This window comes from Crassostrea angulata, chromosome 5 (genome assembly GCF_025612915.1).
Source record: "Crassostrea angulata isolate pt1a10 chromosome 5, ASM2561291v2, whole genome shotgun sequence".
In the NCBI taxonomy this organism is placed as follows: Eukaryota; Metazoa; Mollusca; class Bivalvia; order Ostreida; family Ostreidae; genus Magallana; species Magallana angulata.
Window position 1 is genome coordinate 51,620,840 of NC_069115.1, and position 122,640 is coordinate 51,743,479.

The 122,640-nt window shown below is 34.2% G+C and overlaps 9 protein-coding genes across 17 annotated transcripts; 2 read left to right on the plus strand and 7 right to left on the minus strand.

The window, feature by feature from the left end:
- The first annotated feature begins 1,854 nt into the window (after window positions 1-1,854).
- On the plus strand, window positions 1,855-16,457 carry LOC128184587 (proline-rich protein 5-like). Of its 4 annotated transcripts, XM_052854132.1 has the most exons (13): window positions 1,855-2,029; window positions 2,158-2,219; window positions 2,893-3,007; window positions 4,321-4,432; window positions 7,439-7,573; window positions 7,952-8,032; window positions 10,111-10,159; window positions 11,774-11,831; window positions 12,094-12,185; window positions 12,464-12,539; window positions 12,686-12,753; window positions 15,047-15,209; window positions 15,675-16,457. In XM_052854132.1, exons 4-13 carry the CDS (start codon window positions 4,347-4,349, stop codon window positions 15,872-15,874), a joined length of 1,008 nt encoding a protein of 335 aa, XP_052710092.1. In that variant the 5' UTR covers window positions 1,855-2,029; window positions 2,158-2,219; window positions 2,893-3,007; window positions 4,321-4,346; the 3' UTR covers window positions 15,875-16,457. The 4 variants fall into 4 exon arrangements, with proteins under 4 accessions (XP_052710092.1, XP_052710091.1, XP_052710094.1 ...); XM_052854131.1 differs by lacking the exons at window positions 1,855-2,029; window positions 2,158-2,219; window positions 2,893-3,007 and having other exon boundaries at window positions 3,767-4,432; XM_052854134.1 differs by lacking the exons at window positions 1,855-2,029; window positions 2,158-2,219; window positions 2,893-3,007; window positions 4,321-4,432 and adding an exon at window positions 6,966-7,119.
- A 631-nt stretch (window positions 16,458-17,088) lies between these two features.
- Window positions 17,089-32,835, minus strand: LOC128184870 (aminopeptidase N-like). Its single transcript, XM_052854504.1, has 21 exons — window positions 31,985-32,835; window positions 29,621-30,107; window positions 29,249-29,422; window positions 28,958-29,072; window positions 27,910-28,030; window positions 27,563-27,717; window positions 26,913-27,026; window positions 26,575-26,712; window positions 26,383-26,448; window positions 25,991-26,056; window positions 24,089-24,258; window positions 23,726-23,817; window positions 23,183-23,328; window positions 22,901-22,956; window positions 20,930-21,077; window positions 20,303-20,382; window positions 19,990-20,097; window positions 19,605-19,769; window positions 19,158-19,298; window positions 18,860-18,941; window positions 17,089-17,955 (listed from the first exon to the last, which is right to left on the minus strand). Exons 1-21 carry the CDS (start codon window positions 32,304-32,306, stop codon window positions 17,812-17,814), a joined length of 3,090 nt encoding a protein of 1,029 aa, XP_052710464.1. The 5' UTR covers window positions 32,307-32,835; the 3' UTR covers window positions 17,089-17,811.
- A 2,921-nt stretch (window positions 32,836-35,756) lies between these two features.
- Window positions 35,757-57,485, minus strand: LOC128184484 (uncharacterized). Of its 4 annotated transcripts, none has more exons than XM_052853986.1 (35): window positions 57,414-57,485; window positions 57,152-57,321; window positions 54,267-54,413; window positions 53,768-54,011; window positions 53,233-53,333; window positions 52,511-52,687; window positions 52,296-52,363; window positions 52,026-52,129; window positions 51,743-51,858; window positions 51,518-51,621; window positions 51,219-51,347; window positions 50,890-51,031; window positions 50,458-50,586; window positions 50,203-50,328; window positions 49,968-50,059; window positions 49,692-49,709; window positions 48,146-48,224; window positions 47,834-47,988; window positions 47,463-47,603; window positions 46,900-47,022; window positions 46,165-46,351; window positions 45,701-45,913; window positions 45,053-45,317; window positions 43,925-44,119; window positions 43,434-43,539; window positions 43,055-43,183; window positions 42,337-42,460; window positions 39,532-39,694; window positions 39,211-39,284; window positions 38,951-39,039; window positions 38,572-38,706; window positions 38,321-38,405; window positions 38,000-38,119; window positions 37,635-37,739; window positions 35,757-37,251 (listed from the first exon to the last, which is right to left on the minus strand). In XM_052853986.1, the coding sequence occupies exons 2-35, from the start codon at window positions 57,230-57,232 to the stop codon at window positions 37,177-37,179; spliced, it is 4,341 nt and encodes a 1,446-aa protein (XP_052709946.1). In that variant the 5' UTR covers window positions 57,233-57,321; window positions 57,414-57,485; the 3' UTR covers window positions 35,757-37,176. The 4 variants fall into 4 exon arrangements, with proteins under 4 accessions (XP_052709946.1, XP_052709945.1, XP_052709948.1 ...); XM_052853985.1 differs by having other exon boundaries at window positions 45,695-45,913; XM_052853988.1 differs by lacking the exon at window positions 49,692-49,709.
- Window positions 57,486-58,624: 1,139 nt separating this feature from the next.
- Window positions 58,625-63,106, plus strand: LOC128184613 (thymidylate synthase-like). The gene is made up of 3 exons (XM_052854172.1): window positions 58,625-59,384; window positions 61,416-61,687; window positions 62,101-63,106. Exons 1-3 carry the CDS (start codon window positions 59,038-59,040, stop codon window positions 62,577-62,579), a joined length of 1,098 nt encoding a protein of 365 aa, XP_052710132.1. The 5' UTR covers window positions 58,625-59,037; the 3' UTR covers window positions 62,580-63,106.
- Window positions 63,107-65,856: 2,750 nt separating this feature from the next.
- On the minus strand, window positions 65,857-68,161 carry LOC128185491 (uncharacterized). The gene is made up of 2 exons (XM_052855073.1): window positions 66,253-68,161; window positions 65,857-65,946 (listed from the first exon to the last, which is right to left on the minus strand). Exons 1-2 carry the CDS (start codon window positions 67,273-67,275, stop codon window positions 65,857-65,859), a joined length of 1,113 nt encoding a protein of 370 aa, XP_052711033.1. The 5' UTR covers window positions 67,276-68,161.
- Window positions 68,162-70,712: 2,551 nt separating this feature from the next.
- LOC128184614 (uncharacterized) lies at window positions 70,713-73,709 on the minus strand. Its single transcript, XM_052854173.1, has one exon. It carries the CDS (start codon window positions 73,691-73,693, stop codon window positions 72,755-72,757), a length of 939 nt encoding a protein of 312 aa, XP_052710133.1. The 5' UTR covers window positions 73,694-73,709; the 3' UTR covers window positions 70,713-72,754.
- Window positions 73,710-79,077: 5,368 nt separating this feature from the next.
- LOC128184615 (uncharacterized) lies at window positions 79,078-81,701 on the minus strand. The gene has a single exon (XM_052854174.1). The coding sequence runs from the start codon at window positions 81,632-81,634 to the stop codon at window positions 80,612-80,614; it is 1,023 nt and encodes a 340-aa protein (XP_052710134.1). The 5' UTR covers window positions 81,635-81,701; the 3' UTR covers window positions 79,078-80,611.
- Window positions 81,702-88,524: 6,823 nt separating this feature from the next.
- Window positions 88,525-90,226, minus strand: LOC128186274 (melanocortin receptor 5-like). The gene has a single exon (XM_052856069.1). The coding sequence runs from the start codon at window positions 90,218-90,220 to the stop codon at window positions 89,027-89,029; it is 1,194 nt and encodes a 397-aa protein (XP_052712029.1). The 5' UTR covers window positions 90,221-90,226; the 3' UTR covers window positions 88,525-89,026.
- A 3,553-nt stretch (window positions 90,227-93,779) lies between these two features.
- On the minus strand, window positions 93,780-114,396 carry LOC128184747 (stomatin-like protein 1). Of its 3 annotated transcripts, XM_052854328.1 has the most exons (11): window positions 114,271-114,381; window positions 113,245-113,384; window positions 112,189-112,420; window positions 111,646-111,749; window positions 111,115-111,181; window positions 110,643-110,725; window positions 106,279-106,482; window positions 105,334-105,389; window positions 97,151-97,272; window positions 96,624-96,869; window positions 93,780-95,211 (listed from the first exon to the last, which is right to left on the minus strand). In XM_052854328.1, the coding sequence occupies exons 3-11, from the start codon at window positions 112,388-112,390 to the stop codon at window positions 94,967-94,969; spliced, it is 1,329 nt and encodes a 442-aa protein (XP_052710288.1). In that variant the 5' UTR covers window positions 112,391-112,420; window positions 113,245-113,384; window positions 114,271-114,381; the 3' UTR covers window positions 93,780-94,966. The 3 variants fall into 3 exon arrangements, with proteins under 3 accessions (XP_052710288.1, XP_052710289.1, XP_052710287.1); XM_052854329.1 differs by lacking the exon at window positions 113,245-113,384 and having other exon boundaries at window positions 112,195-112,420; window positions 114,271-114,396; XM_052854327.1 differs by lacking the exon at window positions 113,245-113,384 and having other exon boundaries at window positions 114,271-114,396.
- Between the last annotated feature and the right edge of the window lie 8,244 nt (window positions 114,397-122,640).

A 122,640-nucleotide genomic window follows, 5' to 3' on the forward strand; every position in this document is an offset into this window, starting at 1 on the left:
GTATACTGTGATATTTAACATTACATGATGATACTTCTACATTATACGCTGATACATGTATGTCATTACATGCTGATACTTCTTCATTATACGACATTATTTTTGATTCAGTAGAGATCCTCTCGTATGAGCTGCACTGTGTACTTCTTCAGTATCAGCAGCTTTATTTATATACATGTTAGCAGATGCGCCAGGTAACTAAAATAGGCAATATAAGCACTGTATTCGCTTCATGAAGCCAAACTCATTTTACTATCTTTTTAATAAACACACTTTTTGTGGAGACATACATTTTCCACTTCAGAGAAATATTCAGAGATATAAAAAAAAGTTTTAACAGACTGACCATATCACTCTTTTTCAGACAAGGTGAACATATATAAGTTATAGATGGAAATTCAAACTAATATAAATATCAATTTAATAGATTAAATATTTTATGATACGGGGCAACTGCCCCCCCCCCCCTAATTTTTATTTACTTGTCAAGATTGAGGAGAAGGTCTCCCCCCCCCCCCCAAAAAAAAAGATGCTACGTGCGTGTGCTGGGATCTATTGGATGATTGCTCGTGATCTGAATCCCGCTCAAAAGGGGCTCTAAAGTCGCTGTTTAATGGCGTAGAAGCGCCAATACCAATAGGGGTAAAATAAGCGCCTGCAGGATAAAATACAATCAACGTACGACATAAAAGGTAGTTATAAAATTGACATTGAACTCGAAGGCGCCTTAACAACAGTAATAATCAGGGGACTCGAGAGTCGGTGGCACAGACAGATTTCGGATATGCGCAGGTTCCAACAAATATAATGAAGGTAACTGTGCCCCCATTCCCTACAGAATCCAGTTTTACCTGAGTGGCACAAGGCCTAGTTTTGGCAATATAGATTTTAATATGTAATCAAGCGGGTTTGAAAATGTCCATTTTTAACGTAAATGAAGCTTGTTTGAATTGTTGAGTGGCTTAACTTCAGTCCTGTACTTTCTTCTTCGTAAATATCCCGATTTTCACTTTAATCACGATCCCGGTGCTTATAGCTAATATAGAACCACCGCATTTTAAAATATCACTATCTAATTAAATATCAGCATGAAAAGTAAAAGTAACAGCATATAATAAAGGAATAGCAGCATATAATGTGAAATTATCAGTATGTAGTGTTGAAGTATCAGCATGTAATGTTAAAATATAAGAATGTAATGATAAAGTATCATGTAATGAAGAAGTATCAGCATATAAAGTTAAAGTATCAGCATGTAATGTTGAAGTGACAGCATATAATGTTAAAATATCATCATATAATATTAAAGTAACAGTATATAAAGACAGCGTATCAGCATGCATTGTTGGAGTATCATCATATTGTGTTTATATATCATCATATAATGGAGATCTCCACATAAGGCAGTTAAGGCGTTCCATACTTGGGAATATAAAAACACTCTTCATTCTAAAACAAGAGAGCGAATTGACGTGAAAGAATGTTCAGGTAACTGGATACTTCCTTAAAGGATTGTGTCATTTTTCTACTTCATGCACAATGATGACTGGGTTGGAAAAGAAGTAGGTAATGCAGCCGACGACAAAAAAAAAAACCAAAACAACAGTCTCATTTCGAAGTCTCCGGCCAAATTCTCGTGTAGCAAGTTTGTTTTTGTTGTTGAACGGTTCAAAGAAAATTTATTAACCTCCATCGAGATTTAACTTTCTTATCATCGATTCCCCAATAAGCCTTACCTGGAGATTTTCAATATATATGTACATCTAAATCATTAATTACAAAAGTCACTTGCGTAGGTATGATAAGGGTTACCTTTAAAACATACAATGTTAACTTTGAGGCGAAACAACAACGCTGGAATTCGGTCGTTTGCGTTATTGGGCGTGAATTGACGGAACAGTCTCCATCAACAAGATGTTTGGCTTGTAAGATAGCTTGTTAAGGAAAGGATATGGCTCTTTAAAGAGGAACAAAACAAACAGTTTACTCCACCTGGTCTCTGAAGGAAACATGTATCCATCAGCTAGAGGTAAAAAATCTCAATTTACAGAAAAGATAAACGATGATATTTGATATAGAAAACAGCAGAAACTTGAGCTAAATTGATTAATATTGGGGTTTTTTTCAAAGGTTAGTTAATAGCTTGTCGATTTATAGGGAGAACAAAGGCACTTGGATAAACCGATACTCATCAAGAACAGGTGAACAGACCAAAAAAGGTTAGTATGGACTGGTGCCATTAGTAAAGATACGAGCAAAGAACTCAAACATGGACATATTTTATTAAACCAGTTGTCAAAAGGATTTGACACAGAAGTTCTAAAACTCGAAGTTCTGTTTAGTAGTCATATGATGGTAAATAAACTAACGTTTTTTTTTTATGTTTTCGTAACTTAATTTTCTTGAAACATCAGTGATTCTAACGACTATCTCCGTTGTGCATTGTCTAAAAATACCAAAATCGGCTTTACATCACGTGAACACGACTGTGCAACAAACAGACGGACAGTTGTATGTTTTCAACCCAGTCCCTGTACCTGACATTAAACTGCATTGACAAGTACTAGCAGTACAGTGCACTATCACAATACTGAAAGTCCGTGTCGGCGCCACGTGTTTGTTATTGCTGTCAATTACGAACGTGTTCAACAATATTATTATAACCAATACATCCTCGTTAAGCTCGCCGCTGTAAATAATAAGTCACCGCTAGCCGCTGTAGTCCGATTCCTGGAATTGAGAACCTTCATCTTTTCATTCTATGCCCGTCTATCGAGTGATATCTACTCGTCGTTTGTCTGATACAACGACACGGGATTTAGTATTGATTGCAATGGTTAAATATTCATACATCCCTGGTTCTGTGTTTAGTTACCGTGTTTCATGTTACAGGCGGAGTTCGACGATCGAGTCCTCTAGGAACAAGGAAGGATATTTACTTCACAAGTGTTGGGATTCAAAATAAACTGTAAACTCGTCAGCCATGCAGCACGGAGCATCAACAACAGTAAGATATGATAATCTTTAATGTTATCGTTATTTTCATGAAAAGATTTTTCAGCATGATATTATTTTTTTTGTTAAGTTGTCATTCGATTTTGAATGCAGAATTGAAAGTTTCAATATTTCCTCATCTTTTGATCTCGTGAATATTTTATTTTACATCCTGGTAAAGTGAAAGCTGTTGCTAATAATAACAATATATTTACTTTTATTCAAAGAACAATTATTACCATGCCGACAACATGGTTACAGATTCCGTGTCCCTTAACAAACAAAAAAATAATATTTAATGATAATTCAAAAACCGAAATTCGATACACACCTAAGCAAGCTTCTTATTTTAGTTTATTTCACAGAAATAATGACAAGCAAAGCTTATTTATGGTCCTCTTAAACAACGTTGTCGTGGTTATTTCTAGTAATTGATAAACATGAATTTGTCTTTATTGTCAGTGCGTTTTTTCAATTTGAAATATTCATGAAGTGGTCAAAAACCAAAAACATCTTAACCTACAAGGCCCCATTTCTGTTTAATTCTCGTAAAAGGTGACAACTTTATGATTTTTTCCCTGTCTTAATGTAAAATACCAGTACGTATGACGTTTTTATTTTTTTTCAACTTATTTTAACTTAATTTCAGTATCTTATATCAGACTTTGTTAAAAATTAAAAAAAAAAACCTGACTTTTTTTCTAGAAATGCATTTTAGAATCGCGTGGAAGAACAAAATTTTTACTTTCTTTCCTTTGGGGATTTATTGAATTTCTTTCCACGAGCTCGAGAGGATTAAATTTCTACGTGACGGGGTTGTGCATCTGGCGAAATTCACAGACCGAAAAGGCCCAATTAATTCAGTCGGGATTGGTACATTGCTCATTACATTTCACGTTATAATCAATATGTAAAAACAAAGGAAGTATTCATTTTGTGAAGTTGTTTACTAGGAGAGAAAGAGAAAGTTACGTACACCATCATAGAGTGCACCGACTGTCATAGCAAGCTAAATGATAGATTTATTTTCTGTCAGGTAAAAACAAAAAACATCTCGTTACTCACTCCACAGCTGTGGAGGATAGAGCGAGCTCAGTTCGCGTGTAGATTTTTCGCTTGTTACATAATCTCTTCACCGCTTCACTACCGACCCAACGCACCTGTATGTTCTCACCTGAGGCGGGTCGGTAACCTGTGATTCCAAGTTTACATCGGTCACTCTACAGTTATCGCTTGACCCCGAAGTCTGATCGGGACAGGGCCATGGAGTGAAAGAAAAAACCCTCATTCTGGACAATGGCATGTTTTCGTTTTCTTTCTCTGTAGACTGTGGTTGCTTGGGAAACCTTAAGATGAAGGACACCATTGGAGAAGGGACCAAGATGTCACTGTTACCAACAAACGGGGTGGGAGGGAGCATGCGGGGTACTATGAAACGGTGAGTCAAACTGTCGTCTGCTTGTAAATATTCTGATATTTCAAACCCATCCACTGCTTGTAAATATACTGTCATTTCAAACCCATCTACTGCTTGTAAATTGTCGTTTAAAAGCATGTGACATCCGTCACGAGAAATGAGACAACTATTTTTAAAAAATATGTTGTTACACCGATGCGTTATGAGAAGGAAGTTTAGCCGAAACATTTTTTCCTCGCGCATCTCTACAAAACGTTTCATCAAAGCTTTAACAATCACTTAAACAAAATGCAGAGCTTCAAATTACTGTTTCTCTATCCCCATCTTTAAATAGACCCAGTCTTTTCTGTGTTGTCACTGATCTTGTTTAGAAATGGGTTGTCAGACGGGGTCCAGAAGTCGCTTGTATACAACAGACTTTGACACAAATGTAGTTTCAACCCCTCCGGGGATAAATTTGTATTGTCATGTTTTTACCGTTTATTTAACTTTTAACTAGGACTCTCACGTTAATTTGTGAAACCTTTCCATTCGTTGGACATTTGTCATAGATTTTGTTACAAAAATTAGGTTGGCACCATAAACCAGTTTGGTTAAAAAAAAACGTGTAGGTATTTTTGGATAATCAGAACTGCTAAATGAATTATCGTGCCCATACACCTGTAAATTTGTACAAGGGTTTAGCGAAATCCGTTTTTCAATGGAAAGAAAACTAGCAAAACATCATAAACATTGGCTAATGAATTGTAAATCTGTTTATACCGAATGTGTAGGTAGCAGGCCCCGAGACTGAGCCTCTACAAACACGATTACAGTCTCACCTCACACTGAAAAACAAACACTTCATTTGGAGAAAAACAAGCAACGAATATACCTGTATAGTAGTGTTTGTAGTATTTCGTGTGTACCAACACGTTTCGGTCATTCATTTATTTGACATACGTATATACTTGAGTCAGGCAGTCAGTCTCTCTCTCTCTCTCTCTCTCTCTCTCTCTCTCTCTCTCTCTCTCTCTCTCTCTCTCTCTCTCTCTCTCTCTCTCTCCAAACATACACAAATGACATGTATGTTGCATGGTCACTTGCATGAAGATGATAGCGATATCTTTGTTATAGATAGTTTTAATACTTTAATGTAACACTTATATAGCATATATAATTTTATAGGTGTATATTTCAATAATGCATTATATACTACGAATTATTGACTGGCTTACACTGATCATAAATTCTGAAATGAATATGGTTCTGGTAAACTGTTTTACCAATATCTTTTAACAGAGAGAGAGAGAGAGAGAGAGAGAGAGAGAGAGAGAGAGAGAGAGAGAGAGATATTATCATCGGTCGGGCATTTACTTCGATTGATAACACTCTCACAGTCAAGGACGTTTGACATACCTCGTCGATTCGACGTGTTTATTACATATGAAATATGTTTATTCACCAATCAAGGACGTCCAGGAGTCATTTACATTAAAAATCAATAATAATATAATCATGATTATAACTTATATTTTAGATAGGAAGTGGATACTAACTCAATATCATAGATCTTGTTTTCATGTTTTTTCTCTAACGTGTTTCTCTCATATTAAAAGATATATCCTCTGAACTTCGTGTACCATCTGTAGAGAGAGAGAGAGAGAGAGAGAGAGAGAGAGAGAGAGAGAGAGAGAGAGAGAGAAAAAGAGAGAGAGAGAGATATGATAATAAAGTACTATTAAAGTGCAATGATCATTTAAACTAATTTTTTTCTCAATAAACACCGAATGATAATTTTCAACAAGTCAAGATCTACTAAAGGTGACTCGACAGCGAAGCAAAATTTCAAGCAGGACCCAATAATAGCATTACTAGAACTCATTCTCACATTCATCACATAGTGCAAACTTGCAACTTTACAAGCACGTTTCAGCCAGATGGTTACGTTGTAGAATCACGTGATACAATCATTGTCGTGTTCGAACATCCGGGCTCTCCAGACAAGTGTTGTTTGAAGTGCAGTAGATTGCTTTCAAAGACAATTGAGAAAGAAGCGCACATTCTTATTATGTGTACAATAGTGGGAATTGTTTCAATGCATAAAGCACATTGCTGTAAAATGAAAATAAATTAACAAGCTTGTCAGTTCTTACAATGACGGATTGAGCACCAGTAAAAATGAAACTCTAGCATTTTAATTGTTTCTACGTGGGTGTTACGACGAGGAAATAGGCCATATAAATTCTGTAGATGAATCAGAAGGCACATACATCAAACGATTCGACCAAGTATCGCTAGTTCGTGACAAGATATAGGTATTGCTTTATATTAGTAAGTAATTACAATAAAAAAAAATCTTAACATTTTTTTAAGAATTACACATTAATAGAAATTAACGTGCTTTTTCGCAAAGCGTTTTTTTTCCTTTCCCGATCTAAAGTTGATGGTTTCCGGTTACGATGAGCCGACTTCCGCTCCCGACGCCGGGTTACACTTACGCAGTACATCCTGGTGCGTTATCTAAGACCCACAGGACAATGTTAGTAAACATAATCTTTGTTCCCACACATATGATATGATTAACAATACACCGCCTCCCCTGTCGTCTTATTCAACACACTAGTGGGTATTAATGGGACCCTTCTGTACAAGTAGTCCAGAACTATCATTCTCATGTCGGAAAAATTTAGAACAGAAGGGTTGTTACTCTGTTGAATTTGTGTGACGTAAGTGGTTTTTTCCTGGTCGTCTCTGGTCTATCTGCAGGTATGTCTTGAAGGTGGCATTCTTGTCTAATTTAACCTACAAGTTCACTCTAAAAATGACTCGGTGAATTGGACTTTGACTTCAGAAACTCGATATACACCGTTTATATACACTGTAATATAACGAAAACGTCGCGAAGTATAACGCCTAAGATCACCGCTTCTTAACCGCTTCTGTGTCCGTTGATTTCAACCTGTCCTTTCTATTGTGATTGTTGATTGTAACGTGTCCGTTCTGTTGTGTGCAATAATTCTATTCCATTCTCTGTCTGTCTTATAGACACAGTTTAGCGGACATTGCCGACGCCTGGAAAGGACTGTCCATCAACAACGCCAGACGGGGGTCTATGACGTCATGCCGGATGTCTGTCGGCAACGCGTTGGATTGCGCGGCCCGCCACGAGTTCCTGGAAAGGTTTGAAACTTTTTTTTCTTTGTAGGCCTATAAGTTTGTTCTGTTACCGATTTTTAGAAAAAAAAATATGTTTGATACGGTAATGTGTGATCATTCAAGACCGCGAGTCTGCAGTTTTCTTTTGTATAAGTTTTGAAAACATTTTTTTAAAAAGGATTATATGTGTTGGTTATAAGAAATGGCGTATTATTTTATTTGAAAAATATATAAAATGCTGACACATCGAAATATACTTACATGTAATGTCTTATGTTTCATACCATAATAGAATTGATATAGAACTTGCAAAACCATGCAAAGCGGAATGCAAGTAAATATTTTTATTGTTATAGACGATTAGTTATTAAATTCATAGTTCCTAAAACATTCCTCTTACAGCATCCAGGTGGCCATAGTACAACTATTTCAGAAGAAGCCTTTACAGGAATGTGAATTAGTACAGGTCCAGGACAACGTCAGGTATCACTGTAGGAACAGTCAAAATCAATTATCAGAAATGTATAAGTTCAATACTGACAATGGTGGATCAGTACTAGTACCCAGAATAATGGGTTTTGTAGGCAGCAAGAGGAAATTTTAATTGTTTTTGGAAGAAAACGAAAGAAGCGTTTTTTCAATAATCCATGTTACATGTTTAAGATATTGTTGTTACAGTAAAACTCGTTTAGTACGAACACAGATATAGCGAAATTTCGGATATTAACGAATTTACTGATATAGCGAACTGATTTTGATTTTGATCATTATTCACCCTTAGAGGTGGATAATGACATAATCAAACACTTTTTAAACGAATTTCTTTACAGGTTAAACAGTTGACACTCTCATGTAAGATAATAGTTTCAATAAATTTATACGGATATAACGAATTACGGATATAATGAAGTTAATCAATTGATCCCTAGGACTTCGCTGTAACCGAGTTTTACTGTCTTTCTTTTTACCGACCCATGTTGTGGATACATGTGTAAAATGTCGACAGTTTGTGGCATTTAATGTCTAGCAAGTAAAAGTGTCCGTTTTCAGTCCTATAAAGTTTCATTACAAGTTTAGTTAACCACTTAGGATCAAAGAAAGCAAGAGAACACATGTTTCTTTCTTCAGAAGAAATTTAAAACAGAAATAAACCTTTTCCCCCCTTTCTTTTAACACGCAATTAGGAAAAACACACGGTCCTAAACATTATGTAAGCTTAAGGGGAACCTTTAAATTCAATTGTTGATATGACATTTTAGAGCCATACACTATTTGATGAAGTAAAATTCCAAATATTTTAACATTAAAATTATAATCTTTTATTACATCTTTATAAAAAGCTCTCCAAAGAGGATTTATAAAATCTAAAAATTAAAACACTTATCCAGCACTCTAGAATAGTGTACTAGGTGGCAGCTCCCCCCCCCCCCCCTTTCACGTGAAGACAATTTATAACAGCTGTTTTACCCAAAATAACACTGTCACTATCATCATCAAAACTTGATTTTCTCCTCTTTAATTTATTTACATTTTATCTGAATAATTCAAATTATATATCATTCTTGTATCTTAATATGGAATGGCTATGCATAACTCTCTTAGGAATAGATAGTTAATGGTTGATTTATTGAAATCAAACCGCAGTGTCAGCCACAGGTAATGTACATGTATATAAACACCTGGGTCAAGGTGTGCTGACATGTCTTACCTGACATGTATTACCTACATGCATTTAGGTAAATGTTTGTCAAAACCTGCTCATCAAGTATTCTAATGCTTCAAATTGGGAAGATGTGGTTATGGTAATTTTTTTTTTTTTTGGGGGGGGGGGGGGGGCTAAATTTTCATAATTGTTATTAAATAATTGTTTTCCCGCAGATATGAATTATAACGACAAATTGCTTAATTTAGACTATTATGAATTGTATTTTATTTAGTTCCTAAATGACTCATTGTTAAATTTAGTTTTCATAAATGTATGCATTTATATCTTTTGAAACATTATCGTATAATTTCTCACGATATTTTTTTTATAGAAAAGTTTTATCAATTTCATTTATTTACTATAAACAGCAGTTGACATTATATTAAAATGATTTAAAGACACGTACACCTCTTATGACCTCGTAGAACCATTTTAACAAGAGCTTGGACTTTGGCCATGGGTAGTTGAGTCAAATGGGACTGTGACGTAGGCCTGTCTATTTCATTGTAGGCCACTCATCCATGGCTATTTGAAATCAACAAGATTAGTTATATTTTTCTGGATTTTGAGCGAAGACTACGCAATTGGTGTATATTTCGCTTGAAACCAGCGTCATTTTAACTTGTTTTGACGCAAGAAATAGATCGTTACATTCTACTGAAAGTCCAAGGTCTTGTTAAAATGGTTCTAAGATTCGATGAAAATTTAAATTAATAAAAAAAGTGTCTGCTATTTTCAGAATACAACCATATTCAATGTCGGCATCTCAAGGACGCAATTGCACACAAGGAAACGATCTATTTCTATTCTTAAAATAAATTTCTTATTGATTAACATTGAAATTCTATACTTGCAGAAATCTGGTAGAATCTGAGGCGGGTCCCCTCATATACGATTTTTTTAAGGTAAGACTGGCATCTAAATGCTTCTTTTATTTACATTTTACGATTCGTCTGGAAACCTCATTATCAATACACCATCTTTTCTACATTGTTTTATGTTCTAAGCTAGCCCTATAATTCCCAAAATTTTACCCAAGTGCCCCAAATCAGGACTTTCTTTGGGTCATCTTTCTTTGTTCCTCGCATATTCTATTATTATTTCCTTTCGGGTTTTCAGTTTAGCTTTTTATCTTAAAACCTAAGCAGAACATCATACGGAATAACATCATTTACTATTGTAATGACTAATTGACTATATGTATTACTTTAAATAATATAATGTATACTATGATAACCTATGTGAACATGGAGAAGGTTCAATTTGTATAGGCACTGCCTGATACCAAATCCATTTATGTAATATACTTACATAATCGAATATGGTCAAATCAAATCAAATCTATGCAAACATTGGGGCTTCACAGATTTAATATTGAAATTGGAAAACCACTTCGGATATCTCGGACCCCACAGGTATATATATATATCTTAAAGCCCATCCCCCTCCCCCAAGTACTGTGGCACTGATATTTGACGATACATTTATTTATATCAGTTCTACATAATTCAAAAAAGTTCTTCATTCAGAGAAAATTTATATGAATATAATCCTCATGCTTTTAAAATATATCATTAGTTTACCTAGAAGAGAGACAAAAAACAATGTTTTGAATATGAACTTTTCAAAAGTATAATAGCATGTAGTGATTAACACGACATACGTATCACTTTGGATTCCATTTATGTTTTACCGCCAGTCGGTGAGAAGTTTCCAAATGTATTCAGAGACACTCTGACTGTGAAATCAGAACAAACATTAAAGGCGAGAAGAATTCTAAAAGTCTTTAAATATCAAAGAACCAATTTTTTATGTACAACAGTTTACAACATTTTGTAATTAGTGGATAAAACATTAAGCCAATGGCAACAAGTTACTTGGTTTTCTGCTTTAGAAAAGACAAAGAAATTGAGGTTAACAGTCATGTTCAACTCGTTTATCAATTTCATATTGTCGGAGGTTAAAAAATTCTCGTCTCCATTGTAATGTATGGCAAGAGTTATTACGATTTTGAGGTTACCATGGAGCCCTTCATAACAACATTGATGACTTATCACTTTCTATATTGATTTGAAAAGAAAAGGAAACATATCCTTACTGACGGGACTAAAATTGATACATGTATTTGATGACGCATTGCAATCGCTCCTATTGAATAAGTTGTCTTTAAAAAATATCAATGTATCGTTATAATGTCTGACGTCATACTGTTTGCATTAACTGCTTATGTTTAAATTAACCCACGCACGCATTTGAATAAAAATGTTAATCAACGCCTAAATAATCGGTAAAAGATTGCAATTACTTTCGTCAGAGGACCGCAGGTTACAGAAATGGTATAGCAGCTCATTGCATTTACTGCGCCAGTCTAAAGACCCCTGAGATGTCCACGCTTTGCTCCGGGTTTTTTATACCCCAGTATTATGAACATACTAATTTCATTTTTTCCCCACTTTTTATAATGATAGAGTTTGAATACAAATCACAGCATTTTTAACGCTACTGTTCTTCGCTTCCAGGATAAACTTTTGAAGAAAGGAATGGTTATATTGCGAGAATTTATGAAGAATGATTTAGGTGAGATTTTTCTCTAGTCCGTAAGTCTTGTCTACCAAGACTGGTCACACATTTGGATCTATTTTTAGTTTGTTTGACTTGTAATTCATGTAAATAATAATTCTTGTGTTAAATATAACTTTAAGACATATGTACATAAATGTAAGCGTTAAACATTTTTGAATATGACAGTATAAAGAATTCGTTTCTACACCACTGCCATGCCCATTATGATGAGAACAGTTGTGTTTACATAAGTCTGTTTATTTCTAACCATGTACAGGTCTGGTACTTCTGAAGAAGATGAGTGACCAGTGGAACTACTTTTACACTCAGATCCTTCCGACATTGCAAGCAATGCTCTATCCATTACCTGTGAGTCTGAAATGACTTTAACAATTATTCCACTGCCAAGTCATAACTGCTACAAAACATAAAAAAAACACCACTCCCCCAAAAAAATTTTTAAAAAAGAAGCAAAGCATAAAAACAAAATATATATTTAAAAGTTTGATATTGATATTTGTTTTTACAAGAAAAAAAAACACTTCCCTATTGTCGAAGGTGTTGTACATATGCAATTGTCAGTTAATGGTTTTCACATGGCCACTTTTCATCTAGAAAATATGAATTTAATATTTTGACATTGACAGAATAAAGACGTTTCTATACGGAAGGTCACAATGCTGGAATTCAGAGATGTTGTAGTTCTCAAAGTAGGAATAGAAGGTCAGTTATGAAATAATGGTATCGTCAACATTGTATATATTATAAATCTATATTGTTAAAGTTTCCCCAGGAATAACGAAATATACGTTAAATGATAAACATGTTTACGAAAATATATGGTAAGCTATTGTTGTTTCGGCTTTCAGATACCCTGAATTCGGTGGCAAGGGAAGATGTCCCCACGCAAATTATTCAAATGTTCTTGGTGCTTCAGGTAAGTTCAATATTTGCCATGAATTCAGCAACCTTCATTACTTATCCTTCGCCAGTCATAAAAGTTTAATCCACTGGACACACTGTAGATCTGCTATAATTAACCTATAAGGCTAGTTAACCAAATGACCGCCAGAGATCAAAGAGAATTTTAAAAGTTTGGCGTCTGTAAATCTTATATATGGTGTAAATGATGACAAAATCGGTAGGAGAGTAAGATAAGTGGTGTTCACCGTGAGGTACAGACAATCACAAAGGAAACATGCCAGACAGAACTAGCGTCATCTTATTGTGATTTAGGAGTCGCGGACTGAATTGTTTTACGTTGAATAGGCAGCATGCAGATTGCTTACGTCTGCACAAACGTACTCATCAAATTTCCAAGACTATCAGTAAAATCTGTTTCGGCTCGTTTGGGAGAAGTCATTTTTTGATAATAGTCTAATTTACGAAAGGAAATAAAAGAAATCAACAGCCTATCGATTTTGTGTCACTTTCATTGTATCAGTATAATCTGAGGGATGGTTCAGAATTTAGTGCCTGTCGTCTGCATGAGACGTTTATTACGTCATATTAGCAAATGGAATCTTCGGCCTGTGGTATCTGATATGCCGAAACATGCAAGCGCCTAATTTTGTTGGATGTAAGGCAAACCTTGCTAAAGATAACATTTCTATTTGGGGAATAAAACTGAAATTGCCCAATTCTACACGGATCATTTTCTTTGTATTTCATTTGAAATTGCATGAAAAAGTAATCTGAATACATAAAGTCCGCAATAACAATACATTATTAGGAACATTCTTTCCAGCTATACTCTGTCCCGAGTTTTTGCTTCCACCACTTTTTGCTTCATATTTCGATAATCGTAAATACCTTTATGCTCAAACTGCGTTCATCTACTATACTCTGTCCCAAGTTTTTGCTTCCACCACTTTTTGCTTGATATTTCAATAATAGTAAATACCTTTGTGCTCAAACTACGTTCATCCACTAATATGAAAAATGTCCAGATTATCTGTTTTGAAACGCCCCCTCTACCGCTTCAGGTTTCAATACACATCCAAAAATTGAAAGTCTACGGAGATTTTGCATTGCATCAGCCATTAATAAGCCCGGATGACAATGTTAAAAAATTGTGCAATGTATTCCGAGTGTATTCCGAATGGAGAAAAGATGTAATCATTTCCCATTATAAATCTCCGTAAGAAAATTGTTTTCGTTCCTGTGAAATTTTATGAGTGAAAAGGGATAATTGTTCATTGAGGATATCATGGATATATTGCCTTACATCGATTTCAATTGTATTTCTTTCACAGTTATGTGTATTTTTATTAAAAATCATCAAAAATTGATGGAAGCAATAACTTGGGACAGACTATAATATGAAAAATGTTCAGATTATTTTTTTGAAACACCCCTCTACCGCTTCAGGTTTCAATTCACATCCCAAAATAGAAAATCTACGGGGATTTTGCATTGCATCAGTCATTAATAAGCCCGAATGATAACGTTGAAAAATTGCGCGAGACATCTCGAGTACTCCCGAATGGAGAAAAGATGTAAACATCTCCCATTATAAATATCCGTAAGAAATTTGTTTTCGTTCCTGAATGAAAAATGATAATTGTTCAATGAAGATATTTTGGATATATTCCCTTTTAGCGATTTCAACTTTATTTCTTTCACGTGTATGTGTATTTTTATCAAAAATCATCCAAATGCGATGGAAGCAATAACTTGGGACAGACAACTGGCATTTAGAAAACTTATGGTCTTCAATGTAAAATACTCTAAATTTCGAATTCAGAAATAAAACTACATTTTATTTTTAGTCTTTCGTGTTTATTCTGTACAGCGTCATTCTATCCACAAGTTTAGATTATAAAAAGAGAAATAAATCGAAACTGAAGCAAGAACAATTTGAAGAACAATTTGGATATATATATAGAATAGTTCAGAAACTGTTGGTTTTATTTTTATGTACATCATTTTCGGTACTATATATTATTTTTTTTTATATTTTTCTAAATTAGCTGAGAATGTTTGAAATCCCCTATTGTACAAAGCATTTACACTTTAATATGAATAACTGGTCATGAAGTCGTAACTCTAGCAAATTTGCTATTGTAAAACTTGAATACTTAGTTGAAACTTCTTATTGGATATTAACTAAATCGCTCAGCTTGTTGGGAAATTGAGACTTAATGTAGACTTAATGTAAATTCATCATGTTGACAATTTAATGATTCGAGGAAAACTATATTATACAACGTCAACGTGTTCTCTTCCAGGGTATACACGATGGTTTCCCGCCCAGTGAGAACTACGCACGCTTGGAGCGGCTGGCCGCCAAAGTTATTAACCCGTACTTGGGATTTTTCGGCTTCTACGAAGGATCATCCAAACCAACAATTGAGTCATCCTTGAAACCTACAACGAAAGTTAAGCATCTAGGTAATTGTATATCCTTGTCAATCTTAATATGAATTCATTTATTGGTTTCGTTTTAATTGTATAATAACATTTTCTATGCCAGACAACAAACATTGAATTAAGGTGGCTCACTACACCTTTTGTTTCTAAAATCAGCAGAAAACTACTTGAATATGATAGATAGCATAATTGATAAGGGGTATACAAGTCAGATAGGCGAAAAAGTGTGCAGGTTTGGATGAAAAATTATAATATCAAAAATTTTATTCAGTAAACATGAATAAAAGCTCCAAGTGGATTCGAAATCATGATCTTCGGTTCACAAGCCCGACACTTTAACCACTGAGATATGAAGACATAAAATCAAATCGATTGATACAAACAGTTTAACATAACACTTAAATCGGCATCTTGTGACGTAGTGTTTTAAAAAGATTAGTCTAGGTGTAATAAGATACATTAAAAACTTTTATTTTTTAATAACAGAGAAGACTGAAGCGTATGAACTTGATATTAAAACAAACCGTCCCAAATCTACAAATCCCCTCGTCACAAAATCGCTGCATCACCATCGCCACGCCCATGGCCATTTATTCAGCCACATCCTGGAGCCTTTGGTGGAACAAGACACGGTGAGGAGACACAGCATTGACACTTCCCCCAGGATGTCCGCCGTGGGCTCCTGATACAGGGCCCCTGGGGAGGGGAAATGTCCTCACTCTGAGATACATTCCATGTGCCGGGAAAGTTTCTTCCGTCAATACGCATTCCGCCATTTAGTGTATCGTCCGCTTCCGCTGCAGATGCCGTCGGTGAAATTGAGACAAGGCGGCGGAATCACTGTGTTTGATGAGCAAATATGGTGTGATTGATTGTGTAATCCGAGGACCACTTTACAAAGTCTTAAGACAACAGTATTGTTCACCATATTATAAGTTGTCATTGATCCAAAGAAAGTTTTCATATGTTTTATTTCACAAACCATTTGTTACATCATTCATGATTGTTGCTCCAAGATGCAATGCACCGGTTTACATCATGATCAATATGTTATGACGTTCTGTATTAATTTTGTGTTTTACATCACTATGTATTACAACAACCCTGTGAGCTTGAATAAGCCAAAAACAGATTCACCGGTTCACGAGATATTTCTTTATTGTATAAACATTTTATGCCTTTTAATCATTCTATCATTAAGGTTTTTTTTTTTATCATGTTTGATATAAATACGTGAATCACATGTTAAAATAAACGCAAAGAAATAGACTATGCCGTTATTTTGTAATGGATTTGAATGACGAGAAAGCGGTGAAATGTTTAGAGAAAACATTAAATCAGTGATTTTATACATGAAAATATGCGTGGAACGCTTCTTGTATTTCTGACAGAGGGTGGGCAGTGTCGTTGAAAGAATGTGATATTTCTAGACAGGATTTGAAAAAAAGAATAATTCGTTTTCTTACAATTTGTCAACTATGCTACACTGTAACATATAAAACCTCAAACACAGGTTTCACTTCTGTTACTACGCCACACACACACACACACACACACACACACACACACAAACACACAGTTAAATTATTTTAGTGCGCGTCCACTTTGTAATGAATTTACGCAGGTTTCATAAGAACCTGAATATAAACAACACCCTGACACTGAAATATTTCTAAACCAACTCAGTAATTCATACATGTATCTATAAACAGCGTTCATACTCCGTTAATACCTCCTCCTAATGGTTTATTAATGTGTGATAAAACATGTTATTTTTTATTAATATGTGAAAGTCATAAAGAAAGAACTAGGCTTTGCAACCACGGGACATAACGTTTAAACAGAAGATGTCTATGAGTCACACCTATCGTCACTAGCCAAGAAAAACAACAAAATACAATTTAAAATTGGTTCATGATTTATTAGAGGTAAAATATATGATTTGACAATGTCATTTATATATACAATATATATACATGTATACAGCTGCAATTTCATTGTACTTTAATTCAAAATTAAATATAAACTGTACCACATATATATATTTCACTCTGAGAAAATCTGATTATTGTTTGTAGCCAAGAGATCAAGTAAAATTGGATTTCACAACGAGACCCATATAACACACAGAATACATATAACACACACCATAAATACACTTGATGCATATATATTGCAAAAACTAATGACTCTGAGTTATGAATTGTGATACACTTAGTTATACATGTACATCAATGAATATGATCTGCTACAATGATGACACGTCACAGGTAGGAAAATACAATGCATTAAAAATAATACACGTTTTATTTATGGTATCTTGAAATCATTTAAAAAAAATCAATTTAAATAAATCCAACTCTAAATAAAACTCCTGCAAAATAAAACTTCTGACATTTATGTCCAACTAAAATAAATTCAAATTGAATCACCTGTACAGTTATGATCACAAAAATAATTTTTTAAAGAGAAGTCTCTAATGGACATTTGCGATATTCCAAAACATCTCATTTCAACGCCAGACCTTGCGTTCTATGTAGAAATGGGATATTGTTTAATTAATTTCCTCATGGCGTTCTCGCATCAGTCTTAATCAACATTTTGTGACAGAACTATCCGATACTCAGGATGAAGCGCCTAGCCACGTTTCCAGCTCCGTGTAATGCTTGGTGACGTAGGCCACGTTCAGATCGACGTCCTGTAGAGCGTTGTCAAAGAAGGGAATGTAATCGCTGTCGCTTCCCAGAGTGTCCCTTAGCCGAGCCAGCTAAATAAAAGTAAACCAACAAAATAATGGTTTGGCCTTGCTATCTAAAGAGAGGTAAACAACAAAAAGCTAGTTTGGTCTAGCCAACTGAATAAAGTTCGCAAGTTGTTGCCTTGACCAATTTAAGCTAATTGAAAAAGGTTCAAGAGCAAAATATTATCCTAGAGTAGCCAATTAAACAATAGTCATTCAAACATAACATTCAAACAATTTACTGCCTCTGCCTAGCCAGCCAAACCAAGGAAAACAACATGCAGTTGCAACATCCTAACAGGGTAACAAAATGCAGAAAATATTATTTACCCTTTAATCATGAACTACGATTTCAAAAATGTCATTTTAAAAAAAATTTCTGCTATCTTCCTTTTAAGTTTCTACTATATTTTCTTACGGCTTCTTTTAGTGTGGGATAGGATAGATTAAGTTTTTGCAATATTACATTGTATTTTCGTCAGGTTTTCCCTTAGTATGGGATTAGCTGCAGGTCTGCAGCTCCTGGTCTGAAAAAAATCGGACAGACGTCCAGGTCGTCCATCTGAATTTTTTTCTGACCGGGAGCTACAGACCTGCAGCTAGTATGGGATAGGATAGATTAATAAGTTACTCCTATCATTCCTTTTCTCACCGTTTCTTTAAGCATGGGATAGTAAAGATTAAGTTTCTTTTGTTATTCCTTTTCTCACGACTTCCCTAGTAGGGAATCGAACAAAATAAGTTTCTGTTATATCCTTTTCTCACAGCTTCCATTAGTAAGGGATATGATAGATTAAAGTTCTGCTATGTTTCTCTTACGGTTTCCCTGGTAAAGGAGATATGACAGATTAAGTTTCTGCTATATTCCTTTTCTTATGATTTCTTTTAGTATGGGTATAGGACAGTTTAAGTTTCTGGGTCTATGACTGACCTCGTCCCTCTGGAACTGTGTGGTGAGGCGGGAGGCCAGCCCCCGGAGAATTCTATTGATGTTCCCTGCGCTCATTCCGTATCTAAAAAGATGGTGAACCATATTCAGATAATGCAGCATACAATTAATTGTATTAATAAAATAAATTGAGACTGTTTTTCCGATTTGAAAGATTTTCAAATGAATCAAACCTACACACGTTTTGAATTACATGTAATAGAAAACTCCCTAACGTATAACGTGCTCAGACCTTTAAAATCATCTTTATAAATTGGGGAGTTTTTTTTTTAAAACTTACACTGTTGTGATGTGGTTCCAGTTTCGCTGTAAGTAGTTCCATGCGATGTCCCGCCCCAGGGGGTTATATACCACCGCCAGTATAGCCGAGCGGGCGTCTTGACGTCGTATCTTTGTGTCGTCAAAGGCATACGTCATATACCTTCAAATGAAACATAGCATAGAGTTAATTAAAGCAAGATTGTTTGAATGGTTTGTAGCAAAAGGTGCAAGCCAATGGTTTGTCCAAAGATACGAACAAAGGCCATTCTTCATCAGAAAATTGAAAGAAAAGATTTTAAATGAGCGAATATGTGTTTAGAAAAAAATTGTTAAAAAGAATAAAGTGTCAGGATGGACATATTGTAATGTTACACAACAACTCTGTCGAGATCAAAGTGCAATATACTAGTAACCCTCATAAACTTTCTTTAAAAGTTTATAGTTTGGTAGGTAGAGCTATGATTACCGTTCCAACACCCAGTGCTCCCTGGAACAGCCCAGGGCGCTGAGTATGATGGTCTGATCAGAGGGGGTCTGGGATGCCATTCTATTGAACAGTTTATCCCACGTGTCTGAGCGAGACTCTCGTATTCCAGTACACATCACGCGAGATTTGACGTCAGGAGGAATCCTACAAAGTAAGAAATATGGAATTGGAAGAAAGGCTACGTATATTGTGCATTTTTCCTGCAATACATGTATTTTTTTATTTCTATCAAAACTGTTTGCTTGTTTGACATGAAGCATTAAAATGCACAATGAATGTTTAATTTTTTCTATGACAAAGAACAATTTGTATTGAAAGGATCTTCTAGTCGGTCTCGTCCAAAAAAGCGATCTTGACAACGTACAAATTGGCTTCATCCTTCATCCATCGGTCAAACAGTAGCACGGCCTGGTCTGTACAGTTCTTAATGTAATAGTAGCAGGCTCCCCCAACAATGTAGGACCTTAACAACCTATGAAGCAAATTGAATATTTGCATCTCTTGTCGTTTTGAATTTTTTATGCAAAAGTTTTTCAAGTGTATGATTTATACATATGAAAGTTGAATCTTTTTTATGAAGAATAAAGTGTACTAATTTCTAGTCTCGTAACAATATTTTTATTTCATTCTCCCAAATTATCTGTTTAGGAAATTTTGTCACAATATTATGCTCTTACCTGTTATTCATAGACTCGTCCTGGGCACCGTAAAAACCTATTTTCCCATAAATTGTTTCCAACTTTGATTGCATGTATGTCTTTATACAAAATAAAAAAGACATAAGATTTCAAAATACAAAGTCAAAGAACATTGAGTTTAAACAATTAGCTGATAATTTTTCATATATATACAAGAACTGTTCTGGAATAAACACGATCATATACTAGTAGAATGCTATAAAAAAACAACAATCCACGTCGATTAAGCAAAACCTAATCTTCCTATTGACGTAACATAGCCCCCCCCCCCCCCTTACGGATTAGGATTTTCATGATTTTGGGAGATAGTTTTTTTTCGCAAGATTTCTGAGGATTAGTCTAGCCCCCTCCCCCCCCCCCCCCCACTTTCAATTTGCTTCCGACGCCAGTGCGTATTATTCTCTATTACATGTACTACTTGTAGTAATAATCACAGTGTCTTCCAACAGCTCATGAATCTAATTTAAATCATTGATAACAATCCGATTACTCTCCCATCCTGTAAAGTATTATTTCGTGTCTTGAAAAAGACGTTATTTGATGTTGGGCTGTCAACACATCAATATTGTACCAAAGAACAGAAATGATTTTGAGCAGATAGCAAACCTCGAATTTTCCAAAGATGGCTTTGGTTAGCAGCATGTTCCTGATGTATCCGATCTCGTTGAGGGCGGCGTACCAGGGTACGAACTCTGTCTCCTGATTCAGGTAGTCCAAGGAGGTCAGGGCCAGGGAGATGTTCACAGAATCCAGACTAAAAATTCACCAAAACCAAACTACATTTCAACGTAGAGAAAATACAAAATTTTGTTTTGATATAGCTATAGCCTAGCAACAAAATCATTTATTACCTAATCAAAGGAATTTTGTTGTTTTATTACAAATTAAATATTTGCGTCTTTTTTGAACTGCCGGTCAATAGACTGCGATCTATTGGACCGCCGGTCAATAGACTTCGATCTATTGGACCGCCGGTCAATAGACTGCGATCTATTGGACCGGCAACGTATTTCAGAACGCGGGTATGTTAATGTTACATCCTTTTGATAGTACTCAGGGAATGTATATTCCTTTACATAGACGCTGTTTTTAGTACTTGGTGAAACCAAATTCAATGTTATCAAAATGGAGTATCAAATAATCAACAGTTTTAAAGCTTTATATAAGGTAAAAGACTATTTAAAATCTAATGGGTTGAAGACTCCCCCTTCTTTGTGTAAACTAATATTAAATTGAGATGTTGTAATGCATGCAACAGGTTTTGTGCATGTAAAAGATGAAAAAAAATCTGAGTGTATGCATAATGGCACGAAAACCATCTGCAATATGCAAATTGTAAACCCCGAAAACTAAAAAAGAAATTAGGTAATACAACAATTATTTAATGCTTGAACAGTCAATAGACCATAATTTTTTCCCTTGGTGCAGGGAACAGCTCAGTATGATCTATTGCCTGCACCTCGGGAAAAATATTCTGGTCTATTGACTGCTTAAGCATTAAATAATTGTATAATATTTATATGTTGTCTGTGATAACCTTGCGAATCGAATAGTTTAATAATTTCAAGTGAAAATTGTGTGAAAATGTTAATATTCATACAATTCATTCATGCAATTATCCAGAATTATATACTTTGCAGGGAAATATTCACCCTAGTTTAATTTTCGCACCTTTCGCCCTCGTTGTGAACGGGCAAATTTAAGACTGGGCGAATGAATTACAGTGTCTAATATTTTCTCTATTTAACCACAACTGTGTCTGGGCGAATTCAAGCCGGGGCAAAACTGTTTGCAAATGTAAAAGGGTGAAAATTACTGAGGCAAAAATAACCCTGTATATAGTACAGTACCTATCAGACCCAACATAACACCAGAGTAAACCCCAACTAAACCCCGGGTTTACTTTCTGGGTTTACTTTGGGTTTACTTTTTGAAAATTTGGGTCCCCTCGGGGTTTACTTTGGGTTTACTCGAGAATTGCTTTTGGAGTCAACTATACGCACTGAAGTGTGAAGCAGACCTGTATTTTATCTTATCATCCTACTGCCTGTAATTCCTGCCCGTTGTATATTCCGAATACACATGTAGCGTATGCTTTCAGGGTATTCTTCGATCTGATCGGGGTTTACTCTCTGTGTCCACTCTGGGTTTACTTTGGGTTTACTCTGGGTCCACTCTAGTAAACCCAGAGTAAACCCAGAAAGTAAACCGAGGGTTTAGTTTGGGTTTACTTTCTGTTAGGTTGGGTCTGATCGGTATATGTAAATATAGAAAATAAGGAATCATTCTGTGAATATTTTGAAATGATTATTACCGATGGGGCGTGATCAAATCTGTCATTAAGCCCTCCGGACATTTTTGAATTTGATCACATCCTAATCATCAAAATCAAAATAAGTACGGATCGAGACCTTAATATCACTAGTTGTAGATTAAGAGCGTCGTGAAACCAAAACAATTCACGGACGTCGTAAAAAAATATTTTTTATATCATGGATTAGGAACGATATATTACTCCGCCGTTTATTTTGAATATTAAAACCAATCACAGCTTATATATGTATAAATGTGGAGTACCTGACGAGCGCCATTAGGTCTGTGATTATCTGGGCTCTGTTACTTGGATGGATTAGCTGGCAAAGAAGAAGAAACTGTCAAAATGTTGTGGTAATGTACCCAATCACTATTAATGAGATCCAATTACAATATGTATATCTTTACCATGACGTATATCAGCAACCCATGTGGTTGGGTTTTTTTATTCACATGGAATTTCTTTATGAATATACTTTCCGAATACATGAACAATTTTAGTTTTATAATATAATATTAATAATATTATATTATAATAATAAATACCGTGTAGTTTGTTGTCAGTTGTTTGATCAGGGCTTTCCAGTTGTTTTCCTCGTAATTGACGCGATAGTATCCAAACTGTTGAACGTTAGTGAGGACCCAATCATCATTAGCGTTGTTTATGGTATTTGGCCAATCAAATGTAGCCTCTAAAATTCAAAATTTAAATGATTCATACCTTAAAACTATTTATAAAAGGCATTACCTATTGAGTTTTTAAAAGAAAAATTGATGACTACATATATTATAAAAAAAAACCTAAATAAAATCTGCTCCGTCGCATGTCTGCTTGATAATGATATACTGAGAATGCCGACATGATTGAGTCATATTGGTTTATATATTAGCAGTTATTTTGGTCTGTCAATGTAAATTGCACAAACACGGAATTCAAACTTATTGGTACTTTTTAAATTTTTGTTTTAAGTGCCAGTTGAAGTGAAACCTTCACCATTAGGTAATCAAAGTACGTAACTTAATGCACATTTATACTCGTGTATGTACAATCCCATGGATCCGTTCTATAGATGTACGTATTATACCTACCCGTTTGATTCCTGTACATCCAGTGAATGTCGTTGTTTTCGTATGTTCTATTCTGGCTCGATGTGAAAGTTAACGGAATGCTCCACTTAAAACTGAAGGATGTACGAAGAATTAAAATCAATTCTACAGAGTGAACTAGGAATAATTTAAACACTCTAATTTAAATTACATAGCCACAAGCAGACATAAGCAAAGAAACGTATCCATTTATCAGGCATATTACATCTTTTTTTCATAGAAGAAACCACAAAATACCTTGCAAAAGCAACAGCATAACATAATCACTTTGATTAAAACTTTCCATTTATTACCTACCCCTTGTCTCTGCGTGTTACATGTATGCATAATAAAAATGAAACTTACTCGAACTCGGAGCCTGTTCCCTCCGAAGTGTTGCCGAGGACGTATCGGGACTGCATTGCCCGGATGTGGGTGCTGTCAAACGTCACCATGACTACAGGATAATTTTGTTGCAGAATCCAGGTGTCCATTATCTCTTGAACATTTATGTGTTTCCCCTCTTCTTTTGCTTGCTGCAATAGCGTACATGTAGGTACATGTAAAATGGAGATCGCAGTTGAAATTCGTATACTATTCGCACTCTAGATCTATGAAACAAGTTTGATCCAATCACAAGGTATATAAAAGTACAACAGTCATTGTAGTATATAAATAGTGCCTGTTTGGGAGGGTAACAGTTGAAATTGACACCCCGAGAAAACCATTGTCAACCTCCGCTTCGCGTCGGTTGACAATGGTTTTCTCGGGGTGTCAATTTCAACTGTTACCCTCCCAAACAGGCACTATTTATTTTATTTTAGTGAATGTAGTGAATGTCTTAACTTAAGAGAAAATTTTACTGCTTTTGTATAGAAATGACGTGTATTCTACGGCGAACCGTACGCGCATAATTTACGCGCATGTAACAATTCGTTGTGTTACCCGTTGCCAAGTGTGTTGCTAACGCTGAGGGTAATAGAACGGATTATAAACTGCGTCTAAACCAATCAGATTTCATTATTTAACATGAAAGTATAATAATATGTTATAATACACGTGATATTACATGTTTGATAAAACTAATCATAAATGCTTATATACATGTTTAATCTAGTTCGAAGAATCGTTTTTTATTAAAAACAACAGTTACTTCAATTTTTTAGTACACTGCACATGGATTGAGCTGGAGTAAAATCTAACATATTCTTTGATTGAATTAGTCTTTGTACAGTATGTTTTAAAGTAGACATAAGAATATGTATTATAATGCATTTACTCCATCTGTATATTACACCTGTGATTCAGAGGTATAACGTTTGTTTTTCATTCTTTGTTTAATTACCATTTGAAGACTTCATTTAACTTATAATTTTGATTGTACTTTTCATATCATTGTATTTTTTCAATTTAATTTATCATGGGTCTGTAAGATCCAAATAAAAATATTTCCGGAACACATTTCTATCCTAAGAATATACTAGTGCATATACAGTTTATACTGCCAAATGAAATAAACTCTTATCGAGGATAAAAAATTGCAATGTAAAATAATTGTCTCAAAATATAAAATCTGCCACTGTTTTGATCAATTTTATAATCTTAATAAGTTTGAAAACTGTTATAATTATGCTTTTTTGATCAGTTTGGCCCTTTGCAAATTTTATCTGAAATTCACTTCTTTAAAGGGGCATGGTCACAATTTTTGTCAAATTCTATTTTTCTGTTTTCATTATTTACAATGCTTAAGGAAGGCATTTCTACTGATCAAATGAAATTTAAGGGTCTGTTGTAAAGTTATAAGCAAGATACAGGGCTCACAATTCTTTGTCATGTAAACAAGGCTCGTGCCCTTTTGTTGTTTTCATAGGTTCAATATACCAGTAAACAATCTTTTTCAAGCTGATTTGTCTATCTTCTTATTCATTTTAAGCATAAATAAACAGTTCCTTACGTTTAACACATTCATTAGGTCTAAAATTGGAATTTTCACTTCAACATTCAAAATGTAAACAAAGGCTTTGTTTACATAGCAAAGAATTGCAAGCTCTGTAACTTGCTTATAACTCAACGAATGACACTCAAATTTTGGTTGCGTATTAAATATGCCTTACTGAAGCGTTGTGAACATTACAATCGGAAAAATAATTTTTGACTAAAATCGTGACCATGCCCCTTTAAATTTTCAAGTCCCTGAAAAAGTTTTTTACCTTTCAGTGATTTTTCAAAACAAATACATGTACGGGTATTTGGTTATTATTAGCCTACCTCACTCAGAGCCGCCCATAATTCCTGATGGCGCACATTTCCGTATTCTTTCCTTTTGATGTATTTCTGAAACATGCAAAATGAAAAGATAAAGGTAAAATATTTTTCTGAAAATGAATCTGATTTCAGTCAAATTATTCTATTAAGTTTTATGGATGTGTGCGTTTGGAAAACATAATTATCATATTTTACTACATTATTAACAAGGGATTTTGAAATTAATTATCGTTTTATTTTGCCCTTTTCGATCTTCGGATAAAAAATAACAAGGGACAAAAGTTATCCTATATTATAATAGTATTCTACAATCTTTGTTTTTTCAAAGTTATTTCAAAAAGAATTGTTTAAGTTGGTTCCAAGACTTGCTATTGTATAAATGTAATAGTGCCCACAGACAAGCCTTTACGCAACGTTTCCGGTCCTAGGAAGTTCCACATCATCCGGATAACGGAAGCACCCTGAAAGGTGAGACCAAAACAAAATTTAAAATAATAAATAAAAACTTAACTCATACATGTACTACAAATAAGTATTGAGCCACGTTCTTTTGTAGAATGTATTAAGAATATTTTGGCTCCACAGACCTTTTGGTACGTGATGGTGTCGAACAACCGATCGATGTCATTCGGGCTATTCACATTGGTGGCGAAAATAGGTCGTGACGTAGGGTAACTGTCCACCCCAAAGGCCGGGTGCATGTTCTCTATGGCGAAAGCGTCGTGCTAAAAAACGAACAAATGTCAACGGAGCACTGTTATTGATATATATAGTGCATTATTACGACTGCGTAACATTCGTTATTTTCCGAAATCCAAATATCTAGATTCGTTATTTCAATTTTAGATTCTTAAATATGGGTTGTAAAAAAGGTAAAACTATAGTAACAATTGATGCGAAGCGATTATATAATGCAATATCTTACAATGTTCCACTCGGGGCGGGTGAAATCCACGCCGATGTACTCGAAAAAGGAGGCGAACCCCTCGTTCAGCCATAGGTCGTCCCACCATTGAGGGGAGATCAGGTTCCCGAACCACTGCAAGTATTCACACAGAACACCGCTGTTATAATAGCCGATCATAGACATTCAGTTTTCTAGTTTAGATGACAAAAAAGATCAAAGCTGAAATCTTTTGTACATGTAGTTATTTAGCTTCAAATCAGACAGCAACAAAAATGCGATTTTCTCAAAAGAAGAAAAACTTAGAAAAATAATCTAAAAGAAATAAGTAAATTTCTTTTTTATCCGTGTAAAATTTTTTTCACGTATTTGTATTCGCATTCCTTGGTAATAAGTAACAAGCCTGATGGTAAATAATGAGAAAAGTGTAACATACAGCCTGACCACAAACTGACAACAGATTCTGATCCGATTTCACATTTTTGGTGCTAGCACTTAGATCGTACGCGTCATTTATTCTAAGCAAAATTTTTTGAAAAGATCCAAGTTGGTACATGTGTACTAATTTATAACTGTTTAAAATAAAAAGGATTTTGCAAATTTTTTATTTTAAGTTACTCTAATTTAAAATCTAAACTTCAATGGTCTTTGAGCTCGTATACTAGTGGTACCATGTGTGCCAGTTCGTGGGCCACAATCACAGCCACGAATCGGTGGGTACCGGCGGTCGTGACATTGGGGTCATACAACATGTACTGGGTCCTGTAGGTTATCAGGCCCCAGTTCTCCATTGCGCCTGCGCCAAAGTCAGGGATGGCGATCTGGTCTAAGAATAACGAGAAACTTCATTCTACCGAAGAATATATGTACATGAACTTTATTTACTACTAAAATCAAGACAGTCTTTGAATTATTAAGTGGACAAGACTATTTCATATATTATGTTTTATGTGAGGTTTTCAATATATTTCTATAGAGCATATACATGTACGGTTCTGTTAAGTAAATTATTACCTACCAAGCTTTGGAAGAACAAAAGGAATTTCAAAGTAGTTCTCAAACCCCCGCAAAATGTCCACCCCGACTTCCAAGGCGAATGCCGTCTTATTGTATTCCTCTTTGGAGGCGTAAGTGTTCATCTAAAGACATATTAACGGAATGCATAACATTGTAAGACACGGGATCGTCGCGAAAAAGAAAATTTCAATTAGGTGTCTTTTTCGGAATATATGGTGGCATATCTCTGCCCCGTGTGTGCAAGTTATTTTTCTATTAATTATGTCGACATGCAAGATAAATATGTTGACATGCAAGATAATTATGTCAACATGCAACATAACTATGTTGACATGCAAGAAAACTGCAATTAAATAAGAGTTATAAAAGATCTCAAATATCGCCAACATGTGACATCCAAGATGCTAGATACGCTACCTACTGATGTCAACATGCAACCTATTTATGTCAACATGCAACCTATTTATGTTAACATGCAACTTATTTATGTTAACATGCAACTTCTTTATGTCGACATGCAACTTATTTATGTCGACATGCAACTTAGTTATAATGTTAAAATGCAAGATAAATATGATGATATGCAACATATTTATGTCGGCATGCAACTTAGTTATGTTGACATACAATTTATAAGTTGCATTTCAAAATATTTATCTCGCATATAAACATAACTAAGCTGCATGTCAACATATTTATCTCGCTCGTCAACATAAGTAAGTTGCATGTTAACATAAATAAGTTGTATGTCGACATAAATAAGTTGCATGTTAGCATATTTATCTTGCATGTTAACATAAATAAGTTGCATGACGACATAAAAAGGTGGCATTTAGCATCTTGGATGTCACAGGTAGGCGATAATTGAGATTTTTTGAGATTTTGTATAATTCTTATCTGATTGCAATTTTCTTGCATGTCAACATAATTATGTTGCATGTTGACATAATCATCTTGTATGTTAACATAATCATGTCAACATAATTAATAGAAAAATAACTTGCACACAAGGGGCAGAGATATGCCACCATAGGAATATTTTCCCCTACCGTCCAATTCTGTGTCACACTGGATAAGTACTTGAAATCACAGACGGCGAACGCCAACAGATAGGTTGGCATGACAACGGTTTCCTGAAAGACGTCTGCTATGAACCCATCTTCTCTGAAAACAAACGTCAGGGACAATTAAAATAATTAATTTTTGTAGCGGGTAATTCAAAATGTAAAAAAAAAAAATGAAAGTCTTAATTGTAATGATAAGCAACAATTGGAGATAAGTTTTGGAGATTTTTACGTGAAACTTTCAAACACGAATTATATAGATCATAAACAAATTACGCAATGTAGGAATGATCTAAAGGCATGTTTGACAATGTGATATAGTCCTCGAAGTCTGGAGTGTTGTTGCGTCTCTCCAGGGTGATGTTAAACTTGGCTTTGAAGGCCGGCTCGTCAAAACACGGGAACGACTTCCTGGCGTCCGTGGCCTGGAACTGCGTCACAGCCAGGTACCTGACATTTACAGAAATATAAGTCACTGTCATTCTACCCTATTTAAATTTGACATCCCTCTTTGTCTTTTGGGTTTTTTTTTGGTTTTTTTTTTAACCCAGATGAATGTTGTCGTAAGTAAACATTGATTAAAAAGATAATAGTATCACTTTACATGGTAATTCATGATTTAAAGAACAATGTGGCGTGTTAACTTACATGGTGGTTCCATTTCGATCGAACGTACTGTAATAAAGGCCAGCCAAATCGTCTACCAATTCTGCTGTGAAATTCATTTCAAAAGTGTACATATTTCCCGCCATTAAACTTGGAGTGACGTGGACGATCAAAAATTGCAATTGCTTATTTTCAGTCACCATGTTTATGTTCACTGGATTTCCATCTGCGTGAAAAACCTTTATTGTTGAGTTATCGTACGTAATTTTATTGATATGAAGAGTAATGTTATTTGTTTCTTCTGTACAGTTGATCGATATCTTAACGTATCCCGGTGTAGAGAAATCGGCGGCAACTTTTGAATATAGATCTGGACGTAATATGACCGTGTAGTGTACGGGGAGGAGGGAGGTGGGTAAGCGGTAACTAGGGGTCATTTCCACTGGCGACGATGACGTCACTTCTGATGATGTCGACGTCGACGCTGTCATTCCATGTGTAGTCATTAATGGTGTTGTACATTCAGGACCTTTGCGAAAGAAAAAAAATTGCAGTTCATAAAACAAGAAATTTACTCCCTTTTTAACAGATGACTTTGCGGTTTGTTTTGAGTTCTATTTAGAACTAAGAGAGACCGAGACACTTGTACATGTGTTGAAAATATCTTTTACAATATTTGATGTAATATAAAATGTTCCTCAGCATGACTGAAATTTGAAGTTAAATGCATATTTTTTTACTTGCATGTCAACAAGCGACGATCGTCTGTACTCTCTCTCTCTCTCTCTCTCTCTCTCGTCAATACTTTGTACGAAAAATAAAATATGCAAATGTCGCCCAATAAAACAGGGCGCGGTTAGTTCAGTTTCTGAATTGCTCTTTAATAACTCAGTTGTAAATTGTTTTAGCAGCCGAATTGACCGTTGTATAAACGCCGATGTGGACAGTTAAGGACCCTTCACACTACGTTACTCAAGGCAGATCAATTTCTTATCTAGGAGGGAGAGATACGCCGTGAAAATTCTACTGGTATAGGGTGGTTATCCTATAAAACATTTACATGTAAATTTAACGTCAGTGTATAAAGCTGAAATAATGCACAGACATGTCGAGAAAAAAAAATCGAATATCAAGACAAGTGCTTTGAATAAGAAGTGCATTTCGAAAAACAGTATAATTTGTATTTTTTTTTGTTTTGGTTATTCCTCATTCTCTTCTTTCCGTTGAAGTGATATATCGATATTGATGTTATAATGCCTGTTTTACAGATTTTAGTTTTCTTTGGTATTTGAAAAAAACTACCCATATTGTTGAGTTACATTAACGTACATGTACTGTTTTCTATTTTGTTTAAAACATTTTTCAGTAAACGATCCATCTTTTTTATCATCATTATAAAATGTTTACATTATTGAGCAGAACTACCAGTTTTGATACATTTTTGACCTACTAGTATCATATAATAACTTTGTATGCGCATGCATTGTTTATTTACCTCTAGCAACCGTAGTTGCTGCCAAGTACATATCAAAATCTTATTTAAATTTCGGTTAAAAGTCACAAAATGACGCATTTACGATGTTATAAAACCGATAGCATTTTGAAATATTGACATATTTCGATCGCATTTAAAATGCAGTGTCTGTAAAAATCGAGAAAGATTTCAAATGAAAATGCAGACTTTTTTTTGGCGATGAATATGTGCATTGATGACATGTTAGATAAAATTCTTGCACGCACACGGGTGATGGTGCATTGTTCGGTCTTTCAATGGCTTTTCAATAGAGCTGGAACGAGTCAATCAGACCCTATCACTTGTCTGAATAATTCTTTAAGTTCATTATTCCTCTTCTATTTGTGTTAGAAATTTTACACTAAAGAAGATATTTAAAGATATTTAAAAAGATATTTAAGACACCGTTTCTTGTTAAAATGAAAGAAGAAAATGAGATAAATCCATCATAACAAGGAGTTTTAGATAACAAATTAAATTTTCATATTTGGGGGGGGGGGGGGGGAAATGAGTCGAATAAATAATGAAATAAGAAATCTAAAACTTATCATAACTGCTCCAAAATGTATTTTGAAAAATACATAAAATAAATATAACAGTTCTGTATTCTCCGTTTTTATTGAGCTGCAGTTTTTCATAGGTCTGTGTCTTTTTTATTATTCAGCTATTGTTGTATCGTTTGAATTCGTGGGGGCTAATTTTTGTGGAATGACGTTCTTTTTATTTGCTCGAAACGGTAATATTTTGTGGATTTGCTTGAACATGTTCCTTTGATGCAAATAAAACAATATTCTATTTTTCGTTTGGCATGTAAATTCGCAGGTAAATTCATGAAAATTAAGCCACCCGAATGTTAATGATTTTACAGTAATGAGTAACTTGAATATACTTACATGCCGGACATGTTGTTGCTACAGGTGGCGCCTGGGTGGAGGGGGTACCCTGGGTGGTACAGTCCTGGCCCCCCACCACCGGAGCCTGTGTGGCCCCACAGTTACAGTCACTTGCGTCGTTTGTTTTAGGCACGGCAAAAGTCACGATCACCCCGACCATGGCCGCCGTTGCCATGGCAAGAAACGTGAGAATAAATCCAGTTTTGGCGGAAACGTAACATCCGGATTTCCTGGATGAGGACGCTGAGTAGAGTCCATCTTGACTTGTCGCTAGGGAACTTGGTTCGTTGATTCCATCGAAACTCTGGAGTTTGTACGACATCTCTGATTTGTTCACCCTACCCTCTCTTTACAGGTAACCGGGGTATCTGGCCTGTTATGTCGCTATGAGTCGTTTATTTTATTGTGTCCAATAAAATCCCCGAATATAAACCTCCCCCCTTATTTAACAAACGGTCTTTAAGATCTGCAATAAAATGCACAGCCTTTTAAACGTTTCCAGATACTGTTACCGTACCATGTAAAGATTTCACATTCTGTTTTCAAAAAAGACATCCTAAAATCTAACTGCACATTAGTGAACCTTGAATAATTTTCCTTCCGTATATTGATTAGCGTCTACTTCGGAATGAAGTCACGTTTTCTTGCTATGTAGACAAATTGGAGATCTGCCGTACAATTGGACATTTTGTATGGCTGAACTTTAATACGGATTTAATTCGGGATGTCCGTACAAAGAAAAAAAAGAACTTTTCAATAAATACTAGTACAACGTTTTAAAAAAATAATTTCCATTCAACAATTACGTATTATGTAGAAAATCGGATCACAAGAAACAACGCAAAGAATCTCGTTGTCTTCAACGTTATCCATTGGTGGCATCTTAGCTGTAAAGAACTAGGAAGGAAGAGGATATCTTTTTATTTGCTTTGTAGCATGTTACATTAACTCTGGAATGATTTGGACACCATTGAGCCAGGAATCCATTACTCTGATAAAGAAATAAAAAGAGAACGCTGTCGGCCTCCAATCAGCTTCCCCAGACGTAAACAATACCAAGTATCGGACCTGACTCCATCGCCGGCGATCCAATGCATCCATAATCAGAGCGTCGCTTGCCAATTACAGGGGAGTCAGGAATAGCACCTTATATCTATTGGCAGAACCAATCTCTCTCTCTCTCTCTCTCTCTCTCTCTCTCTCTCTCGTACAACCCGTAGTAGTTACCCCACATAATACTGTTGATTATTTTCTAATACCAAGCGAAGTTGTAATCTAAAGACACAAACCATATGAAAATCGTTAGTTATGCATTAACCGATTTTATTTCCACAATCTTTGGAAGAATTCAATGGAATGAGATATATGATATGATATGTGTGTCACGGCATACTCCTTTATCTGTTCGTGATGCCAGCGTGTTCAACTTTTACAAGCTTTTTTGATATCAATGGCAAAAGTACACAAAACACTACCCTGTTGATTTACTCTAATCATTATAACACAAAAACTTTGGAAACATTTATGATCGCTATTTCTATCGTTGACCATGCACTATAAAACAGATTCAATATAAGACGATTGAGTTGTCCGTGGACTTTTTTAATGGGATTTGTTTTTCAGAGTTGCGGCACATGTATAGGACCATAGCCCAGGGGCCCGTCTCTTACGCCTTTTATTGAAACGGGTCCCATGCAGGTGTGCTACTTTTTTATTAAACACTCATAAAAGATATACATGCATATCATTTAAAAGCTTTACTGCCTTTTACGCAACAGGGTGTTCGTAGGTGTGTGAACTGCTCCTATTGAATATAGAACATCCAAACCTAGTTTGTTGATGGTAAAATTGACCGATAAAATAACCGTTTCAAAGTCTTGCTGATTTATTATAAAGAAAAGCATACATATACATGAAGGTTAGGTAACGTCTCTTGAAACGTTCTGTAACATTGACACAAGTATATATATAGCACGTATCTACATGTAGCATATATTCCTTTACCCCCCCCCCCCCCCCTGCCTCTCTCTCTTTCTGTGACTTTTCAAACGTTTTTCTTCATTTTTACGCAATATTGTGTACTTAGAAAGAAGGGTATCCAGAAATTGCTGATTACATGAGGGTGTTTGTTATGATTTACTTTCATCATAAAGTCTTAATTGCAAAAATATTGTATCGTTGTCTCGATCATAACATGGGATTTTTGTATAATTGTACATTCTCGCCGTCTTAAAGTCCTGGTGATAGTAAAAATCTCGCCTAGCAGTCTCAGTGAAAGATGGCAGTTCAGATCTTGTACATGTATCTTATACACTCGATACAGTTGTGTAGATCTTATATTTTATATAACTGTTCACAATTTATCTCGTAGTCTCAATGCTTGTTCGGCAAAGTTGACAAAGTGCTCGGTATGGGCTTGCTTGTCTGCATGGTTTGGAGAGCAAGCATCAGGTGTGAATCCAGGAAAAAAATATTAGAAATTTCAAGGGGAGCCACGTTCTGAAAAATATTTTTTTTTTGGCCGGGAAAAGTTACTGAAACTCGCAACTAATTACAAAAAAAGATAACTGATCAATCAATCGATCGATCTATCAATCAATCAATCAATCAATAAACCAATATAATAAATTTTAGCACTTTCTTACTTACACATATATAAGTTGTACACCATCAACATTTGCATTATTTGATTACTTTTTGGCATATTTTGTTATAATTAAAAATCGACAAGCGTAAATACGAGCGTTCTTTTAGCTGTATCTCGATCCTTTCAATCATACATGTACACAAAGTAAAAGCTAACATTCGTAAAAGGGTATACATGTACTTGTGAAGACACGGTTATATTTTATTCCATTTGTCAGCGCTGATCACTTTCCACTACCTCAAAACACTCTCTTATGGCAGACAGAAGTACTGGAGAGACAATAAATCCAGCGGCTCACGACACTCGGCAAACATTGGAACCCTAGTTGTGTTCCAAAACAGAAATCTGTGTACGTATTTATGTAAGAGTAACATAAATCTACTAGTCCATCACAGAATCACGTGATATTTTGAAGGGTATATTCTGTACGCATATGTTTTCATAAGTATATAACCATTTTACTCTCTTTCTCTATTTTCACATATTTCTACCAAAAATTTAGATATTTACTTTTTATGAACATTTGGAGAGAGAGAGAGAGAGAGAGAGAGAGAGAGAGAGAGAGAGAGAGAGAGAGAGAGAGAGAGAGTACAGACGAGAAAACTGACAGAGTTCTATGTACAATACTGATTGTCAATAATTAAATTTACATCATTTGCTTTATATGAATAATGCAAATGATTTTAGAAGAATTGCAAATTGTCGTTTCGTTCTTCCCAATGCTAAGGCAGTCACCATTGCAGAAGATGTTACATTACCCGCGTCAGCAATTTATTTTGTTTACATTTAATTTGTTCCTACCTTACAAAAGTAAAGTACTCTGGTATGGTAGTATATACTAGTATACTATCTAATTAAAAAAATATTTAAAATCTTCCATCCGCTCCCCGATGTTCGAATGGCGTATCTGGAACTGGGTTGGGGGGGGGGTGGGGTTGGGGGTGGAGGACGATGAAATTTCAATTTGATTGAGAATATAAGTATGGATACATTCCAAAGAATAAAACAAAGACCTTTGTAGTAGGCTGGAGAGAACTAGGTCATTTAATTCACTGACCAGGTCTCTAATCACCCAGGCCTTAATCACCAGTTCCTCTTTCTGTGCAATGAGAACATTACTCACACTATTGCAAAATAAAACATTTTATTTCAGTGAAAAAAGGTCATAAACTTTGTCTAGTACATGTATCACGTTTTGCAATCACTTATCGATTTTATCGAACTTTTACCTTTCAGGACATAAAGGTTTTATAACTTGCAGTGCAAACAAAACATCACCAAATTTTGCTTACTAAAGTATGTAAAAACAAATAAGAGTTTTATCTACATTTACCAAATACATAGTTTCTTTAGTCTCCATTGGAGTGAAAAGTAAATTGATTATCTTTACACAATATAAGCTATAAATTTCATAAATTATACATATGTATCACAAAAAAACCAAGAATGCTAGTACATATACCCATTTCTACATGAGAAACTGAAAACAAATTACAGCTTAAAAAAATTCATTTTATAAAGTTATGTTAAATATAATTTAAAATATCCATTAAAAAAATGTTGGTGCACAATTTTAAAACTGACAGTAAAATATCATGAATGGAAGAAATGTACATGCACTGGATTTGTATTGAGATCTTATTTATATAAAAATGGAGTTTTTGTGGCAGATACAGTATAAAATACTATTACCAAGGACATAAATATCATTAAAAAGAAAATAAAGTTGGGACGGAAAAACCTATGACGAAATGTATATCATATTCAAAGTGTAAAAATAATAGTAAACCTAATTGAGAGCTAAAAAAAGCCTTTTCAGATCAGAATAGATTGGATTCTGTCACCACTGTGGATACCCTGTATAAAACAATCCCAGCGACTCTCATTATTGGACACAGAATGATGCATGATGGGTCCTTAAGTACTTTGGGGGGATTAATTATTAGTTGGCTATACCAGCCCGCTGGCATAAACACCAACAGATTATATAAGTACTCAACGACCATAAGTCTGTGATTATTGGCAGAGCTGGGACCCAGCTGATGATTAGCTTGTGGGCGGACACTTTGAGAATCAGACTTGCTGATAGATCAATGATGGGGAAAATCAGTTGGTGATGGTTTTGGTGTAAAAATAAGATAACGAAACGGTGATAAACAAAATTGCCAACAAATACATCAATCACAACAAGTTATCTAACAACAGTAACGAGTATAACTTATAACTCTTTCACTATATTCATATATAACAAAGTTTGGTTTAAGTTCAATAATTAAGTTAAATAAATATAAATAAGCAATACCATTGATTTGAAATGAAGAATGATAAGTGTGCTGGTTGATTGATTTTCAAACAGGCACAAATTGAATACTTTGTAGAATGGGAAAAATAACCAATTTTGTACATGCTTTGTTACAATTATGAACACATCAATTCGTCATATGCTCAATTACATACCGGTATGTAATACTACTTTAGGTCACATGACTAATCATATTATTCATGCAATTGTCACATGACACATTTAATGATACACATGATTTGATCACATGACTGCACAAACACGACTGTCTTTGTCAGGGTTGGAATGATTTCGGCCCTTCACTTTAGTTAGCTCACTCTGAAAGAAAACCAAACCAGAAATTCAACAAAATAATTTGATTTAGAGAGGGATTAATTTTCCTGGATTGTGCCATATTTACTTGACAGAATTTCATGTTTGGGGTCATACATGTAAAAGGTGTAACATACATGTATATATGAGTTTGTGAAAAAGAGGTATCAAAACCAAATCATTCCACAGATTTACAAGCCCTACCTCCCCCCCCCCCCTCCCCAAATATATTAACAACTACACATTTGCTTTGAACAAATCAAAACTGACAGCTGCTGACACTGACCTGAGAGTAGGTAAAAGTATTTTGTGCATGATTGCCCTGGAGGTAACCTGTGTGAGGGGTGAGAGGGGTGGAGGTTGGGGGGGGTTAACTTTAGAGCACTCACCTGTAAAGAGGTGAGTAACTTCTGGTTGTCCTGTAGCTGGGAGCAGTGTGACTCTAACTGCTGCTTCAGCATCTGTATCTGGGCCTCCAAGTTCTTCTCTCTCTCCTGAAACCAGTGCAACCACCATTCACATTTAGAAAAATATGCAGTACTATACCCATCAATTTCTAGAACTTGTATTCTTTTACAAATACCCAAAGCAACAACTATTCCTAATGATACATTAGGTATCATAAGTTTTACTTCTGGCAATAAATATATTCCAGGTTTATTAAGAGGACTTCCAACTTCCAACTAAAACTCTCTGTTAGGACAGATAACTCCTCTTTCTTTACTGAGTTATGTCCCTTTCTGTCCTTCCTTACCTGTGCCCTCCGCTCCAGCTCTCTCTTCTCCATCTCTCGCTGATACTTGTGTTCCTCCTCCATCTCCCTCAACTTCTCCTCAGCCTTCTTCTTCTCCTCACGCGTGATTTCTAGCTCATTCTGTGAATTATATTGAATCATGGATATAAAATACTTTATTTTTGAAGGTTTTTTCTTTTGACTACTGCAAATTTGAAAGGAAATCCAAAACGGTATAATTTTTGTGTCTCTTATTGCTCACAGTCTCTGTCTGTGCTGCTTGCTTTTAGCTATTTTTTTAAGCAGGTGCTTGGTGAGAGAAGACTAAGAGTTCTGTTTTACCTGCAGTGCCTCTTGTTTTCTTTTCACTGTGACATCCGAGACAAAGCCTCGAGCTGCCAGTTTTTCTTTCCAAGACAAGTCATTTCTACAAGCATAGGTGATCTATAACTTTATAACAATACATAAAACCCACTTACTCTAATTGTTTAAAGGTATTGAACCTTGAACATTGAAAAACTCAATCATAAAAGGCAAACAAGAAACTCTCCTTCCTTCAAGTGAAACCTAAACTCCCACAATCAGTTACCTACCCTCTTGTTCTTGTTTGACCTTTGCCCCTGATGACCGGCCGCTGGGGTCCAGGAGGGAGTCTGTTTTGTGGGGGTTTCTTGGCTGTGGGCTGAGAGCTTTTCCTGAGTCCAACAGAATCTCCAACCTTTTTACTCCTGAACATTCATAAAAGAATGGGTAAAATCACTTATACCATCAATGGACAAAATGTTTTCTTACAAAAAAATTTTTTTTAATCAGTTTGATTAAATGAGTTGTTTAATATCTGTGCTTTTATTTCTTTTCAATAACAGATTTAACTTCAGTAAGCCCAAAATTATTAGGAAAAATTTTCCCCTCAAATCTTTGATTTATATCTGTTTTTTTATAATTCACAATAATGTAAATTCCCTCTCTTACCCATTATCAGTGGAGCAGTCAATCTCGCTTTCCGTGCTGTTTGTGGATATTGAGCGACGCGAGAAATCCTGGACCTTCACCAACTTGGACTGTAGGAAGAAAGGAGTTGACAGAATTGTAACAATAATCAATAACATTTCACAATAAAATAGTTATTTTCTATAAGTTATGTTGGTGTATTTATATACCATCTCACTTTGGCAATGCTATTATCCATTAAAACTGAAATAAAAAAACATTTTTGAAAAATCCTTGAATACCGTATTTGTGGAACTGGGTTCATTTGTCTGTTCTTTCTTTTTGTCTCTTGGGCTTATCTCTATAATTCCTGGATCTAAAATTTAAAGAAACAGTGTGCACAGGTCCAGACAGATGGTGTCACAAATACACAATTACTTCTACTGTCAATTACAGCTACTCTTAATACTGTTCCCGCATGGAATTTGTTTCGATTGAATACAAAATACAAAATAATATTGTTTTCACTCCTTAAATTTTGTATACATAAAGCAAAAAGGAAAAATGTTTAATAAAACAGTGGTTGAATGTTATAATGTAAACAGTAATGAATATGAACTTACTTGGGGCCAAGTTCTTGTTTATTTGAATATTAGACATGGAGCTGTCGACGACCCTTCTATGTAACGTATCATCTGATTGGTCGCTTGTATCATCGGCTTCATTACCATCATCCTTTGACTCTTGTTCACTAAATCTCAATTCATTCTTAATCCAGGCAGGAACCTAAAAATTTAAAGAAAATAGTTATGGTTTACACTTTTTAAGGATCCTCGACACCCTGTGACTTCTGCTTTTTATGACGGTGCGTCACAACATGGCCATTTGAACGCAAGGTGAAACAGTTAATATTGCCAAAAGATGCAGTCTAAGTCATGGGCGCCATGGGTGTAGCTTCAATCTGTCAATCTGAAGGTCCCGTGTTCGAATACTGCTGGGACTTTTATTTTCATGAATAGTAGTACAATTTAAACAAGAGGCCCTTGGGCCACAAATCACTCACCTGAACAATAGTCCTTGAATCATTTTATTTTGAAAGGGTTATTATGAAGTGAACTCTGAATGAATATTGTAAAACTCATAAATTTCCAGATTTTGCCATATATTAAACAATACATAAAAAAGAAGAAACAATTTTATCTTTGGCATGTTTTTATTCATAGTTATTTTACACATCAAATGAGACTGAATTTTAAGCTTTAAAATACCCATTTGCAGTAAAAAAAAATCTCATTTCACTGAAAAAATTTAAAAATATTCGTTTAATAATTAAAAGATGATATTGGCATCTGTTTTGTATTTCAATCATTAAAAGCTTCTTTATCGATTCATCAAATAAAAATATTGCAGGTGTGATGAGGACATTAGGCATGTTAGATTTTGCATTCTCATCGATCATCTGTCTTATAGACTATCTCAAAAAACATGGAAAGTCTATATATAGTTGATAAAGTCTATCAATGATTCCTACTCTTTTTCCATAACCATTTTTTATCTTTTGTTCCTTTATCTTTCCTAACTGTGTGTTTGTGAATCAAAACTTCGTAAAAACTAAGATCCACACCTTTTTGAAGCTGTTTGAATTTATGATCTTTGATCCCGATCACTTGGATCCCGATATGTGAGTAATTGATGTGGGGATCGAAATTCCCAAAAAACAAAAAACTAGTCTATAAACATACACATGTATTTCCAGATAAGTTAACTATGATAAACTTATCATGGAAATTACTTCTTTTTTTTTTTTAATACTTCTTTTAATAAAAAATGATTTAAACAATTTAAAATATGCACTATCTTATAATGATTGCATAGTAATCTCACAAACTGTAGCATTGTAATTCTTAAAAAGAAGAGTTTAAAAACATTTTCCCATTATATAAGTCTATGTTAAACTTTGAACATATTTTGGAGCCGTACGTAGTATTATAGTCCGGGGATCATGGTTTTCACAGTTTAGAATCTACACTATCTTAGGGTACTTGTATAGTAATCTCACTAATTTTAGCACTGTAGTCCTTGAGAATACATTTTTAAAAACATTTCCCCCATATATTTCTATGTTTAATTTGTCATTTTTAATCAACTTTGAACCCCTCTTAGGACCCCAGTATTGACCCGGGGACAGCGATTTTTACAATTTAGAATCTTCACTATATATACAACCTTTTGTGTAAATATTTGCATATCTGGTGCAGTGGTTCTTAAGAAGAAGATTTTTTAAGACATCCACCCAATTTTCGCAGTTTTGCAATTATCTCCCTTTTAAAAAGGGTTGTGCCCTTTATTTTAACAATTTAGAATCCCCTTCCCATAAGGATGCTTTGTACCAAGTTTGGTTAAATTTGGCTCAGTGGTTCTAGAGAAGAAGTCAAAAATGTGAAAAGTTTACAGACGGACGGACGGACGGACGGACGGACAACAGGTGATCAGAAAAGCTCACTAGCTACAGGACTGTAGCTCCCTGTCTGAAAAAATTCAGATGGACGACCCCAGTCTGAAAAAATTCGGATGGACGACCCCAGGTCGTCCATCCGAATTTTTTCAAACCGGGAGCTACAGTCCTGCAGCTAAAAAGCTCACTTGAACCTTCGGTTCAGGTGAGCTAAAAATTGTTTTTTTCACCTTAATTGAATTTTTTTCCTGTCATTTTCAAGTCGAACACATGCTAGAAATCCATATATTTAAGTAATTTAGAAGTTCAGGTTTGTACGCAGAACTTTTCCCAGGTGTGTGGAGGATCTTTATTATTGCTACTTGAGAAAAAAAAATGTGGTGGCTACAACAATAATCTTCTGTAAACCAACTTTTTTCTTGCCAGAAATTTAGTGAAGTGCACAAGGGCCTTGTCATTACCAATATTTCTCTCCACAAAAACGTTCATAAATGTCTTTGGTATTTCATTTTTCAGGTAATTTACATCTTGATTTCAAAAATAAGTCACAATAAACCAGTTTATCTCTGTTAAATTGCAAAATAACATCATCGCGAATTAAATTGGTTTATTGATGATTCATTTAAAATCATTGATGAAACATTGCTTTTGATTGGTCCAAAAAGTTCACCTCCGACAAAATTTTCACAAACTGCATAAACCACTACAAACTGATAGCTACTATTTCATTGTTAATTTTAGGGTATTTAAAAATTTTAATTATTTTCATTAAAATAAAATATTAAATGTGAAATAAATTACATTTTTTTAGTGATGCATGGAATAATACACAAATTAATTAAACAGAAATTTTTTGCATCAGTGTGCTTCATGACCTGCTGCAGTTTTCAATTAAATTATTCTGTTGGAACTTTTATCCACCATAAAAATATGCATGGTAAGCTTCATTTCCTAGGTAAATCCGATAACTTACAGTGCCCTGAGTGTCGATTTCCGAGGCCTCTGATGAGTATTCATCCCCGCCCTCCCTACTGGAGGCTGTGTACAGGGCCTGGGTCTCTGCGGGAACATTGAGCGTGTTACCACTGAACCGCTTCCTGGAAAGCAAGAGTCCATTTATTCCATCACAGTGATTCATTAAGACAATAGTACATATATTATTTAATCTATTGGTAAATATGTACTGTGGTGTCATTGGAAGCATCACTTTCATAGATGTAGTGAAAATCATAGTTTCAAGGATACAGAAATTTGTGGACAATGCAATTATCCTATTAATAAAATTTGTAAAATTTGAAATCTAAAAAACTGCACTTTCATGGACATTCAGTTAGGTGGATAAACTCAAAAGCGATAAATGAGGTCTTATACAACTGATTAATTTAAAAACTTTTAGAGCCCCAGCTGAACTGGAACTCATGACTTACAGATGGCAGCCTGACTGTTTAAACAAATTGTAAAGCAGTAAAGCTATGCTGGTTCATAATGAATTTAAGAAAGGCAAAATGTAAATTCTATTCGTTTTTTTTTAAAAGATACATGTAAATAAAGTCCCATATGGAGGCTTCTAATGCATTTTTTAAAGATGTATAAGATTAAACCAAATCAAACTAGCTACAAAATCAAACTGAAAACCCTTGACCTTATTATAATCAATACTGTGTCTTGCTCTATTATAGCTGGGCTTTTACCTGATTCCAATTTTTTTTCGCTTTTTCCGTCTGGGTGGAGGTGCTGTTGTTTCCATCTGAATGAAGAGGTTTTCTCCGTGACAGAAGAATCCACTGATGGTCAACATCTCATCGCCGGACTTGAGTATTCTACAAAAGCAATACAAATCTACTGTCTGTCTGATATTCAACATGTTAGGTCATTGCCATAATAGAATACATGTTTTTGAATCACATTAATTTGTGGTATATGATAGAGTGAGGCAGTACAAAAATATTACTTTTTTATTGGACAGACTATAGAATTTTCAAAAATCATTTACAAGCAGAACAAATTCTGCTGTCATACTATAAATACACAATAAATTGTCATCAAATGGTTGTAAGACATGTTAAGTACTTCATTAGATGCATGGGAGGGAATATGATCTCGGAGTTGTCTGGAGGTCCGTGCTCAGACTCGGGCTTTAGACTGCCCTCACTGGGTGTCCGCTTTCTGACACTACCTGAAATTAAAGTAGACAGGTGTTAAAACGTATGCATCATTACAAACAGTCATTTGTATAAGGAAATTGCAGAAGTTGATTATTTGAGAATTTGGTAATGTTGCCTAAAATCTTGTGCTATTAAAAACCTGTTTGATATGATAATATTCAAATATAAGTAAATGAGATTAGGAAGATACTTGACCTAGTAAACAAAATGTCGTTTGATATCAACTTACTTTTAGAATACTGTAACATACTATAAAGCACTAATACACTATAAAAAATATGAAGTATAGAAGAAATCAAAAAAATTTTGGAAAAGAATATCACAAAACCTGAGTCGTCTTTTCTTGTGGCAATAACCTCTCTAAAACAGATAAAAAGGCCTTTGAATCACACTCACTGAGTGGTCTGAAGCCCATGGGTCCCTGGGGTGTGGTCTCCTGGGGGGTGTTGGCAGTGGAGCTGGGGAGACCGCTATCAGTCAAACTCGCTATGCTTGCCACGCTGTCTATACTGGTCTGACGCCGGTGGGCGGGGCTCTTCATCAGAGTGACAGCCTCCCTTTCAATTTCACCTTGAACTGATGACTGGGACCCTATAATGAGTTACAAAATAAGGTTTAAGGCTTTGATGTGATAAGTTGTTTACTCGGTATATTCCTTAACAGTCAATCAAAAGAAGCAAATGGTTCAATGCATCAAATTTTTGTTCTTTGAAATACATGTATTCAAAAACAAAAATTAATGGGCATGGTCATGATTTTGGTCAAAAACAATTTTTTCAATTTTAATTAATATTAACAATGCTTTAGTAGGCATTTGAGTGTCATTTGTTGAGTTATAAGTGAGTTACAGAGTTTGAAATTATTTGTTATGTAAACAAAGCGTTTGTTTACATTTTGAATGTTAAAGTGAAAATTCCTGTTTTAGGCCTAAATGAATGTGTTAAACAGTAGGAACTGTTTATTTATGCTTAAAATAAATAAAAAGATAGACAAATGAGCTTGAAAAAGATTTTTTACTGGTATATTGACCCTATGTAAACAAAAACAGGGCACAAGCTTTGTTTACATAACAAAGAAGTGTGAGCCCTGTATCTTGGTTATAAGTCTACAGCTGACACTCAAATTTCATTCTGTCATTAGAAATGCATGCCTAAGCTTTGTAGATACCCGTAATAAAAACACAAAAATAAAATTTGACAAAAATCGTGACCAAGCCCCTTTATAGTTTTCTATGTTTCTTTGACATCTGTGAACACAAAGCAGATGTAAAGCCATGCATTGTAGATAGCGGGAATCTGTTAAAGTTGACATTCATGTATATGAATGTAAAGAGTTTTGATTGGAAAAGTTGTCTTTCAGACTAGCCTAAAAAATCAATTAAATCACAGATTTTGGAGCATTTATCTCAAGTGCAAACAACAAAATAGTAAAATTAATTACAACATATGCTCATCTGGTTTCTCTATACACATATTAGGAAAGCTTGTCGGGAATTTAAATTTCTTTGGGTGTGTTGGTACTGACCGTGCATGGAATCCTTATTACTGGTGGCGCTCGTCACACTGGTCAGGCTGGGCTGGCGGGAGTGACTGGCCTTGGTGGTCCCTGACCTCGGGGTCACGCTCTCCAGTCGAAGGTCATTGTTGTTGACAAAGCTGTCGGTGGTGCTGGACTTGGAGTCATTGTCCTGTAAGTATGTCTGTACTGGAGTCTTATTCCTGAGTCCCCAGTAATACAGCTCGTTGGAGGTGGTGCTACACACTGTGTAATGGTTCCCACACTGTACCCTCTACAGACAGAATCATTTATGTAGAAGTTAGCATCACTAAACAACATGGGAAGGAAAGAGCTAATAAAAAAGTGTTACCCACAACCAGTGACAGTTCATACATCAAAAATTCTTTACAATCCTTTTATCAGAATTCATTGCAATTATATTTGTAAAGATTTGTTCCCTATGTTGAAGTAAACTCCATCAAAGAATAGAGAAAAAAAGAGCCAAAATCACAGTGTTACTAACAAAAAATGCCAGATTTAAGAAAACAGAACATCATATTGTCTATGACAATAATTAATATCCAAACTTATTGCTAAAACCCTTTCAAAGTTTACTCAACCCATACACAGTGGCTACACACGCTAACACAAGTGCCTGTATGTACACACGTTTACCACACTCTCCAACATGGCCTTGACCTCCACTGGGGCCCGCGAGGGTTTTGTGTCACCAATCCCCAGCTGACCCTCACTGTTTTTACCGAAGGTATAGATGTGACCGGGCTCCACAATGACGGCGGTGTGACACACTCCCATAGAAATCCCCAGTACTCGATGTCTGGCCAACGCCCTCACCGGGGTCGGGACATTTGACCCCTCGACCTCTGTCTGTAAGGATTAAATCACAATCATTCTGACAAGCTTAACATTAGAAACAACCAGTGCTGGTATAATGTCCTTGTACTAATTTTCAAGTTTATTTAAACCATAAACAAGTCTAATTTGGAAACAAATTATGGATACAAAAGCTAAAATATTTTAATTTTAAAAGCTAAAAATCTTTGATAAATTAGATAACCAATGCACAAAACTGCCTTTAAAAGCTAACAAAATAGGATCTTAATTCTAAGAACACAGACCTTAGTGAAGATATTCTTCATGGCCATGATAAAGCCCTGTCTGTTGTTGAGGCCGAGTTTGTTGTCCGAATTACTACCGCAGGCATACACACTCCCCACGTCCGTCAGGAACATAGTACCGTCCACCCCACAGAATACGTCCCTGATCACCACTGGCTCCTCAATCCTCAGCTCCTGGGGCTGGCAGCTACAATTAATAGTGTCAGTATAGGCTACTGTAAACCAACTTTTGAGGGCAAGATGATTTTTTGAGATTCCTGAGAATGTCTTTGTCACCGATATTTCTCATTCCATGCAAGTTTTCATATATGTAAAAGTTTATCAGCATAGGTATTGTCTCTAAAATTAGTGGTCATCAAGTTCATCACTTGTTAAAATTGAATAATAGTTGATTATAATATTTCTAAAAACCACATAATCAAAGGTATAATTTAAAACATATTTTATTGAGTAATGAAATGGATTAGGCAACAGGTAAACCTTCTCCAAATAATCATGATAATCAAAGGTGTCAGGGAAATATTGATAAAACTTATATCATTGTCATCTTTATCATAAACAAATATGTTTGAAGGTTATGAAATTCTTATTCTGAAAGGATTAACCTGTTCAAAAATAATAATCAGATTTTAAAGATGTTTCTGTTGGATCTGGTCGTGAATGCCAAGTTTGTTTTGCATACATAATACCAGAATGGAAGAAACAAGGGCAGGTAACTGATGGTCAGTGACTTACTGGTTGTCCTCGGTGCCCAGCCCGAGACGTCCGTCAGCCCCACACCCCCAGGTCAGAACCTCTCCCTCACTGCCCACCACAACGACATGCTTACTGCCACAGGAGATAGCGATCACATCCAAACTGTAATAGAAATAACAATTACATCCAAACAAAAACAGAAAAATATCTATGCATAAACAAGGATATAGCTATCACATGCAAATTGTAACAGAAATAACGATTACGTCCAAACAAGAACAGAAACAACAACCATTCTATACTTAAAATGGAGATAGCAATCACATTCATATTTAAATACATGTACTGATGATAGCAATCACATCCAAACTACTATACTGAGATTTATGCACGCATAAAGAGCTCCAGATAATTTTTTCCAGTATCTAAATGAAATACATATACAAGCTATTGGATGGAACAATTAATAAAATATTTTCCAGTATTTAAATGACTTACATATCTATACTGTACGACATATCATTTAGATGTTTTCCAGTAATTTATTTGACATACATGTATCCGTTATGCTGTGAGACGATAGAATGAGAATTTTTTGTTACCTGAGCAGGGTCTCAATGAGGCGCGGTCTGTAACAGGAGAGGGTGTCCCCATGTCCAAGGCAACCACTGGTCCCATCCCCACAGGTCAGAACAATGCCATTGTCACTGGCAAATATACTGAAACCCTCCCCACAGCAAGCCCTGTAACAAAAAACATCAATTACATTGTCATTATGTAGGAAGAATACATGTATGTCCCTGAAATCTGCCTCAAATACACTGAAATTTGGTACAAGAAGTATCAAATATTGTTCAGACAATGCAGAATTCCTTTGACAGTTAAACTTTGTATCTCTGGTCTTACAGAATTAAAATCTTTTTCCTGAAAATAAGCCCAAAAAGTAAAGAATAATCTGACATGAGTTCATTACCTTGATATGGATTTGCCATTCAGCGACTGAACCAGCTCTGGTTTCATTTTACTCTCCGTATTCCCGTGACCCAGTTGACCTTTGTCCCCTGACCCCCAAGAGTAGACTTGTTTCTCTGTGGTGACAACAATCACATGATCTTCACCCACTGCAGCCTAAAATCAAAAAGAGAAAGATTACACTGTTCCTTAATGACTGCAGAAGGGAGGTACATTATCGATACAATTATTTTGTGAAATTCTAAAAGAGACAGGTCTAAATATATACATGTATGACACTCCCCCCCCCCAATTCCCGGCCCTGTATGCTTACATGTCGGATTTTAATCTTTGGAGGAAGTTCTATTGGCGTCATGGAAGCTGTGCAGCTCTCAAAGTAGAAAAACACAGACCTGAAAAATAATGGCCAACAGTTGGACTCTGATAAAAGCGCTTCATCTACCAAATCAAGTTGGGTTTTTTTTTCCCATCCACAAAAAGGTTGTTATACACAAATGGGGGAAAATGTATAGTAAATATATTATTTAAAGCAGTTTCATGCAGGCATACAAATACATAGTTACATAGACATGTAAGAAACAAACAAAAAATACATGGAACATTTTATACATGCAAATTTACAAATAAGAGGCTTCTTTCAACAATAAGAAACAATGGCATATATTTTCACACTTTTATAGTACTGGTATTTTTTTAACACACATTTCTATAAACAGACAAATGTACAGTATGTCTTTCTTGATATTTTTTTAATCATTGCAAGCAGTAAAAGCATTAGGCTTTTTTTGATCATTTTAATCTTGGGTGTCCTATAAAAGCAGTGATTCACATGTGAATGAATCATCATATACAAAGTGCTTCATGTGAAATCTATAAAAAAAAATGGTGATTTGTAAACAATACATGTATATAGATTAATTTCTTTGTCAGAATAGATTTTTAATATATAAGCTACAATATGTACACAGTCCAACCTAGCAATCACAAATTCAATCAGGATCGATGAGAAAAACTTTGAGATACAAAAGGATTTTGAGATATTGAGATTAAAACAGCTGGCAGGCATCTGACATTAAAATATTTCTTGACATGTATGGATTATTTCCAGGCAGTATCATAATGATAATAAGTGTATAATAATTATCTACATTCATTCATTAAATATTTATCAATTGTATTTGAGATTTTGATGTTTAAAGCAATATGAGCTGCAATTTTCATGTTGAAATTTTTTTTACGAAAATGTGTTTTTCTTCTAAAATGACCAAAAAAAATAATGGTTTTAAATATCTGTAAGCCGTATTTTTGTGGGAAAAGCTGTTACATGTAAGAAGCCTTTATTGGAGTAAAATTGAATTAATGTCGTCCTGTATTAGCAGGTCTTGCAGCAAAATAAAATTCTAAAAAATACAACTCATATTGCTTTAAATTATCCAGTTCAACTGTATATATTTGAGCTAAAAATGTTGTGTGTTTGTTCTCCAGCCAAAAATTTAAAAATATAGTGTGCACCTGGCAGCCAAATATTTTGTTTTTTACTGCAAGAGAATAATTTTAGTTTTTACATAATTACTTAAAATTGAAATTTAATAATTCCCCTTTTTTAATATGACAAATAAAATTAAACAATGTAGAAACCCTTGATATATTGCAGCTGTCCTTGAGAACCAAATCATAGGCTTTTTGCCTTATCTCTTAATAATCTAAAATTTTGCTAAATAAGTCTTTATAATAAATAAAAAGCTTGTTAAAAACCTAAAAGATTACAAAAATCGAAAAATTGTATTTAACAAAAACTGTTCATGTCAAACAACAGCAATAAGAGGAATTGTGATTGGTCACAACAACCAGTGTATTACCGCTTGTCCAGAGCACGACTACACGAAACCACAATCACTCAAGATTAGTACATGTCAGGGGAGGGAACTCAGTACAATTATGATACACATCAATTCTTGACAAAAATATATCAAAATTTCAAAGCAAGTTTTAATATAACATTCTGTTTAGAAAACTTTCATTTTAACAAAAATATAAACACATCATTCAAAGTTCTCATTTAATTCAACAAACAATACATTGGAAAAGGAGTGAAAGAGTTTTGAACTAGAGAAGTAGGGGTTCACTCCCCTTACCTGAGCTTTTTCTTGGACTTTGGATCATTAACATTTCCCTGGGACAGACTTAGTTCTTCGTCTGTGTCAGGATCCTCAAACCTGTTCAACAGCTGTAAATGAATGATCAAAGGTATCAGAATAAGAGCAACGATCATGCTGCAAAACCTGAATGATACATCCTTTCTTCAGCCATAGTGTGAAAATGAATGAAATTCTGCTTAACAAAGTACAGTAAATGAAAACGCTGACATACCTCAGGGAGCCTGGTATACATGATTTCATTGGCTGACGGCCTCTCATCAGGGTCTTGTTTTAACATATCCATGATCAGGGACTTGAACTCCTCACTGTAGTTACCTTTGACAGGTGCAAATTGTCCCTACATTGAAAATAAACCCTTCATAAATCACAGCAAAATTTTAAGCAAGTGCAGACAGATAATGTTACACAATCTCTCTCTCTCTCTCTCTCTCTCTCTCTCTCTCTCTCTCTCTCTCTCTCCTCTTACCTTCATGATCTTGTTGACCAGAGCTGGTAGATTAGATCCCTCAAACGTTTTCTGCAGACAGGCCATTTCATACAATATACAGCCTAATGCCCAAATGTCGGATTTATCATTGTATGGCTTCCCTTCACACTGAAAACATCATTGTTCATGAATGTGACATATGACTTAGATTTTCTGTACACAAAAATACAACAATCTACTAGTATATGGATAATGTTTATTTGCAGACTTAAAACTCTTGCTGTAATATATACATACATTTGTGCTATATCACCTCTTTTGATTTTTTTCAAGTTAAAGATAGATTTATTTTAAATTTTTTTCATTTATAATCTGTTTTCTTTAGGAAAATTATTATAAAAAATTAAAGTTTGGAAGTTATTAAGCTCTGAATATCATAGGGTCCAAAATTGAATTTTATCTTATACCTACCATTTCTGGACTGATGTAGTAGGGGGTTCCTAACACGGTGTTAGCTCCCTTGTTTGCCGAGCTCAACATCTTTGATATCCCAAAGTCTCCAACTTTCACCACTCCCTCTTTGGTCAGGAAAATATTGGCCGTTTTAAGGTCTCTGTCAAAGTCAAAGATTATCTAACTATGATCATAAACATTTTGAAATGCCAAGTGTATAAATTTTGTCTGGATGCAACAACACCAAATTATTGAGGCATTTACAGAGACTCATCATGAAAATAAAAGAAGGAAAAACACATAAACAAATTTACTCATGAATGAATTATGAAGTTTCCTATTTTTACCTGTGGAGTATGTTGAGTTCATGAATGTGTCTAATGGCCGCCACAATCTGCTGAAATATTTGTAAAACCTCCTTCTCTTCTATGTTCTTGTCCTTGGTTGCCATGGCAGCAAGCTTTTGAGCAAGAGTTCTACAAAAAAAAATAAAACCAAGCTCTCTCCAGAACACTGCAAATGCAAATCTATCTCACACTAAAAATGGAATAAAAATACAGAGAGTCAAAACTTTTGGTCGTTTTTACTAGGTTAGGGATAGTTGAATTCTAATGAAGGCATGGTTAGTAATTTGAAAATGGCATACCCTCCATCAGCATACTCAATCTCAATCATGAGAACTCCATCTTCCTCAAAACTGTCGTAGTAGCTGATGATGTTTGGGTGGTCCAGCATGGCGAGAATGGACACCTGTTAAAAGGCAAATATTGGACGGTAATAAGTTTTAAACTGCAAGAGGAGTTAACTATAAATGACTGCAAACCTGCATGATTCATGTACACCAGTACATTGACAGAGTTCTAGCTCTCACCTCATTCAGCGCCAGCTGTCGCTCCGCTGCGTTCAGGTCGTGCATGTTGATTTCCTTCAGTATGACCAGTGAGTCGTCGTCTTTCTTTCTGTACAGTACTGCTGCACCATAGGCACCTAAAATTCAAATTTGTCAATGAAGCGGAGAAACTACTACCGGTACATTAATAGCTGAACACTCAATTACATGCTTCTCTTATGGGATTTTATGACACAGGATCAAAATTATTGGATTCTCATCTAGTTTAGTTCATATATGAAGCTTAGATGCTGCTCTTACTTACCTTTTCCTACAGTCTGAATTTTCTCAAACCCTGCCAATGACTGTTGATTGTTTCCACTTAAACCTCTCAGCTTCTCCATTCGAAAGTATAACTTTCCCACATTACTACAGAATGTGAAAACATATAACAATCAAATTTTTAAATACAACATACTAGAAAAATCATAGTTTAAGGCAAAAATTGTACCATATCTATTTGACACAATTTTTTGTTCTGTCACATACATATTATATCAGCATTTTCAGATCACAATGTCAATGACTAACTCACATTTTGTTCTCGGAGCTACTCTGCTTGCTGTCATTTCCTGCTATATCTCGAGACATGGTAACCTTGACCTATAAGCAATCACGTTAATGAACAAACTTTATATCACAGTAAGAGGACAACAGCATTATGAGTATGGAAATGAAAAAATATCTTGAACTGTATCCTGCTTTTTCAAAATTAACAAAATAACCAGTTGTATGGTGAGACATGCGTACTTTTGTGAGGTTTTCCAGCTCCTTGATGATAGCAAGACCGTCTGGATGAAGGACAGCGTTACAAGCCAGGAAGTCTATGTGTGGACAGTCAATGTCAAAGTTCAAGTGGGAGGTCACCAAGGTTAGGAAAAAGTCCTTGACCTGCTGGTTCTCACATACCGTGTCCTTCGAGGCAACCTTAAGACAACATAAATCATATGTATAATTTGTGCACTTTGTTCAGTGATTGCTTTTCAGGGAAATGTACATCCAATTATAGTATGGCTACATTACAGTGTTGATGGAGTCCATGAAGTCAACATTACAATGGGGAGTCAATGAAGTCAACATCACAATGTGAAGTCTATGAAGTGGAGTCAATAAAGTTTACATTACCATGTGGACTCAATGAAGTTTATTTTACAATGTGGAATGGAAGTTCGCTGAAATTCTTTTTACAAGGATCAATTAACTGAAATTGATATGACAATATGGAGTGTGACTTGGAGCACTGAAGTCAATGAAGTTTAATTGGGGAGTCACTGAAGTTCTTTTCACAATGGTGATCAATTAACTAAACTTTACATTACAATATGGAATCAATCAAGTTCACATTATGATGAGGAGGCAGTGAAGTTTAATGGGAGGTCACTAAAGTTCTTTTTACAATGTGGATCAATTAACTGAAATTGACATTAAAATGTGGAGTCACAAGTTTTTTTTTAATAAGAGCTTGGTCTTACTTTGTCATCCTTGCCAGAGATCTGGATGTTAGGACCACAGCAGCTCATCATCAGGGCAATGCTGTCCACTTTCCTTTCATTCAGAGTCTGATTCACAAGGGCTGAAAAATTAACCAAATGAATTAGTCAACTCTAATCATTATACATTATAATCTATAAGAGTTAATAAAGAAGACACTGTTTGATGGCAAACACAGAGTAACTCTTTTAGGGTATTTTATTATTACATCATAACTCATTTAAATTATTAAAAAATGTTGATACAGATTGCCTGTGCATTTTGTTGGTATCCATGCACTGCCTGTAAAAATCTTTAACCTTTCAAAATTATCACTGCAATTTTACATGAATGACTTCCTAACAATACTTACAATAGCTTAGAAAAACTTCTGGCAACTACAGACATTCCATGGTTTTAAAAAATTATATAAAATTACACTAAAAATTATTTTAAAAAAAGTTTATGCTATATCACAATTGACTAAATAAATTTACTAATGATTGGTTTTGTCTAGAAAGGAAGGATTTTTTGTACCCAGAATTCCATCTGTTGTCATGGAGTCATACTTGTACTGGACAAAGATAACACTTGGCTTGATACTGTGTCGAAAGTAGATACTGTTCCTGATTTTGGTGGACACTAGCAGTAACCTGGGGGATTCCCCGACCTCAGTCTGGGAGGAGTCATTGGAATGTCCTCCCCCAACATCCCCCAGTACAGCAGCCTCATCCTGAATTTGAAGGGGAACACCTGTGCTCTCAAATTCAGAGTCAGCTACCTGAAAGTATACAAAGATTAATTTGTTTTATCTACATTTCTACCCCCATTAACTTTAGTCATAATTCAATACACACAAGTACAAAATCTTCAAATATTACACTTCTTAGTTTTATTTGTTAATATGTACTTTTACACAAATAAATTTAAGTGCTGCAAGTTATCCATAATTCAGTTTATTTAAAGAAATAAAATATGCATGTCTTCCGTGAGCGCATTTACAATTTCTTTTTTGCTTTTCAGGAATATGTTTTACATTGTCTGTTTTGGTGGTCTTTCCCTTTGATGGAGCTCTGATTTGTGACTCATCAGAGGTGAGAAATTCTGTCACTCTTTTGTCCTCCGAGTTTTTGACAGCAAGATGCAGGTCATGCAAGGACTTTGTTTCTCTGTGAGTAGGAGACTAAAAAAAAAAAAACCACATTATCTAACTATTTCTTCATCTTTGTCTTCATCTTTGTATGTTTAATACTTTTTCAGGCAGTTAAAATAGAAATAAATTTAAAAACTATTGAAGATTAACTCTTAAAAGTTAACCATTAAGTAATATTTATATTTAATGTATAGTTCCCCTTATGTTTGCATTGAAAATCTGTGACTTTCAATTAAGCATTGAATGCTTATTTTTTTATGTCTTTGGTCCTATGATACATCAAGTAGTGCAGACATATTGAATACTGCGCATTAGCGCGGTATGATAATTTGTTTGCTCCACTTGGTGTGTCATAGGACTATAATGGCATCCAAAAATAAGCATTCAATGCTTATTTTTATACTGATGTCTATTTTTATGAAATATTGTGTATCGCCGCTATAAAGCCATTGTTACGCTCTTAGTCAGGGATATGAAACGTACATGGAACAGCCATATTAACATGTTATTTAGTTTGCTTCAGCGACATACAATACAGTGCCAGAAACTTTCAGAGGAAAAATCTTTTTTATTAAGGAGTAGACAGGGTTGTCTCTAAAAATTGAAGTAGAAGGAGGAAATGGAAAAAGTAGAAGGGCCGGGGTCTGGGGGTCTTGCTTCTGGCTACAATGTGTTTGAAATGCAATAATAGCCGGGTAATTAAGGCATTTTAGGTGGGGAAATTCCCTGCCTCCCGGGTCTTAGAGGCAACCCTGAGTAGATGTATATTAAGCTTGTTTAGGCAAAAAAAAAAATATGTGTGTTTCCGGTTTCCCGACCGACCCTATTTTTTATGCGCCGACCCTGACACTTTTTATTTCAAAACCAGATTAGCAACCGTAATTGGTTTAAACAATACAGTCTTTACAAATCAGAGTTCAAAAAACGCTTGTAATAATTCAATAGAAAACACCACTTATCAAAGCGTTTTAAAGATTTTTAAGTGCAGATTGACAGCATAGATGAAAGGTATCCTTTGTTATTTTTAGCTAAATTATCAATGCAATAAATAGTTTCATAGGGCAGTGATGTGTTATAAATAAATATAAAGATGTACAAGAAAAAAGCAGAGGCAAAGTTTTTTTTTTATTTCTGGGTGTGGAGACTGCAGACTTCCTAAGTCTTTGAATAGGCCCAACAATCATTCACATTATAAATATGATTTTAAAATGCTGCGGTTCAATTGCAAATGGAATTTTTAAAGTTAGTCTTAAACCATTAATTATGTATTCATTTTTTTAATTACTGAAAAGATTTAATTCTAAGGCTCTCGTCTGATCAACCAGAATTTCCTCTGTTTCTGAATTCAACGATATTAATGTTTACTGTTATGTCAGTTGACCAGGAAAATAGAACTAATAACTAATATATATTATATTTGTGGCACCTGTAAAATACATTTTCTTATTGTATAGAAAAATCATATGCTAGGAAAGGGGAACACTTAAAAGCTCATTAAAAAAAAAAAAAACAAAAAAAAAAACAAAAGCCGACCTACCTACCCTATTTTAAAATTTGATGAAATAGGAAACACACATATTTTTTTTTTTTGGCCTTATCAAATTGGTTATGTGAGACTGAAAGTTTCATTTAATCTCACAAAAATAAATATACTCAAAACACATGAAGACATTTATATTTGTGCTCATAGCGCATGAATTAGCAAAGTGTATTCATAGAAAATTGAATGTCGCAGATTTCTAATGCAAACATAAAAGGAAATATACTTATATGCTTATAAAAGCAGAAAAGTTTTCTTTTAAATTAAAATTTAGACATTCATCAAATATAAAATAAATAGTGCATTTTTAGGAGGGTAAGAGTTGATATTGACACCCCTTGAAAACCATCGTAAACCTTAACGGCGCTTTACATTCGTTGACAATGGTTTTCTCAGGGTGTCAATTTCAACTTTTACCCTTCCAAAAAGGCACTATTTATATAGGTATCGGGTGCGTTCGCCCTATCCACATGTTCGCCTTAGTCTGTTCGCTCTAGGTCCCTTCGCTCTAATTATCGTTTGCCCAAATAATCGTTTGCCTTAAACCTCGTTCGCTCCTTGTTTATAAATAAACCATATTATAAGTAATTTCATTTACTTTTAACTTAAAACTTTTATTAATTATTCGTATATAATACATTTTTCCTTCATCAAAAAAGACGTAATTATTATAATTGTAAGATTTTATTGCCGTAAATTGTCGATAACCGTCTTTTTGTTTTTATAATGATTCGCTTGGTGTTTTTTAAACAATTAAAGAATTTAAGACTTTAATTGGCTCATTCAGAAGCTTAGCAGATGATTATCACCTATTCTATCTTTAAACAATTTACATAACACAATCCTTTGATCTCTAAATGAGATATATACGGAGATGTAACATGTAACGTTAACTGTATCAAACTACTGTCAACCATGGTGATTATTATGTAGAAGTAGAAAGGGTGGTATTGTTTTCATTAATTATATATGTATCTTTCAAAATTTTTCAATTGAACAGAATACACAAAAATAGATAAATTAATATATTAAATTAAGGCGAACGGACACAGTGCGAACGGCATCAACAGCGAACGGACCTAGGGCGAACGGCGTCAAGGGCGAACGCGTCTTAGAGCGAAGAACAGCCAATCATTTATATACTATTACTCAAGGATTGGTTGATCAGCATTTATTTTTAGGCATTCAATAGCCTAATTCTATGAAAACACTTTAAAAGATCTCGTACCCTTTCATGAGGAGGAAGGTCATGTATCATATGAAGGTCATCATAGCTGGCATGGTGTGACCCATCCTCCTTTTGTGCCATCGTTAATTGATCATATTTTCATCTCAATTCCCCGCCATTTTCATATGATGTCCATCGCTTTTCTGTCGTGTCTATCGCAGTGTGTTGATCTATTTGGATAGACATTCAAGAAATGAAATACATCATTACACAGAAATAGATTTCAAGAAAATGGTTGATCATTTAACAAACAGGTTAATACTTTTTCAAGTTAGAAGATGGAAAAGCGTCTTTGACAACAGTTTCTAAAAAAAAAAGTTACCGGATGTTAACATGGTATTTTCAGAAAAATATTGATCAAAATTTCCGGGAAAATTATTCCATGCAATTCGTCTCCCCAATCTTTCGCTCCTTTGAAGCTTTCAAGATTTTTTTTTAAAGAATAGCATAGGTTTATTGTATTTCTTTTCTCTTTATTTTAATTTTAGCTGTAATATTCATTAAATTTTAATTTCCTGTGCTTAATAACCAACAGATCACACACTAAAATTACATGGCATAATATTCCGTGAAGAGCATTTAATAATTTTAATAACATTGTCAGGCAATATTAAATTCACTTTCTGAGAAAATTTTAATCATTTTTAATAGAAAAATTATATACATTAATTTAATCCGCACACGATGTCCCGTAAAAACCAAACAAAATGAAAAAAGGAGACTGAATAAATAAATAAAACAAAGCAAAAAAGATGAAAAACGCAATAGATTTGAAAAAATCTCTAATACAGTTTACCGTGCATTTCTTTTTTGAATTATATTCCTATAATACATATGTTCTATAAAGTAAATCTCCACACACACAAAGAATCCCGTATTCTATTTTCTGATTTATACACATGTACATACATGCATGCTTGCCAATCTACATGTAGATTGATTGGTAAATTTTTAGATAAATTAGATAAAAAGAAAAGAATTTGATTTCATGCGAAGGCGAAGTAGCATTTCCGCACTTTTGCCTTTTCATCTTCGCGCTTGGCCTTCGCACTTTTGCTCATCCGCAACTCCATACTTTCGCCTTAGCAACTTAGCACTCCTGCATCTTCGCCTTATAGGCGAAAGTGTGAAGGTACAAACGGCCCAAACGGGACACAACAATAAAAGACACTTGAATTATATACTTCATTGTTGTGTTCCATTCACTTTGGACGGTTCGCACATTCGCACTTTCGCCTTTAAGCGAAGATACGAGAGTGTTAAGCGAAAGTGCGAAGTTGCGAAGGAGATAAATGCAAAGTTTGAGTCTAAACATTTACATATCAGAGAATGCCGACTGCTCAAGAGTTTTTTTCTGCCTACATATGAAAGAGGTGCCGAAATACACATGTTCCGAAACGTACCGATCCCGAAACACTTATGTCCTTTGTTTGACTGGTTGGTAATCGTCCGAGGAAACCGAATATCTTTGTTATGACATGTACTAAAAACGAAAGTAGCTTGTAACTTGGGATGATTTGATACAATGGATTATTTTCTACTAGCCTGTTATATTCTCAGGAGATAACGTGTGCATGATAGTATATATGTACAGGCCTACTGGGTGATTTTAAATCTCTAAACAGTTTCCAAGTTTTGGGTGTAAACGACAAATATTTTTAATCAATAAATGATGAAAATTCCCTGCATTATGTTGATGTCTGCAAGATAGCACTTAAGAATGATCATAATATATAATTTTTCTCGGGTTTCGAGAGATATTTCATTACTTGTCCTACTGATAGTACTACTGTATGTTATGAAGAATCGCGTCTTCCTATGCCAAAATATGGTTCAAAATTATCCATATAATCAATTAGAGGATTCCTAAAAATATCGATTAATTGATGAAAATTTCTGTGATGTTTCGAAATATTTCGATGAATTCGAAATGTTTTTTTAATGCTCGGTATCCGGAGACATGTCATCGTACCGTGCATGTTTCTGGATTTTATGCATACTTTTGGCCAATGACGTATACGACACTGTTTTGGCGGAAACCAAAACGCGCCAAAAACAAAAAAATGGCAGATTGTACAACAAACGGTGATCACGTTCAGAATTCTGACTCCAAAACAAATCAACATGACGAGGAACTTTATCTGGAAGCGGTACAGCGGGTGATTGACCATGGGAGAAGGAAGAGTAACAGAACAGGCATCGACACTTTGTCAACATTTGGAATGCAGATGAGGTCAGTACTGTTTGTATATATATATTGTTGTGACTTTGTTTTAATATGTATTAAAATTGATTTGAGAATGTAAGTGGAATTAGACCCAGAAACAGTTATTTTCGCAATGAGAACTGTAATCTGGGACTATTCTTGCATTTGTATCACAAAACATTAATAAAAAAAAAAAGCGCGCATTTGTTATTTCTATTTCACGCGGTTAATATGTTTTAAAAAAATTAAAATATCATGACAACAATGCATTTATGATAATATAATTATTATCTAAACGAGTTCTAAAAGTGTTTGGGCTATGTATAACTGTTTATGTGTTACCGAACAGCTACTTAAATGGAATAACAAAGCTAGAAGTAACATGAATTTCATGATGATTGATTTGTAGTACTTCAACACATGATAATCTGAAGTAACTAAACTTATCCATGCCTCATCGCACACAAGGTGTTATACAGTTACTCAAGGAAAAGAAATGCATGTTTTCCTTAAAACTGCTCAAAAGCAGCAATGTTTTAACTATTTTTGCTCCTAGTTCCTTTTATAAAACTATACAGTACAAATATAGGTTGACAGTTCCTTCCGACTTTTTGTCTGTTTTACATAATATGCAAACCTGCATAAAGGCAGCTAAATAAACCTACTTCAGGTAAGTAAATAAAGCTATGTAGGAAAATCAAGCTGCGTAGCTAAATCTAGTGATTGTACCGGACCTGTTTGGTAATAAATGCTCATTTTATTCGTTAACCAATAACTTTAATGACAATTGCCTTAAATTGTTTTCTTTCTCATAAAAGATCCCTGTATCTTCTTATTTGACGAAAGACACAGTTGGATTAACTAGCTACTTTTTCTTGTCATTGCTGCTTGTCTGTCTGTGGGAGGTCTCTGTTATTTAAAGCTGAACAAAAAATAAACACAATTCAAAGTGATAAAGAAGCTAAAGCACTGACCTGCTACAGTCCAATACATTTTACCAATGACTATTTGTTATTTAACGAGGCCGAGTACGCACGCTTTCGCGCAGCGTTTCATTTGTATTGTGACGTCATCTTTTTGCTTGGTTGACGCCATGGCGTGATAGTTTCAACTACAGATATTCAGCGAAATTTGTTGAAAATTGCTCATTTGATGTGTAAAATTGATATTATATAGTTGAATAAACATAAATGTCTCGAAGTATAAGCTGTATTTGGGCTCGGGTCGAAAACGTGAAAAGGGTTCATCAAGCCTTGCCCTCTGTCACGATTTCTTAACCCTTCTAAATATATCTTAATTCACATATTTCAAGACAATAACCATGTATTTTATATTTGTGGCCCTTAATATGTGATGTTATATATTTATTTATTACTTAAATATGTCTGAATGTTTTAATAATACTATAAAGATCACCATTTTCGCCTTTGTCAAATAAAAAATAGCCATCATCTGACAAATCTGGGAAATTGGGCATACAAAAAACAATTTTGATAAAACCCCTGGAACAAACCAGGAGGTAAACAGTTTTTTTTTATTTGATCATTTGATGCCTTTTAGCAATAACTTTAATATGTAGAACAGAAAAAGAAATCCTTAGGGCAGAAGTTTTAAAAAGATGTAAAAAATGTGCAAAATTGATACATTTTAAACAAAATTCCATAGGGTCCTATGTTAAAAATTAACAAACTTTGAGATGACCCCTTAAACAAACGGTGTGGTAAATGTCTTATTTTTTATCTTAAAATAATAATTAGAATAGTAGAAATTCATGCCAAAAATTTCATTCAAAAATCTAGGGCAGAAAAAATTAGACCCGGCCTCGTTAATTGTACAATTGCTGAAAATATTATGGGTAATAACTGATAAGGGATCAGATTTATTTGGATTTGATCACCCATGGCCGTATTTGATCACCTCATAATACTCAAAGAATGATTCCTTATTCTTTAAATAAGACCATGCAGTCTTTTTTATCTCTCTGTAGTGATGCATCTAAGTTTAAGCCTATCGATGTAGTACTTGCAAGCACACTTATCTTTTTTATTATTTTTTAAGGTATGACTTAAGGGACTCATTTCCATTGCTGACCACAAAGCGAGTTTTCTGGCGGGGCGTAGCTGAAGAGCTGCTATGGTTTGTCCAGGGCTGTACCAATGGCAAGAAACTGAGCGAGAAAGGGGTCCACATCTGGGACGCCAACGGGTCGCGGGAATTCCTGGATAACCTGGGCCTGAACCATCGAGAGGAGGGCGACCTGGGTCCAGTTTATGGTTTCCAGTGGCGCCATTTTGGGGCAGAGTACAAAGACATGCACGCAGATTACAGTGGTAAAAGTTTATTAAACTAATATTGTTAATAATTAATAAGCAGGTTACTTTAGGAATCTATAATTACTGTCCTGTATTGCTTTGTCAAGATGAATTAATAAGATTGCTGTTTAATTTTTGTTGTATAACAATGACAGTAATGACTTTGATGTTACTTTTAATTGGTTGATTAAGAAAAAATACTTCGCACACCCCATCTTTTTAATTAATGAGCAATTGTGTTTTTTATAACAAAGAATATTAATACTTTTAAATTTGAAAATCTTAAGTGAGCGTTAAATCGTCTGACATTTGACATTGCATTCATAGGAAGAATTACAATTTGTAGGAACTGTGTGGTTTGCATAACATTCAGCTTCTTTTATGACTTAATGGCGGATATACAATAAATAAATTTAATATTTATTTTGTAGGTCAAGGAGTTGACCAATTGAAAAATGCCATTGAAAAGATTAAGAACAACCCTGACGATCGTCGCATCATTATTTCTGCTTGGAATCCATGTGACCTAGACAAGATGGCGCTGCCTCCCTGTCACGCTTTCATTCAGTTCTATGTCTGTGACGGAGAACTCTCCTCTCAGCTCTACCAGCGATCAGGCGATATCGGTCTTGGAGTGCCGTTCAACATCGCAAGTTATTCGCTTCTGACTTACATGATAGCCCATGTAACTGGACTCAAACCTGGTGATTTCATTCACACACTGGGAGACGCACATGTCTACGTGAATCACATTGAACCACTGAAAATTCAGCTCCAGAGAAAACCTCGACCTTTTCCAAAGCTCTTGATCAAACGTGAGGTGAAGGACATTGACGATTTTAAATTTGAAGATTTTGAGATTGTTGGGTACAATCCTCATCCAAAAATCGCCATGGAAATGGCTGTGTAGATCTGTTAATGGCTTTGTAGTGCATTATGTTAACTTTTAAATGTTTACCAATTGTGTTTTGTTAATGCAAATTCAAGTTTTATTTGAATCTTGCTTCATGGTGCTTCAAAACATGTCACTTAATTTATGCATGTATTTAACAATGGTGAGTAATGCCAAAAAAATATGAGTTAAACATTTAAAAAAAGTAAAAAAAAATCTTTGTAATATACATGTAAATGCAAAACTTCAGCTTGACTAAAAAGTTGTATGTTTGGTAAATGGTTTAAAAGAATGAATGTCAAACTGAATTTCAAACTGACAGAATCTCAACACATGAAGACAAATGACCCTTTAGTGCACATCACTTTAACAATAATTATTATGTAAACAGTCGCCAAGGAAACTATATTTTGTGAGCAAAGGTGAAAACTACATGAAAACTTTGACTAGCTAACTCTTCTATTTTGTGAAGATTGTAATTCTTATTTTTTGTGTCGCATGAATACAGTAGTCCCTAATAAAGACCTGTGTTAATTATAATAACATTCATTTTTTTATTTCAATCTCAATAGTGTACAATATAGGTAGAGTGTACTTGAGGCTCTTGTGTGACACCCAAGGAGGCTAAATGGTCAACAAATTAACAATCGAATCTACCTTGAAATATTTGATTTGATGTGATTTTTTTTCAGTCATTATAAGTCCATTATTTAGTGAAGAAAATTCTTAATTTTCAGCCATAGAATTTGACTATGTTCCTACACATGTATATTATTTCTTAAGGAGATAAATATAGGTTAAAATTTGTGTTGACCATACAGCCCTCTTGATTGCACTAAGTTGTAGTCTTTTTGGGGGCTAGGAGAACTTGAAGAGATTCTTGATTTGATCTAGTGTGCACTTGTGCATGATGGGTGTATAAGTACATTAAGCATTTGTTTTGAATTACAACAATTCCTCAACTCAATTCGTAGACATTTGAGTTCAACAGATATTGATGGAACAAATAATAAATGCTTTACTGTTTTGCAAAGAATTTTTTAAAATATAATTACCGGTATTGATTTAATAAGCTCTCTGGTTGATACCAGATATTTGCATTAATTCCTACCCAAACATATGGCCATTTCAACATTTATAATTGAACATTGGTCAGTAATAATGATAGCTTCGGTTCATTAAAATGATGAGCCTCTTTCTCTGAAATATGAAGTAAGCTTCAAGTTGAAACTTGGTATCTATAGAGAACAATTGTCAAAAAAAAAGACAAACCCATTTTTGAAATGAAGAAAGGGGGTTGTTAAAAATGTCCATTATTGTAATTTATTTCTAATTGCTACCTGTTTCTGATGATCTTTGTTCATCTGTCATACTTTAAAAAAAAATTATTGTTATAATTCACCAACAAAAACGGCGAGAAGAGAACTTCCTGATCCCATCACAAGGGGCATTAAAATTTGGATTAAAACAATATAAATTGATGCTGTCTTAAACAATCATCTTCTCTACCAAATAACAATAAGTACATGGTTACACACAGCTTCAACAAAAAAGGTGAATCCTCAGACTAAGGGGTTCTCTTGAAAATTTAATTGATGCTTATTTGATTAAAGAATTTGATAAAGAGAGAAACTATTAGAGATACCAACAGTTGGACTTCTAATGAACAGTGACATGCAGATAAAAAAGTGATTTGAAGCCATGGCCAAACAAATTGATAAACGCGATATTTCATTGGATGATCTATTTTTATTCCAAAGTAGAGAAAATCAAATGTTTTATTGACCTCTTAGGTCACGTGCAGGTGAATATTATGTTCTATTTTTTTTCTAGATAATTGGATATGAGCCAATCAGAGAGCTAGAAATTAATCAATCATACAATAAATAAATAATTATTATTATACCTCATTATAATAATTTTATTATAATGATATATATATATATATATATATATATATATATATATATATATATATATATATATATATATCTTCGCTTGAAAACATTCAATTTGATATTTTTGTATTTAATATATTTAAACACTGTCCAATATCAATAGATATATAAACAGTGTCCAAAAACATATATTAAACAATTTCTAATTCCAGTAGATATATTTAAACACTGTCCAATATCAAGAGATATATAAACAATGTCCAATACCAATTAACGGATATTACATTGTCCCAATACCAATAAATATGTAAACAATGTCCAATACCAATAAATATGTAAACAATGTCTAGTACCATGCAGTATATAAGCAAATAAAAAATATATGTATATAAACAATTTCCGATACCAATAAATATATCAAAACAAATTATGTCTAATGCCAGTAAATATTTTAAACAATATCCGGTATCAGTAAAAATAAAACAAAGTTCGATACCAATAAATATCAAGCAGTGTCCAATACCAGAAATATTAAACAAAGAGGTGGCTAAAGGTTTTTATTTTCTATCTTGTTTCACTCCTCCGAAAATAAATCTTTTCTTGTCAAATTCAATACACAACGTATAACAAAGTGTTAGCTGCGTTCATTACAAGGCTGCATTTAATATTATTAAATAAATTTACAAATACATCAAGATTTATACATAACTTTACATATCTACAGACAAGCAAATGTTTATAAATTTCAACAAATATTTAATTATTATAAAAAAAATAGTAGATTGATCTTAGAAAATTCATTAAAACTATAAATTTTAGGGTTTTTTTTTCAGCACTGTAAATTATGCTAATAAGAGAACCAAAAAAATCGTCATTGTTAGTCATGAAGCATTTTTTCATATTAACGTAAACATTTAGACTGCGTGTAATTTATAAAGTGTACAGGGCGGGAATGGAAGGGATACTATAATACTAATTAACATATTATTAACAATCTTGTAATAAAAGTCGTGATGACCAGAACGACACTTGAAAATCGTGAAGTGAAATTCGTGTGATTTTTTTTCATGTGAATTCACGTGAATTAACTTCATTTTCACAATTTGTGTGAAAGTTCGCACGAGTTTCAATCAGTTTTCAGGCGGGAAAACCCCCACACGTGAAATTCACATAGTTTGAAATTATGATTCAAGTAAATTTTACCGCGAAATTGCAAAGAATTCTCTTAAACACTCCTGATTTTTTTTATATTTCAAGCTGTTTATTTTACTTCAGTACTGTTTGTGAATTGTTAATACTTTTGAGAAAACGTCAAAGAAATATCTTTTCTATAACAATCAGCAATGCATATAACAATAAAAACCTTTTGTAATCATTTATTTTTACATGTATCTTCATCACATATTTTTTATAAAGGGGAGAATGAAACTAACGTTCGCTTTATTACATCTTTCTCTGCATGTGTTTTCACAGTGTCTTTGGCTGTCCTGTCAATTACAGTAATATGTCTCTTTTTATGAAGTTGTCTTTACTAATATTATCGATACAAAAAGAAATATTTTAAACACTTTGTGCGTGTTCAGAAAAGTCCACTCTTAAACATGATTTAAAAAATGTATTTTAACACTAAAGGTTAAATATTCTTACAGCATATTATTCAGCCCATACATCAAATCATTTTCTCCATACCCAAATCTCAAGAAAACATTTTTTAAATTAATACACCTATTCACTTCATAAAATTTCATCTTTCCCTATACCAATAAGCAGATAAGTTGCTTTTAAGTCAGTACCTCTATCTGTTGTTTTAAACTCTGCGCACTCGTTTCAGAGGTCAAATTGCTTACGATAGTCAATATGCGTGCAGGACAGAAGACACGAATGATCATTTGTCGAGTTTCCTTAAATCTAAGCAAATAAAGCAGTGGATTCAAAAGGCTTTCTAGAGTAACCAACGGGTAGGATAAATCCATGAAAAGGCGCGTTACTTTCATATCTAAGGATGGATCAACGAGCGTCAAAGCCCCTAAAATTTGTGCCGGGAGATACAGGATATACAGGAATCCAGAAGCTGTTGTTATGACGATAGACAGTCTGAAAGTGTTGGATTTCTGCTGTTCTTGGAGCGGAGCGTTTGATTTGGTACGTTTAAGATGGTCCTTGGCACAAGATATGATACTTTTGCTTGATATGAGGTACACGAGCAAGCAAATAACGTAGACAATAAGAAAAAGGCCGTATGATTTCATGTCAAACTGACCTGAAAGCGGAGAATTTGTCGCGATAACAAACATCAAGATGTGGTACACCATCAAACTGGCCCAGATGCAAAGGCAGACCAGAGTACAAATTCTCGAAGTGACCCGAAACGTGTAAACGTTTGGTAATTTGACGGATATTAACCTGTCCACGGAAAGCCCGGCTGTATGAAGAAGGGAAACGAGAAGCATCGTGCGTACGAACAATGCAGCTTGGTCCACAAAAATGAAAGACTTGGAAATCCAGAAGACAAAAGGACCAAAGACTAGGTTGACTCCTATGAGGAGATCGCAGGCCATTAAACTGGTGATGTAAACCTGTAAGTTCTTGACGATTGTTCTCGATCTACGAAACAAAACGATCCCAACGACGTTTAACATGATTATCAAAGTCCCAACAAAGATCCAGATGGGCACGTAGCGTCCATGCATTTTCAACTTTGGTGCTTCAGTAAATTTGAAACTTGTGTTTCCCAATCCAGAGGAAGCATTGACGATATTAGCAGAAAAATTCGCGGGCATTGAAGAAGAATTTGTCAAACTTAAAGAGGAATTCATGATATTATGGGGATATTCACAATACTGCTACTTAAACGTTCGCAAGTACTGCGGAAGAATTTGTCAGACTGTCTCTGGACTTCACGAGTCTGACTGTACTGTGAAAGCAATGAAAGCAATTGACTATGGGAAGCTGTCTTTGCTTATTATTGGACGCCCAGCTTTGTGACGCGGGCTTGTCTTTTTTAGCATAATGGACACCATACACAATCACACTTTTATTGTTCCAAATGTACATTACATTAACAGTTATTCTTGAAGTGAAGCAGTGTAGGTCAGGTGTACTAATGGCACTATCTTTAAAGAGTGGATTCCTATTTTATGATAAGCTAGTTTCGATAAATTTGAAAAAATAAATTTCATAAAGAATTGCTTTTGAAAACAATGCGGTCATGAATACAGTGTATATGACAGTAGAAATTCAATTACCTTACCCGATTGAATACAATATCATACAAATTTATAGTTCAAATGGAAAGAAAGGTGTCATCTTCATCTATCGATTTCTCGTTTCCTTGTTTAAAAAAACTATTTTGCATGGCATAAAAAAGAATTTGGTGGCATCTCTTAAAATATGAGGTTACATAGGTGAACCTGATCATTTTTTTATTACCTCTGAATTTAAAAAAAAATATCTATTTTATTTCAAATCATTTATTCTCATACTAGTATAAACAAGCACAAAGAAAACACACAATACAAACATTATCGTACAAATTATCGTATTAATAACCTAGATTTCCAATGACCGCGTCAGTTACTTACACTAGTTCGGTGATGCTTTGTTTGAATGTATTATATATTTACTTCATTTATCAACCTGTCGCCTGGTTATTGAAAGTAATATAAACGAATACAAATGTAATGTAATAAGAAAAAATGTGTAACTAGCAACATTTTCTTTAACATATAGATGTTATTGTTTTTTATTATGAAAAACCCATTAAATTCATATTGCATCGCAATTGTATTCAATTACACATAGTATGTAAGGAAATATCACTGTTTCTTCTCATTATAGATTTAAAAATTTTTCCTCAGAAGTATACATATTCTTTTTAGTAATTAAATTTACACGGAATAACATTGGACTTTCGGTAGAACTTAATTTTTTATTTCTTGCATCAAACCAGGTTTTGAAAAATGATACTGGTTCCGAGTGAAATATGCATTGATTGCGTTGTTTTAGATAATAAAAAAACCCTGACAAATCGTGTTGATTTCAAAGAGCGATGACCGAGTGGTCAGCAATAAAATAGACATGCCTACGTCACATTACCCAAAGTCCAATCTTTTCTTAAAATGGTTCTAATTACAGCTTATGACCATCAAATCCTTGTTTTACATCATGTAAAAGAGGCATGTCCAGTAGTGACCTTTAACAAACATTTTAAAGTACAAACTTTTACTAATTAGAACACACAAAAGATTCCCATCTGATGCCGAACAAAGTTTGCCAACAATATTTATCTATTCCTATTACATCTGCCCAACTGGAACTGGTTTTCAGTATGGCATGCAAAATCTCTCATATCTATTAAGTTCATTATATCAAGGGGATCACCATAAACATTCGATGAACATAAAATCAAAATGTTACTGTAATATGACGTTGTAACCGTATTCTACGTATTTATATTCAGATAACAGATATGTTTTAACTAATTGCTGAAATATCGGGAGCAGAGCAGTACACAATGCTAATTGATACATTGTACGAGAACCTTAATTTCTTTCTAGTTAGGAGTTTTAAGTAGAGTTAATTGTATGTTTGTCATATCACTTTCTTCAACTAATCGTGAAAATCTTCCGATTCCCTTAAACACAACTTAGAGTAGTCAAATATCATGCCTATTAATTGTTTATATTTTTGTCTGTTATTTCTTTTTTTTTTTTTTTTGTAATTTTAGCCATAAATCGTATTATTTAGTAACGAAGTCATCTTTTCGTAAGTTCTATGACCGATTCAACGACCTTGTCAGCATCTACAATCTTTCACCGGGTTGCATGCTGACTGACTTTTTTCATGCTGATTGTTAGACCATAATTAATCAACTAATTGTCTACGGACTTCTCCGATTTTTTCCTGATTACGACAAAGAGCACACGGCGGGCGTAACCGGTCAGCAGAAGATCCTACCTCTATCTATTTGGAGGTCCGTGTTGCTCTGCTTCGAATTTGTATTTCGTTTTATGGATTTTTGAGATGGTTCAAGGTTTGTTATTGTCATTTTTCATTATTAAAGAAACAAATTCAAACATGTTTAAAATTTTACTCAAATCTTTTATTTTTAAAAAGATTTCATCGTCTCAACGGGATTAATATCGTTTAAGAATTACCACGCCATCATGAAATTTTATATTGAAAACTAAATTGTATTGGTATAAGATATACTAAATAGTGTTTAAATCATATTTATCAAAAAGAAAACAGTATATGCAATTTAAAGAAAAAGTTTTTACAGATCCAGGTTTTTTAAATTGTGGAGTACTACAAGGCAATATTTTAAGGCCTTTTCTTTTCCTAATTTATGTCAATGAAAAGGTTTCCAGTACTGATCCTAACTCTAAACTTATTTTATATGCTAACAGTGGTGCAATTCGTTATCTCATAAAAACCCAAATTTTGTTTCATAGAAGCTTGGTGCTTTTTTAAAACATTGTTCACATGGATTGTACACAATAGTTGTTAATTCACCTGGTAAAACTGAATGAATTTTGTTTGGAACAAGGAAGAAACTTTCAAATGTTCAAGAATTTCATATTGAATTTAATTATTATACAATAAATTCTACAGACAAACTCCAAATATTTCAGGAGTTTTAATTGATCAATATTTGGGTGGATAATTTATTTTATTATACTTTCATGTCAAATGCTGAAATCTGATTGGTTTAGACGCATAATCCGTTCTATTACCTCAGGTTAGCAACACATTTGGCAACGGGTAACACAACGAATTGTTACATGTCACAATATTAGAGATACCGAGGGTAAAATACTTTAAAAATAAGTGGTTTGGACTTACAATTCACTTTGACCTATCCATTGTATTCAAGATATCAATGTTCGAGATATCGAGGTTCAACTGTAATTTAGCTTTCGTGGGTTATTTTGGTTTCACACTTGTATTTTTAATGTCTTCAAACATCATGTCTATGAAATTATGACCATTCAATCGTACTATGTACAATATGTATGTTTATATTATATAGGATGACATGATACCAAATAAATCTATATATCAATTTGTCTGAAACTGCATCCGTCGTGTACAGTACGAGCAGAGTAAATGTTGACGTAGAGTCTACAAGAATAAGGCTGAGGTGCTTTGTCGGCCTCGAGGTAAACAATCCCCCAAATATAGGTCTGTAGTATTCCCAAAGGTCCAACAAAATACAATTCCAAATTGAAAAAAAAAAACAATTGATTCAGTATTCAGGATTTATTTTAAAAAGACTCAACGATAGCAACATAAAATGATTCAACAGACAGACATGTTACAAACGAGTCGGATCTGGCCGGTAATGGCCTCAGGTCTCAGACTTTGGGCGAGTCGGACTTGACTGAGACTGACCGCCGTATTCCAAACTCAAGATTGGCAATTGTACGTAGCTATATTTAAGAATACATTGTATTCGAAGAATTTTTAACAAGAATTTTCTTTGATGTCCTTAGAATTAAAAACAGATATTTATACAATGATGTTTTAAAAGTTTAAAGCAATTATTGAGTCATAACATTCTTTCTCTTTGAAATTAAAAACATAAAGTTCGAAAAGTGTCAATCACTAATTGAAATAAAAACTTTGAAAACGTTAAATTATGAAAAGACATATAAAAATAAAAATAAAATATAAAGTAGAAAAGTAAAGTCCAAATCAAACTGATAATCAAGAGTAAATATTTTGCACTGTGATAAAATTCACATTTGCACAAAATGGCTGTATATATCCCTTTAAATCATTGTTTTCACACCTGCTTCAAATTAGCCTTCAGCAAAAACTTGTTTGTTACCAATGAGGATAACTTTTTAAAATTAACAATGATTTTGAAAATAAGTTTTTTTTAACAATAGGTTTGATTTCCCAAACCAGCACTAAACACCTTTTTTTTTGTTTTGAAAAAGCTGTGGATTCTAAAATCAATAAAATGAAACACTTAAAAATAAAATCAATTTAAAACAAAATCTAACTACTTGCTAGCTTTGACATTGATTTTTTTTATTAAACAAAAAAATACGAAAAAAAATACACACACATCATGCATCTGATCATTTTCTATCAAAATCACGTGACCATCTACCAAATAATACCATTCATATCTACAAAAGGTCTGCTTTTTTATCACGTTTAAATGCTTAAACAATTTTACTGTTGATTGCAATTTGCCCGTTTTCTCGCCCAAATACTCATGATTTTCGTATAGAAAAAAATTACTTTTACATTTACAAAATCATAGCGACTTTTTGTCTTTGGAATGAACACATTTTATGTTAAATACACTGAAAAAAATTATTTTGCAATTTGTCTTGGATTTTGCATATTTGGGCTTATATTGACTGGACTACATGTACGAAGCAAGTCATTTGAAAATCGTATAAAAATCGTTTCGTGTGATTGCGCCTTTAACAAAACAAATGACAACTCCAGATCAATGCCGAATTTTATACTCTGTACTGACTTGCCATTTCCGTCACATTAACTTATTGATATCATAAATATTCGTGTCGAAATAACTTGCATTCAGTAGATTAGATCGAGTTCCAAAATTTTCTTTTGAAAGCCTTATCATAATTTTGTTGAAAAATACAACTAAGAATACGGAGCTACGGGAATTGAGTTTTCAAAAAATGAGAACCAATCCTAAATGATAATGTTGCAAATTTGAGGGAGGCACCCCGATAACGTCTAAATAAATAATGAATTATTGTCATATTTTTCATTATACATGTATAACCTCGTTGTCAATATCCTCAATTCTTGTCATTTATCAGAGTAAAAAGAGCGTGCTTGTCAAAGCGGGAATCTTGGATTTTTCCTTAATTATACTTTAACCCTGTCTCAGATATAGGTATGTACATTCATTAAAAAAATATTAAAAAATAACAATACATGACCCTGGAAGAGATAAAAAAGTAAATGTTAAAGAGTTCAATATTCTGATGTGTTTCTGCTCAGCGCTAATTTTACATGTATATAATCGAGTCCAATATTCGTATATATTCAAAAATGTTCAATATAAGAGCATGTTGAACATTGTCCAATGCGCAAGGACATGTAATTACACAGTGTCCAATTCTTGTACATATTAAAATTGTGTTCACTGTTTCTTCCATTCAGCCTTTGTACCACCGCCTTTAATTACCCAACAGCGGAGAGCTTTCACAATATTTCAATTTTTCACATTCTTAAAAATTCATCATCCAAATATATGCTAGTATGCACTGCTTTCTTCTTGTATCTCATACTCTGGACTTTCTAGACACCCGTATTAGAAGTATTACTGCTGACAACAGATACAAACATAGAAGGACAAAAGACACGTTTGATCAAGTGCCGAGTCTCTTGAAATCGGAGCAAATACATCAATGGATTCAGTAGACTCTCTAGAGTTAACAACGGGTATGCAATCGTCATGAAGAAGCGGGTGACTCTCATTTCTCCAAATGGATCAAGTAAAGTTAAAGCCCCAAAAATTTGTGCCGGGAGATACAGGATATACAGAAATCCAGAAGCTGTTGTTATGACGATAGACAGTCTGAACGTGTTGGCTATTTTCTGTTCTTGGGATGGAGCGTTGGTTTTGGTACGTTTTAGATGTTCCCTGGCACAAGATATGATGCTTTTGCTGGATATGAGGTACACAAACAAACAACTTAGGTAGACTATGAGAAAAAGTCCAAATGTGTTCATGTCAAATTTACCAGACATCGGGACGTTTTTTGTAAGAACAGTCATCAGAATATGGTACAAGGCCAAAAGAATCCAGATGCAAAAACAGACCACCATACAAACACTAGAAGTGACACGAAAGGTGTAAAAGTTGGGTAATTTAACGGATATCAAACGGTCCACTGACAACCCAGCTGTGTGAAGGAGCGAGACTAGTAGCATGGTGCGAATGAACAGAGTGGATTGGTCTACAACTATATGAGATTTAAAAATCCAGAAGACAAAAGGACCCACAAGTAGGCTGATACCTATGAGGAAATCGCAAACCATTAAACTGGTGATGTACACTTGAAGGTTCTTGACGATCGTTTTTGACGAGTGGAACAATGCAATGCCAATGACATTAACGATGACTATCAGAGTTCCAACAACTGAGTAAATTGTCCCAAACTTTCCATGCAGTGACATAGTCCCAACATCGTCAAGTTCAGAACTGTTGTTTTTAGACCCAGAAGAAGAATTCATAAGGTTGGCGGAGAAATTCAAAAAGTTGGCGGAGGAATTCATAAAAAATTGAGAGGAATTCCAAAGATTGGTAGAGGAATCCATGAATTGTCAGAAAAGTTCACTGGCTGTAGTGAAGATTAAACCTCTGTCGCAGAGTTACGATGCTGCTCTACGTCTCCTCGCCAATTATCGGACACTGTCTTTATGACATATTCGGATATTAAGCGACACGCAAACAATCTAATTAATTAATTAGCGTTGTTTTCACACATACATTGTCGAGAGGTATATTAGTTAGGCTTACTCCTTTTTTTCTCAAGGAAATGCTTAGTCATAGGCAGGCATCAGCGAATCTAAATGTGTGTGGGGGATGGTGGTGTGCGCAAAATTATACGAAATACCGCTCCTCGCAGAAACAAGGGAAAAACAAGTTCATTTTGCGTTTATTTAATCTTTAATATTTTTACACTGAAAAAAAATAATAATGAAACAATCTTTTTGATGGATAACATACCCGTACATCTTAACCAAAATTAGAGTACACTGGTTTCATGTAATCTCTGTAGACTTTCAGTTCCACTCGAATTTTGAAAACCATTGTCATGCATTGTATGCACATTTTTACCTTGGGCTGGTCAATGTATTTGATTAAGTTTTACTATATGGGAGGAGAAAAATGGCCCTACTGCGATTATACGTAAATTGAAAAAGGGGGGGGGGGACAGAGATTCAAGTTGCATTGCCCAATATAAACTGATGTTATTTACTTGGTGTGATCTTTTTTAACCTTTCATATGGTTACTAACCTGTACCAATGTGTCACGTGACGTACATTTCGTCAAGCCTGCTTGTTATAGATAACAGAAAAACCAACAATTTCATATTCACTCATTTTCATAAAGATGTGTACATCCGAGTTTAATGTAGGTATGAAATGGAACTTTACTCCGAATTGCGGTATCGAGTAAAATTTTAGAAATTAAAAAAAAATGTTTCAGCATTCATCAGTATCTATCTATCTATCTATCTATCTATCTATCTATCTATCTATCTATCTATCTATCTATCTATCTATCTATCTATCCAGAATAAAATCACAAATTGATCCTATTTACTGCAAACGTTTTCGCCATTCATGGCTCTTCAGTCAGTTCTGTACAAAATTACAAGATTTGTTATAGGATCAATTTGTGATTTTATTTTGGATATTTATTATTTTTAAATTATTTAAAACTGTGCCGATTTATTTTTTGTTGTATTGGGAAATTATATATATATATATAGTTTGATTAGGGGAATGAAATCTGTAAATATTTAAAACATTGAAGGAATCTAACCTGACACGATTTTCCGAAAATCTTTTCCAAACTACCAGTTTGATTTCTTTTCATTGGAGTGTAAAATGAAATAGTCATTGTCACAATTTTAATGACCATATTTTTACCGCTAATTTATCATAGACGTGTTGGATCTCCACATTTTCAACTATATTGCTAGTAAATAACATGCCCAGTTGTGTCGAATGGTACACATGCCTTTAATCCTATACCTGTCATTACTGATTAAGACTTATTCAGAATTTCTTTTCTAATATAACTTGTCAGTCTGGTGCGGTTCAAAGACTCCCTAGGAAGAGTTGTTTATTAATAAAGGTGACTCATCTGAAGTACACCCAGGTTTATTTTGATGAATCCATCTGTTATTTATTTGGGAATATGATTTCACGGGGGGAAAAACAAATAAACCGCCAATTATCTTACATGTATACGAGTTTATTTTTCCTTTCAAAGGAAAATTTAAAAAATATATTTAAAAGATTCTTAAATTGATCTCTGTTTTTAACATTTTCGACGAAATACGTTTTATCTTTGGTTAGACCCTCGTATAGTTGCACATGTAGTTGTATTTTGTCAATTTCAGTTGAACATTTTGTCCTTGGAGATACAGGGTTCACAATTAAATGCATGTATTTAAGAAATAAAGAAGTTAAAGAGTTCATTGGGGTATGAACTTGGCTTGTCACGTGATCAAATCCTGTGAAGCCCGGAGGGTTTCTCATAGAATTTGTTAAAGTCTTGAAGTTCACAGTGATAGAACATGATTGGATAATAATTTCGCTTGGTCACAATGCAATGCTCTTGAAAAAATAGTCGTGTTAAATTTACCAACATTTTGATAGTCAAAATTTTTTTTGATCAACTTGCTTAACACAGTATACCTCAAGATCAGCCCTAAGGGTCATGAAACAATTTCAGACTAAGCTATAATCTCATGAAATAGTTGTTTATCATAAAATTCTAAATAACAACGTTATTGAAGTTTATCAGTGTTTCCAAAGAAGACAGTGTACATTTTTTTTTACTTAAGTCTAGGTTTGCTTCATGATCCTTGGGCCTGGACATACGATTACTACGATTGGTCCACGATTTAGACCGCGATTTAAATAGCACCGCAAATTTTCGGTGTGGGTACGTAGCAAAGTCTTCCAAAAATCAAAGAAAACATATTATGGTGTTCCGATGGGGCCACTTCGACCTTCGCACTTTCGCCTTTAGGTCGAAGATGCGAGAGTGCGAAGTTGCGAGAGGAAAGTGCGAGAGGGCGACGGTGAAGGAGCGAAAGTGCGAAGATGCGACGGCGAAGCGCGAGGATGCGATGACGAAGTGCGAAGGCGAAGGAGCAATACTACTATCGCTCCTTCGCCATCGCAACTTCGCACTTTCGCCTTCGCAACTTCGCACTCTCGCCTTTGCCTTTTTTATAGCATTCAGAAAAATTACATAGAATTTGATGCAGGCACCGTACTCGCCAAGGTTTTCCGATTAATCAATGATATTATTGATACGCATGCGCTAGGCATTTGTGCTTACTATGAATGTTTATGAATATTTTAATGTGTATATGTGACACATATGTTTAAAAGTGCTGGCTATGCCTAATCATTATATACTCCACATAAAATGAAATGTCCGCCATAATGTAAACATATGCACTTCTAGACTCCTGTCACTTACCTGCCGTCTGTTTACCGTGGATCAAACACAGTAACATTCTAATTCATTATGCGACACTCCTTGCTCATGTTTTATTAATAATATATAATAAAATCTCCAAAATATGTCTCAGAACCCAACCCAACCCCCCGACAAATAAAATTATCCATCGACACCCCCCCTCCCCCCGAAAAAAGTTATGGATCTGCGCAGGCTGTTGAAAATAAATTTTAAAAAGTTCATCGTCTGCCTCAAATGTCCTTTTATACAGATAAAATTGTCTTTAAACGATAGAGAGCTCCACAATTATAAAAAGGCGAAGGCGAAAGCGCGAAGATGCGAAGGCGAGAGTGCGAAGTTGCGATGGAGAAGGAGCGATAGTAGTAGCGCTTCTTCGCCTTCGCAACTTCTCACTTTTGCCTTCGCAACATCGCGCTTCGCCGTCGCATCTTCGCACTTTCGATCCTTCGCCGTCGCACCTTCGCACTTTCGCTGTCGCAACTTCGCACTCTCGGAACTCGACCTAAAGGCGAAAGTGCGAAGGTCGAAGTGGCCCCATCGGAACACCATAACATATGCATGTTGACAAAGCATATTCAAAGAAAGAGAAAATTACGGTGCGAAGACCACAAAATTGCAGTGTCAAAAACTGGATCCTCATATAAAAGGATTGTTCGATATGATGTGTGTATTGTGCGATATATCAAAAGCATTCGACTAAAACAGTAGTACTCAACCGTTTTCACAACAGAGGTTAACAACTGGCTTTATTCAAATGATTTCAAGATAAAAATTGTGTGTTGCTAATTGCTCTTGTTCTAACCTTTTAAAAGTTATTCAACAGAGCTAATCAGAAGTGTCTTTATCCACGAAAAGAGTTATCGCACAGTGCTACGTTATACATAGCATATCGAACACCCATATTATAGAGCAATTAGGAAAATGCGGCAATTAAGGAAGAATACAGGTATTGTTATCGAACATTGGAAGGATAAAAGTATCGTCGTTAAAAAAAACAGATGCGTGTATTCTTTCCATATTAACAAAGACTACGCAAAGATAAACTGCGAAAAAGGACAGCTTGTTTCAAGGTACCGGCCTAGTTGTGTAACGCTTATTGTTCTTTTCGCGTACTCCTTTTATTACTGTTGTGCGCACTGAAAGAAAAAAGTAAAAGTTTTGGGCTAAGCCACGTGTTTGTTAGTTTACCATTGCTTCAAATATTATGGATAACATGTACATTGTTCAGTATGGAAAAGAAGAATTCTAGGTTATGAAAACAAAACGCATTTACAATGAACACGCACAGATAGGCAAACAATATCAAGTAACAAGAATATATTTAATTCGATTTCTAGTTTCCTCAGTAGATTACGTTTATAAATAGACACAGAAAGCGCAGCGTTTGCCTCAACACAGAGAACGATGAAGAAAAAAAAATACACATACATTATGAATCTGATCATTTTCTATCAAAATCACTCGACCATCTACCAAATGATTCCATTCGTATCTACAAAAGGTCTAGGGGGGGGGGGTTTAAATCACGTTTTAAATGCTCAAACAGTTTTACTATTGAGTGATAATTGCCCGTTTTCTCGCCCAAATACTCAAGATTACGCATAGAAAATAAATTACTTTTACATTTACAAAATCATGGCGACGTTTTTCTTTGGAATGATCACATTTAATGTTAAATAAATACACTGAAAAAAATTCCTCTGCAATTTGTCTTTGATTTTGCATATCTGGGCTTATATTGACTGGACTACATGTACGAAGCAAGTAATTTGAAAATCGTATAAAAATCGTTTCTTGTGATCGCGCCGTTATTAAAACAAATAACAACTCCAGAACAATGCCGAATTTTATAGTCTGTACTGACTTGCCATTTCTGTCACATTAACTTTTTGATATCATAAACATTTGTGTCAAAATAACTTGCATTCAATAGATTGGATCGAGTTCCAGAATTTTCTTTTGAAAGCCATATCTAAATTTTGTTGATATATACAACTGAAATTATGGGGCTACGGGAATTGTGCCTTCAAAAAATGTGAACCAATCCGAAATGATAATGTTGCAAATTTGAGGGAGGTGCCCCGATAACTTCTAAATGAATAAAGGATTATTTTCATATCTATACTACTATATCAAAATAATTGACTCGAGTTTTTGGGCTTTAATACCGAGAAATCGGAAGAGTATTGTCTTTTGTTTTATATATTTTAAACATCATTGGGACTTGAAGATTACCGATTTGTTTTTATTTTTATTTCTCAATCAAGCTTCGCTTATTAATATTCAACGAAAATTCCCTTAAAAAATTCGTAAATCATCTGGATTATTTTGTATTTTACAACCTTGCGCATGCGCATTACATTCACGCTAAATCACTGGAATAGCTTTATTAGTTTATGTTTTCACAATATCATATTTGCATGGAAAACTGAGAAACGATAATACAAGTACTTGCAAATTTTCATTAAAAATTTGCTATTTATTCTGTTCATCAAAAATAACACGGGAGGTAACTCTAACTCAGTGCACAACCGTTACTACTCGGCCATTTCCGCTGGCGAAAAATAACGTTATTTTTCGCCAGCTGAAATGGCCGAGTAGTTACGATTGACTCAGTGCATTTAATACGAAAAATCCCAGAGTTCCGAATGTCGACATGCTGTGTAAATTTGATGCGAGGAAAAAACGGTGAAAAAGTGTTGAATTTTTCTTCTGTATGATTTTAATTTTTAGATGAAAAGCATCTATAGTCTCAAAATGGTTTGCTATGAATAATTTGAATGTTATTTTTAATGCAGATTCATTTATTTTCTCCAAAATCGTTCCGGAGCGATTCTGCAATTTCTTGCTACATTACGGGCATATGGGAGGCATTTAACTGTGAAGAAGGCCTGTCTCAAGACACAGTTAGATAATTCTAACTAAGCAGATTGTAGTGAAATTAATAGCTTTAATATAGACTTAAAGCTTGGTTATGTAAAGTTCAAAAACACGGTGTTTCGATTTATCTTTTTCGTAAATGTCCGATATCATATGCAATGTCAACCGTGCACGCACGGGTCAAAGTCTAGTTTTTCATTATACATGTATAACCCCGTTTGCAATTTCCTTGGATTTTTTCCTTTATTATACTTTAACTGTGTCTCAGTTACAGATATGTACATTCATTAAAATAAATACATTTAAACGTAACAATTCATTTCCCTGGAAGAGACAAAAAATAAATGTTAAAAAGAGTTCAATATTCTGATGTGTTTCTGTTCAGCACTAATTTTATATAATCGAGTTCAATAATCGTATATATTTAAGATTATTATACTTTCATGTTAAATACTGAAATCTGATTAGTTTAGCCGATGTTTTTAGTATGTTATATTAACCTTAGCGTTAGCAACACACTAAGCAACGGGTAACACTACGGATTGCTACATGCGCGTAAATTATGCACATACGGTTCGCCGTAGAATTCACGTCATTTCTATAGAAAAACAGAAAAATTCTATAAAATTAAGACATTCAGTATAATAAGATAAAAAGTCCCTGTTTGGGAGGATAACAGTTGAAAGTGACACCCCTCGAATAACATTGTCACATCCGCTTCGCGTCGGATGACAATGGTTTCCTCGGGGTGTCAATTTCAACTGTTATCCTCCCAAACAGGCACTATTTATATAAAGTTCAACATGAGAGCATGTAGAACATTGCCCAATGCGTAAGGCGAATAATAACCCAGTGTCCAATTCTTGTACATATTAAAATTGTGTTCACTGTTTCTTCCATTCAGCCTTTGTACCACCGCCTTTAATTACCCAACAGCGGAGAGCTTTCACAATATTTCAATTTTTCACATTCTTAAAAATTCATCATCCAAATCTATGCTAGTATGCACTGCTTTCTTCTTGTATCTCATACTCTGGACTTTCTAGACACCCGTATTAGAAGTATTACTGCTGACAACAGATACAAACATAGAAGGACAAAAGACACGTTTGATCAAGTGCCGAGTCTCTTGAAATCTGAGCAAGTACATCAATGGATTCAGTAGACTCTCTAGAGTTAACAACGGGTATGCAATCGTCATGAAGAAGCGGGTGACTCTCATTTCTCCAAATGGATCAAGAAAAGTTAAAGCCCCAAAAATTTGTGCCGGGAGATACAGGATATACAGAAATCCAGAAGCTGTTGTTATGACGATAGACAGTCTGAACGTGTTGGCTGTTTTCTGTTCTTGGGATGGAGCGTTGGTTTTGGTACGTTTTAGATGTTCCCTGGCACAAGATATGATGCTTTTGCTGGATATGAGGTACACAAACAAACAGCTTAGGTAGAAGATGAGAAAAAGTCCATATGTGTTCATGTCAAATTTACCAGACATCGGGACGTTTTTTGTAAGAACAGTCATCAGAATATGGTACATGGCCAAAAGTATCCAGATGCAAAAACAGACCACCATACAAACACTAGAAGTGACACGAAAGGTGTAAAAGTTTGGCAATTTAATGGATATTAAACGGTCCACTGACAACCCAGCTGTGTGAAGGAGCGAGACTAGTAACATGGTACGAATGAACAGAGTGGATTGGTCTACAATTATATGAGAGTTAAAAATCCAGAAGACAAAAGGACCCACAAGTAAGTTGACACCTATGAGGAGATCGCAAACCATTAAACTGGTGATGTACACTTGCAGGTTCTTGACGATCGTTTTTGACGAGTGGAACAATGCAATGCCGATGACATTAACGATGACTATCAGAGTTCCGACAACTGAGTAAATCGTCCCAAACTTTCCATGCAGTGACATAGTCCCTGCATCGTTAAGTTCAGAACTGTTGTTTCCAGACCCAGAAGAAGAATTCATAAGGTTGGCGGAGGAATTCAAAAGGTTGGCGGAGGAATTCATAAAAAATTGAGAGGAATTCCCAAGACTGGTAGAGGAATCCATGAGATTGTCAGAAAAGTTCACTGGCTATACTGAAGATTGAACCTCTGTCACAGAGTTACGATGCTGATCTACGTCTCCTCGCCAATTATTGGACACTGTCTTTATGACATGTTCGGGTATTAGACGACACGCAAACAATCTAATTAATTAGCGTTGTTTTCACACATACATTGTCGACAGGTATACTTGTTAGTCATCAGCGAATCTAAATGTGTGTGGGGGATGGTGGTGTGCGCAAAATTATATGAAATACTGCTACCCGCAGAAACAAGGGAAAAACAAGTTCATTTTGCGTTTATTTAATCTCTAATATTTTTACACTGAAAAAAAAATAATGAAACAATCTTTTTGATGAATAACATACCCGTACATCTTAACCAAAATTAGAGTACACTTGTTACATGTAATCTCTGTAGACTTTCAGTTCCACTCGAATTTTGAAAACCATTGTCATGCATTGTATGCACATTTTTACCTTGGGCTGATCAATGTAATTGATTCAGTTTTACTCTATGGGAGGAGAAAAATGGCCCTACTGCGATTTTACGTAAATTGAAAAAAAGGGGACAGAGGTCCAAGTTGCATTGCCCGAGATAAACTTATGTTTTTTACCTGCTGGTGTGATCTTCTTTAACCTTTCATCGTTACTAACCTGTACCAATGTGTCACCTGACATAAATTTCGGCAAGCCTTCTTGTTATAGGCAACAGAAAAAAACAACAATTTTATATTCACTCTTTCTCATCTAGATGTGTACATCGGTATGAGATATAAAAAAAAGTCGAGTTTAACAATATAGGTATGAAATTTAAACTTTACTCTGAATTGTGGTAAAGGGGAAAATTTTAGAAATTAAACAAACTGTTTCAATATTCATCAGCATTTGTGCCATAAAAAGCGACTCAGTGAAGGAAAAAAAGCACTGATTTTCTTAAAGATTTCTTTCCGCAGTCTTAATTTACACATTATTATGAGAATGGGTTTGTAATTTCAAACAAACAAATGTAGTTTTATCAAAGGAATGAAATCTGTAAATATTTAAAATATGCAAGGAATCTAACCTTACACGTTTGTCCGAAATCTTTTCAAAACTACCAGTTTAATTTCTTAACAGTGGGGTATAGAATGAAATAGTCATTGTCGGAATTTTCATGATCATATTTTCTTTACCGCTTATTCATCATATACGCGTTGGATCTCCAAGTTATCAACTAGTATCGCTAGTTAATAACATGCCCTAATGGAATACATGCATTTAATCCTATACCTGTCATTTCAGCTTAAGACTTAATCAGAATTTATAACGTCGAAACTGTTGAAAACAGAGATCAATATAAAATAAATATATATTGATCTCTGTTTTCAACAGTTTCCACAAAATACCATTTTATCTTTGGATGGACCCTCGTACAGTTGCACATGCAGTTGTGCTTTGTCAATTTCAGTTGAACATTTTGTCCTAGGAGATACAGGGTTAACCATTAAATGTATATATTTAAGAATAAGAAGCTAAAGGGTTCACCGGGATATGAACTTGGCTTGTCACGTGATCAAATCCTGTGGAGCCCTAAGGGCTTCTCAGAGAATTTGTTTAAGTCTTCACAGTGATAGAACATGGTTAGATGCGACAAACTGCGCTTGGTAACGATGCAATTCGAATGCGATTAAAAATAACTGTGTTTAATGTACAAAGGTTTGGTAGTTAGAAAATTTCTTTGATTAACGTCACACCATACCTCAAGATCAAGCCTCAGGATCATGAAGCAATTTTAGACTAAGTTATAGTATTCTAATTAACAACGTTATATCAAGCATTTCAATTTTTTTTTCAGGGTTCTCAATCAAGACAGTGTCCATTTTTGACTAAAGTCTAAGTTTGCTTCATGATCCTGGACCTGGTCATACGATTACTACGATTAGTCCACGATATAGACCACGATTTAATTAAATCACAATGCAAATTTTGTGTGGGAACCTAGCAAAGTCTTTCAAAAATTTAAGAAAAGTTTAACATATACATGTTGACAAAGCATTCCAAATAAAGAGAAATTTATGGAGCGAAGACCACAAAATTGCAGTGTCAAAAATTGGATGCTAGAATACAAGGGTTTTTCGATATGATGTGTGTATTGTGCGATGTACCAAAAGCATTCGACTAAAATTGTACTACCCAACCGTGATTAACGACTGTCTTATCGAACATCCATCTTATACAGCAATTTGGGAAAAGAGGTAATTAAGGAAGAAAACATGCACTTAATTCGAACATTGGATATTTCGCTGTTCAAAAAACCAGATGCGTGCATTCTTTCCATGTTAAAAAAGACTATGCAAAGAAAAACTGCGAAAAAGTGCAGCTTATTTCAAGGTACCTAGTTGTGTTACGCTTATTGTTTTTTTCGCATCCTCCTTTCATTCCTGTTGGGCGCACTGAAAGGAAACATAACAGTCTGGGGTGAGCCACGTGTTTGTTAGTAAATACCATTGTTTCCAATATTATGGATAGCACGTACATTATTCAGTATTTAAAAGAAGAATTCTAGGTTGTGAAAACAAAACTCATTTACTACAAATACGCATAGATAGGCGAACAATATCTGGTGACAAGAATATATTTAATTCGATCTAATTACTTCAGTAGATTACGTTGATATATTAACACAGAAAGCTAATCGTTTGCCTCAATACAGAGAACGGTCATTTATCGGGATATTAACTTTGTCTTATTCTAACAAAATATACGAGGTTATACATAAAAAGGAACTTGTCAGTTTTCGAAGTTAATTATCCTTTATTGAATGCAAACAGGTTATTGTCATAATTTAGAAGATGTCATTCAGTACATCACATGAAATTTATTATGTCTCTGCTTTTCAAATTATTCTAATCTCAGGTGTTTTTCGATGAAGATTATGGACTGGATTGTTGAAATATGCGTCATCTTTTGGATCAATATTGTCAAAATAAATTCCTACTTGCAGTTCATTGAATTTGATTAACCAGAAGGCAAGATGCATATATAAAATGTTCTATTCATTTGTAGTAGTACCTTGCAGTAAATTTGAAGGGATTTTGTCACAATTTTAAGCTAATTTTTATAGTATTTTTGTATGCATGCAAATTTTTCCTTCCAAGTCCCTATGTATTTGACTCAATTTCCATACTTAAAATAAAGATTGTAGAATTAAAATGAGTTAAAAATTTCCTGATGCATTCCTTACGGGTTGATAACAGTAGGATAATGAGAATTACAGGCGAAAGTGCATAGTCGAACACCATATTACAAAATGTACAATGTTTCAGTTCGGGATTTCTAGCAGTCAGCCAAGTTTAAATCTCTGTTGTCGAATTGTGGGCAAGATACAGAGCTTATAATTCTCTGTTACATGTATGTTTTTATTCAGATTTTGGGAAAGCTAGATGATCCCAAAATAACCATCAATTTCACATCATCAGTTTTGTGACATTTAGCTACATTGACATCATAAACTAGTAGTCAAAAATGTAAAGATTCAATTAAAAAAAAAAGTTTTATGGTTTTAAAGTTTTCCTCTGAATTTGACTCATTTTGAATTCATACTAAAAATGTAGATTGGAGAGTAAAATAGAGTTAAAATATCCGTATGCATACTTTACTGGTTGGTAAGAGCAAGATAATGATAATTTCAGGAATGACACAGGTAGGATTTTAACTTTGCACATTTTGAGCAATCGCTATCATGATAATCAACCGGGATTGTTTTCAGAGGATGTAATTATATATATTTATTTCATATTCTCAAAAAAAAAACATGAATATTTAATTGTCATTTGATTACTTCTTTTCCAATTTTTGAAACTTTATTTATTTATTCATCAATTTAATTTTTGCTTTCGCAATATCAGGTTCAGTTATTGTAAAAGAAATTTTCGTCACCGTTTCAATTTAATCAGCAGTGCTTGTTGGAAATAAAGAAGGTGTTGCAAAAAAGTGGGACTATTCCCTAACGTGGAAAGGACCTTTAAATATCCGTATCGATCGCTTGAGAGCCACATCTAAATATAGAAACATTACGTAGACGACTATATTTACATAGCGGGTATGTTCCGTACGGAGGAAAAATAAACAAACATTTAACGCGAATTCCTATCGAACACGACAGCCACCAAATACAGTCAGAAAGATAACAATATACATGTTGTCTGTAATCGAATGTTAACATATCTCAATTTGATATTTACTGTCCAGCGTGTTTAAAATATCATTCTTGAGATACTTGAATAAATCTTATTCTGGCTCTTCAAAACCGTCCGAGTTGTAATTGTTTCTTAGTATCTAAATAAACGCTAAGTCTAGTAAAAAAAGTAGACATTTTTCCGTACATATTTTCAGTAACCTTTTGCTTCGTCACCAATTCAAACTTTCTAAAATGATTGTGTTTGCTTTTAACAACCTGCACATGTATCTTTGAAATCAGTTTACCCGTTTATTTCATAAAAACGGTGAAAAATCAACTTTCTACATTGATGCATACTAAGTACATTGTTTTAAAATCTCTTGTTCAGAAGAAAATGTTTATCAGGTTTATAACGGAGACTTCACACAGTAATGTTGAAAAAAAATAAGCAGGCATGCAAACTATTACATTACAAGAGTTTAAATAACTTTATTCAGATATTCTTAAATTATGTCAAAACATTACATTTCCATTCGATTAAAAGAATTAAAATTAAAAAAAAAACTTTTTCGGTATTCGAACCCAGTCAAAAATACAAGACACGGCTATAGTCTATTCTGTCTGCGTTTTTTTTTATCTATCCTATCTGCGTTACCACTCGACTAATCTAGACATGAAATAATTGGGGGAAATTTTATACATCGTTTATAGATTTCAAAGGTATTAATGATTTTTTCCAAAAGTCAGATTTATTAAAAATATGCCTTCTTAAAACAAAAATAGGAAATGGCAGTTTTCAAGAAATTGTCTTACTCTAAACGTTAACATTAAATTAATTTTGTTTCAAGGAGGCATTTTTTCACAATGACGAGGATTCCCCTTTTATATAGCAGGAATTTTGCCACATTTGCCTGTGTAACCATTTTTAAATATTTCATGGTCTTAAATAAGTTAATACAAACTTTCGAAATAAAATTCTACACTGCTTTATTTACACCGTTGCATGGAAAAAAAGATTTACATCGAATTCTGAAACTTTGATTTTTCTATTTTTTCTGCAACTCCTTTAGGGAAAATTAGCATAGGAACTGCAACACCTTCTTTCATTAGGTCCTACATGTATATGTATATAAGCTTATGACAAACTATAAATGGCGAAGTTTCAATTATTTTTTATTCTGATAATGTAAATGTTGAACTCATACATATTCTTAACAAAATAACAAAAGTACTAGTGAGAAACCACACAATACACGATTCAACACATCTTTCTATCAGACTGAGTGAATGGTCTTTCATCAAGTTAACCTAAAAAAAACCATCGGTGTTTCACATCCCACGTTTTTCTTTTTCTTTTGATTGTTAATTACCATATCTATATCCGCACCATTTTCAAGCAAAATAATAAAGAGAGGTCAGTCTGCATTACTTCTCTACATTTCATCCATGGCTGTTGTCGGCGAAGTCATTAGAAATTGAATGACATCAATATCAATGTCAGAAAAATGCATACAGGAAACGCTCAAAATTCTAAGCTTTCAGAATTTTAGTTTTATTAATTTTGAAGAAACTCTTGGATGACACAAACTGTGTTATCTCTAACTTTACATAAATACAAAAACGACGTTATGTACCGTTTTCGGCTGGTAGAGTTGCAATAATTTCAATCCATCTTTGTTTACGTGCAAATACAAAATAAAGTTTATATATGTATGATACCTTAAACCTTAGTGTTTAGTTATATTGATATCATGTTATATCATGTTATTATAGCATGTTATATCAAATGCTACATTTGATATAACATTATAATAAATATTTGAATTTGGAAAATTTGGTTTTGAGAACGTTTTAAGTGAATTCAATTTAAATTACATTTTGTTGTCACTTAAATATATATGCATTTATTACCGAACGAAAACAACTCTTTTTTGCGAATTCCCAGAAAGCAATTTCATTGACGCATTGGTTTATTTGTTCTTTTCAAAGAGTAAAAAATTGGCATTTTCTTATAAAAGTCCTACTTGACTTAATACTATCAGATGTCAAATGCAAAAGCCGTCTTAATAAATACTAGCAAAGGTAACGTAATCTAAAACTACAAATTAAGTTGATAAAGATGAATTTTTAATGTAATTTGTATAAAAGTAAGAAACAAATCATTGCATATCATATGCTGTCATTGTTAACATAAGCTAACTTCATTTACAATTGTAGATAATGATTTTCTAAAGAAATTTGTATGAAAGTTGGGGCGAATTTATTGATCAAAAACTAGATTAGAATTAATTCGGTTTTGCAAACTTTTCATTTATTTGCAAAACTGGTTTTGAACTAGTTTTAAACTAAAACTAGTTTTTGTATTTTATTGGCTTTAAACTGAAACAAGATTCCAGGATCGAGACCTAAAACCACCTCCGAGTGCGGTTTTGGGGGTTTTAAATCCTTTCAAGGTGGCGGACAGAGAGGTGTTCGAAAGAGAGTTGTTGATACTCAAGTGTGGCACATTTGTCAAAGAACTCAGCGAAGCATATGGGTATCGTCCTATCGTTAAACATATGTGTCTCAAAGGATCTATGATAGTATATATAGTACTGACCAAAATAATAATGTGGAAGACAGCGATTCCATTAATACTAACACTGAGAATTACCCTTTGCAATTTACAACAGGCAAAGGAATAACTTTCAAAGTCGCTGATGAAAAAAAAGAATTAACTGAAAGTTCTGCTCATAACATTTTATTTTAGTACACATTGTAATGTATGTAATGCATGTAATAAGTTCGGCTGTCTATTTCATTGCTGGTCACTCAACCACGGCTCTTTGAAACCAACAAGATTTGTCTGAATTTTGAGCTAAAACCACGTAATTTGTGCATACATGTGTATTTCACTTGAAACCAGTGTCATTTGTAACTTGTTTCAAACGCCTTGAGTGAACTAAATGATCTCTATCTATTGATATACGTGTAGAAAAATGAATATTAATAGTTTTTGATAGCAGCATTCACTTTTCCATAATACTTATATAGATTATGGATTATGTTCAGTATACTAGTATACAGGTTTTAGTTATAATGCCGAAAGGAAAAAAAGCCCAGTTGAAATGCAAGTTGGTCAATCCACAAAGGGGTAGTTGTGCTAGAAAATGCCAATTAAGCTGATACATGGTTCATTCCCATTCTGAAAATACCAGAAAATAAAATTTCAGATATCGTCGGACAAGACTGCAGCTCATTGTTCCGGTTTTCTTTCCGTTGTGTCCGATGAACATTCCTTGGACTCTTTATGTGTACCCGTCGAAGAAGTATTACTACCGGTGTTGCCCTCAAAGAGAGTAATGGATTGACAAAAGACACGTTTGATCATTTGTCGAGTTTCCTTGAATCTGAGCACATAAAGCAATGGGTTCAAGAGACTTTCTATGGTCAACAGGGGATACGCTATTGCCATAAAAAAACGGGTGACTTTCATTTCTCCAAAAGGGTCGAAGAAAGTCAAAGTTACATAAATCTCGGCCGGGAGATACAGGATATACAGGAATCCAGAAGCTGTTGTTATGACGATTGACAACCGGAAAGTGTTAGATTTCTGCTGTTCTTGGAGCGGAGCGTTGGCTTTGATATGTTTGAGATGGTCCCTGGCGCAAGATATGATACTTTTGCTGGAGGTGAGATATATCAACAAACAGACTATGTAGACGGAGATAAATACGACGTAACTTTTCATATCAAACTGACCAGACATTGGAGCATTCGTCGAGAATGAGATTAACAAGATGTGGTACGTGATCATAACGGTCCAGATGCAAAGACAGACCAGCGTACTAATTCTCGAGGTGACGCGTATATTGTAGACATTTGGTAGTCTGACGGATATAAACCGATCAATGGATAGCCCAGCCGTGTGAAGAAGAGACAGCAGAAGCATTGTGCGAACAATCGAAGATGTTTGTTCCAAAACGACTCGGGACTCAGATAGCTGGAAGGCCAAAGGACTCAGAAGGAATGAAAATCCCGTGAGCAGATCGCAGACCATCAAACTGACTATGTATACTTGCAGGTTTTTGAAGATCGTCTTCGATTTGCAGAACAAAATGATACCGACGATATTTAATGAGATGACCAGGGTCCCAATGATGGTGTAAGTTGTCTGGTTCTTTCCATGCAATGACAAGTTCCTTGCATCTTCGACCTCGGAACTGGTGTTTCCGAACCATGAAGAGGAATTCACGAGACTTTCTGAAGAATTCACGAGACTTTCTGGAGAATTGAAGAGATCGACAGATGAATCCACGAGACTTCCAATGGAATCCATAAGACTTTCAGGTGAATTCGTGAAATTGGTAGAGGAATTTATCATTTTGGCTTGCAAGTGTATCATTGAGACTGGCTGATGGATTCTGGTACAAGTTTGTTTTATCAGCATGGTTGGGCTGTGGGGGTCATGCCGTAGAACAATAGACCTGTACGGGATTGCGATGTGTCTCTGTTCGCTACACCTGGGAGGGTGTCAGTACAGTCCCTTTCACACATACATTGTTAAAATAAAATAACCAGCAATCACTGTGGAAACGATGTGAAAAGGTCCATTCTTCTATCTGTTCATTACCTTCATCCCTGTTCAGAGGTGTTCTATACTTTTTCACAGATTTCTATTCTTGTCATTTTGTGTCGATTTTATGAATAGATACACTGGCCAATCATCGTAGAAAAGTTTAATACAATAAAAGGCAAACTCTCTTTCTCCTCCTCCCCCTCCTCAAAGTTAAACCTTTACAATACCTAGAGGTTCTTTACATAAGGACAAGACTTTACATAGTTTCTTTAGCATAATTAGAAAGCGGATGAAAATCATTATGACACCAATCCATCGCAACTACCATTTTTGGCTGGATGGACTGTTATAAAGTGGATAAAATTTCTCATCAAAGGACACAATGGCATAATCTCCAAACAGAGGTGTGAACCAGCGACATTTCGTGTGATTGTTTGATGTCTAGATTTCTTAGTTGGGTGTCAGGTGGTATTCTAGATTCGGATTGCAATTGACACTATCTAAAAACAAATGAAGGCATCTCCCAGACTTCTTCTTTGCTTTAAAAAAATCGCAAAAAAAAAAAACCCCAATATACACGCTTCACTTATTCAATGATACATTCGTAAAAAATGATTGTATGCATAAATATGGCAAACAAAGTTGCATGAAGAATCTTCCCAATTAAGCTAGATGGACCAAGTGTCTTCTTTGATAGAAAAGTGTGAAGCTATTGCAATAATATCTGAAGATGCTGTTAATTTTGTTGTTGAGGTCCTATCACCCTATATTTACTATATTATATTATTGAGTCCGTCACACTCTCTGACTGGTTGCAACATCTGAAGAAAGTCGCCAACGTTCCTACGATATTTCAACCCTATGCCAGAATATCCTGTAGTTGGTGGGTCAACATCTTCGCTAGGGCTGCAACAGTTTTCGGTCCACAGATTTCATTACGCCAAGGGTTTATGTGGAGCAAAGTGGATCGAAACCCCTTGGCCATCGAAGATAGTGGGTCAGCAAAAGTAGTTAACCACTACTCGTTGGTTCCAAACCTTTCTAGCTTGACTCCTCTCGTTCCTGCCACACCCAGCTAGATGGCTTCTCTGCTGCATTTGCTAGATGTCGCACTATAGCTTTGATCACTGAACATTGTCCCATGTTCCTCACTTTTGGAACAGCTTTACTACTAGCTGAGCTGGAAAACATTTACAGCTAACATTGACAGGGAACAATAAGGCGTATTTCCAACTCTTTTCCCTGCAGTCTGCGATCAGGTTGGTGTACCAAAGGCTCTTCCATTGGTGCGCCTCATCACAGTTTTCCTACCAGGTACTTAGTCTACCGGGTGTATTGCTACTATCGTCTTGACTTGTTTGGACCATAGCATCAGGCCTGGTAGCTAAAAGACATTGTTATACTTTCATGTTAAATACTGAAATCTGATTGGTTAAGACGCAGTTAATAATATTTACTATTACCCTCAGCGTTAGCAACGCACTTGGCAACGGGTAACATTAAAAAATGTTACATGCGCGAAAATTATGCGCGTACGGTTCGCTGTAGAATTCACGTTATTCCTATATAAAAGCAGTAAAATTTTCTTAAAAATTTTAAAAAAGACATTCAGTATAACAAAATAAATAGTGCCTGTTTGGGAGGATAACAGTTGAAATTGACACCCCTCGAAAACCATTGTCAACCTCCGCTTCGCGTCGGTTGACAATGGTTTTCTCGGGGTGTCAATTTCAACTGTTACCCTCCCAAACAGGCACTATTTATATATTTCTGTCTCTTATATCTGGAAAGATCAAATTTCTGTACAGATCTATCCCAGTCTTACCCTATGTCAGACTGTAATGGTTTGTATCATTTCCTTTTCAGGTTTTACATCCACCTGGATAGAGTGTATGTCACCCGTCTTCGTACTTTTCTCGATTGTTCTTACTATATCCACCACATCAGCCGACTACCTCAAGACTTTGTCATAACACTACAGAATGTTCACTGCTGTATCTTAAAACATGTAAATTTCTATTTATAATATGCATACTTGTACATGTTTCTCTGTTCCATTGCCATCGCGTGTACTTGCATATACACTACATTTCAAACGGGTGTTTTTTAAGTGTTGTGTGCCTCTGTGCATAAACTACATATAACTTCCTTATTTTTTTCAGGGCTGTAATGACTAAATCCACAGTCTCATACCCGATGCATTTTTATGACAGTGTAGGTAATTCACTAGTCTTCTCAAATTAGTTTAGGCCAAAGATGCACTTCTATTGAGTGTAACGCCAATGTTTTCCAATGGCATGAATGATTTTCAATATTTTTAAAAGATGTTTTTTAAAGCTCACCACAATCGGTATCTTGGTGCATATCTAATCAACTGATAATGTACCGTACATCTATATCTGATCAAACGGGAAATCTTTTAAGCTCATCATAACTGATAGTGTACCGTATATTCAATCAAACGGGAGCCCTTTTAAGCTCATCACAAGTCATAGTCTACCATATATTTGATTAAACCTGTGACTGGGTAACCAGTTCCTTAATGTCAGCAGTTGGTTATCGCTTAAACGTTAGTATTCACTTACAGAATGGAGCTTGTTACATATTCCCATATTCTGTGTGTTTAAATAAGGTCAAACAAATGTTTCATCGCTCAATTGGTCAACACATACATGTACACTAATGTAAAACTCTTATTGTGCATTCTAAAGCCATGTTATTTAATTTTTAAAAACATGTGGCTACTTTTTCATAGTATTGTACGAAATCCCATTGAGCTCATTCTCGTAGGCAATTTTTTTTTCGCGTTTTATCGCAAAAGTAACGCGTTTTATCGCGAAACTAACGCGTCATATCGCGAAACTTTCGCGTTAATTCGCGAAAAAAAGATTTTCTTTACCTACGAAAATGAGCTTAATGGGCTTTCGTTGTGTTGGTAAATGTAATCCTTTATTGCACATTGAGATACGATTGATTTTTTTTACTCTATAAGTTGTTAATACCTATTAAAAAAATATACGAAATTATGTTTTAGAAAAAATGTATATTTTGGGAATATGCTTTATATACATGTAGGTATTTAGATCTTGTGGCTCTAACCGAAGTAAAATGACATTATTGTCCTTTTGTACAAAAATGTGTTTGTTGTGTATTTTCTAGCTTAAAATGCAGTCTCCCTGATGTTATTATTCAAAAAAGTTGAAGATATATTACTGCATACTACTGCAAGCTTTTGTATCATAAAAGAATTGTGAAAGATTCATTTAATACATGTATTAGTTAATCGATGCATTCTGACATTGTCCCCTACTTGGTGTATAGTGCCAACTAATACATACATGTAAGCTCTGTTGATATGTTTGTTGGTTTCACCAGTAAAGAACTTGTGCAAGATTACTTAATTCTATAATTAAAAAAAAACTTTTTTAGATTTAAATAAAGTGTGACATTTATTCTCTTAAATATAAATACAAAAAAAAGATACAACAAAATAAAAGAAAAACACTCAGATATGAATAAGTATAAGCAAATAAATAAAATACACCGTAATGTATTTTTTCAGGGACTTTATCACAGGGAAGTCCATACAGGTACATGTACTTATATGCTAAAATCTACTATAGGACTGTATAGTATTAACCTCAAAATCTAGAGAAGTTATACAATAAAAATAAATGGACTGGGCAGTTTATAAAGAAGTGTAAACTTTCCTGGCCAATTTATACTCGTGTAAACCCCCTTGCTATGGTGTAATTGAATTCTCTATCATAATGTTGAGATGAACTGTCCTATTCATAAACATAATTATATAAATGTAAAATCAAGCATATTGATTTTTTTGTGGCATCAAAACGAAAGTTTATACAGGCATGAACACTATTTAAAGCCAATGAAATAGCATTTTACAAAAACATAATTTTTTAAACATGTACATTGGGACCTGGTTTGTTCCTCTGAGATAAAACATGGCAATGGAAGAGGGTTGTCAGAATCAACACCAGCTAACTTTGCTTGGCCAAGTTAGACTGTTACATGCAATCACTCAGCAAGTGTTTCAAGATAATGAAGTTAAAGAAAGTTAAATACATCATGAATTGAACATTTAGCTTGCCTGACTCTATGAGTCAAATGTGATTCCTAATTAAACAACACACACACACAAACTATCATCTACGGGTGCATAATCATGCTGTGTAATCTTAATCATTCATAATGATTAAATTCTAAAAAAAATATTTTATGCCCTAATCTACAAAAAACAGAAATAGCATCTGACAATAAATATTGAAAAGCAATTTAAGATATATATTGACAATTTAATAAGATCCAGAGAAAAAATCACTGAAAAATTGATTCCACAAATATAAATTAATTCACAATTACTTAACTAATTAAAAAACCAAAATAGTATTTCAGCATAGTACCAGATGCCTGAGATGTTTTAACATTAAGAAATTCTCTGAATGTACATGTATTGAATATTCCTGGCTAGAAAAGGGATATCACATACAATGAGAAAGTTCCACTCAAATTAAAAATATGGACACTTCACACATTTTTGTTGACTGTTTTTGTTGATACATGTACTTCAGCAATCATAGCCATATTTAATCTATTTTATACATATTGAAGTCTACCATCATTTTCCCTTGAATCGTATTTCATTTTATCTACTACTCTCTTCACAAAGTCCTCTATATTAATGGCCGCCGATAAGTCCCCTGACACTTTCAACCTTCCACTCATGTAAACTTGTAGAGGCTTTATGTTCCCCATAAACATGTTCTGCATGTCTGACACAGATAAGGTCAAGGTCACGTCAGGTTCCGTAGAGGGCAAGCCTTCTCCTGCACCCCCATTGCCTAATAGAAATAAGAGAAGTTCATAACATTTTCTTTTTCAAAATTTTCAAGTTAAACTAAAATTATGTATGCACTTAAGTTTCAGACTACCGGTACTTTACACTGGATAATGTTCGAGACTTGCTTTATTTAATGGATCAAAAATTGCCCTCCCCCCAAAGGCCAATATTTCTATCAGTATATATACAGTGTATATTTTTTATATTAAAAAAATAATAAATACTGTAGTACATTTTATGAATTTTATGGATTTTTTAAGTGATAACTAAATACAGTTGAACTTCGATATCTAGAACACTTATATCTAGAATATAATTGATATGTCGAAGTGATTTGCAAGTCCCAACCACTTATTATTTAAGTTTTTTACCCTCAATATCTCAAATACTCGGGTATCTCGTTTTTTTAACAGTCCCATTTAGTTCGAGGTAATGAAGTTTGACTGTAGTTTTATGGCGACTATTTCTATACAATAACACCCTTCCGATGAGATCAATACATGGATCTATATACCTGATTAGAGTATATTGACCAATGAAGTTACAATGCCACATATGCCAAAACCAGAGTTTTCTCTTAAAAATCTATTTTTAATGTAGTGAGGTTTATAAATTTTCTATTCTTAATATAGTATAGTTTATAACACAATATATAGCAGTATCAAGTGACAGCTATCGACCAATCACATGCTTTGGAAAAATATGATACATGTTTTATAAAAAAAAAAAATTGATTATCATTTCAGAAGGTAAAAATAGTTTCTTAAAGGGGCATGATCACGATTTTGATCAAAAATTATTTTTTCGATTTTAATATTTACAATGCTTAGTAAGGCATTTTTAATAGGCGACCGAAATTTGAGTATCATTCATTGAGTAATAAGTAAGTTACACTAGGGCTTGAAATTCTTTGCTATGTAAACAAAGTGTTTGTTTACATTCAGAATGTTGAAGTGAAAATTCCAGTTTTAGCCCTAAAATGAATGTGTTTAAAGTTAGAAACTGTTTATTTATGCTTAAAATGAATAAAAAGATAGACAAATCAGCTTGAAAAAGGGTTTTACTGGTATATTGAACCTATGTAAACAAAAACAGGGCACGAGCCTTGTTTACATGACAAAGAATTGTGAGCCCTGAATCTTGCTTATCACTCCAAGAATGACTCTCAAAATTCATTTGATCATTAGGAATGCATTTCTAAAGCATTGTAAATAATAAAAACAGAAAAAACAGAATTTGACCAAAATCGTGACCATGCCCCTTTAAAGTAAAGTAATTAACTTGATGAACACTTCAAACATTTCTAAACTCTTACTGAAAATCATCATTGTGTTAATTTCTGAACTTTCAAAAAAATGGCTGTTGTTTTAAACATAATGCCTTTCTATACATTGCTGTTGATGTCATTTTTACCATTCTTGAGATCCAAGTAAAACAATCCTCCATTTTCCCCATCCAGCTGGAACAGATACAGGCAGCCATTTTGTCTGACTGTCGTCTCATTGATCAGCCCTCTAGCCACTCGGATGATCTCCCTTGGGTTAGGAGCACCCTCTACACTGCCAGCAGCGCCATCTGGAGAGAGCGCCATCACAGTGGGTAGTGTGGCTGGGGCCGCTGTGGCCCCCGGCTCCTCATTGGGTGTCTTAGCACTGGAATCTTTTGAAAATATACATTTTTTTTTTTACATGTATCATAATAAAACTGACTGTAAATGACACTTTTTCGATTACTTATTACAGTATGTCAATTGCCTTATTTTAACACTGACTGTCAAATGTTTTATTTCAATGATGCATGTCAAATGTATTGTTAGCAATTTATTTTTGCTAGAATCACTAATAAAAATGGGGAAAATTTGTGTGTCTGTGTTTAAATTCTCTTTTTTTCTCAAGCCTCTGATTGATAGAAAATATGGAGTGTTCCGATGCGACGCCTACCTTTGGCACTCTGCATAAACATGGTGGCGAGTTGCTGGAAAGTATTGGGGAGATCCCCTCCCAAACCGAGTCCAGCTAACGGGTTCTTGGGCTCTGGGGCATGCAGAATTTTTATCAGTGGTCTGGGAATAAAAACACCCACATAATGTCAGTATAAATTACACAATCCAATATCAGATGTACGACAGATACAACAATAAACAGTAAAATTACTTTTAGGAAATGAAAATAATAAATTTTTGCAGGGTGAACATTTTTTTTCATAAATTCAATTCAAATTTGATGCTGTTCATATTCTGCTTTGCTTGTTTGGTCATTTTTGGTTGTTTTTTTTTCTATAGTTTTGAAAACAAGTTTGTTATTCAAATGATGTACAAGTTTATGGAATACATCTATAAACATGTGAGCATTGTATTTTCTGGAATAGAATTCTTGACATCCTACACATGGGTATAGAAACCAACATCAATCTTAGTTATAACTAGAGCAGAGCTCGTGGCAAAGCCACGAGTAGGTCTTCCGTTGTTGCTGCGAGTTGAAAATGTATGTGATATGGTGTCAATAAATTATAATGACTAAATTTCAGTTCTGCTTTTGTTATAAAAATGTGTTGTGATTGAAAGCCTGTATATAAAACGTGTTTTGAAAAAGAAAGAAAGAAAATGTTTTAGGAAAACTATCTGTCGAATACAGTTTATTTAATCGTTTCAAACATTTTTTAAAAAATGAGATGTTTAATGGCGAGTTAAATTTTCAGAGGATAGCAAGCATTGTTACATGTACTCATGATTCATGTCAGGAATTGTGTTATTGGGGAGTTGATTTTAATCATCTCTCCTAAGCAGTTACTCTAGCAAACCGAAACTGAAACTGTGTTTGCACCTAAGCACAAATCATCGCCGCTGACAAGACTTTGTTCTTGAAAATAATCGATAAATTCGATGTTATATACGCTGAAGCATTTTTTTTTAAGGAAACTTATTTATAAATACCTTAAAAATAGTAAGATTTTTAATGGTACGAACAATTAGAAGTTTTTTGTAGTCGTGTGCATTCCTACGCAAGAGTTCAATATATAGTTTCGTTCAACCATCGGCTGTCTCCTTACATCTCCGGCAAGTAGAGAGTCAGTCTATATTTAGAGGTCGCATCATCAACCTATCACGTGACCTGTTATCTCTTACTTGTCGGAGATTAACGGAGACAGCCGAGCATCTGGTTGAACGAGACTAGAGTTCATTATTGGTTGGATCCATACAATTTTTTGAAATATTTGAAATACCAAAACACAGTTTGATGAAATCAATTCTATTTCAAAATATAACACAACATGATTCATTAGAAGTTTTCTCGAAATTCTTGTCGGAAAAGTCAGAGAAATCATATTATAAAAATGTGCATAATTCAAATGCAGATTATAAACTACTTGCCAAGCAAACTAGCATATCGTTGTTTTAAAATAAATAATCTTTGTTAAAATCAACTCCCGTCAGTACATCAGTACTTTGATTTAAAAACCGAACCCGCCTACAAAACACGTAACCTTTTCTCTAAGATAACTCCTTTATTAAAAAATATTTCTGAATTTTTTAAAACTATGTGCAAGTTTAGAATTGTTGCGTGATGACAAAATTTACAGACCCTGAAACGTACTACTACACCAAAAATGTGCGACTTACGTGCGAGAAACGTTTCGTGTAGACCGTTTAGCGTTTCGTGTGATTGTGAAGCGTTTCGTGTAAACCGTTTACTGTTTCGGGCAAAGCGTGTAAATCGTTTCGAACAAAGCGTGTGAGAACCGCGTGAAACATTCATCAGATTTCATTCGGAACTCTCTGACAATTTAATTGTTTCAAAATGGCGCCCGTGTTCTACATTACTTTAAACTGTTTGTGATTGGCAAAACTCTTTTGTACATGTAGGTATTTTCATGAAAAAAAATCTACAATAAATGATGAAGCTTTTAATAGGCATTTCCTCCAGAAAAGTTGTTACGTACTGTTTTGACTGACTTTTGTCCAATCAGATTGTAGAAGGTGGAGTTGAGACAATACTGGTCGTGACTTACTGAGAGAGAGAGAGAGAGGAGAGGGAGAGAGAGAGAGAGAGAGAGAGAGAGAGTTAACTGGTTAATGGAGTAAATTATAGATGACGCAGATGAGTGAACTATCTATCAACAATAGTTATCGTATAAAGTGACAAATCACGGTCTATAGTATGTCCCAAGTTATTGCTTCCATCAATTTTTTATGATTTTTAATAAGAATACACATACCTATGAAAGAAACACAACTGAAATTGATGAAAGGGAATATATCCAAGATATCTTTATTGAACAATTTTCACTCATAAAATTTCACAGGAACGAAAACAATTTTCTTACGGATATTTATAATGGGAAATGTTTACATCTTTTCTTCATTTGGAAGTAATCGGGATACCTCGCGCAATTTTTTAACGTTATCATCCGGGCTTATTTATGGCTGATGCAATGCAAAATCCCCGTAGACTTTCAATATTGGGATGTGTATTGAAACCTGAAGCGGTAGAGGGGGCGTTTCAACACATAATCTGGACATTTTTCATATACATGTAAGTGGATGAACGTAGTTTGAGCACTAAGGTATTTACTATTATTGAAATATCAAGCAAAAAGTGGTGGAAGAAAAAACTCGGGACATAGTATAGTATATCTTATAAATTTATGAAACTTTGAAGTGTTTTGAAATTCTTTAACCAGAGAACAACGATGTCTATATATAGATCAGTAATAGGATAAGGTAATGTCAAACATCGAAGACTGTACGAATATTTAAGAAACTGTTTTTATTACAAGTGTTACCGTTAATAATCAAATCAAAGTTTGACGAATCTTTCTGGAATTAAACATAGGTTGTAAATTTACTTTGTATAAAAACTTTCTTCATGGTTACTCAATGTGAAACATTCTTTACCTTAGACGTTTTACTTTTCCACTAAGCATCCGCCTTCGTTGCCTTTCCTTTACACTACATCTAAATTCATCATGTTCATAAGTGATCATTCGTTCGCATTTCAAAATATTTAATGTCCGTATTCTCGGACTCCATGCTAAGAAATTTAGTTGGATATAAGCTACGTCATTTTTGTCCATGTGCATGTTGTCGACGACGCGCGGCCGAAGAAATTTTCACAATCGTTCTTTAAAGGCCGAACATTTTACAAACGCCCCCTTTTTTACCTGTACAAACTTCAAAATGATGCCGCTTGTCAATCAAGTTTGAAACAATAGCACCCAGTTTGATTGACGTGATCGTCCGAGCGTGATCTTGCCAGGTCCGCGGATTTATGTTTACTAGCAATTAACAACGTTATCTTTGATATCTTCCGTCATGTATTAAAAAGGGGGAATTGAAAATTGATTTTTAAACATTACCAGTATTAAAATTGATTATGAAAAAAAATTATTCAGTGATTGAAAATACGCACAATTTATATTTGAATTTTGTTGAATGTGTGTGACCTAATAAATTCCACGTACATGCATGGACAGCTAGAATTAAAACATATAAAATTTTCTTTTTACAACAAACGTATACTGTGCTACTAAAGCTATATTTACTGGTAATTCACTCAGTTGGAAGTTGGTGCATGTAAACGTCACTCCATGGAAAACGAACTCCATTAATTGTCGACGTATAATGGCTGTCTTTACATTCCACATTCTTACTGATCGTATGGTTTTCTTATACTATTATAATTGTTAAAATTAAGTTTTTAAACAATGTCAAGTGCTAAACACAGTGTACTAAGTTATACTTTTATAGCAGAATTAATTTACGGCATTTTTCAATTGTGCTTTGCACACGTGTGCTTAGAGAAAATTCGGACGACACATACCATATCCGTATAAAATCGCTTCGTATGGTCATTAGAACAATAAGATATTTAAACTAAGACCAATGCTGACTAATTCTTTATTTCCTGTGTATTAATTTGCCTCCTGTGTATAGCGATTAGCAGCGTTCACGACCACAGGTAGACTGCAAGCCCCGGAGGCTTTCACACCTCTAATAATTAAGCCCCGCCCTCACCTGAGATTTACCACCCGGTAAAAATGTTCGGCCTTTAAAACGCTTTAAAGTTATACAATATAGGATATACATGAAATTTTTATATACAGACTTTAATTAATTTGTTTGCAAGTTTATAACTAATGATTATTCCTTTATCGGCACCATTTATAATTTACTCAATTCACTCTCTCTCTCTCTTTTCTTTCTCTCATTCAAGTCACGAGCGGCAATGTCTTAACTCCGCCCAGCTACGATCTGATTGGACAAAGGTCGGTCAAAACGTTAGGTATAAACTTTTCTGGAGTAAACCCCTATAAACGCTTCAATGTACTTCGCTGTAACTTAAACGATCATGTTTTGATATTAAGCATATATTTTTTTTTTTATTTATTTACATCGATAACTCTTACTGAGACCATTCGACTTTGTACAAGCAGCACACATAACCTCGGACATCGGGTGTCTCCTGCACCTGGCTGAACCTGTCAATCAAACTCTGTGTATTTGTTTTCATTGGACGGTCAAGCGTCTTTTTTTTTGTCAATAGCCAATGGAAAATTAATGACTTCAAGGTAATCGGAATCAGTATTTGATGAAGCATACAATTTAAATTACAAAAAATTTATTAATGATCTGAAAATTATTTAAACCACTGTTAACGGAAAACAAAGAGTCTTAGAAGTAATTAACACACAGGGATTTGCCTACAATGTACACAGTCATGCAATTACTAGTAATTATTATGGGAATCTTTACGCATGGTATATAATTCGAACAGATTATAATAATCTATACACTGTACGCCGTTACACATGTACGAAGCGCCGGTAATATATAGGAATATTGAGTCAAAAAATTAAATCATTTTTATTTCTTGTTCTTTTCAATACAATGTGAAATTACTTTCAGAAAAAAATTCCGAAATACTAATTACAACTTTCTTTTTTGTGTAATCATTTGATTTTTTCTGAGGTACATGTATATATATATATATATATGTACAGAACATACTTATTTACGAATGATACGACATAGGAAAAAAATAATCGGTTGTTCGTAGAACATTTTTATCTTACGAATGGGACTAATTTAATTTTAAATATTTTTCAACATTATCAATGTAAATAACATCAGGTATATTTACTGTTTGTGTTTTTACATCGTAATCACTGAAACCAATAAAAATACTAATGTTAGCAGAAAAATCAAATCCCGCCGAATACTGAAAAACCGATTTCAGTTTGCTATCATACGGATTTTATTTTTGGTATTGACTATTGAGTTACGGTAACTTTTTTTCTGGATGATTTTATTATTTATTATTTTATGTAAAAGCACAATTTCAACAGTTACTCAATTATATAACAATTGATGACCTGGGGCTATAAATGTTCTGAGCTGTGTGCGCTGAAGCGACACAAGATTCTCGGTCGCACGTGGCGATTGAATTTACACAGACTGACCGAATAAACAAACGGGTGGGAAAGTGAAACAAAATGTTACACATGAAAAGAAGCCACCAAAAATGATTTTCGATAGATCTTGACAATTAAAAAAAATCCAGCGCGAGCTCCTGCCAGCGGGACGGGAGGGGGGGGGGGGGGGGGGGGGGCAGCAATGAGTTCGCTTCTACAAAGAAACGAACGACTATGTAGAAAAACTACAGAAGTGATTTTAAAATATGTGACCAATAGAATCTTATCTAAAGTTGTTTAATATTCATGTGAAAATTTAAAAAAAAAATCATCGAATGCCTCAATTCAGGACATTTTTTTTATCGTGCTAGCACCTACCGCAAACATGTTACATGGAACTTTGATTATAATTTGATTTTTAAACTACATTGTACGCTATCTATAAATCAATGCTTAATCAACTGTACAAGTTTAATGAATTTATCTTTTCATCTTAAACGAATATACTAGTTGAAAACATAATAAAATATAGTTGTGTCCGTGCAAAATATGAAACATGAACGCGTGATAAGGTACATGTAGAAGAACACGAACCGACCGCGGATTACTTGTCCACTCGCGCCGGTTCTCCTCAGCCATGTGCGAGGGATGATCACCATTTAAAGCTTTACTATTTGTGTGTGTGTGTGTGGGGGGGGGGGGGGAGGGGGACTGATTTAAAACATTATTTGTACTGTTTTTAAAATATTTTACATAAACAAATTTAACTAACCATTAATTTATGTCTTACGATGTGTACGATTTGGAGTAATATCGCTTATTAATATTCATTTACACTCAAATGTTCAATTGAATAAATACAAAATGGAGTTCCCGTTTTTACGGCTATATTAACTCAAACTCGTTCATATGCATGTAAGTCTGCGTCGCGGTGTGAGAATCTTGTCTATTAAATAACCGCTTAATTACCGCTAGGTAGTGCAGCCGTGGCTGATCTCATCGGCCGTGGGCGAAGGATATATTACGTAAAGGTACATGTACAACGCACAGACAGGCACAGCTCAGAACCCAGGAAGATTTGAAAAGTTTGCAGTATAATGACCATACTCTATGAAATAGAAGTTATTTATTTTAAACTTAAAACCCACAATTGATCTGTGTCTATTATTGCTTTAGATTGAGAATGACATTACCTTTATTAATTAACTGAACGATTTCTTAATTGACATCCAATCGTTTAATACATAAAAAATTATGTGTAATCAAAACGAAACCAATTCTTGAGTTCGCGGCTAAATAAACTCATACATGTATATGAGAGACACAGCTCTCGTGTATTAGATAACCGCTGACCGCTAGGTAGTCCAGCCGCGAGCATGGTGACCGATTTTCTCGGCCGCGGGCGAGGGAGAACTTACGTAATGGTACACATACACACAGCTCTGATTCAAGGTAGATTTTAAATGCATGGAGTTAATAAATAAAATGTAATGCATAGAGTTTTTTAATTCCATATTTTGTGGTTTACTTGAAAAGAAAAAGAATGTTTTGTTTTCCAATTGCCGTTTTTAATGATTTTGCAATATAAGAACTTAACAACAATGACTTAAACTCATAAAAAGAGCATGTACTCCAACAAAAAAAAATATTCTTATAAATTATTGCCTACTGTATAAATCAGCATACCTTCTGCGGCAACTTTATGCCAGTTGTACGCACAAAGACTTTCGTTTACTTGTCAAATGAAAACGGGTACATGTCAACATGTAAAGCTTTTTACACTCATACTACACAAATCACTTACAAAATAATATTGTTACGACCTTTATGAGATCCCAACAAACAACTTTTCCAGCCACAGCCATATCAAAATCCTAACCGTTTTTGAGTTATTAAGCAAAAACTTTTAGGGGCTATTGGCCCTTAATTTAAGGGGCCAGCCCTTTTTTTGTGGTGTCAAATGAAAGCCCTTGATATTCTGCACAACTTTTATTCTACATGTTTTAACAAATTATTTTTCGTTTAAAAGATATGAAGGAAAATATGTCTAAATGTTTGCAATTTTTTGAATCCTGTTTTTTGACCCCCTACCTTTTTCTAAATAAGGAACGTAATCGAAAAACAAAAACCGATGTGCACCACTACAATGTCTCTGCTATTCAAATTCGTTGGATTCCTATTCCCTGCTATCATAGTCTCGGAGCCTTTGTCTGGAAACAAAAGGCCCTAAAAATTTTTAAAAGGGGAATAACTCTTTAACGAAAAGGGAATTCTAAATTTTATGAATTGCTTAAGATAGTGTTTTGTAAAGTACATTAGCCCTGAAAATTTGAGCAAAAACCGTTCAGAAATGAGCAAGATATGAAGCCTCAAAGTTCGCGTCTAGGAAACAAAAAAAAAAAAGAAAAATAAGAAAAATCTTAACCCGCACAATAATACAAAGGTCTTCCGTTGGAAACGGAAGACCTTAATTAACACTCCTCATCAAACCACATCCTCTTATTGTTGTTATATGCCTACCTGAGTTGATGTGTTAATTTCATGTATCGTGATAATTGGTTTTATCAAACAATCCAATTATATCTCAGGTATCAAAGGTATGACTAACACACAATAATATCTTTGATAATTTGATGCTCTTTTTGGGAATCCATTGACTTAGGTGTTTATTTAATTAATGCACAGGTATGACAAACAGAAAATCTATACTTACATTTCTACCTTGACAGCCTCCACTCCCCAGCCACTGGTTGTAGAGTTTGTGTCTTCCTGTCAAAATCAATGTATGTTATATGTAAATGACTTAATTGAATGCAAATTAAAAGGGGGGGGGGGGGGGGTTAATTCATTTTGGGGGGGGGGATGAGTGGGGAGGAGAAATAATTTAAAAAGCATAATTTACAATCTAGGCAGTCCTAGATTTATCTCTACAAATTTTATTTTACTGGTCAGTGATGTGTATTGGAAACCTGCTTCTATCTATCACAAGACTGCTGTTATTGTTCAACAGGCTGTATTGACTTTATAAAATATTTGCACATGTACATAATGTATTGATACCCCCAGAAGATTTATTTCTAAGACTGGAGAGAGTTACTCACACCTCCATGCATGCATTTTACCGTAGATGCATGTCTTTGCACTTTCTTAATAACACTAGTGACGCTGCACTTGGTATTTACTACTATATTTTTTTCACTCATTTTTCAATAACAATATATTTAATATATTTTTGTGTTTTGAGATTATGTTCATCCTTAGATCAGGCCTCTATGCTACAAAACAATTCACTGATTGATTTTAGTAAAAAAAAGACATGTAGTCATAGAAAGTTTCCACACCAAAACTGTTAGAAAACAGAGCTAATTAACATAACTTGTATCAACTGTGATAATTTACACTACAAAAACAGCTTCTGAGTCAAAATCATCGAAAAATCCACCAATGTTTTTTCAAAATCTAACATTTAGGAAGATCATAGAAGGTGCGCAAAATTTTATCTCCATTAAAGGAGAGTGACTGAATGCTAAAAATTTTAAACTTTCAATCCATTTTGCAGGTACTTACTGATAACATCCATGCATTATGATACTCTTTTTCCCCATGTTAGTACACGCATATTAATGACCTTGATTCATTAACCTTTTGACCCACTGACCTTAATTTCAGCAGCTATAATCAGCTTATTAGTCAGCATGTCATCAACATCCCTCCGCACAAAGTTGTTTTTGAGTGATGCCATGACCAGCGTGCGCAGAGGCGAGTCCAGATCCTGCAAACTCAGGACAAACTTTTCCGCATCAACGATTTTGTAGAAAACATCGGCTCCTGCCTCCACAACACCTCCATCCGAGGATATAATCTGTAATTATCAACGTCTGAGGATATAATCCATGATAATCAAAGTCTGAGGATATAATCCATGATAATCAAAGTCTGAGGATATAATCTGTAATAATCAAAGTCTGAGGATATAATCTGTAATAATCAACGTCCGAGGATATAATCTGTAATAATCAAAGTCAGAGGATATAATCTGTAATAATCAACGTCTGAGGATATAATCCATGATAATCAAAGTCTGAGGATATAATCTGTAATAATCAACGTCCGAGGATATAATCTGTAATAATCAAACTCGGAGGATATAATCTGTAAAAATCAACGTCTGAGGATAAAATTTGTAATAATCAACATCCGAGGATATAATCTGTAATAATCAAAGTCAGAGGATATAATCTGTAATAATCAAAGTCCGAGGATATAATCTGTAAAAATCAACATCGAGGATATAATCTGTAATAATCAACGTCCGAGGATATAATCTGTAATAATCAACGTTGTAAGATATTATCTATAATAATCAACATCCAAGGATATAATATGTAATAATCAAAGTCAGAGGATATAATCTGTAAGAATCAACGTCCGAGGATATAATCTGTAATTATGTAAGTCAGAGGATATAGTCTGTAATAATCATCATCAGAGGATATAATCTGTAATAATCGTTGTAAGATATTATCTATAATAATCAACGTCGTAAGATATAATCTGTAATAATCAACGTCTGAGGATATAATCTGCAATAATCAATGTCCTAAATATAATCTGTTATAATCAAAGTCTATGGATATAATCTGTAATAATCATCGTCTGAGGATATAATCTGTAATAATCAAAGTCTGAATCTATAATTTGTAATAATCAAAGTCTGAGGATCAACGTCTGAGGATATAATCTGTAATAATCAAAGTCTGAGGATATAATCTGTAATAATCAAAGTCTGAGGATCAACATCTGAGGATATAATCTGTAATAATCAAAGTCTAAGGATATAATCTGTTATAATCAAAGTCTGAAGATATAATCTGTAATAATCAACGTCGTAAGATATTATCTATAATAATCAACGTCCAGGGATATAATCTGTAATAATCAACGTTGTAAGATATTATCTATAATAATCAACGTCCAAGGATATAATCTGTAATAATCAAAGTCAGAGGATATAATCTGTAATAATCAACGTCCGAGGATATAATCTGTAATTATTAAAGTCAGAGGATATAGTCTGTAATAATCATCGTCAGAGGATATAATCTGTAGTAATCGTCGTAAGATATTATCTATAATAATCAACGTCGTAAGATATAATCTGTAATAATCAACGTCTGAGGATATAATCTGTAATAATCAATGTCCTAAATATAATCTGTTATAATCAAAGTCTATGGATATAATCTGTAATAATCATCGTCTGAGGATATAATCTGTAATAATCAAAGTCTGAATCTATAATTTGTAATAATCAAAGTCTGAGGATCAACGTCTGAGGATATAATCTGTAATAATCAAAGTCTGAGGATATAATCTGTAATAATCAAAGTCTGAGGATCAACATCTGAGGATATAATCTGTAATAATCAAAGTCTAAGGATATAATCTGTTATAATCAAAGTCTGAGATATAATCTGTAATAATCAAAGTCTGAGGATCAACGTCTGAGGATATAATTTGAAAAATCAAAGTCAGAGTATATAATCTGTAATAATCAAAGTCTGAGGATCAACATCTGAGGATATAATCTGTAATAATCAAAGTCTAAGGATATAATCTGTTATAATCAAAGTCTGAGGATATAATCTGTAATATTCAAAGTCAGAGGATCAACGTCTGAGGATATAATCTGTAATAATCAAAGTCTGAGGATATAATCTGTAATAATCATAGCCGAGGATCAACGTCTGATTATATAATCTGTAATAATCAAAGTCTGAGGATATAATCTGTAATAATCAAAGTCTGAGGATCAATGTCTGAGGATATAATCTGTAATAATCAAAGTCTGAGGATATAATCTGTAATAATCAAAAACCGAGGATATTATCAGTAATAATCAAAGTCTGAGGATATAATCTGTAATATTCAAAGTCTGAGGATATAATCTGTAATATTCAAAGTCTGAGGATCAACGTCTGAGGATATAGTCTGTAATAATCAAAGTCTGAGGATATAATCTGTAATAATCAAAGTCTGAGGATCAACCTCTGAGGATATAATCTATAATAATCAAAGTCAGAGGATATAATCTGTAACAATAAAAGTCTGAGGATCAATGATTCAGGATATAATCTGTAATAATCAAAGTCTGAGGATATAATCTGTTATAATCAAAGTCTGATGATATAATCTAATAAACAGAGTATGAGAATATAATCTATAGTAATCAAAGTCCAAGAATATAATCTATAATAATCAAAGTCTGAGGATATTATCTATAATAAAGTCCGAGGATAAAATCTTATAATCAAAATCTGAAGATATTATCTATAATAATAAAGTCTGAGAATATAATCTGTAATAATCAAAGTCTAAGGATATCATCTATGATACTTAAAGACTGAAGATATAATCTAATCAACAAAGTATGAAGACATGATCTATAATAATCAAAGTCCAATGATATCATCATTGTCTGAGGATATAGTCAATGAAAATCAAAGTCTGAGGATATAATCTGTAATAATCAACGTCTGAGGATATAATCTGTAATAATCAAAGTCCTAAATATAATCTGTTATAATCAAAGTCAAAGTATGAGAATATAATCTATAGTAATCAAAGTCCCTGAATATAATCTATAATAATCGAAGTCCAAGGATATCATCTATAATGATTAAAGCATACATGTTAACTCTACTGATTTACGCGGAAGTCCACTGCTTTTTAGCTCTGCCTCCTGCCTACCGCTTTTCTACAATATACGTTCCTTGTTTTGATAGATAGCCATTTTGGATGCCATTGTGGTAAAAAAATCTTGTCGGGTTTGAAATAAGCGTGTGACTTTGAATCAGAGGCACACAAACGCTTTTTTAAGCCGGTAAGTTTGATAAGATTTCAAGCATTTGTTTTACATAGCACGATGAAAGAAGCCACTTCTCCTGAAAACATTAGTTACAAGACATGTCGATGTTGTCCTTGCCAAGATAAAAGAAGCTTTGCAGTTCCACACGTGGCTTTAACGATGACTGAATATATCTTTTAACTTGGCCATAACACTAAACTTGACTTGCAGTTTAGTGCAATGCTGCATGATTTGTGATAAGCATGTTAACATCGTTTTGATGTTGAAAAAGAATATACAATTTCCTACAAGTTCTTACTTCTCTTATATGTTGAATATTGGCAACTTAACCTATATTTTCTGAACAAAGGCAACTGTTACAGTCTCTGCACTCAAATATTTTTTCCTCTAAAAATAAATAGCTTTATTACCGTAATCAATATGATGGTAAATGCATGCAAACATTTTTATTGTATGTGTTGATATAACTAAATTTCAAAAGTCTTATATTTTAGTTGATATCATTAATTACTAATCAGAAACCCTTTCTACATTTGTAGTACATCAAAATCTATGCTGTGATATATACGCGAAAAAGACCGCGTGCGATGCTACCGCTTTTCAGTTCAAAATCTACCTATTTTTCATCACTGGAGGTTAACATGTATGATTAAAGCCTGAGGATATAATCTAATAATCAAAGAAAATTAAGAAATCTGTCAAAATCTCAAAACATAATATTTAAAATATAAATTACTTTTTATCAATTGACATATTCTTCAGCTCATCAGTTTCTAATGCATTATATCACTATCATATGTAGTTGAGTATTAACCAGTTGAAATAACTTTTTAACCATTAAAACAAGGAAGATTTTGTCCTTTCTCTAACCTTTCTTTAATTTACATGTATCAGTAAAAATCTTATGTACATGAGTCTATAGACTCCACACAAGTTGCATAACTCTAACATAAACTTAGTGCAAGGCAATATCATGTATAGAGAAATCTAAGCAAGCATACCAAGGGAGGTAACTACGATTATTTTTCACAAAAGTCCATATCTAAATAATCATAAGGCAGGTGGTAGTATATCTCTGCTGTTCCTAAGGCTGTGATAGGTTAAATTGTCATTCACATGCCTAAAATCAAGGTGTTTCTCTGGTATATACTTACCTGTTGTGGGGGAACTTTAAATGCCTTAATTTTCATGTCCACTTTTCTGCAGTTATCCACACAAGGTAAAATAAATGCTATTCCTGTAAATACAAACCTCGTAGACTGAAGACTATTTGAATAATTTTTAGTCCTGACCAATTTTTGTGTGTATAAAAATGTTTCTTAATCTTTTTGTTCAACTTTCAAATGACAATATAATCTGACTAGCAAAACATTGTATATGTATTAATAGGAAAAGAAAATCATGTTTATCAAGTCTCTACCTCTCTAGGTACCAAATGTGTTGCCTTTATTTGATAAATTGCTCAAGGATAATCTATATATTAACCTCTTTCATTAAACAGTGTGTTCTATCCGTATATTATTTCAAATATCGGTGCCCCTCCCTAACCCCTCCCAAAATTTTCAAAAAGACTGTCATATATTTCAGAACAGCTGATGAAAGTGTATTTGTTTGTTTTTGCTTTACCTGGGCCTTTGATTTCTACAAGTCGTCCGAGCCGAAATATTGCAATTCTCTCGTACTCTCCAAGTTTCTGAAAAAATAGAACTAGTTTTAGTAAATCATTAGATATATCTTGAACAAATACAATGAATGCATTAGATATGTGGCAACTAAATTTAAATAAGTCTCTACTATAAGTCTCTCTGCTTTATACAACACAAAACAAAAAATAATTTGAAAAGTTTGAGATTCAAATTTATTCTGAAGCTCCATAAATGCATGAATAAGTAAAAGCTAATAAAAACATTAAATCCAAATATACGCCCACACTTTGACAATCAGATGCTTTTATTCTAAGGGGCGAGACAGATTGACATGAAAAGATTTACAAAATCTGAATGACACAAGAATAATTTCCTTTCCAAACAAGTAAATCTCAAAATCTAAACCACTTACATTACTTTCTGTTGCATTAACATTTGTAGTATGATTGTGCTAACTGTTACTGGTAACTGGTATGTTAGTTAAATGATGAATAGAAACATAATTCCTTACTCTGAAGCAGAACCACCCACTGATAGGGAAGGTAAGGATCAGCAGAAGCATACAGCAGGCGGTCAGAAACAGGTGGCAGATTCGCCCAATCAATGGCTGCTTCACTGTCAACAAAGTCAACACCAAAATAAGTGTAGAACTTGTAAATATCTCAAACATGTGGTAGTCAAATTCAATATATGTTAAACATATAGCATATCGGGGGGTTTTTGGTGTGTCAAATTTTTTTCAAAAATAAGAGTAACTATGTCACCTTTTTAAATAGTATCAGTCAATTTTGACAATCTAATTTTTTTTTAACCAAACAGTACCAAATATATTTTCTGCACATTGGATTTGTTGTAATATGAAAGTGATTGCAAAAAAGTGAAAATTAATTAATCAAGAAAATAACCAGATATACACTGTAACAGTACTCTCTCAGAACAAATAAAGTCTCTTAAAACTAAATTTCATGCTTCAAAATTATCTTCTTCAATAAATACCATAATACTACATGTAATCACTTTCTATTAGCACAGCATGCATTGTACCTGTATGTACCTTTACCTCTTGTAAACTGTATATTCTCAGTGTATGCATTGTATGCTGGGGAATTTGAAAAAGTGAAAGCAGATCTGTAGTTTTCGTTATTGAATGGAGTGTTTTGATTGGCTCCTTTGTTGTAATCAAAGGAGGAGGAGAAATCCAGGCGGATATCGTCGTACTGATCTGAGGTTGGGAGTTTCATGTATCGGGCAGACATCTTTGGTTATAACTGTAGCATCTAGGTCATCTGTAACAAGTAAAGGATTGTGAAAAACATTATCACATGAATAAAAGACAAACAAAATATTTGAAATATATGATATGCCTTTTAATTTTGTCTCACTCTAGTCCAGCTGATATTGACTATGCATTTATGTGATATGTACTGGTAATATGCAAAATGTACCATTTTCTTGGCCTAATTTAATGGATCAAAGCAGTAAAAAAAAAAAACTTCTCCAGCATTTTGAATTTTTTAGCTAAACATCACCAATTTCTTCAAATTCTCACTTACAAGACTCTGGAAAAACCTAACCTGAGTTTGACACAAGACCTACTGATAATTATATCATGTACACAAAACATGGAATGTGGTAGTGTAAGCTGTCCTGTGGGATAAAAAAATGTTTAAGATATCCCTTTACATTGCTTTGTTTCTATTTGAATACATATTTATAACTGGTAATATCAACAAAAATTGTAAGTTTCGTAACTTGATATAATAAATTCAGCCTTTTCTTTAAAAATATACATGTGTGATAAAACTCATCCTATATCATATGTTTATTATATAAAAAATCATAAATTGCATAAATAATTAACTAAGCTAGGGTTAATTCAATATAAGATACTTAAATAGTTATTTCAATTCTTGTGATAAGCTATTTCACACTTACATTACATTTCAAGTGCTATTTTGTTTATACATGTCAACCATATTGTTCCTTATTTCAAAACTTATTACACTAGAGTTTACCTGATAGGTTTATCACCTGTAACTTTATCAAATAAGATGTATTGTAACATTTTATCATGTTTATGGCTGACTGATCATTTCTTTTGTGTACTCACACTATATAAAGGTGTGCTTCGAGTAGTTCAGCGGACTGCTCGCCTTGCGTCCACTGCTTATAGCAGCCTAATTCTCGGGTAAGCTCATCTTCCCGTTCGGAGAACATTATACCGACTTCGGTGTTAATTTTGATAAGGCACTGTTCAATAAAACTGATATTATTTTCTCTCATATGTTTATCCTATTCAGATTAGGCGCCATAGTTTATTAATATTTTGAATTTCAAGCCCGATCTAAATTATAATAAAAGCGTGTAGGATTTTTTTCATTTTTTTTATTTATTAAAACTCTAAAGTGAAATTTGTAATATTTTCATTATCATTTTTGTCATTTTCATAAATATTTTTCATTTATTTGTTTAACTGGAGGTACCAGTTTCTCATCTACATTATTCATCGTTTGTGAATAAATTTGTTATCCATTTAAAACTTTGATCTTTGTTCATTTATTTTTGCTTACTGATCTATTCAGTAACTACAGACAAGTAGTAGTTACCTCGTACCCAATTGTCTCAGGAGCAGGATTTAATACCCCTCTTGGGGTAGTAGTCTTATTACACATGCATCTTACTGAGCTCTCCATACCTTATACGTTTATTTCCCTCATAATAACTTTAGGAAAATTTATATAGTTTTCTGTGCAGAAAATTATGTAAGATTACACTTCAGCTGTAAATAAGCTGTTATTTAGCATCTTAGCATTGCTGATGTGTTTTATTTAGATGAACAAGATGTAGATTGCAGACATCGATCTTCACATTATACCAAACTTGGCAAACAAGCTTTCACCTATACCATCCGAGTTAAAAAATTTCGAGAGAAAATTGTGATTTAGAAATACAACATGAAATTTGCCACCTAGATTGAATGGGAAAATTACGTCTTTCACGTGTCTACATTTCGAATACTGTACCTGTCCCAAATACAACTTACGAGAGACGGGGGAATTTTAGCCCAGCAACACCATGTCCATATAAAAATAAAGATTGTGCTTTAATTTACTTAACTTAATTTTGTTTAACTTACCATATTAGTTGGGGAAATTCACCCGCTAGGCTATAAATTGGAAATATCTTTCATATTATTAATGATATTTCGAAATATTAGAGGCATTTTCCTTTTATAAATCATATAGGAAACAGCTTCTGTAAGCTAATCTTAATTCGGTAACGGAGATGAATTGATAAATCCGGAAAGAGTGGGGGGGGGGGGTGTCTTCAGTGTATGTATTGTATTGTTTATTAGTCAACAGCTGTACAGCTCATAAACATATACAATTAATATACACATGTTATGATACATATACTGGTCACTTGAAAAAGGCAAGTTTATACATGAAGTTTTCTGATTACAAAAGCATTTTTAATATATTTACCTAAATTGCACAAATCCTTTACATTTTGTGTTGACAATAATAGAATTAATTCAAAGACAGAGGGTTTAATATAATAAAACTTCTTAGGGAATTTTTCTCTTAAGTTACAGTAATAGGGACATTTCAATATAACATGATATTCATCTTCTATATCTAAAGTACATAGAGGACATAAACGTCTTTGTAATGGAACATTGTTATATCTGCCAGTTCCGATGGTAAGACAATGGGATGATAATCTTAATTTACATATAAGTTTCTTATATTGTAAAGGAATTCTTTTTGTTAGATATGACTGCAAGGTACAATGATCAACTAAATATCTATAGATTGTACATTTGGAAGAGGCATTTATGTCAGCTAGTAAAGACTGTTTAAAATTATCAAAAATACATTGCTTGGCGATCGTTAAAATAATTTCTGGCTTTTCAAAAAATTGGTTTTCCCATAAGTTCATTAGCCCAATACTTGTTAACAAATTCTTGATCTCTGCAGCCCAGTTTTTACATTTTTTTTTACCTAAAGTTTCATTATACATATTAAAGGCCGGTTCTGGGGTATAAATAGCAGCCAATCGGTGAAATGGAGGAAATTTCAATTTTCTTGCCACTCTTCACTTCAGGGGATATTTTTTCAAATTTATACAAATATCACCAATTACCACTTTAAGATAGTTGTTGTGTATATTAAGTTTTGTGTTCTGCATTTGAAAATACATATAATTTACTTCAAATGTATGTAATAAGGGAGAATTTATCAATTAAAATTCTGAAGTGACACTGATTTTCAAATTTTCCCATTTTGATTGACAGCAGAGGTTTGTTTACATTACACCGGAAGCTCTAATCTCCACAGACGCATTCAAAATGGTTGCTAATAAGATTATGTCTTAATCATCCTACCTCAGCAAAGAGAGAACGAGTCAAGTCCAATAAATCCATTTATTTGATAAATAAAGAACACATACACTGCATGTAAGCGTGAATATGCATCCTGCTGAGTCCGGCTGTTATCTCCTGACCACTGCTCTTAGCACAGTTTACACGAACCTTTCAGTGACCAGATAAGAGTCCAGTGCAGATGTAATTTTCACAGAAACAAATTCCAATAAAAAGAAATTTTGAACAAAATTTTCTGATTTAAATAAAAATAATGTGTATAATTATATTGTTTTTAATTAAAACAAAAATAACACAGTCACTGCCAACGGTGTCCCATGTATGGGATATTTTTGGGGTTGGGAAACCAAACTCGCACCAAGTTGACAACACATTCTGGTAGAATGTCCCTACGATGGCTTGCAACATTGGTAAACCGAGGGTCTAATTGAAGAACATTTAGTTTTCTCTCTCTATATCTTTCATCAAGAAAAACTCCTCTATGGAAAAGCATTGTCCAGAAAAACTTATACTTTTCCTTTCGGAACGAGGTATTTCTTCTGTCAGGTAATGCTGGTTCAGAAGGCCACCACATTTGTGTGTTTCTCCCGTCTGTTATGCAGGGTTTGCAAAAACAATGTTCACATTCATCACAGTTTTGATTTTGCGGGATACAGAATGTCCTCTCAAAGTCGTCAGCACTGATGTCCTCAATCCCAGTTGTATTTTCTTCACATATCATTTCTTCTAACTCCCATTCATTAAAATTGATGAATTGAATTATTGATTCCCTTTGATCAGAGTTCACCCTCAAAGTAATTATACTTGTGTCCTCATTTTCCTCCATTTTGTTACAAGAATGATGGCCAGAATTGGAGGGAAAGTTTTAGGGCATGGGGTACCAAAGGAGATTTCTCTACCATGGCATCATGTATGTGGCCATTTTTATAAGCATTAAATTCTTATTTTCTGTCCATCAAAGTTGTTATTAAATATTTACATGGAAATCTATTACAACATAATAACTATCACCATATTTTCCCCGCATCCACAAATATTTTGATCCCCACTGAGGGCCCACCCCGGGAGATGGGCTGATAAATAGATTTATTGACATTTGGCGGGATGCAGGGAGTGCCTCCCCACTGTGAAAATATTTCAACTTCACATGATTCATTGTAACTGGTCCATTCCATTTTATTTCTACAAAAGGGTAAATTGAGATTTTTGATGATTGTTTTATTCAAAATATATATATAAACCCTAAGGTCTATACACTTAGCTCTGTAATAACGAAATCACTTGATCACAAAGAGTAAACTTTGAATCATATTTGACTCATTAATATACCTATGGAAATAAAAAATTAATATGTATCCTGTTACACCACATGAAAAAATGATCCAGTCCATATTATGAAACGTAAAAGTGCAAGCAATATTACATTTCACAACATAGCAAGTAACCATTGTAAAGATATTAGAAGACTTCAAGAAAATGTCAGAAACTAAGAGAAAACGGCCAGGTAATTTCAAGTTTGAGATGCCGATTACCGAGGGAAAAAAGCAGGAAATTATGCAAAATCTTCAAAATGTGAGGGAAGTTTTGGTCAGCAAGTTAGGGAGACCAGTTAATGCTGGATACCTGGAGACAATCTCTAAAAACGAATGATGATGATTTTAAATCACCTGCAACTTACACTAAAGTAAATAAGAGTCAAGTAAAGCAGGATTTTTTTGTGACATCATTGCAAGCTGTAAGAAAACTGATCGATGTTTCAGCATCCCACGGGAAGTACTGTAAAGGGACTCTTGAAGTTAAAAAAGTCACAAAGAGAAGTCATGTGAGTTCATTGAAATTAGTTTGTACCCGGGGCAATAGAGGAAAACATTCCTACATTTGGGCATCATCTCCATACCTACCAAATGGGAAGTATCTTGTTAATGAAAGAATTAACCATGCATTTCTATGCAGTGGAATGTTACCTTCTCATTATTCAAGATTCTGTAATGCAGCAGGACTTGGTGTTCTCTCCGTTGAAAAAAGGGACGCATTTTTTAAAATGTATAAACCAATTGTACAAGAAGAATATGAAGATTCGTGCAACACTGCCATTCTTGAAGAAGTTGGATTATATGAAAACTTGGATGGAATAGACATAATTACTGATGCACGGCATGGATGGCGAAAAAATGCTCAAGACACCAGTGTCGTTGCAATTGGGGAGCGTTCACATAAAGTTCTTAATTGTGCTCATGTAACAAAGGCAGAGGATCCTGTTTCTCAAAGGCATGAGACAATTGGAACACGAAAAATTTATGAAGATTTTGACAACAGGGACATTTCTGTGAATGTACATACCCACGACAGGAACATGGCCATTAATAAATATGTAAGAGAACGGGAACATGGTTTTACATGTAATCAAAATGATCTATGGCATGGCATCAAAAGTATCAAAAAGGCCTTGACTAATATTTCAAGTGGACCAAGATACAAGGAAGGAAAAACCTGGTCCGAAGAACTTGTCGATAAAGTGGAACCTATTGCGACACATTTTTACTGGGCAGCCAAGCATTGTGAGGGCAATTCTACTACTTTGACAACTTTGTTGGACAACATTGTTGACCATTACCAAAATGACCACAAGCGATGCCACCCTAGCTCAAGATGTAAACAAGATCCAAATTATGAACCATCAAAAGTTGTGCTTGAAAATCCTGTTGCAATTAAATTACTCAAAAGTGTTATTGTAAATTCCACAATTTATAAATATCCAGATCATTTCAATTTAGGGAGAGATACATACTTTGTGGAAAGTTTTAATAACACTTTGAATGTCTATCAAGACAAAAGAATAGCATTTGGAAGTGAACAGTATGAAGTGCGTGCTTTCCTTGGAACTCTGCATTGGAATGAAAATGTGAATAGAGAACATACTTCAGTATCATTCAAGGCTGATCCGAAAGCCCCTAGACGCTTAAAGGGCAAAAAAAAACTATAAAAAGAAAACATTTAACTTTAGAAATAATATATGGATGCGCTATATAAAACAAGTATACTCAAAGCGGGAAAATAAATAGTGAAACCATGTGATGCTGTCTTTTATTTCAACACGTGTCTGTGCTATGCAGGTATCTATTTATAGCTTTACCCTGTAGTCTTATCAGTTGGGGGTGTGGCCTTCTCCCTAATATGCTTAATTGCCGTCCGTGTGGATATTCAACTAGGTCAGATCCGGCCTTTAACATAACATGAATTCAAAATGCAATTTTATGATGAAAAAGTTTCATCCAGTATCTTAAAATACGTATTTTTCTGATACATTGCAGAGGCATTCTGCCCAATTCACAATAAATAACTGCAGTAGATGTGCCCCTTTTAACATTAAGTATGTTTTTACAATAATTAAGATGAATTTTTTCTATATCTGGGGCAGAATGAAAGCCCCAGACTTCACAACCGTAGTAAGCAATGCTTCCTACATAAGTGTCAAAAAGGGACAAAAGCGTAGTAAAATTAAGACTCATATTAAAACATTTCCTTTTCAGTGCAAAAAGCGCCTTCATACATTGTAATGACAATTGTTTTTGCGTAACATGAAATTTGCCATTGTAATTCAACAAAAGTCCTAGATAACAAAAACTGTTCACTACTTCAATTTGTTCACACTTATAAAACCACACATCTTTCTGTTCGCAAAATTCACCCATTTCTGAAAACCATTATTTTTGTTTTGTTTACATTAACCGTTAACGACCATTTCTCTGTATAATTTTCTAAAGTATTCAACATTGACTGCATGTAAGTCAGCAGCAGACTGAGCAAAAAATAACCATGTCGTCTGCGTACATCACTAAAAATAAGGATAGCTCTTGTAATTCAATTGGAGTATTTTCCATTGCTTAAAAATTCCATTGCGCAATCATTGACATAAAGATGTATAGCCACATCACTCTTTCAATATTAATGAAGATACACTGTATCGCAACGTAACTAACTTAAATTGACATCCTCCATGGGAAACCATCGTGTCTGCAATGTTTGATGTCTTGTATAGAAGAAAGAAAAGCAATGTCCACTGGTCACTGGAGAAAAAATTATACGTTTAAACAAGATAGAGTGTACATAAGTGTCCTTACCTTTGGGTATCAGAGATTCAAGTTCGTTATCTTTATTTAAAAACAAAATTTCAAATCTCTAGCAGTAGCTCCTCCTTATTCAGTTATGGGAAAAGACCATCGTCGGATACCCCACGGGTGATCGCGTCTTTTACTTATCAGTGATAAGTAAAAGACGCGATCACCCGTGGGTATCCGACGATGGGGAAAAGACGTACTAATATTTTACACACAAGACTCCGTCAAAGTTGTGTGCTAAACATAGATCTACAGGCACGTAGCATCGTTTTTGATAAGGGGCGGGGGCAGAGCAGACTCATCCAAAAAATCTTGACAAGCGGAAAAAAAGAGGAAAAATATTACTTTCCAAATTCCTGAAAATCCTAATCCGTGGGGCATCGGGGGTGGGGGGGGGGGGCGAAGTATACTTTTCACTTCAATCTTCAATTTCACTGTGTTTATTTCCTTATTTTCAATTCAATTTTTACAGGGGTCACAGAGAAAGTGGGGGGCGGGGGGGAGTCAACTCTCATGTTAATTTCAATTTTGTTGTATGTAACTTTAAGAAAAATCTTTTGCTGCTCGAAAATTATATCAAGCCCTATTTGTTCATGTTCGTAAGATTGAAAACGCACATCACTTCTTTTTCTCTTGTCCTAAGTATGCTACAATGTACTGTTAGGGAAGAATTTTTAAATAAATTTCTTAGATTTGGGCAAAATTTGTAATTCTTGACTCTCCTTCCTTACTTGGGGAGACGACTCGCTCAGTGTGGATGAAAAATAAATACCTTTTTCAATTGTTTCAAATTTATATTCAAGATACCGACAGATTTGAATAATCACAAATCTGATTATTTTTTGCTTTGATAAAATCTTGCTTATTTTATTTATTTATCTAGTTCATCCTTGCATTACACGTTAATACTACATGTAATATTAAATAACATTAAACTTTCTTAAAATTACTACATTTATCAAATATCTACGTACTGATGTAATTTTTTTTTTTGTATAAGTAACAAACTGAGACCGTATTTGCAATAATATTGTACTTTGTTGGTTTAGAATGTAGGGAGGAGGGCGAATTAAAGTTTTTATAACTTGTGCCCAATCCCATTGTAATATATAATGCAATAAAATATGTTCAAATCAAATAAGTGTCGAGAGATGTTACATATCTTGCATAACATGATGTAAACTCAAATGATTTTCAAGTTATTGATTCCTCTCATAACACCAACCATACTTTAATTTGATTGTGGTCACTGTAACTACTCAGGCACGTAACATTACTTCCCAAATCCTGAAAAACCTAATCCTGTGGGTACCATTCAATATTTTTACATGGTCACAGGAAAGTGGAGGGGAGGGGGGGGGGGGGGCAACTCCATGTTAATTTAAATTTTTTTTTGTATGTAAATTTAAGGAAAAAAAAACTGCTTGCGCAAAAAGAGTGGGGGGCGGGGGGCCTGCCCCCCTCCCCCCCCCCCGATGCTACGTGCTTGCTACTGTCTTTTATTGTTCTAAAATAGCGCAAGTAATACTCCTTTGGTCGAAGAAATAAATACTCCACGTATATATTATAAAACAACTCTCATCCTCTCCCTCAAAAAAAAAAAATTTTAAAAATCCCTCACAAACAAACAGGGCCAGCAATGTATTAAAGCAAGAAAGTAGGAACATGACACAGAGGCTAATTCAAAGGCATTTTTGTCAAACGCTGGAACCATTCTTTAAAATCAAAATCAAATGTTAAAGCGAACTGTTCCTCCATGCAATTTTTCGAACATTGTAAACATTATGTTAGAAGATGATGTATAGATCGATTTTTTATGACCACCCACCCCCCACCACCCCCCCCCCCTTCACGAAATAGGAATTTGAAAAGGATTGCTACGCTACAACCACCCCCCCCCCCCACACCCAAATATCAAACAAGCACACGCTATACTAGTACTAAATTATTTTGGACCAAAATGTATGTAATAAAATATATTTAAATTTTGAATATCAAGTTAAAACAGTCCTATGGTGGTTGGCATATTGATTAATAAATTCACCATCATTCAAAAATGGACGAAAAAAAATCTACACCTCAAAATTAATTAGACATTCTGAACAGTTCTTGCATATTTATCCATCACGACTCTCTCTCTCTCTCTCTCTCTCTCTCTCTCTCTCTCTCTCTCTCTCTCTCTCTCTCTCTCTCTCTCTCTCTCTCTCTCTCTCTCTCAGGTTACCCCGCACTGTACATATACAATTCAATGTTTTCATTTTATACACTTTGATTGACACCATGTTTATTTTCTGTGGGTCTGTTTATTTTTCTTCTTGTCATAAGAATACATGTACTTTCTCTTATTGACGCCACAAATATTATAAATTTATAAAGAAATGCTGAAAACAGGCTGGCCAGATTACGACAGCTTAAATCATATGTATGTATGTGGGTTATTTGTGAAGTCATAAATCATTAATTTGAATATACGGTACCTAGTGAGTTAACTCTTCAATGAATTCGTGAATGGCGGAATATTATAGCCCTCAATAAACCACAGGTGCTAATTTCAGATCATTTTAACTACACCAAACAATGTGGCTCGCATCTGTTTGAAAGGCGCTGTTTATATTGGTAAACTACAGATTCAGTAAATCAAGAGATTCTCGGGGAAAAACGCTGTAGATCAGTCAAAAGTTTTCTGGAAGATATTTGACAAGATCGATTGAGGAGGGGTGAAGGATTAACCCCATCAGGAGGGAGGGAGATCAGCGATTGTGTGGATGCATCACTTCTCTCCAAAATTTCTGTGAATTTTATCAACGTATTGCAGGAAACGTGTTATCCCAAAACACACAGTAAGTCAGTTATTTACTTATAGTTTCAAATTACTGTAAAATCTATAACCCTTATTGCATTTTCTTGATTAGGGGTAGGTAGGGCTTTGATGCATATTTCTGCATGAATTGAAGTATTTTTAAGCACAAAAGATCACGACGGAACGAGTGTAGCGCCGTGGTGC

Coding starts and splice junctions, on each gene's coding strand:
- LOC128185491 (XM_052855073.1), bottom strand. CDS start 67,275: ATGAATTCCTCTTTAAGTTTGACAAATTCTTCTTCAATGCCCGCGAAT. Junction 65,947..66,252: donor GTTTAAAACAACAGATAGAG/GTACTGACTTAA, acceptor TGTAATTGACAG/GACAGCCAAAGACACTGTGA.
- LOC128186274 (XM_052856069.1), bottom strand. CDS start 90,220: ATGCTGATAAAACAAACTTGTACCAGAATCCATCAGCCAGTCTCAATG.
- LOC128184870 (XM_052854504.1), bottom strand. CDS start 32,306: ATGTCGTACAAACTCCAGAGTTTCGATGGAATCAACGAACCAAGTTCC. Junction 22,957..23,182: donor AACTGACAACAAACTACACG/GTATTTATTATT, acceptor CTTCTTTGCCAG/CTAATCCATCCAAGTAACAG. Junction 21,078..22,900: donor GACCTAATGGCGCTCGTCAG/GTACTCCACATT, acceptor GTGAATTTTTAG/TCTGGATTCTGTGAACATCT.
- LOC128184587 (XM_052854131.1), top strand. CDS start 4,296: ATGTTTTCGTTTTCTTTCTCTGTAGACTGTGGTTGCTTGGGAAACCTT. Junction 4,433..7,438: donor ATGCGGGGTACTATGAAACG/GTGAGTCAAACT, acceptor TCTGTCTTATAG/ACACAGTTTAGCGGACATTG. Junction 12,754..15,046: donor AAATGTTCTTGGTGCTTCAG/GTAAGTTCAATA, acceptor GTTCTCTTCCAG/GGTATACACGATGGTTTCCC.
- LOC128184747 (XM_052854327.1), bottom strand. CDS start 112,390: ATGTCTGCCCGATACATGAAACTCCCAACCTCAGATCAGTACGACGAT. Junction 111,182..111,645: donor GTGGGTGGTTCTGCTTCAGA/GTAAGGAATTAT, acceptor CTATTTTTTCAG/AAACTTGGAGAGTACGAGAG. Junction 106,483..110,642: donor TTAAAGTTCCCCCACAACAG/GTAAGTATATAC, acceptor TGATAATTACAG/ATTATATCCTCGGATGGAGG.
- LOC128184613 (XM_052854172.1), top strand. CDS start 59,038: ATGAAAATTTCTGTGATGTTTCGAAATATTTCGATGAATTCGAAATGT. Junction 59,385..61,415: donor ACATTTGGAATGCAGATGAG/GTCAGTACTGTT, acceptor TTATTTTTTAAG/GTATGACTTAAGGGACTCAT. Junction 61,688..62,100: donor CATGCACGCAGATTACAGTG/GTAAAAGTTTAT, acceptor TTTATTTTGTAG/GTCAAGGAGTTGACCAATTG.
- LOC128184614 (XM_052854173.1), bottom strand. CDS start 73,693: ATGAATTCTTCTTCTGGGTCTAAAAACAACAGTTCTGAACTTGACGAT.
- LOC128184615 (XM_052854174.1), bottom strand. CDS start 81,634: ATGGATTCCTCTACCAGTCTTGGGAATTCCTCTCAATTTTTTATGAAT.
- LOC128184484 (XM_052853985.1), bottom strand. CDS start 57,232: ATGGCACAAAAGGAGGATGGGTCACACCATGCCAGCTATGATGACCTT. Junction 54,012..54,266: donor AGACCACCAAAACAGACAAT/GTAAAACATATT, acceptor GTATACTTTCAG/GTAGCTGACTCTGAATTTGA. Junction 50,329..50,457: donor TGGTCAACAAGATCATGAAG/GTAAGAGGAGAG, acceptor TTTTCAATGTAG/GGACAATTTGCACCTGTCAA.